At 40.1% G+C, this 143,350-nt stretch overlaps 7 protein-coding genes and 1 pseudogene across 11 annotated transcripts; 2 read left to right on the forward strand and 6 right to left on the reverse strand.

Annotated features, from left to right (window-relative positions):
* Nucleotides 1-234: 234 nt before the first annotated feature.
* On the reverse strand, nt 235-35,730 carry znf804b (zinc finger protein 804B). The gene is made up of 5 exons (XM_084943018.1): nt 35,352-35,730; nt 34,464-34,774; nt 10,866-11,003; nt 6,041-6,171; nt 235-5,179 (listed from the first exon to the last, which is right to left on the reverse strand). The coding sequence occupies exons 2-5, from the start codon at nt 34,614-34,616 to the stop codon at nt 1,195-1,197; spliced, it is 4,407 nt and encodes a 1,468-aa protein (XP_084799144.1). The 5' UTR covers nt 34,617-34,774; nt 35,352-35,730; the 3' UTR covers nt 235-1,194.
* A 19,346-nt stretch (nt 35,731-55,076) lies between these two features.
* Nucleotides 55,077-78,363, forward strand: LOC146377642 (metalloreductase STEAP4-like). 3 transcript variants are annotated; one of them, XM_084943025.1, is made up of 9 exons: nt 55,077-62,824; nt 62,923-63,027; nt 67,901-67,974; nt 68,404-68,488; nt 70,265-70,543; nt 70,627-70,721; nt 70,830-70,983; nt 71,130-71,294; nt 72,682-78,363. In XM_084943025.1, exons 1-9 carry the CDS (start codon nt 62,636-62,638, stop codon nt 72,943-72,945), a joined length of 1,410 nt encoding a protein of 469 aa, XP_084799151.1. In that variant the 5' UTR covers nt 55,077-62,635; the 3' UTR covers nt 72,946-78,363. The 3 variants fall into 3 exon arrangements, with proteins under 3 accessions (XP_084799151.1, XP_084799153.1, XP_084799152.1); XM_084943026.1 differs by having other exon boundaries at nt 62,735-62,824; nt 62,923-63,034; nt 67,904-67,974; XM_084943027.1 differs by lacking the exon at nt 72,682-78,363 and having other exon boundaries at nt 71,125-71,233.
* A 3,208-nt stretch (nt 78,364-81,571) lies between these two features.
* LOC146377643 (female protein-like) lies at nt 81,572-82,735 on the reverse strand. The gene is given in 7 exon segments (XM_084943030.1): nt 81,572-81,677; nt 81,679-81,782; nt 81,877-82,007; nt 82,010-82,115; nt 82,118-82,169; nt 82,274-82,378; nt 82,683-82,735. Coding segments are annotated over 7 exon segments (657 nt in total).
* Nucleotides 82,736-91,913: 9,178 nt separating this feature from the next.
* On the reverse strand, nt 91,914-94,786 carry LOC146377644 (serum amyloid P-component-like). The gene is given in 5 exon segments (XM_084942629.1): nt 91,914-92,132; nt 92,564-92,861; nt 92,950-93,055; nt 94,126-94,171; nt 94,645-94,786. Coding segments are annotated over 5 exon segments (717 nt in total). The 5' UTR covers nt 94,693-94,786.
* A 541-nt stretch (nt 94,787-95,327) lies between these two features.
* Nucleotides 95,328-97,400, reverse strand: LOC146377645 (C-reactive protein-like). Its single transcript, XM_084943029.1, has 5 exons — nt 97,354-97,400; nt 97,113-97,167; nt 96,897-96,999; nt 96,493-96,790; nt 95,328-95,616 (listed from the first exon to the last, which is right to left on the reverse strand). The coding sequence occupies exons 2-5, from the start codon at nt 97,165-97,167 to the stop codon at nt 95,404-95,406; spliced, it is 669 nt and encodes a 222-aa protein (XP_084799155.1). The 5' UTR covers nt 97,354-97,400; the 3' UTR covers nt 95,328-95,403.
* A 4,312-nt stretch (nt 97,401-101,712) lies between these two features.
* Nucleotides 101,713-103,937, reverse strand: LOC146377646 (serum amyloid P-component-like; annotated as a pseudogene). The gene is made up of 5 exons (XR_014801602.1): nt 103,862-103,937; nt 103,554-103,608; nt 103,045-103,147; nt 102,663-102,960; nt 101,713-102,525 (listed from the first exon to the last, which is right to left on the reverse strand). The product of XR_014801602.1 is annotated as a serum amyloid P-component-like (transcript).
* A 3,393-nt stretch (nt 103,938-107,330) lies between these two features.
* steap4 (STEAP family member 4) lies at nt 107,331-114,523 on the reverse strand. The gene is made up of 10 exons (XM_084943024.1): nt 113,960-114,523; nt 112,860-112,967; nt 112,697-112,767; nt 112,482-112,569; nt 111,482-111,760; nt 111,223-111,317; nt 111,012-111,122; nt 110,554-110,596; nt 110,307-110,471; nt 107,331-108,018 (listed from the first exon to the last, which is right to left on the reverse strand). The coding sequence occupies exons 1-10, from the start codon at nt 114,158-114,160 to the stop codon at nt 107,761-107,763; spliced, it is 1,419 nt and encodes a 472-aa protein (XP_084799150.1). The 5' UTR covers nt 114,161-114,523; the 3' UTR covers nt 107,331-107,760.
* A 22,127-nt stretch (nt 114,524-136,650) lies between these two features.
* Nucleotides 136,651-141,787, forward strand: glipr2l (GLI pathogenesis-related 2, like). 2 transcript variants are annotated; one of them, XM_084943032.1, is made up of 5 exons: nt 136,652-137,024; nt 137,610-137,718; nt 139,430-139,533; nt 139,944-140,021; nt 140,663-141,787. In XM_084943032.1, exons 1-5 carry the CDS (start codon nt 137,012-137,014, stop codon nt 140,827-140,829), a joined length of 471 nt encoding a protein of 156 aa, XP_084799158.1. In that variant the 5' UTR covers nt 136,652-137,011; the 3' UTR covers nt 140,830-141,787. The 2 variants fall into 2 exon arrangements, with proteins under 2 accessions (XP_084799159.1, XP_084799158.1); XM_084943033.1 differs by lacking the exon at nt 139,944-140,021 and having other exon boundaries at nt 136,651-137,024.
* The last annotated feature ends 1,563 nt before the right edge of the window (nt 141,788-143,350 follow it).

A 143,350-nucleotide genomic window follows, 5' to 3' on the forward strand; every position in this document is an offset into this window, starting at 1 on the left:
CAGGACACACAGTAACTGCTTTCCAAATCAACAAATTGCTGCATTTCTAAAAAACATTATGATAGAATAAAAATATGATAATTTTGTACCATTTTAAAATCATCCATGTGCACTCTTTGACAAAGGCTTGCATGAAAGATGTAACCACTGCAGAAAACCCATGCAGTATTAATTCTTAATTTGGACTTCATCAACAAGAATAAGACGGAGGAGAAAAAAAAGCATGAAAGCCCATTTATTTTCACTCACACTTTATTGTAACTTATCAGATTCATTCATTTCTGTCTTACAAACTGATTTGTTAAATGCTTCATGGAGGAAAAAAACAGTTTTTAATGTCACACATGGAAGGTTGTGTAAAAGGTCTATCACTGAAGCCATGGAGTGTGGGGTAAGCATTGTACTACTGGTCAAGGTTAAATTCACATTTTATTTTGGTGTTTCTCATCATTCTAATATTATCATATACTGTCAGAATATTTACACTATAGAGAGAAAGCAGGTCTTTACACGTGTCAGATATGGAAATTAGATGTTGTTCTTCCTGCTGTGAATGAGTGTGTGTCATCAGAATTACCTTACACCCGCACATACAGTCCACAACAAGGTTAAAATGTCTTTGCCATATTCACCGGCCACTGGAGCGTTATTTATGTTAGCTGAAAGTCACTCTCTAACTCAGATAACCTGTATGAAATGGAGATAAGGGGAGAGTATTATCACTGTCTCTGTCCCTGGCATGAAGGATACTTCAAAAGGCAGCTGGTCTGTCTGTGGTTCAGAAGGAAAGAGAGAAGATGACACAAGCTTAGCTTGTCTTTGAATAGCAGGTGCACCTTTCTCTTTATTTTGCTTGTGAATGAGGAATGATGGAAAAAGCAAAGGATCAAAGTCTGTTCTTTCACTGTCTGTTTAAGCACAGCAAAGGCTAAATGGAGAAACAAATTCTCATTTGAAAACAGTCAATAGTTTGGCTGTTTGTGTGTATGCATGCGAACGAGCGTGTGTGTCTTGGTGTGTATCTGTGTCTGAAGGCATATGTGCAATAAGAGTTGGAGTTGATACTACTAAAAGCACTGACACATCCCGATTTCAAATAGCAGGCCTTTCTTCAAACCAAACATTCCTCTTTTCTCTCTCCCACAAGCCAGTGCTGCCAAGAAAGATTAATAAACACGGCACCCACTCTCAAAATCATAACGCCTTCTGTTGAAACTTCACTGGCCACGATCTGTCCATGATAGGCTGTGGATTCAAGGGTTGCAGAGCTACTGGGGAGAGTGGAGAGATTGGGGTTGCGTGGAAAGTGGGCGACTGGGGAAGGAGAAGGGTGGGAGGATGTGATAGCAGGATGGAGGGAAACAGGGAGGAGATGGAGAAAGGGGCGAAGTGAAGATGATGAGGGAGGGAAGGGTGGCGAGGGGGGAGGGGGTGAGGAAGTGGAACTGGCTGTGGGTGGATGGCAGGAGAGGGGGGTGAGCTGGAAGTCGAGGAAGAGTGAGGGGGCATGGATAGGCCTGTGTGCTGTAAAATGATGTGATGGAGATTCGAGAGAGGGGAAGATGGTGCGAGTGGGGTGAGGTTTGGGACACCCAGAGCTATGGGCTGACTAAAGTTCTCTTGTGGGTTGACGTGTGGAAGTGGGAGACTGACCTGGAGGGTGTGGTGTACTTGCTTATGCATCGTGTCTGTATGAATTAACTGGGCTTGAGGCTGCGGAGATGAGTATTGCTCCTCTGAATTCCCACAGTTCTCTGTCTGCAGGTTGTGTGTGTAGTTTGCCTGCGTGTTTTTGTCTGTGTTTTCTTGTATGTTTTCCAGGACTTTCTGCATGTGCTCTCTTGCCTGCTCTTGCAGGAGACGATATTTGTCCATCTCTTCAGCGGTGAAGCTGATCGGCGGAGCTGTCTGTCCACCTGTCTGTTCATCGTCAGTTCTAATCTGTGATGGGCAGGCATTTGGCATGCTGCAGGGATTTGACCCAACTGGAGAACATTTCTGACTGTCAGTGGTTGCTCCAGGATCTGTGCCACAACTCTTAGCTTCCTCTTCCTCTTCTCTCTCCTTCTCCTGACTCTTCTCAAGCAGCCCCTTTTTCTTCTGAGCCTTTCGCTGAATTGCAGGTAGTTTTCCTATAAGGGGCAGAAGCAACCTAGATGGTTTTTGTAGCAGTAACTTACTGGGGGATAAAGCTGAAAGGGTTGTGCCTGGGCCCCTCATGTTGACAGAGGCAGAGGGCCCTTGGCTAGACTGTGAATCCTTTAGCTGTGAAAGACTTCGGTCACAATTATGTGTGTTGACACTTGGAACTGTCGGTGAAAAAGTGGATCTGTTGGGAGATGAATGTGTGAACGGGCTCGAGGAGAGGGCAGATGAAAGCGACGTGAGCCTGCTCTGCTTTTTTGCCTGCTGACTGGCCTCTGCAGCCCCCGAGGACGTCTTGCAGGAGCTAACTGTCAACCCATCCATAGTGACTCCTGAGCAGATGCTACTCCTGCTCCACTCCCAGCTCAGCTCAGACATGTTGGTGCTGCTACAAGGGCTGCAAGAGCGTGGGCTGTGGCATCTGCTGTCCTGTGTGTTGATCACACTCTGGCAGCTGTACGTCTGTCTGCTTGTCCACCACTCAGGGCTCGAGAAGTGTGTTGAACTTGAGCGTCTGGTGCCTGCACATATCCTTGCACCGCCCGGGCTGTCTCTGCTGTCAGCTCCTGTCCTGGAGCCTGATGTGGACCTGTGTGTCCCCCTGTCTTCCCAGCTGTCACTGCTGCCCCATGTCCATCTATCCCAGTCGACATCTTCAGTGCTAAGATGTCTGCGCCTTTTGCCCCAGCGCTTAGGACTGGGGCTAAACCTTGCAGCCTTATCCCACTCCACTGCTCTGCTCCTCGAGCTCCACCCAGTCCTTGACCTCACCTCCTCACTACCTCCAGGACAGGCCCCTCTCATCCACTCCCACTCTTCTGTACCTGAAGTCAGGCCTCTGTCTCGGCCACCTGAATGCCCTTGTGCTTCCCTCCCTCTCTCCCCCCAGAATTCACGATGCCTCAAACTCTTCCTCTTACTATGAATGAATTTCCTGTCCCCGTGGAGGAGTTTTCGCTTTTTCATCGAGCTGTTACAGCAGCTGTTGTCAGGGTAACAGCAGTCAATGAAACTCCTGGGGTTGCTATGGTGACCCCTTTCCCAAAACAGCTTTGAGTTACATCCTGGTGAGAAGGAATGTAAGGAGAAGTGAGACCGCCAGGGAAAAGTCGCCGCGTCTCCGTCTCGCTTTCCCTCCTTCTCGGTGTCTCGGTCTGCTGTGTGTCTGCTGAGATGGGAGTAGACGCTGGAGTGTTCTGCCTGCTCTCTGTCTGGCTGTGACTGGCATTCAGTGCTGTGGCTCCTATGAGGCCTCCTCTTCCTGACAGAGACAGATACTGGCTCAACCTCACATCTCCCCAGGAGACAGCTGCTCCCTGCTCCCCCCACCTTCCTCATCCTCGTCTCTCTTTGCCTCCTTTTCTTTCCCCATCTCCCTCCAGTTTCTCCTCCCCTCTCTCTTCCAGTGGAGACTGTAGAGATAACACTCCTCACTTTGCACCGTGCTGATTGGCGCTTGTCTGAAGTTTTTTCCTTCTCAGCCATCTTTCTCTTTCCCAGCTTGTGTTTCTTTGTGCTGGCTTTCCTCTTTTTGTGTGATACTTCAGAGACACCCACATACGGCTGTGGAGCACTGGCACACTTGCACATTGTCTCACTCCCACACTCACACCTGGATGGACTGATGCACATCTCCTGTGTGCCAGGCTGGGTGACAGACTCTAATTTACAGCTCAGGGCTGTGATGGCTTTCTCCCTGATCCCTCTCGCACCCTCTAATCTGCCTCCCAGAGGATTCTGGAAGTTTGTGTCAGAGCTGTCACTATGAGTGGGGTCAAATGGATGGGGAGCTGCCCGCATGCAGTTCTCCATACTTAGCATGCATCGTTCTTTTTCTGGTCTTCTTTCTGATGATAAAAGGTTTTTGTTCTTTAGGAACAGGTGTGCTTCTGTCTCCACATCGATATGTTGCTCTGCTTTGAAAATTTCTGCAGCTTTTTTCTCCCTGTGTGCTCTCAACTCTTGTCTTATCTGTCTTTGTAAACACGATTGAGTGTCTGGTTTAAGAAAAGCTGGTACGCGTAGTTTTGATTCATCTGAAAGGGAACACAACTGATTTTGTTGGGAGTCCTTCAGATCCTCTGTGACTTTTTCTGGCCGGTGAAGGTTCAAGCAGAGCGGGTTGCAGCTGTAGGAGATGTGTGGTTGAGACTTGGTGAACTTAAGCAAACTGACAGGCCATCTCAGACGGGTAGAGCCATCCTTCCCGAGCACACACACATCCTGACTCGCCTCCTGCTCACTCTCCGTTTCTTGCTTTTCCTCTGACTTGCCTTCTGTGTGTTTGGTATCCGTGTGTGCTACTGCTAATCCTATGCCCCATACGGTCACCTGAGACGCTGAGAACAGCGAATCATGACTCTGATTATCAGGTGCTGATGTGGAAATAGGAAAGTGTTCTTTTACTAAGTCTCTTTTTTCAATCTGTTCCTCCTCCTTTATGGCCTCTCTTGGGAACGGGTGCACGTCGCTTGGTAAGACACTGTCAGCGCCAGACTTATCCTTTTTTTCACTTGCGCTGTGTTTCCTCTCATCTGCTACCCCAATTTCCCTGTCAATATCTTCAATTATTCCCCTTATCCTTTCTTTCATTTGTTCCCTCTTCTCTCTCTCCTCCTCCTCCAGGTCTGAAAAAACAGAGGCAGAAGGCTCCAGCCTAGGCCCCCTGCGTGAGAAACAGAAGGATACTCCAAGTCTGCCTCCCACTCTCCCCTGTGAAGAGAGAGGCAGCTGAGGATACAGGCTGTGGCAAGACTGGGGGCTCACTGCAGGAGTGTTTGTATCGGCTGTCTCAGTCACTAGTGGGGATTCTGCTAGAGCAGTGGCCGGTGGTACTTGGGAAACAGAGTTGCACAGATTTTCTGACGGGTAGCTGACAGTAGTTGTCCTGGGCTGTGTAGAAGTGGATCGCTGAGGCTGGCACAAGGGTTCAGGTTTGTCCTTAGGGCTGCGGTCTCTTTGTGTCACATCTTTATCACGCTTCTGACTCACAGCTCTGACTGTGCGTCTTAGGCCATAGGTCCTTCTTTGGACTCTGCAATGAGATGTGATAGGACAAGCATATGTGACTTTAGCTGATAATACTTGTCTAAGTTTTCCTGGCATCACTCTAGATTTACACAAAGCCACTTACTGTGGCATCGTTTTTGGGTGAGGTTATGCAACAATGCAAACTTTTCTACCACTGCTCAAAGCTGATGTTACGACACTTACTCTTAAATTTAATGCAGTCATGAAAACATTAATTGTTTGAATAATATGGAAATCGATAGCGTTTTAGACGAATAGATGGGAGAGTATATAAAAAGGAAAGGGACCTAAAATTTTAGTATAGACTCTATCTTTATAACCTAACAAGGAAAAGGATAAAGAAAGCAAGAAGAGAAGGAAAGGAAAGGTGCGTTCTATTGGTAGTCACAGTAATGCTGTTCACATATTGCTACCTGATTATAGGAAACATATTTAATTGCACAGGGAATAGTTTTAATCAAGTTGATTATTGCATGATGTATTGTCTTATTGTATTAGTTGTTTTGATTGCTTTAGGTGAGCAAGGCGGGAAGCAAGTTTCCTCTCACAATTCACTTTGCTCATTTTATTTACTCATGGTTATTCTGCTGCTAATTTTTTCACTAAAACCTCATGTCCTCCACCTACAAATGAATCAGATGCTCCGAGTGTCAGCAAGAGTGTGTCTTCATGATATATTTACTTCACCTGTGGACCTGTGGCCTAGCTAAGCCAGCTGAGCGCTCTCACATCTGTGGACGCATCCATCAAACCTACGAATTGTTGACTGGATGTGACGCACTCTGACCCTCTCCCCCAGGACTCTTGCCCCGGTCTCATTACACACATGCGGCCACATGCACGAATACACACTCCGCCCACTCACCGCTGAGTTTCCTGTTGCAGCTGTGCGAGCTGGTGCAGACGCCGAAGAGCCTTCTCCTGCTTGCGCTGGTCCTTCCATGATTTTGAGGCTACGTTACGAGCAAACTCTCTGTGCTTGAGCTCCTTCAGCCTCTGCAGGAAATGGCAATAAAGAGATAAAGAGGGATGGAGAGAGGGACAGAATCCATATGTGGATGGAGAGGGGAGATGCAAGGGTGGGAGAAAGAGGAGAAGTAAGAAAGAGTTAGTTTTAGGAAGCTCTCTGCAGGCAGCTGTCTTTCAGATCATACACATCAGTCAGCAGTGTTTGCAGATGTTCTCCTCCAAACCTCATGTCCAATTAACTCCATTCAGTCTTCAAGAAAGGACCCTTCCTTCAACACACAGCTTGAAACCAAACACCAAAACTAGTGAATAGTAGATTACATGTGCGGTTGAGATGAGCGGAATAGGCAGTTTCATGATGCTGCTGCTCTTTCTGAACCATTAGAGCGACATTTTTCATTTTGGTTAGTGCCCTTCAGTCCAACTGTGTGCCATAGATTCAGTTTATTAGTTATCACAGCTCAAATAGAGGTACTTTTGAATCTATGAAACAGGGAAGAAGACATTTTGTTTGATGACGTTAGAATGACACACTACCAAACACAAAGGCACAAGATTAAATGCTGTAAAGGCCTGACATTTTCTTCTAGACTGCTTTTTATGTTGTGTGTGTCTGTGTGCACTTTGTGAGCAAACTGGTTGGTCTTTACTGCCATTATATTACAGGATAATTATTAATTAGTTCAGCTTTACCCATGTGTGTATTTATATGAACTTATATGTCTATAGCCATAGGTGCACCAGTTCTCTTGGGGAAACAATGATTCATGCGCCTCTCTCCAGTTTCCATTTTCTGACACACTTTAATCCCTTCTTTATCCATGCTTGGCAGGTATATGTGCACGGATGCTGGTGTCTTTCTTTTTGTCTGTGGATGTCTGAAGGGTAAGGAGGGACTCGGGAGTTTGGGGATAGCTGCAGTATTGTGCACCACCATCCATCCTATTTCCCCTTTTATTGAATTACATATTCTCATAATATCAGCTGCTCCATAGCTTACACATCCAAGATTTGTTGTTTACAATATATACTCTTATCCTGTAGTGCAAGTTGCGACAGGATTACACCGCACTCATTTTTAGATTATGTTATACCATTATCTTATCCATCCACGCAATATGTGTCACACTCAAACACACACATGCACACACGCACGCATGCATCAGATTAGCCTCTTACGCATCAGATTTATTTATACAGTCACTCTCTTTCACACCCAGATGCTGTGCAGGAGCGGACAGTTTTCAGGTTAATCCCAGCTGAGTCTTGCACAAGCTGGTGTCTTTTTACATTATCACTCAATGCTTAACATCCCTATGTCAGCTCACTGAAGACAGCATTAAGTATATACCATAGAATCAACACTCGTGCGGTTTGTATTCCTTAAAGACACTATCTAAGTTCTTGTGGAATGTCTGCAGCTGTGAGCAATCATATGCTAGTGTACATCAAAAAACCCTGAGTCGTTGTGATGCCGATGGTATTCTATGGGAAATATTAATCTTGTTCAAGCACGGAGGCATTCATAATGAACAACTGTGAATGGAGCCAGCAGGCCTAAGGATGAAAAATTTGTTGCACTGCATTGTGCTATAAAAAAAGAGTTGTTGTACTGTAAATGTCAGTGGCAATGCCTGAGAGAGAGAGAGCAGTCTGTAATAGATGAAATATATGAGGATAAATACTTCCTGCTTCCTGCCGCATTTGCACTCTTCCAGGTTATTGTTCTCTCTTAAACCATGTCCTACTGCAGGCAGACCTGAAGCTATATTTAGAGACAAATCAAATATTGCACACAGTGCCATTTTGGCTCAATACACAGGACAGACATACTTCAACTTTAAAAGTGGCTACTTTTGTCTTCAAAGTTGATGTCATGTCCCCAACTGCAGGAAATGATGTTCCTGCTCTCCAACATGCAAGCCTTGCTATGTGCTGTGAAGCTCAATGCGTCTGTCAAAGCTTCGATCAATATTCCTTTAGATGTGTTAAGGAGTGCTCAGGCTGAGGCAACTATGGATGAGTCAGAGTTGATTCATATCCACTAGGGCATAGAATGAAGGATGATGTATTCTTAGGTAGCATTTGAGTGGCCATGCTAATGGGCTGATTGCCTTTTATTTAAAAGGGAGTGTAATTCTGTTGTAATGAGCAATTTCTGTAATCAGCAGTAAATGCTGATAAAGCCCTGTATTCAGACATGTTTATCCCTGAATCGATGACAGCGAAAGAAGACAGAGCAAACGCAATCAGCTTCCATTCTCCAAAGCCAATACTCCTGCAGGGAAACTGTCTTCAGCTAGAATTTCATCTGTTGTCTGCTCTGTGGGCAGAGTGTACATGCATTTCTGTACTTGTGTGTGTGTTCCTACAGCGCCAGTGGCTACTGTCAGCTCAGTGCCTCATGCAGCTCGTTTCATGTGCCTGCCGCTGGCTAAAACAAAGCATTAACATTGGCCTGCAGTTGCCTCAATTTATTTTCAAAGAACAATGACAGAGGAGGAACAGTCTTATTTAATGTTTATTTCATGATACATAGTGTGGGTGTTCAGAAGTGGGAAGCGGCTTGGCTTGTTTGAGAGATTGCCTGCATTTGAAGATGAGTGTGTACACGGGTAAGTGCATGTCTGTATGTTTGCGCGTGCAAGTGTACGCCTTGGCAAGACAACAGATAGCTGTAGGAGAATGAGCTATCAGAAGAACCTACAGCTTGTTAGTCCAGAGTGGAGGTTGTGTATGAAAATGGATGTGAACGCAGAATGCAGAAGAAAACCTGCTGCTGAGGCTTTTTCTAATGGTCCATTGGCCTTATCTTGTCCAAACTGGAATAATGGAATCATACTTAAGCTATGACTAATAGCTCTGTTTCATTTGGTACTGAATATTTTTCTTCTTGAAGGAAGTACAAGCTGAGGAATAAAGTGAATTTTAGATGCATTTTTATGTACCAGTGACATACAAATCAACAGCTCTGAGATTTGGCCTAGAGGTAAAAAAAGAACTATTCTATCATGAATTTGTGGCTTACAAGCCTGGTGTACATCTGCAATACTGTGTTGTATTTGTTTAAAATAGTCATTTTATTTTTCATGCAGTAATAACTCAGAAGCTATGTTGAAATTTTCCTGGAAATTCCTGGAGACCTTTTTAAGCACTCATACTAAACACTGTATTATCACCTTATTTCTAAAATTAGGAGATTTGCTTTGCTTTTAATGCTCTGCTAAATCATTCTCCCTATTTGGTTCACAGAGACATTAGATCCCAAATTACCAAATTAGTGTGCTGTTACTTCTGTTATCGGTGATTTTCTGATATGCGCAACACAATGAAAGCCAGCCAAAGACACAGACCTAGAATCTCAGCTGCATACAAAAACTATGACACCATCAAGAACACCGAACTTTCCAATATTTGTTATCTTAACCTCACTGTCTGCAAATATTTCTCTAAACTATATCTGAAAAATGTATTTTGAACAGCTTCTGATGTGTTAACTGAAAATAAACAACACGCTGTTTTTGCTTCAAACCTTCATCCAGCAAACCTCTCAGCTTCGAGGGGAAAACCCCGGCTATGCGGCCCGGCCAGTCAGTCAGTGAAAGTTGCCCCATTAGTGATGATGCTGGTGACTTTTTCCGTGTTTAGCCTGTGGTGATGGTGCTGTGTGGATTGCAATCGATTGAGTGTTTCTTGTAAACCGAGTCGAGTTTTTACTAGAAATGTGATCATTTACAAAAGGTGCTATAAGTGAGTATTCATCTGTTGGCATTGCTATTGAGCTACAGTATTTCAAAGAATGCACAGTCTGACTTCTTTGAGATAAAAATCAATAGGTAGATAAATGACCCCCGCCCTTTTTTTTTTTTGCATGAAAATCTAGAAGTTTTGAAACAAGATAAAGTACAAGAAAATTTTGGACTTCGGCCCGGTTTTTGCATGCTGCTTGGATAAAGTTCTTAACATTTGTCAGATCACTGACAACTCTATTGGGTCATAACAATGTCCCTATTTGCCATCACACAATAAGAAAGGCTTTGTGAATAACTTTTTACTTTCCTATAATTCCCATTAATATTACCTTTTTTGATTCATGCCCAGTTTGCAAAGTTATAACGCACATTGTCAGACAAAATGACCCATTTATTAATATCTGTAAACATAAAACTTGTTGTAGCAAAATACTTATTTACTGTGTATGTCTAGTATATACAGTACCACAGTTACTTTATTAACTCTACTATAGTATTTATACTAGAGACTCATTTTTTATTATTATCTTGTTTTTATTAAAGCGTCTTTGGATATTTGCTTTAGGTGCTACGACTTCAATTACCCTGTGCTGGATCAATGTGGGCTATTTAATTTTATATCAGCCTGTTCAACTGGAAACCTAAAATATAATTGGAGTGCTAGGTGTGTGCGTATAGGCTGTTTGTGTTTGCTCGTGTGCTTTCTTCAAGTTGAAGTGTGCCACCTCAGTACGTGTGCTTGTAAGAAATGATGTGGTTGTCACACTCCTACTGTTACCTGGTGAGAAATTGTGCCCAATGGGCAGACTGACATGGACATGTAAAGCAGCTTTCCATCAAAACGCATAATACTAACACACCCAAAGTCTACGAGAAAATACGGTTAAAAAGAAAAAAGAGAGAGAGAGAGAGAACCCGTGTGTTAGTTTTTGTGTCCCTACACAGTGTGTACGTGTGCATCTCGTGTACCTGTTTGTGTGCATGGTCGTAGGAGTTGATGTGGTTGTCAAACTCCTGGTGTCTGAGGTACTGCTTGTCACACAGCTCACAGTAGAAAAGAGCCTTCAGATCCTCCACCGAGCAACCCAAAGCCCTCTCCGTGCATTCCTGGAGAAAGAGATGGGAAGAATGAGTGAACGTGTTGGACGGATTGGGAAAGAGAAATGAGAAAGACTCAAGCTAGAGGCATAAACAGACAGCGATATAAAGGGTTAGAGAGGTAGAGATAGAGAGCAAGAGGAGTCAGGGAGTGGGGAGGGGGGGATCACGAGAATGGAAGATTGTTAGCCATTTAGAGGAAATCTGCATCCCAGAGAAATCAGCAATATTAGCCTCCGCATGTGCTCTGCATAAAACTGTTAAACGGCTTGCCATTAAAGCATGTTGCCTTTGCTGCCACTGCTGGAGGCTGGACAAAGCCCTGTGCTCATGGCAACTTGAGCCTGGGGACACGTTTAATACAGCCGCTATTACTCTAATAGAAACTTGTGTATGTGCTAAAATGGCAAATAGTCTGAATCTCTGTGTGGAAACTGATGTTTGACAAATGACACCCCCCCCCCCCCCCCCCCAAAAAAAAACAAAAAACAAAAAAAACCCTAAGCATCTGAAACACACAACTTGGACTTTTTGTAGAGACAAATACACACAGAGACATGCAGGTAAATAGCACATGGATAGAGATACAGATACACAACCGCTATGCAAATGGCACACGGACCTTAGGGAGTAAATCGCTTGTCTGCATGCTCACATCAGCCAGAGGGCCTTTTTTATGGTCTGAATACATGCACAGTGTTGTGTACAATAGATGTGTATGCTTCCTTGTGTGTGACTGTGTGTGTGTGTGTTGAGGAGTGTGTGCATTCATGCCATGCTCTGCTTCAGAATGTAATTTCCCTGAGGCTAGGGGCTGCCAATAAACACTATTGAATTCTGTTCTACACTGACATGATGGGAATTTAATTTGAGGTTGTCACTTCTTTCTCTCTCTCTCTGCTTCTTTCCTTTCCTTCTGTCCATCTTCTATCTCTCGCTCCTTCTCTTTTGTAGCACTTATTCCGTCCCTCCTTTTTATGCTCCTCCTTCAAATCACTCTTCTTCTCTTTCACTTCACACTCCCCGCTCCCTTTCATCCTCTCTATTTGCCTTTTTCTCGCTTTCTGGCATCCTCTTTTTTTCTGTTTGAGTCCCGGGTCAGGCAGTGACAGAGTCTATTGGCCCCAATTTGTTTCAGTAATATGCCTGCACACAGGAACAGAGGTGAGAGGAAAAGAAGGGGAGGATAAGAGTGCAGGCAAGAGGAGAAATAACCCCTGCCTGCATCACAAACACACATACAGACTCTCACAAGCACCTCAGCGTTATTATTGCCAGTAACAATCATCATTAAGCATTATTTGCTACATCCAGGTACTCTACTCACATACATTAACCTGCAAAAGAACTTGCTCTTCCTCTGGCCATGCAGGAATTTATCCAGTATGTGTGAAGGGTAAGGGAGGCTGAAGGACAGGGTGGTAGGACTCTCCTATACTAAAATCAACACAAAGGTAACTAATATACATTGATCCTGTGACATTCCAAGAGTGCATGGTATTGATCTGCCTCGCAGGCTTAAGTCACTGCAAGAAAATGATCCAATCACCCGGAGCAGTGCTCATTTGAGCGCTGCCGGTGTGATAAGATTGAGATAATGAATGCTCTGAATTGGTCAACTATAGGGCTTATGCAAGATTACATAGGAACCGTGTAAGTGAATGTCAGTGGATGTGTGTACATGAGAGGTTTTGTATATTTCTGTGCGCTTGCCTTTCCCAAACCCTTTCTTCTCACCTCTCTGACTCTGTCAGGATAATTACTTTTAACAACGAGAAAAATATACATAGAAAGACGTGAGAAAAGGTGTGAACGCATCAAAGCCGAAACGTGCACTTAAGTGTGCGTGCGTGGGCCAACTCAGAGGCCATTTGTTTATGTCAGAAGCGACTTGGCAAGAGGTTGCCCATTTTTCTGCTGAATGCTGAAATCAAGCGCGCTAGCTTTCATTTGGTTTAAATGTTCACATCTCATACAAGTTTCCACTATAGGCACTCTTATAGAAACGCATCTACATAGTTAGTCCCCTCTTATACACACACTTATGCATGCACAGTCACACATAATGTGTCAACCTGATATACCGGTGCCAAATTAATCCAGACCTCAATTTACCTCACTGGCATGAATCTGTTTGCAGAATAAGCACAACTGATGTATCTGCAGACCTGAATGGACAGTGATTGTTTGCATGATTATGCGTGTGAGTGTTTGTGCAGAGCTGTGAGCATCCATGCTTTTTTTTCTTTTTCTTTTTCTTTGCGCTTATCCACAGTTTGTAGGAGAAGTGCCAATTTATCCCTTTTTATAGCTGAAATTGTGCCACAAATAGGAGTCGTTTTGGACCATGACCAGAGTTTCAGACACACAGTTTAATGTCTTTGAGCTGCTGTGGAAATGAACAGGTCACGCTTAAAGTGTTTTACAGACGTGGTTTGTCAGCATTTGAGAATATGTGCACTGCAAACTAATGATATACAATATATTCATGAAAAATGCCCCCAAACATGAATATCCTTTTGGGAACGTCTGGGAGTTCTATAGATTTAAACTGTGGCAGCACCTTTTCTGATTCACTGCCATCATTACAGTTCAGACTGCCCCTTTTTTTTTTCTTTTTGATGACTCCTATGGTATATAAAATCAAAAAATGCTCATTAGCAGTGAACATGCTGCACTGAGGCTTGTGGAGATGATTTTTAAATAACCGTAACTACATTTTTTTTTTAAATTCTTCATCTCTGAGTTGACCTTCAAGACTGCTGAACAGCACCATAAATCAAAGAACCATATGATAATATGCTTATCAGTGTCATAATGTAACTCTTACATCTTGACATTGAATTGAACTCAGGTGGAACCATGTCAAGGACAAAGAGGAAGCTGGATGAATCTATGAGGTTTTCAAGTAATTAATTAATAAGATTTCCAGCTAAAGACAGCTATAGGATACTTCACTCACTGAGCTGAATTACAGCAGCAAACTGTGCAGGCCATAATGAGAAACTTCTTGCAGAATAATTAGGACCCTTTAAAAATACAAAATGGAGTTGGTGGCATATCTCTGAAATATATTATAACTTAAATATGACTCTTTGAAAGCCACTTGAGCTAATTTCAATAGGATAGTCAAATATTTTGAGTCAAAAAAACAAATTTAAGTGGTGTCTGTGTAAGAGTATATGAGTGGTTATGTATTCTGAAAAATCAAAGAAAACTCGGGCTGAAAACACTTTACTTGAAGCTTTCATTTTATGCTCAGCGTGGTAAACAGCGGGAGAAATAGTCTGTAGTCGTTTACAATTTGTTGTCTGCGTGACTGACGTGACAGTTTGTTATGATTTAATCAAATGCATTATAATATAGAATTAAAATCTCATTCCCTGCCTGCTGCCCTCGAGCTAAATTGTTTCTCTCTCCTCACTGGTCACTTTCTTGTAAGTTGTAATTAAATATTGAACAACATTCTTGTAGATTCAACTTAGTGATAGAATGAAGAACGGTTACAGGCTTTTGCGCTGATATTATATTAAAGCTATACTGTAACATTATTTTGAGAGCCATTCGCTTCTTTGATCTAATGTAAAACAAAAGTGGTTGTTTGGGTGAGACATATGCGGAGAGATCATGACCTCCTCCAAGGAAATGATGAATTCACTGCCAGGGAAGTTTCCAAGTGGAGCATGGTCGAAGGAAAAACATTCATTTTTGATAAAGATTGGGGATGAAGCCAGTCACACTGTCTCGTGAATAGGCGTGCCTATTCACAGCTGCTTGGGGACCCGGGCCCAAAGGGGGACCACAGATTTTATCCCTCGCCAATCTGCAATGACATTTTAGTGGGAAAACTCCCTAATGGTGGCCCTGCTTAGGGTGTGTGCTAAGAACACCAGCTGTTTCAGATTGTGAGCATGTGGTACTGAGCTCTAATAGGCTTTATTGTAAGTTGCTATTTGATGTTATGTTGTACATAGTTATTATTTGTTAATAACCCAGTTTGACATTTGGTCAGGATATTGGCATTTGTTGAAGCTGGCACCTACTTTGTGCCCCACTAGTTAAAACTGTAGACTAAATTTGATAAGAAACACCTTTTTATTTGACTAAAGAAGTGGAATGGTCAAATAAAAAAGCAATATGTTTACACTTACCACATGACACCCTGAGATATACACACAGCCAACACAGAGATGTTGATATAAAAATATTGTAATTATATTACTGCAAATTTCGGGAGGATTTCATGTACTTTTTCACTTTATTTATTTTCTGCCTCTCCCTTTCTCTGTATATTCGTCAGTGTGCTTAAAAATGAACGGGAATAGATACAAATCCGGGTGGAGAGCACTTGAACAGTATTGGAAAACAAGTGCAAATTTTGCATCTCCTCAAAATTATGAGGCACTTTGGCTCGGACCTACTCGAATGTAACTGATCAGATGTGATAATTGTTAACAGCACTGCAACACGAGCTTTAATCGCAATCCCGGTTCAGTGTGAAATCCAAAAAATAGGGCAAAACAACACTCGTGCATGCATAATAAATCCACGACGGGAGAGCGAGAGCGAGCCTTGTAGCACAGAACTGATAGAAACAGATTCTCTCTGTTCATATATATTAACTTCCACTGAAGAGAACTTCTACTGCAGGGGGTGGAGGAAAAAATATGGTAAAAACTTGATGAGTATGACCAACTTTGAAGAAACTATTGTTATAGAATTTACCGTCGCAGAGCTGCTGCAGACACAGAGCATACAAAATACGGGCCAATTAGCAGTTTTCTCTTTATTGCTAATTCCGCTTCGCTTATGCATGCCGTCTGTGATGATGCCTTAATCTTACTATTAGAGAGTATATTTTAATTTTTCAATAATGTGCTGTTGTTCTTTTAATTGACTTATCTAGCAATGAAGCATATTAAGTGTTTAAATATAAAAGGACTGATCACTTTGTTATCAGCTGATGCTCCTGTTTGTAATTCACATAAATGTGTGTATGGCCTATACGAAGCATGATATCCAAAAGTGCTCTCTCTCTTTCTCTTACTGGCTGAAATCTTTTTCTTCTTCTCGTTTGTTCTGGAGGTTTTAGACGTTTCAGTGGTAAAGAGAAGAAAAGGTGACGAGGTGAGAAGCAAAAACTATGACAAACAGACATGTGACTTTACAGAACTTCTAATTGTTACCTCTGGTTTTGAGAACAATTCAATAAACAATTCCACAAGGTTTATCAAGCCCAATTAAATCTTTAATTATCTTCCGCTATAATTATCACCCTAACTTAGCAACGGCAATGAACAGAAAAAAAATGAATTGAAATTAAAAATAATTCAGCAAGTTTTTTTTGCCTTGTGCTTCGCTCTGCTCTCTCAAATCATTTACATTAATCTGCCACTCTTTTTTCTCTCTACCTGTGTCTAAAGCGCTCCTGTGACGTGTTTCCGTCAGATGCGTTCACACTCGCACGAGTGACTGGCAGCGCAGTGAGATTTCCTGCATTTTTTTCGGTAGCCGGTGACAGTTGTTGACCCGAGGCCTAAATTACTCATTACTGTAATGACCTGTAAAGCTCAGTGGCAGACATTTTTGTGCACAAACATGCATGCCAAGCAGGATAGCTTAGTGTTAATGAGCTGATATTTGCAGCCCCGATGTATCTCCCTTGACTGCCTTTAATATGCCTGCGTGCTCTGTGCTACCCACCCATTTTTCCATTTACTGTGGAAAAATCTACGCCCTGGCTTTACGGTGTTTTTGTCTGTGCGCAACTATCTGATGTTGTTTGTACGTGTGTTTGTATATCTTTGTTTACTCCAGATCGTTACTGCCAGTTAGAGGTATGGCCAAAACAAGTAGATGGAATAACCACAGCCAAAATCACAGATGTGTTGACCATACATATGGTCATTAGGGCGTTTTCACAGCCAAAAGGACAGATGTTTTAGTACCAGTGAGTTTCATAATCTCTCAAACTACCAGCAACTTCTGTTAAAGAGAAAGTAGAAAGGCTAAAATATTTCACAAAGTGAGACTCCAGCAAATAAAAGCACAATGTGTATTCCAGTAAACTTCTGTCAGGTGTGCCATATTTCATTGTTTGTGTGTGTGTGTAAACTGTAACTATCTAAAGCACAATCCTCTACACCATGACATCATCAGTGAGTACCGTGAAGTATAACAAATTGTTACCGCTCCTTCTGACCTTTTAAGCTGAGCTGCATGCACAAACCAAACTGAATAAGTAAATAATAGCGAGAGATTTTATTTGATTATTTCTCCTGCCCCCTTTGTTGCCATTTCTGAAACAAAGAATAGATTCAATCCTTAATTTCTTTGCATCCATTGTAGCTGACATGGACATTTATGTTTACTCTTAAATCTGATTCTTATTTTTAATTGTTGCTATTTCAGTCCAGTAAATATTTACACACATATAGCATATATACAACACATTTGTATGGTCTCTCTATGGACTTTGAATGAGGAAAAATGGGAAAGGATAAAATTCCAGTTTTGGATGTAATATTCACAATAACAATGAACCTCTGTTTTGTCTAGACACACAAAAAATGAGGAAAGTGGATGAGTGGAGGACAAAAGAAAAAGTGAGAGGCCTAAAAAAATATCTAATGCAGATAAACAGTATCTGAAAATCATGTCCTTCAGAAACAAAAACAAATCCAGCAAAGACCTGACACAGGACCTGAGAGATGCATCTGGCCCATCTGACACCGTCAGAAATTATCTCAGTGGACGGTGGATGAACCCATTCTTAAGGAAGGGAAACGAGGAGAAAAGGCGACAAATTACACATGAAATTTATATAGTGCAAAATGACAACAACAGTTGCCTCAAGGCGCTTTATATTGTAAGGTAAGTAAGTAGGGTAAGTATTTTACGGCACCCTACAATAATACAAAGAAAACAGAGAAAACCCCAACAATGATATGTTATTATTTATGAAATGAATATAACAAATAGTTAAATACAGAAAGGTGTATAAACACATAGTGAATGACAAAGGTGACTGAAGAAGAAGCACTCAGTGCATCACTGGAATCCTCCAGCAGCCTAGACCTGTTGCGATGTAACTAGGGATAATTCAGGGTTACCTGATCCAGCCCTAACTGTATACTTTATCAAAAAGGAAAGTTTTAAGCCTAATCTTAAAAGTAGAGACGGTGTCTGTCTCCTGAATCCAAACTAGAAGCTGGTTCCACAGAAGACGCGCCTAAAAACTAAAGCCTCTGCCTCCCATTCTACTTTTAAATACTCTAGGAACCACAAGTAAGCCTGTGGTCTGAGAGCAAAGAGCTCTAATGGGGTGAGTGGATAGGGTAGTATAAGGTCAATAAGATTTTTCAAGACTTGTATAGGAGGAGCAGGATTGTAAATTCTGGATTTAACAGGGAGCCAATGAAGAGAAGCCAATATAGGAGAAATGCGCTCTCTGTTTCTCGTACCTTTCAGTACTCTTGCTGCATTTTGGATCAATGGGAGGCTTTTTAGGACTTCCTGATAATAATGAATTACAGTAGTCCAGCCTAGAAGTAATAAATGCATGAACTAGTTTTTCAGCATCACTCTGAGACAGGATATTTCTCATTTTGAATATATTATGCAAATGGAAGAAAGCAGTCCTACATAATTGTTCAATATTGAAGGAATATTGAAGTTGAATATAGAAGCACATGTCCTGGTCAAAAACAACTCCAAGATTCCTCACAGTGTTACTGGAAACCAAGGTAATGCCATCCAGAGTAAGCATCTGACTAGGAACCATATTTCTAAGATTTTCAGGGCAGAGTACAATAACCTCAGTTTTATCTGAATTAAGAAGCAGAATGTTAGCGGTCATCCAGGTCTTTATGTCTTTAAGACATTCCTGCAGTTTAACTAAATGGTGTGTGTTATCTGGCTTCATGGGTAGACAAAGTTGTGTGTCATCTGCATAACGGTGAAAATGTGTGCTATGCCTTCTGATGATACTGCTTAAGGGAAGCATGTGTAATGCAAACAGAATTGGTCCTAGCATGGAACCCTGTGGAATTCTATAATTGTGTGAAGAGGACTCTCCATTTACATGAATAAATTGAAGTCTATTCATTATATATGATTTAAACCACTTCAGTGCAGTACCTGTAATACCTACAGCGTGCTCTAATCGTTCTAATAGAATATTATGGTCAACAGTATCAAATGCTGCACTAAGGTCTAGCAGGACAAGCACAGAGACGAGTCCACTGTCAGAGGCCATAAGAAGATCATTTGTAACCTTCACTAAAGCTGTTTCTGTGCTGTGATGAGCTCTGAAACCTGACTGAAACTCTACAAATAAGCCATTCCTCTGCAGATGATCTGTTAGCTGTTTGACAACTACTCTTTCAAGGATTTTTGATATGAAAGGAAGGTTGGAGATTGGCCTATAATTAGCTAAGACACCTGGGTCTAGAGATGGCTTTTTGAGTAAAGGTTTAACTACAGCCACCTTGAAGGCCTGTGGTACATAGCCGATTATTAGAGATAGGTTGATCATATTTGCGATTGAAACATTAATTAATGGCAGGACTTCCTTGAGCAGTCTTGTAGGAATGAGGTCTGAAAGACACGTTGATGGTTTGGAGGAAGTAATTATTGAAGTTAACTGTACATAATGTTACATCTGTGAGATGATTATGAGCAAGTTTTTCTCTAATGGTTAGAATTTTATTTGTGAAGAAATGATTTCTCCAGCTTACGAGTTATCTGCTTTAAGGTGAGTGTTTGAGAGTTACACTAGGAAATCAGGTACTTCTCTTTTTCAGAGGAGTTACAGTATCTAAAGTGGTATGCAGTGAAGAAGTAAAAATATTAACAAGATAATCAACCTCTGTGGGAGTAGCATTCAGATAGCTGCTCTGAATTGTGTTGGCGCAAGGCATTGAAGAAGATAACAGTGGATGAATATATCCTTAAACTCAATTACAGCTCTTTCAGAAAGACAGCTGCTGTGATGAAATCTTTTCCGTACCTCTGTGTAATCCATTATTGTAAATGTAAATGTTATTAGGAAATGATCAGACAAAAGATGGTTTTCAGGAAATACTGTTAAATGTTCAGTTTCTATGTCATATGTCAGAACTGGACTGAATAATCAACAAAAAATACAGTCAACTTTTGATCTATCATGCAATGTCAAAGAAAGAGTCTCCTGATTGTTGACAGCATCATGTAAAACACACTGCCATTGCACTAAACGCACACCTGGATAAAAACACACACAGTGGAACACTTGCAGTCATGATTGGCATTGGACCTCAAAATTATTGAAGCAGTGTGGGATCATAATGACCAAGAACAGAACAAAAGACAGCAAACATCCAAAGAAAAGCTTTAAAAGTCCTTCAAGAAGCCTGAAGAACTATTCCTGAGAGCTACTTAAAGAAATGATGAAAAAAGCTTGTCTAAGAGAGTTCAGGCTGTGTTGAAGAATAAAAGTGGCCATAACAAATTTTGACTTTCAAGCTAGTTGGAAGCAAGTATTCTAGTTTTGCAGTCTATGTTTTATTAAAATGCACATCAGAAAGCCTAAAATTTGTTACTATGTAAATACTTTCAGTCTATCTGTATGTTTGGCTTTCACACATTTCTAAACAATGTTACAGCTGTAAAAAAAACTGGTCTGAACATATCTGTACGAATATATATTCTGTTGATAGATTTTAAGGCAATACCACCCAAACATAAAAGAAGTGAAAAAAATAATAAAAGAATTTTATTCAAAAGCCTCAAAATAGCTGCACTGCTTTTGTGTCGGGCTACAGTAGGGAGTCTGTAGCATCGACAAATTGCAGTGCTCTCCTGTTGAAGCCATAAATCTATGATTAGTCACAAGGCCCAACCAAACGATCACTCAGCAAGCAATCAAAATTTAATTCCCTGTCCATCACAATGCAAGGCCAAAAAGCTCCCACTGCTGATGTGTCCACCCCTCCCTGCCCTCATCCCCTCTGTCTCTCTCTATTTCTCCTCCCTATTCAACAGGGCTACCTTGTTTTCACGGAGTTATTCAAGCGCTCTACCATTGATCAATCCTATTCTGTGCCCACATTTAAAATCTGTCCACCTCTCAACATCGCCACCCTCCTCACTCAATCTCTCTGTGTTCATACCATCCTGAATACAATGTGAACTTAGCCTCTGGCTTGTGCGGCATGAGTTAAACTGATTCACTCGGGTAGAGCATAGCTTACAGACACAAAAAGCAGAGGACATCTTAAGACATTTTCGCCACTTGAACAAACATAACCCATAGGTGCTTTCTAGGATTTTTGTGAATTCAATTTGTGCTCTTTGGGAGACACAAACACAAAAGTGTGAACGCCTGCATGTAAATTCCTGGAATACCCAGGTGTTCTACAAACTGTGGTCTCCACTGTGGCTTTGAATGTATTTTTTATGATCCTACCTCTCACTTACTCGCTGTGCTCTTCAAGGACTTGCATTTGTTTCTGTGAAAAAAACAAAGATTCCCTTCCTGTTCTTTCACTGCACATCAAAGCAAAAATCATATACCAATTACAGGGAGACAAAGGATGGTGAGAACAATGGTGGGTGAGCTGAACTTTACCCGTCGTCTCTGCTGTTTCTAAATGCGTATATTGTCAATGCTTTGTGTGCCGTCTCTTTTTTTGGCAACTCTTGTTTTCCTCTTTGATTCTCTCCAAAGCTGCTCTGAGGGGTGAAAATGATATCAGAAGAGCTTTAGAAGGATAGACTGGTGAGATGTGATGATCTCTTATTCTTTCACTGTTTTCTCTCTGATTGCTCCACCCACCATTTCTGTCAGTTTTTTTAATTTATATTTTTTCTTCCTCCAAATTTTTTCCTCCTTATTGGTTCTTCTTTATGCACTAAAAACACTTGTCAGTCATATGTCTTTCAAACCTTGGGCTTATTAGGCTTTTCTCCTCTCTTGCTAAATGTCACTTCCAATATTATTTTTTTTTCTCCTCCCAGATAGCAGAAAGAAAAAAAAGTAGAAATATATGGACGATACACTCTTGACATTTAAATTACAGACACAACTGAAGACTCTGCATGGATAAATGGATATACAGCACTGTTAAGTTATTAGACCTGCAAACATAAAGCAGACACACACACCCACGTTTTCTTTATACTCGTGTGCTGTCAATCACACACCAGACAAGGCAGCTGACTGACTGCTTCAAAGGGGATTGAGGAGGATCTGTTAAAGGGATCAAACAAGGGCTGTAATCTGTCAGAGTGCGATGATACAGATTAGAGTGAAAGACAAGTTAAGGAGATGAAGGTAATCAGTTTGGAAAGTGACAGAAGAGGATTAATATGATCGAAGATTACGCACTACTCTTAATGCTCGACTAAGTCTCGCAAGTCAGAAACTTGCAAAGATGAGTGGCGAGTACGCGCGAGGAAAGAGTCGCTGAGGAATGATTGCTTTCTTTCAGACATTGTGCTTCCAGATTCTTTTGAAGTTTTCATGTAGGTGAGCATTTCGCCGTACGTGTGTTGGCTCATTTGTGCTATCAGAGGATAACACGAGTGTGTCCAATAAGTGAGTGATCTTTTCTTTGGCACACTACAGTGCGAGTGCATGGATGGCTAGAGATACTACAGATCAGAGGCTGAAATTGGAGACTGTCTGGAGACTTACACACCAGCTGAGTGAATTGCTCTGTCATGCACAACAGTCCAACTTTTTGAAAGCTGGTTTTGCTGTGCTATATGATTTTGTAGCAGTTAAGACCTGGAGCTGGCCAGGATTGAAATCCCGCCAGGACTCTCTTCTCTGCTTTCAACATCCTGCTCGCCACATTCATTTCTTTCTCTGGGTGTCCTGTGCTATCATTCCTAACTTGTATCCAGCCCTCAGTACGGCTGCATTAGTATGTATGGCCGTGTAGCTCAGGGTTTAGAGGTTTATGTCCCTTAATAGACAGAGATTTGTCCTGTCACACCCACAAAGAGCTTACAGCAAGAGACAGAGGCAGAATGGCTCCTTCCACTCTGTGTGTTGAGGGTAAAGAAGGAACATTTATGTTCCCGTCTTATCTCCAGAGAGAAGGTTTCCATTTCTGTACAAATCATAAAGCCCTAATTTGTGCTTTTCTCTTCTTTTCTCCTGCACTTTCCATCTTCTTCTTTCCCCCCTCTTGTTCTCGCTCTCTACCCCTTTCTCTGCCTCTTTTACTCACTATGATTGGATTAAGACCAAAGAAACAGAGTGTGGAGATGAGGAGGGGATGAGAGCTTATTAAGCATGTGAGAGGTGAGATGACATTAAGCTGTACAGAAAGAGATTGAGGAAGAGGTGTGTGACCACATGCACAAGTGTGTGTGTGTGTGTGTGTGTGTGTGCATGTACCGCACACTTCTGTATTTATCCTCATAGAAGGTAGGGTGAGAAGAGGGAGGAAGTGAGGCATTTAGCTGTGGAGCACTTTAATCAAGGGGCGAGCAATCCTGCATGACCCACTCTGTCATCCATTATTGATGCCTGCCTCAGCCAGGCTGATGAATCATTAAGCCACTCATCAGGCCTGGGAATTCTGCCTTCTCCTCGGCCGATGACACTCATTTACATAAATCACACGCTGCTATTTTTCACACTCTTGCGCATAAACACAAACACACACCCACATACAGCCAAATACACAAAGTTCATACATGTTGACTTGCTCTCTGATGGGCACGGCTCATACAATTTTTAATGCTTTCTGCAAAAAAACCTCCCCAAAAAACCTCATTTGTGTCATACCTTGAAGAGCCAAGTTCATTTGAGCTGTGAATACAGATTCATAAAGGTTATACTGTACATGACAATAGCACTCAACAGCTGCAACCCTACAATACCCAGTGATTAAAGACAATATGCTCAAAATCCCATGGACTGCACAGAACATGTGTTGCCTTTCCTGAAAGACAACCATGTTTTGCACTCAAGCTAAACAATCGTATAACAATGCATAGGTAAGTGGAGAGGAGAGAGACAAGGAGACAAAAACAAGCAGAGAGAAATAGATCTTACAGAGTTTGAGTTTGCCTCTGGGTTATATGGCAGAGGAATCTTAGGGAACTGATGAGCACCCACGCCATGCAGGCACACACGCACTCACACACGCAATCCACCAACATATTTCTTCTCATCGTTGTAGGATTTCCCTTCATCTCCTCTCCTCCCCTCTCCATTCACCTCCCCTCCTGCTGTTTCCATGTCTTCCCATTCACTGTTGAAACTAATCCAGTACTAGAGGGTAAGAATATACCTCACAGCAAGGGTAAGAAAGCCCCCCCACCCCAGGGGCGGCTTGTCCAAAAATGCTGAAACACAAACATGCCAAACATACATGCACAATCAGACAGAGGAAACAGGCACACTGCCCATGAAGCCGTTAGCCAAGGCCTAGTGCATAGCTGGAGGCTGCTTGTAGACCACTGTGATCCTGCCATCCCTGCAGCACGCAGCCAGGGCATTTCTGTACAATGCTAAGCTGAGCGCCTGGCATCTCCAATCTGCTAAACACAGGAATGCTGCTGCTCATGATAATTACGGCGGGTTGTTTGCTCCATCACTGCTGATATGAAGACTGGTTGAAGCAAACGGCATGAATTATTAGTGTCTGCATCATGGCTCACGCTGCTGGTGGAGGTAACTCTGATATAATTCGATGCACTGTTACTGATGCATGACCGACTGCACTATCAGAATGTCCTAGTAGGTCCTATCTGCTGTAATACATAAACATGAGAGCACACAAGAATGAACACACATGGACTTTAATATGACGTTATGATAATACTACATGTATTTTTGCCCTGCTTGTACTATGATTTTATCAGGTTCACAGAGACTTTAAAAGAAAGGTGATAGCTCAATAATACCCTTTTCAACGTTCTGAATCCTTGAACCCAAAAATGACTTTTTTCAGTAAGTAAAGGTTTCTAACCACGTTGTACTAGATCTATTGTACATGTGCCATCATAGCAACTTGATAGCAGAGCAACACATCCCTATTTTCTAGACAATGAAGAAACCTTTAATTTTCATATGTTTTACAGTAATCTAAGTCACTCCGTTAATTTAATATGTGGTATGATTTGAGCCATCTAAATGACTATACTGGCGTACCAGCAGTACACCAGTATAAGTCACATAGATCGCAGTGCACCATAACAGCCTATTCTGTTCAAGGCACAGCAAAGCACAACATGAAAGCCTTGATCTTATGTCAACGAATCCAGGGAAGTAAAACTTGTTCATATGCATTAAAATTCCTCTGCCACTTTGATCTCTAAATGCAAAGTGTCTGCTCGATTTCTTTCAGTCGTAGTTATTTTTATAAATCACCCTTATGCACATGAAAAGTGGAGAAAAAAATATGATGTGAAGATCAAGCTGTGAAAGAAATCCAAGTTGCTTTATTCAGAAGGAGCCCCTTGGTCCCCGTTAAGCTGGGAGAATTTCCAGGGCTTCTGCTCAACTGGGAGGTGCTGGTTCACAGCCTCTCTTTCAGTGAGTCATCCCTTCTTCAGAGGAGAGATAATTAATTTGTCTGAGCTGCTCTTAACCCTGGCCTCCGTGTCAGCAGCCAAAACGCACGCAGGTAATCAAGAGCGCAGGTGCAAATTTCTGTAAGGCAATGCACATGCAAATATGCAGGCTGTATTTAGCGAGTTGCAGCTACATCACCTATATGAAAGAATGAATCCAGGTAGAGTGGCAGAATAAAAGGCAGAGGAGTAAAACGGAGGTTATTGAAGAACAGAGAAACCGACCATCAAATAAAGCGCACCCTCTCTGCACTTTCGTTCCTTGAAGGATTTTTCAGCAATATTGCTACTGCAATATTACTCCCATCACCCACACGCTCCCGTACAGGCATACTGTACACAGATATGCACACAAACACACACACAGCATACCTATCGCTCCTTCTCGCTCTCGCTCTCTCTCACACACACATACACACACAATTCAAACGCCTAAACAGATGAACCTTTGACCTGCTAAAAAATGAATGGGCTTCAGAGATGAGATGAGAAGCAATAGGAGATGGATATAAGAGGTGTGTCAGGGAGAAGGGGCTGAGAGCAAAGGTAGTGGCTAGAGAAATGGTTAGAGGGGAAGACAAAAGCTAGCTGCAAATTATAGTTTAAAAGAAAAAAGGGAGGGTGGGCGGGGAGCAAAGTTTATACTGCAGAGAAAATCATGTCAAGGGAATTAAAGAGGATAAGACCGAACCCAGAATGAGACGTGACATCCTAATGACTGTGAAGCAAAAATGCTTTCATCTTCTCTTCTCTCACCTGTCTTAGTTTATTTTTTGCTATTTCACATATATATATTTTTTCTAGCACAAGCTCAACGATACACGTTTGATTACTATGATTTGGGTATTTGTGTGTATGATTTTGTTATGAGTGTGTCTTTCAGTTTCCGCCTGAGCTGGTGTTCCAGATGGTTCATCAAACATCCAGTAATTATCAAACACTCACTAATTGTACGTGAGTGTGTGTTTATGTGCTGGTGTGTCTCCAGGTGATTATCTGAAGCTGTGATCACTAATGACCACACAGACAAACATCTGTCCCCAGGTAATATACAGAATGAGAGCTTGGCCATCTGCTGTGCCTGTGAGCAGGCACGTATGAGTCTACAGAATTCGTGTCTTTCCCACAACATGCGTATAATCCCAAGATCTGTGCTTTAAAGATGCTTGCTCATCCTGTGGCTAAATCAGCACGAGAGGCCCTCGCTATTCTTTTACCACAACTACTACCAAACGCTCAACCACTCTTTGCCCTCTACACACTCCCACACAAAGCCCTTGCAGGTTAAATCAGCCCTGCAGGCATCTTTGCCCTCGAAGCCATAGACATCGGACCCAAACTGGAGTTAATAAATTCTTCCAAATAATAAAGAGGTCAGGTAGAACTTTTAGTCCAAATGGAAGGTTGTAAATGTGTAAAAATACAAGCTCTCAGGGGTGAATCATCAAACGTTTTGTGATTGAAAAATACTTTTTTTGTGGAAGTTCAAATGGTCGTTGAATTCATTCAAGTCAAGGCTGTGTGTGCGTGTGTGTACATCTGTGTGCGTGCCGGCGTTGTCAGGAGGTAGCAAGTCAAAGATGCGCAAATAAAGACTTGTCAGTAAAATAAATAAAGATCATCTCCGTCTCCAATGAACAAGCGCCACAAAGCTAGCGCGCACACAGGAGTAGAAGCACAAAGGCACCTACAGATAAGTAAAGGCTGAGGATGCTCAAACATCTTGCATCTCCTTCATTTCTCCATTCCTGAGGGCGCGCTGCGCTGTTGTTAAGAGACTGGCAGGTTATGTCACCTCAGACGCTGGGTTCATTTACAAGCTACACAATGCATTCCAAACAAACAGGGAAGAAACTTGCAGGGTAGAAGAAAAAAAAAGCTAAGGTGGATTAATAAAAAAAATAAAATGAAGAAAGCTGAGAATCAAACTGGAAGAGCCAGAAAATAGAGAAGCAGCAGAGTATAGGCAGCACTATTCCTCTGGGGAATCATCCTGGTTATCAAGTAGAGGTTATTATGCTATGAAGCACTAATGAATTCATTAGCTAAATGAAATGTCAATAAAGGCTTGAGAGAGTGTTAAAATCGATGCCAACTGTCTCTTTCTCCTGCTCGCCCTCCTCCTTCTTTTCATCCTATCTCACCCATCTGTCCCAATTATCCACCTTTCTCCCCAACACACACACACACACACACACACACACACACACACACACACTCCAGAGTGTTGAGCGTAAACTGTGATGGAGGACATTAGCGGTGATCAGTGGGAGCACTTTGCAGTGGTCAGCAGAAATGGTCCAGTCATACAGAACTTTCGCATTCAGCAGCACTCACCTGCTCACTCTCAAACGGCTCTAATGCCACTTAATGGCTGACTTGGTGCGTGTGCACCTGTATGTGTGCAATAACATTAGACTTTGTGTGAGCGACTGCAGCAAAGAGAGCCTTGACTCCGCAGCTGTGACAACCAGAGATGGGCAATCAGACCAGAGATGTAATCTGATTACTTTTTTCAAGTAACGAGTAAAGTAAGGGATTACTATTGCAAAAACGGTAATTAGATTACCGTTACTTTCCCGTAGGAACGCTGCGTTACTGCGTTACTAAAACCGTGATTTTTTTGCGAGAATGTCTCATGACAGCGACATTCGTGACAACAGCTGTGTGCAGAGCAACAATGGATAATATATCGGCTGTATCCCAATTCAGGGTCTGCAGCCTTAAAGTAGCAGCCTCAACGATCCTCAAGGGCCGCGTACTTAAAGACCGCTAAGGCCGGAAGTGCGAGGCTTGTGAAATGGGAGGTCTAGCCTCCGTTGCGCTGCCCAGGTTGCCTAGCAACCATGATACTAACAGCTGGAAACGTTTCATACAGCATTGTTTGACAGAAATGAAGGAGAAAATCTTTTGTTCATTTGTTTGTTTCTACATGAGCTTTGATCATTCTCTGTAAGATTAAGGTCAGCTATTGAACGGCGTATATTTTTAAGTAAAGGCTTTAAAACCAAGTTAGTACAAACGTCACTAATGTCACATAACTTTGTCGCCAACATGTCGCCAACAGTAATGTTTTAATGTTCTTCGTTATTAAACATTTGCACATAAATAAGTGACATAATATTCAGTACTTACTTAAAGTTTACTCTTCGGGCGCCCCTCATCCGTCGTTTTTTTTTCGGCAAAATTATCCACACCCACCGCCGCGCTATGCATTCTGGGATATGTTGGGCCACGAAGTCTACACCGCCACGTCCTTAAAATTCAGGGAAATGAAGGACGCATTTGAGGGCCGCATTTCGAGCAGCCTTCGAATTGGGACAGCCTTCGTCGCGTCGCTGTGACGTAATCGGCCTTAAAATGCGGCCTTTAAGGCTGCAGACCCTGAATTGGGATACAGCCATCGAGTGCAGGAGTATGAGCGTGCAGCGTTTAAAGCGTGGAAGTACTGACCTTACTTTGAGTTTGATTCCATAAAAAGTGACAAAAACATGTCCGTTGTGCGGGGGAAGAAAACTTCTTTTTACACCGAAAAAAACCCCTAAACAAGCTCCGAGTGCGCAACGACGTAATGGGAAATTCACAGAGAAACTCGCGGATTCTTCCACTGACCGCTGCGCCACACCTGCACCAGGGTAAACCTCCGCCTACCCCACTCCTGCTTTACAGGTGAAAATAGAGCAACAGGACTGCTAGTCTTTGATTTTATTTACTTTCTGCTCTGTTTTACTTGCATCTATTTGAAAGACTGAGTGTAAACACAAAAAATATTTTATTTTATGTGCTGGAATGTGCAGAAAATAGGTTTAAATGTTAAACTAATTTCTTCAAGTCAGAGAATGGTGCATATAATTTAATTTTTGCTTGATGCATAAAGTTAAAAGATTAAAACGGATAAAACAAGTTTAAAAAAAAGAGACTTTTCCATTTGATTACATTTTGTATGATGGATTATGTAGAAAAAGTAGAATTGGGTTGACAGATCTATCGTTTTATCACCTATTCAGGTTGTAAATCGTGTTTTTAAAAAGTAACTAAGTAACTAAGTAATTAATTACTTTTGAAAATAAGTAATCAGTAAAGTAACGGGATTACTTTTTTGGGGAAGTAATCAGTAATTAGTTACCGATTATTTTTTTCAAGTAACTTGACCAACACTGGTGACAACACAGCAAGTCAACAGCTGCTCTTGAGCTTTTCTCACAGACATTTCTTCATCTCAAGCTAACGTTTAACTCTTTTTCTTTCTGACATTTGCTGAACCGCAATTACCACCTTGATCCTCTCTTCTGAGTCCTTTTAACACTGAGGCTGGATCACTTACTATTATGATCATCATTTAAGGCCCCCGGGTTAGATTCTTGTGGAATGCATTAGCGTCCACGAGAAAACTAGCAAGCTAAATAGCCAACCGGCTGGCTCATCTCACCTCTGTCCCCTTATTATGGCTTAACATTTAAAGCTAACCACTTGGCTCGCTCTGAACACGGCACTGTTTTTGTGCAGCTAAACAGTTGTTTCAAGGTAATTGTTCGGGGCATATGTTTAAATGCCACCTCATTTACATAAACACTGTTCAGCTCCCTGTGGAATCAATGAAAACAGGAGGGAGCAAATGTGGAGTCACAAACACACACACACACACACACACTGCCGCATTGGCACTCACTTTGACACCGTGCTGGATAGCCAGTGATCTGTTTCCTGCAACGGCAGTGAAATATACATCAAAGTGGTCTTCAGGGGATGAACAGTAAGTATGCACATACACACGCATACACACAGTCCACCCCCACTTCTAGTAGAATATTATAGCCGTGAATGTGTGTGTATGTGTGTGTGTGTGTAAAGGAAAGCGAGAGAAAGACAGTTTGGATCCATTGGAACCGAGAGAAGCATCATGCATGACTTTGTCCTCTTTGCACACACCTTTTCGCTCCTGCTGTCCTCGCTCAATGTTGACGCCGAAACCAAAAAAACCAAAAAACCTTTGAGGTGTTAACAAGAGATTTAGGAGTGACTCATCAGTGATGATTAAGCACTAATATACATGCAGGATCCGAAAGTTAGAAACATCCAAGGGGCCTATCGCAGTGACTAATTGGTAGCAATAAAGTAGTAATAAATAAAATCCCAATCTAGATCTCCCATGCTACACTGTGTGGATGCTAACTAAGCAACAAAACAAAAGGATTTTAACAAACACAAGATTATTTTTTTTGTGGTAAAAAAGGGGGCAGTGTGTCCATTGATTGACACCCAGTGTTTGCTTAATGCCGCCTTATCAAAGTGAAGACACAAGAAGTTACTCCTGACAAATCCCAGCTGTAAAATCCTTTGTAGTCAACTGATCTGAGCTAAATCAAAGAGCGTCTGCTGTTCTGCCTGGCGTGGCATTCCCTACAACAGGACGGACGGGGGCAAAAGATGGTGCTCAGCATGTTTAACCACCTTGAAGAGATGTGTTCAATTCACTGGTTCCTGACTGAAGGGCTAACTTTCACCTAACGCAGGCAGTCACATTTGAACTCCTTGACCACGAGCGCAGATTCTGTATCATGCTGACAGGCTCGAGCCTTGTCTAAACTAATATGGATAAATCTGAAAGCGAGGGTTTTTTTTTTGACCTTCTAAACATGCTTGGCCAGCGTTTTGCTGAACTTTCCACATGTAGATTTATGTTCATTAGTTTGGACATGGCCTTGGAGGTAAATGATGTCCTTCGTACCATGAATAACACCTGAAAAACAGAGCTTGTAGTCTGCAAAATGTATTCAGTAAAATTCAAACTTCTATTTTTACTTGTCTCTGTTCACATGGAGGTCAGCTACAGTTAAGCCTGTAAGCTGCTATGGATTCAATGTTTTTTCTTTCTTTCTTCTTCTTTTTTTTGTCAGGAACGCTTGAATCTACAGTATACTAAGGGTGAAAGGGAATCTTCAGAGCAGCTGCTGCTCATGTTTTTTGCTTGAATGGTTTTCTTTGATGGGATTTCTTCTTTTTGATGATATTTGAAGGGTTACAGATTTGAAATATGGCCTGTAGAGATTCCTAATTTTCAGTGTCAGATCTGATTTGATGGTTCACTGTAACAGTTCAACTATTTATAATCATGGGGCTTTTATGCTGAAGCCATGATGCCATATCACATCAGGTAAATCCCAGGTGTGAATAATAAAATGACGATGGCAGTTTTGCTGTTTTCATATTGTTTCTGCTTTTATCATATGGTATAAATCAAGTAGCATTTTGCCAGGATCGCACCTGTGTGTTTCTATTTTAATGTGAATTTTCAAAAGGGTGAAAAATCCCAATATCATAATGGCTTAGGTTTGTTGTATATACACATATAAACCTACAGCTTATTAGCATTTTATTGAAAAGAGAATCAAATGGGTTGTTGTTTATTACTTATTGATTTTGTGATGTGATATCTGTTTCTTAAATGTGGAAATGTATCCAATCTCAGCTTGAGTGCCGCTCTCTCAAAGCACTTTTTAATGACATTTTACTTCCACTTTTTTATCTTATTAACCACCTCGTGACGAATCTGTTTCCAATATTGTTCTGCAGTCGCTCGGGGAGAGAGGCGCACCTCTTTGTCTTTATTGCTGAGTGACTGGGCACCCAGACAGAGCCTCTGTGCCTGGGTGCAGGTAAAAGACATTATGTTGCTTTTAACTTTCACTCTGAGTCTTACTTTATGATATAGCAGAAATCTCAGCATAACCCACGTGTCCATCAATTCATATAAAACTGATTAGTTAGCAACTTTGAACACATCCTTGCCACCATCTGATATGTCTCAGCTTTAAACCTTTATCATAATAACCCAAATGAAGCCTGGGAGCTGATATGCGTCAGTCACGCAGTAAAGTTGTTCTATATACAACGTAACCACTGCAGGAGCTTTGACCTCTTTAGAGTTTTTCCTCGCCTCCATACAACTTGGAAAAAGGTAAAACTGCACCAGAACTGTTCCAGAAACCTCTAAATTACTCTGATATTACACAACATATATCTGGATACAATATATCCTTTATACTTAGGCCAATTGCACCCAATGTATAATCTGGTATTAAACAGCTTCAAACTTACTTTCTCAATGCTAAGGATGAGTATACTAACGGACTTTGGTCTGCGGGAAACAACTGTAAGCTCATCCTATGTGTGTGATGAAAGTTTGACAAATCTTTAAAAGAGATGCTACACTCTAACGGATTACTTACCCCAAACAAGTGACAAGTAGCTCAACGATTCTTCATAACATGCCGAATTTGGAAAAGAATGGCTGCCCGGGAGCCTATGCATTCATTAGTCTAAAAATATAGACATGCCTAAAATAGTCATTAAGCTTCAAATGAATTCAAGTAAGAGTTCCTTTGAGAATTTAGAGTGATTTCTGGGAGGAGGTTAAACTTGTTGCAGGAGCAACAAAGACTGAGTGTTTAATGATCTTACAAGAAGATAAGAGGGTTCTGAGAAATGATCAAATATAACAGAAGAAGCCCTAATTTGTAGAAATGGAAACATGTGCTGCGCATGCTGAATCTAAACTGTGTGGCAGACGCACAGAAATCATTTCCGTGTGTTTAAAAGTTTGCAAGAATACTCCTTGCACCATCTCTGCCAGTCTGACTGTGTCTGCTCAACACTGTTCGCTCATTCTCATCACACAGTGAACGCGGGCTGAACATGACAGACTGGTAATGACTTCAGTATGAACACACACATACACACACACACTCACGCACTTATACACACATACCAGCTGCTCCTTTCCTCCTTTCTCATCAAACTTGTCATCAGCTCCGCCAGTTTGTCTCGTCTCACATTAAGAGCTCATGAATAATGTGTGATTACCAGAGACCCTTGGAGCAGCTCCTGGATGTACAACACACAAAACGCAAAACGTAGGCTACACACGCCGAGAGATATGGAGATGCTGAGACCACCCTAATTCACACGGTCTAAAATATCACATACATATTTACATTTGCTGCCATTTCTTTTGCTTCTCTCTATGCCTTGTTTTCAGTGCTCTCTTACTCTTTAAAAAAAAAAAAAAAAAAAAAAAACCTTTCTACTACACATATTCCTTTATCTATACAGGTGTGCACACAAACATGCACAGACCCTCAAATACACTGAAAGACAGTTTACAACTGAATGCCAGTTTCTTGGCTCAAAGGAATCATGAGCAGCGTGGAAAGGTCAGGAAACTATACTCTACAAGCCTAGACTGGTTTTTCTCTCTTTCTTTCTTACACACACACACACACACACACACACACACACACACACACACACACACAGAGAGAAAAAACAAACACGTACAAATACTCCCCAGGTAATTAGGCCTATTTTTGTCAGGGCAACTCATTTCCTCCTCAAAGAACTAATGTAATTTGATTCGTTTAATTCCCATAGCCATGAGAGGGAGAAGGGGGCAAGGAGGGACAATGGCTTCATGGTTGGATACACCAATTTTTTTCCCTTTTCCCTAAGCTTAAAATATTCACATCTCCTGCCCCCCCCCCCCCCCCCCCCCCCAAAATAAAAAATAAAAAAAATAAAATAAAAAAAATCTCCTTAAGGCTCAGTTAATTATCATCCTGTGCAGAAATATTCACCTATTCATTACCGTATGACAGCACAACTGAGTCTGCTGTGCACTTGAGTGTTTCTCCCACAGTTTACACACACAAACACACACACATTTACCTCCCTATACTTGGACTTCCGATGACATCACTTAACTTTACATACGTTATAAATCCCATATCTCCTAAAATAGAGAAAAAAAAAAAACACTTCACTTGAACTCTTTCAAACTTGATTGCTCAAACCCACACACATCTAGAGAAATCTGTCAGAGCCTGTATGCTGTCCTACCGGTGAGTCACTGTTTGCGGATGGACACAGAGGTCCTCTGAAGACTCCCTTGACGCGCCTGAAGTGTCCATTACTCAGGTGTGTGGAGCTGATAACCAGGTAGTAGCACGCGCTGCACGCCATCCCGGGGGCCTCGCGAGGTTTGGGGCCCATAAATGTTTTTTTCCCACGTTGGTCCTGGGTGTCGGCGGTGTCCGATGGGCGCCAAGTCAAGTCCTGCTGGGAGGCTGTGCAGGTAGGAACGTTGTCGGAGCGGTGCGAGAAGAGGAGGGGGGTCTCACTCCTGCTGTCCTCTGTTGGAAAGTCTCTGTCTGCGCGAGAAAAAGACAAGAGAGGAGAATTGCTGTTTATTAAGACTGTACCTGCTTCTTAGATGCGCGCGTGCGTGTAAATGCGTGAACGCAGAAGAGACAAAAAGATTAAAAAGAATGAGAGACAGTTTCAAAGATGAGGATGCTAGAGCCTACTGACCGAGCTCTGATGGTGGAGTCTGCGTTTGGCATGCTGTCGTCGGCCAGGCTTAAATAAATGAATGAGCGCCTGTGGAGTGCCAGAGGAAGAGAGGGATCCATCCAGTCTCTGTTTCACACACACCCCCTCTCTCGCTCACCCCTCCTCTCGCTCTCTCTTCCCCGTCTTCCCCCCCCCCCTGTCCACTGGTCGAGTCTGTAAAGTGCAGGCAGCCTCAGCCAAACAGCAACAGCGGCACCCCAATTTGAGTTCTCAGTAAAGAAGAGAGCAGCAGACACTCTCGCAGGTGCGCCTTCTCTTCACGCACCTCCAACAGGAAAGAAAGGGAAAACATCTGACCTCCTTGTCTCTCTTCCCCCCCCCCCACACCTCCCTCCCTTCTGCTCTATATTTATTGGCAGAGTGGTTTACAGTCACCTGTCTTGTGAATGAAATTCCGCGGTGCTTGGAGGGAGGGACGGTAAATCCATCCAGAGCAGAGCTAGTTGTTATTATCGTTCTCCAGCGCAGGCAGGTGGAAGTGGCTCAGATTCTTTCTCAGAAACACACACACACACACTCTCTCTTCTTCTCTCCCCCCTCCTCACCCCCGCGATCTGTATGTGCGTGCGTGTGTGCCTGCTTTCTCTCCTAGGGGGCTGCACCGGATTGGATTTCTGTCTGCTGTAGACTATAATATGCAGTCCGTGTCCGCGTGGGTCTGGGATGGACGTTGATCACTTCAGTGCATGCTGTGCTTGAGTAACTCCGAACTGAAGACCCCCCCGCACTTTCTCTTTTTTCCAGCTTTTCTTCCCTTTTCTTTAATTCTTGTTGTGCGCATCAACAAGGAAATGGGAGAATCTATTTTGAACTGTATATCCTTGCATGTGATTTAAACCCACCGATGGCAGCCCGTGTTTACGTCCATCTCTCCCTCTCATGTCCCCCCCCCCCCCCCCCCCCACACACACACACACACACACACACACACACTGAAGGCACGAAAGTTAAAGCGTCATGGTTTTATAAGATCCTGGCATCGTCTGGTGGGGGAGAGGAAATCTCTCTCACTTGCAATCTCGGGGCTGATGATTTGATTACAGATAAAAGCGTATTTCCCCGGCTCGGCCTGTCAAACTGCGCCGGTTGCCGTCAAAGAGCAGCTCTGGAACGAGCAGCAGCTGAGGCTCACGGTGTGTCTCAGCGGCGTATGGCGCTGTTCCTTAACGCGGTGCTGAAATTAAACCGCGAACACCCACAGCAGTGCACGGCGCGTCATGCATATTCAGCCTGGGATTAGGGTGCCTTTTGTGCTCAACGTCAACCCTGAGCGCTGCAGACAGCTCTGGATTTTAGAGGTAAACACTAAAGGGGACACCAAAGGACGCGTTTAAAAAAAGTGAAGTCCACTTTGCTCGCTTTTCGTGTTTTCTGTGTGGGTGAATGGTAATATACACCCACGACGAAGTTTAAGCAACTTCTACTTTGCAATAAATGATAAAACCGACAGATTCAGATGCTCATCGTTTATATTGTTGCCGTTGCTGCTGTTATTAACGCAGGGGTAAGTAAAGCTTTAAGGACGACAAATGACGAAATCCGAACAACACAAAAATCCGTTTTCACTTTCAGTTTAAAAGCAGCAGCAAAATCTACTCTTTGTGAGACATTTGGGCTTCCACATATTTGTAGCACACAACTGTGGTTGATCCTTGTGGTCTTGGAGCTTTTGCAAACATTATGTCCGCAGCAGCCTCTTACTCTTTGTCAAACTGTTGCGGCTCTGCACTCGACTCATTTTCCTCTTTAATAAGTTTCTTTCTAGTCGTAGAGGCCAGTTTTCTAGCACTTCTCAGCCCTCCCGAACATGTGTGAGCATCATTACATGAACTGGTCTCAGATGCACTTGGGTTTTGGTTTAAGTTCATTATAGTCCGAGAGAGTGTGATGTTGCTCTTTGGTCCTCTGGAACTCCATAATGGTCAATTGAGTGCTTGCGGCATGGCTGGCTGATAGATCGGTAATTACATTTACCCACCCAGTGCAAGCCTGTATCACATGCAGAGATTTGCTTCTGTGGGTGTCTGTTTGTGTTATTAAGTAACAGCAGACAAGCAAACAATCTATTTTGGTTCATCTTTGGTTACAACAGCCCACCTCTGTTTTTAATCTGATGCATGCATCAACATAATAAGGAATGGGAGGCCATACATTCTGTGATACAGACCTAACCTTGGGACTTCTTTATGGCACAACTTTTATTCAAAAATCTTTCCAAAGCAAAACTTAAATTAAACCTTATTGATTCTCTCTTTACTTACAGGCGGCTTGCACATACCGCATCTAAGTTATGTCAAGGTTTTCAATTATTAAATTCACATTTTTCTATCTCTTTATGAACGACATCTATCAGAAATCGTGTTTCAGTTTGTGTAATACTTCGTATAAAGTCTTGCGCACGTCTGTTCTTATAAACTTGGTGATTCATGGTGACAGTAAAATCATTATATGATATAAATCATGTCTGTGTCTGCCTAAGCTTTTTCCTTTTTTAAAGGAGTATGTACTTGGGCTCATGTAGGCAATATTTCTGAAGTGTTGGCTAATCGTGAATTTTTTCCACCAGTGTTCAAGTTTGCATGCACATTCCTTATCGCAGCAGTGTTTCCTCTGCTCATTCAAATGAATCTCATTTCCTGCTGTGAGGCTAACCCTGTGAACAATTTATTTTCTGAACATCCTGGGGTCAACAGTAAGTGTTTGAACATGTATGTAAGTATGTGGCTGCAAAATAACCCTATGAGAATACCTGCTCCCTAACTCCTCTGCAGTCTAAATTCAAATATCATGCTGCTGTCGCAATTTTCTCCTGCAGCTGCCTCTGCTCATAATACTAACACAACCCCCTAATGACAATAAAACTGACTGGGCTCCAGGAACACATACAGTCATGTGAAAAATAAAGTTTTTGCAGAAGTCTGTGCAGCCCTGTGAAAAACTAAATACATCCCATGATTCAGCAGCTTGTAGAGTCACCTTCGGCAGCACTGTGAGGTATTTTGGCCTGATCTTTTTTTTTTAACAATGTTGCTCCAGTTCAGTTGAGGTTTGTGGGCATTTGTTTAAGCACAGCTCTCTTAAGGTCCCATTTCAATCAGGTTGAGGTGCGGACTTTGACTGGGCCATTTCAACACTTTAATTCTTTCCTTTTTTCCAGCCATTCGTTCCATCAGCACTTGAAGTTTTTTAATTGACTGATGCATTTCAGCACGTAGCTTCCTGCAATCAGCACAGGAAAAAAATCAGAACGGCAAAACGTGTCCAGTATACCTATCTACCGATCCACTCAGCTGTGTGATTGCACAGAAAAACGATGTGAAAAAAAAAGTAAAATATATTTGTGATATAAGGCTTTTATTTTTAAGTGTCCTTCATAGTGGATGTTTGTAACATTGGATAAGGAAAAACCTAAAACACCCCCCAAATTTAAATGCTTCCTGGTTTGGTACCAAACATATCTAAGTTTGACATTAATCAGTCCTAAACTGGCCTTTTATCACACTGACAGCATATCAGCACAAGCACCTCATACCAACTGTCAGGGTCCAGGACACTGTTCCAGAAGTCTTGTGTTTTCCTTCAGATGAAACTTTGCAAACCTAAGCTGTGCTGCCATGTTCTCTTTAGAGAGAAGATGCTTTCCTTTTGAAACCCTTCCAAACAACCCATATTTGTTCAGTCTTCTTGTCACAAACTTTAACATTCAACACGCTAACTGAAGCCTGTAGAGAGACGTAGGTTTTGGATTATTTTTTTTAAAGATTCTCTGAGCATTGCACAGTCTGACCTTGGGATGAATCTGCTAAGACATCCACTCCTGGGATGATTGTGAGCTTATGTCCAGACCAGCAAACTGCCAAATCTTCTGCTTTTATAGAGGTGGATACACTTGCTAATTATCAGTTAATGGTTATCAGCACCTGGACACAACTTACCCCCTTAGTTCCTTTGGATGTCCTTCGTTTTTTCCTCAGTCATGTGAAAATTTTTCTTTTTCACATGACCATAAATGCCAGCAGATATTCGCACTTGGTTCATTCACATGTGTCTAATGCCAATCTGAATGAACCAGAGTGTGTGATCTTTCTAGAGTTGGGAAGTAACAATATAAATTTACCCAATTATGTTTCTCTAGTACAGTTTTGAGGTACTTGTGCTTTTTATTTATACTCTTTTATGCTACTTCTTCCTTCTACTAAGAGAAATCTGCATGTCTTTTATTAGTCTGTTTTAGCCCCTATAGACATTTTTACATAATAGATGCTATAACAACTTTTTAAAATACAAAACAACACATGGTTAAACTCAGTTTCCCACCTTTTTGGCTTCTGACATTGTACAAAGAAGCAGTGTGTAGTTAGTGAAAGCCACATTTCAGATGTCTGTGAGTTGGTTCACCAAATGCTGTTTTGTTTTGCCCTTTCAGCTTTTTGCATGGTTTTGTTTCAATAAAAGGTTGAATGGTCAGATATCTAATTAAAATATCAAGGACTGGACATAAAGTCCATAAAATGAAAACAGATTTTGTGCCTCTGCTCTCCTCTCCCATTAGTCCTCCCAACTTCTTAGATTTATCTGGTATTCAAATAAATAAATAAATCTGTTTATAAAGCAGCTCAAACTAATTTTATCTCCAGCAGCTAGAAATTAAACAGGCTGCTTACACACTAATGCTTCCTCCATTAATAATCCAATGATGTCATTTCAGTAAAATAATGTACCACTCACAGGCACCAGAATAGTTCTTTTGCTTTAATATTTTAACTACATTTTGCTTTCACTTATTTTCTTTCACTCGAGTAGTGGTTTTTTTTTTTGCCATGCAGGACTTTTATTTGTAATCAGATATTTTCAATAAAGATCCATACTTTAACTTAAGTAAAGGATTTGATTACTTTTTCCACCGGTGTTTTCCTTTATTTGTTTTTTTTAAACCACTTTACCGCCTGGGAATACTTTTTCCTTGACACGCGAAAAAAGAAACCAATTTCACACAGGAAATTACCTTCATGCTGTCTTCTAGCAAAAGGTTTAGTTAATGTCTTACACACTTAAGCACTGCTAAGTAATGCATTTTCTACGTCTTGGAGTGCCAGTGAAAGCAAAACAGCAGTAATAAGTGTAACCTAAACAATAATGTAGTGCAACACAGTGATACAAACCCTTAAAAATGGTGTCTGATAAACAAGCTTCTTTGCGGTTATTAATAATGTTAACAGTAATGCTGGGGATCAGACGGTGCACAGTATGCAGAGGTGTTGTGCACTGATTCACTACCTGCTGGTAATACTGGGCATATGTGCAGGAAGGGGGGGGACTATTTGCACTGATCACCCACAAGAGGAAAGCCAATGTGTATATTTTAAACACTCTAATTCCCCTGAAGTACCTCCCCTCTCCCTTGCTCTCTCCCTGCTCCTGGTACACTCATTACTGTTGGAAATGATGCAGTAATACTGAGAGGAGGGAGGCGGGTGGGGGAGTTGGAGCAAGTAGCAGACAGTGAGGGAGACAGAAACAGAGAGAGAGAGAGAAGCAGAGGGGGAAGGCAAATTCGTGGTGGTATCTATTTCCCCCTGTTGCTGCCTCTGGGTCTTTTTTCCCCTCCTCGCTCTCTTCTCTCCTTATAAACCTTTGAAATATTACAGTTAGCTTTTGGGCGCATATTGCTGTCTTTTATGCACAGCGGATGAGATTGCTTCTGAATGCATTATGATCCAGTGTTGGTTAAGTGTGCGCCTGTGTGCCCGTGGTATGTCTGTGTGTGTGGGACACCAGAAGTGGGTTTCCTCTAAACACCCACCGTGGCATCAGTGTGAAAATACTGAGCAAAAAATTTGTGTACGTGTGGAGGCAGATAAATATTCTGACAGAAGCATTTCTGTACCACTCGTATAAACAAGACCAGAGTTCCATAGAGGGGGTGGTTAAGGGTGATTTCTTTTAACAGCTAAATATTGCACAGTTCAAGGCAAGCCGAAGCTCTTTTCCAATGCCGCACTCAGTTTATGAACACGACATACCTGAGCTATTATCTGAGACACACCATCATCTGTGAGTCGCTCTGATAGCACTGTATGTTGTTGGTAATCGCTTGCAGCACCCAGAAGAAATTCAGATAAACACAAAGACATCTTAATAGAAGATGTTCTCCATGCTCTTAATAGACCGATACTTTCTGATCTAAATTGCAGAATTGTGACAGACCGCTAAATGAAGCTGTAGGCATTTCATGCAATTGTGGAGAGGGTTTAAATTAATATATAAATGTTCATATGGAAGAAACAGTATTAAATAGAGTTAGGGGCATTTCAATAATGATGTACTGATGAAATATTACCGGTGATAATGTCCTGAATACTTTTTGAATTTGCTTTGTTTATTTATTTATTTTTCTAGGCTTTTGTGCAGCTGTCACTCTCAAGCAAAGACCCTTTCAATTCACCTTAAAAGTGAGCATGGAGGCTATGATAATAACCTAACCTCCAAAATCCAGGGACAGGCCATCCTCTGGCACAGATATATGACCATCAATAACCTTTGGATTAACAAAGACTGGACAAAGAAAAGAAGAAGCACCTTTTCTTGAAGCAAAACTTTTACGAATTTCATTAATAAGACTGAAACACATTGAACTTTACAACAAAAAAGTGGCCATATTTAAAAATATCTTTGAGCTGTCTCTCTCTGGGCCCCAATTTCCTTTGCTACAGACAGAGAGAGATGTTGATTTTCAGTACTTGCTCTCCTTTTATTATTCTAAATTGAATAATTTGGAAATGGTTAAATATAAGCCTGTGATGTTTGGTTTCATAGGAATCAAAATGGTAATAGTAGTAGTAATAGTAGTAATAAGAGCCCAACATGTCCCCAGTATAACTATTAATCTAAGGTCCAGTTTCTTTTATAGTTTCATTAGAAGTAACCCCAAAAGCCACATTTGTACGAAGCACCTTTGACTCTTTATTGGGCAGGAAAGAAGAAGTCAATACTGCCACCTGCGTAGAAAGATCAGTATGATTGTCAGATGCTTTTTTTGCATTCACAGTCCTGTGAAAAACAAGACTTTCACAGGAGTGCACAGAGTCCACATAAGTATGCCTCATGATTTAATAACTTTCAGAACCACCTTTAGCAGCAATAAACTGAAGCAATATGGAGCAATTTTTAGCTGTCAGACAGACGTTTGCACATTTGACTTTAGAATAGTTTGGAATACAGAAGAGTTCATGGCTGCAAAACAAGTAGAAATCATCAACTTCCACCATTTTGCTCGACAGTAGGTAAGAGTTGTTTGTGCTGATGTGCTCTGCTTGGTTTTCATCAAAGATTTCATTTTGGTCAAAGAGCACCACTTTCTCGTTTGTCCAGAGGACATTATTGCAGAGGTCTTGTAGTTTGTTAAGCTACATTGTTGCAAACATGTACATTTGCACCAGGGATGATTGTGAGACCGTGTCAACACACAGCTGAACATTCAACACCAGCAAACTGTCAAAAATATCTTCTTTTAAGGTTGTACAAAGCTTTTTTTAAAGGGCTGCATGAACATTTTCTGTTTCACAGAAACTGAGTATGAAAACTTCTTCATTCTGGATGCAACTTTTGCTCTTCACCCTTCAGCTTGATGCTGATCCACAGATGATTCTGCCTCACCATGGCTCAGCATCACACGTGCAGTAACCAAACCTTCTTCTCCGTTAACTTGGTATTCTGAATTCACAGTTGTCTTGTTTCTTTTTCCGAAACACTAATCTAAATTCATGACCACATTTATTGACTGTTAAGGTGATGTCAAGGTGAAGATCACATGTCATTCACATTTGATTCACATCGATCGTTTGTTATTAGTGTAATTGGCATCTTTGTTGCTTGCTTGCTTACTTACTTGATAAATGCTAAAAAGAAACTCTAAACTCTATTATTAAGCTGAATTTGTCTCTGAGGCTGTCACATGATAGTAAATTATAGATAATACAATATTGCCCCATTATCAATCAAATTTCCCTACAGTGTATTCAAATTGACATATATTAGTATGAAATTAGGATACAAATATGTATACAATTATCTGTGTGGGAATTTTTTCTTTACCGCTGACTGTATTTATTATTATCTGTGAGCATGAGCGTGTGTGTTCCCAATTACAGTACCTAAATGTGTGCGCATAAACTATGCACTTGCACAGTTTGAGTGCAAGCATTTGTACTCTCACCCAACGTTGATTTCCAAGAGTTTGCATCAGTGAGAATATAAAATGCCATGAACAGTTGCGTCTGCATATGGGCAAAGTCATGCACACATTGGTCTTTCACTGCAGATTGATGGGAATGAAATATTCTTTAATCTAAATGTAAATGGAAGTGAAATTTACCGGTGGGTTCTATGTAATTACCACTGCCACAATTTATTATACTTGTGTTTGTGTAAGGTGGAGAGCAAGAAAAGGAGAATATGAGAGACAGAAAAAGGGAATTGGAGTGGTGGAGAAAATAAAGAGAAGAAATTCAAAGGCCTGTGGAAGGCCTATCAGAATGACAGAAAAAGAAAGGGGAATGATTTATATTTAGGTATGGTTTCATGCTTGAGCAAAGTAGGTGTAGACTCATGCTTAAGCGAGAGAGAATAGGAAATAAGAAGCTATTCAAATCTCTTCAAAAGTGCCCACTGAGACAGAACCCCGAAAAAAGGAGGGGAGGGTAAAATATGGGACAAGGGCCAGACTTTGGTTTGGCTGAGCTGACAACCTGACTTAGATGTGGACCTGATATCATGGGCGGTGGTCAATTAGTCACTCTCTGGTAAAGGATGATATGTGTGATATATGGTCAGAGTATGAGTAGTGTTCTGTCCTGACTTGAACCCTGCTGGCCCCGCAGTCGATGTGAAATCATGTCAGAGGCAGATGCACTAAGAAAGATAGGCATCATTAAGGTGTGCTGCTGTTCCAACGCTATAATGAGACCACAACTCTCACTCATACATATTTGTAGAAAGTGTGTACGTTTATTTGCGCATATTTTTCATTTAGTTTCTCACTGCGCGTTTGCATCTGTATTTGCATACGTTCGCTCAAGCTCCTTCTGCCATGTTCCAGTGGGTAAAAGTTTGAAGATGTAGTTTTTAATGCACTTCAACAGAAATTCATTTCACATATCTCACAAAATCCTCCCAGCACCTCCACTTTCCTCTTTTGCCCCCTACTCCCCCTCTGCAGCCCTCTCACCTCCCCTGGCTTACTCCCTGGAAACTAATTAGCATATATTCTCCTGCAGATGAAAGTAATGGCCTTAGAGTTAGCACTGATATAGACATACACAAAACCAAATCCAGAATGGGTCATTATCTGTCCTGAGTGTGTGTCTGTTTGGACACACATCCATTGGCTTCCCGGCCCGTTTTGTAAATTTCTCTCCTTTTGTTATTTGTGTTTGCAAGTCACTGCATGTGTGCCATGAACTTTTACTGCATCGATCAACCCCATACCTGTTCGGCATCGTGGAGCCCTATTCAAAATGCTATTCACTACATCAAAAGATGCTGCTGTGTCTGGCTGCCTGAAAGCACATGAATATGTTTCTCTTGTTTGCGACAGTAGAGAGTTGTTTAGAATGGCACTTAGGTTATTTATTGGAATATCAGTGGTACTGTGTAAATAATACATAAGGTCTGTTGATGGGTCTTTGCTTCGTCCCAGAGGACAGTGTGAAACACACGGAGGAAGCACACACGGCCAATTTCAGTCAAACAGGGGAGCACACTCAAGAGTCCTCTCATCTACAGTTATTGTACTTCAAAGCAATGACAGTTAAGATTAAATGCGATGTTAGGGAGCGCAGAGGCTGCGCCACCCCACATCAGTAATTGTATAGGTTGAGAGGAGAAAAGGGGGGTTAGAACAGAGTGGACTGAGTAAGGAGGACAGCTATCATAGCGGTCCAAGCTGATTTGGAGAAGCCCTTATCGGGCCTGGCTTGGTGCCCCTCTGCGCTTGGCTGCAAGCCACGCCAAAGAATGCCTAGTAGGGTCAGAGGAAGTGAGGTCATGTGAATCACGGACACACTTAAAGATCCACTTGGCAGCAAATGGCGAATTCATCACTGAAGGTCAGACATCCACCACCTAAGAGAGAAAGACTGGCATTTTGCTGCACTAGAAAGCGATAGAAAGGGTCTATAAGGGAAGACCGAAGGAACGAGAGAAATAATTTCCATCTTTCTTTCTGTTGTTCTTTCGAAACAGAGAAGTGCAGCTGGTGCAGAGAGCAGTATGTTGCAGTAACATATAGCCCACCAAGGGAGCTTTATAGTGTTGTTCTTATGCTTGTGCTTGAAAGCAGAGATGCCATGCAGATAAACAGCAGCTGCTCCTCTATTCATTTTGTCCTTTCTTCCATCCAGATGCACGCACAAACACATTTTAATCTCAACAAAAGAATTGTATTTCTCAGAGAATTAAGCACAAGCTTGTATCTGTGTATCTTAGCTCTGGAGTATGTCATCCCAGTGGTGAGAGCTTTTGGAGCCAGAGGACCAGTACAGTGACCCGACTCAGCCTGCTTTAATCTAATCAGTCTCTTCAACTTCCTAATAGGCTGGTTTCCCAACAGTCTGCTCCACTGGGACAGATGCTGCTTTTATCTGTTGTACGGCTGTTTACTGATCAGGGGTCAGGAAGCTGCCTCACTTTCTGTACAAGAAACCAAAGCTCCATCACAGCACATTACATCCAGGCTTACAGTGATTAATGTGCTAGGGTTTCCACTTCTGTGTTTACTCTATGCACAAGCGTGTGTGTGTGTATGTTTGTGCGTGGCCTTTAATGTGCATGGCTGGGTCTATCAGCTGGACTTTAATCTAATCTGGTAGCAACCCTGCCACGGTGACCTGTAATGATTTAGAGCTGACCCCATCTCTCTAACTCAATACACTCGTTTCCACTCAGCTGCAGCGTGCATTTGTGTGTATGTGTATAAGTGTAAGATCAAGCTTGCGTATTTGTCAATGGCCTTGTGTCTTAATCTCACCCCTCACATGCTCAGTCATCGATCTTCTCATTCATACACTTGAGTTCAAAAGCAGCTCACACATAGCCACTGTTATTCTCTGTCTTTGTCTTCCGTTTACTTCTTGACCTTCAGTTTGAGTTTATGGGAATAACCTCCAATCCTGTAAACAGGCCACAGCCACCCCCCACACACACACACACAAACACACAAACGTACATGGGTACACACAGATAATGGTTATTGGATTCATAACTGGGGAGACTCCTATCCTCATGCTCTCTGTGCAAGATGAGAGGCGGTGAAATGAAATTCTCCCACAGCAAAGCTCTGCTCTTACCTGGGATTTAGAAAAGCTCTTGTAGGGCTCTCTCTCTTTCTCTCTCTCCCTCTCTCTCTCTCACACACACACACCTCAAGGCTAGAAGAGGAAGTACATCCAAAGACTGAGAAAAAGAGTGGAAAATAAGCAGAGAGAGCAAATGAGAGTCAGGGAGACATCGAGGGATTACAATGAGGCAAACTGGGAATGGTAGTGGTATGACAGGGAGGGGAAAAGAATCTAGAAAGATACTCAAAAAAACATGAAGTGAACTGAGTGTCAGACAAAATTAATATGTCTATCTAAGAGGCTGAAAAGAGCCACCCTAAGTGACCAAGAATGGTCCAGGGACTTAGAGGAAGAAAGAAAAAAAAAAATAGCACCAGGGAACTTAGTCTGTGGCTACTCTTTCACCCTCCAAAAAACCCACAAAATAGTCAAATCTTTTAAGATTTTTCCCCAAACAATGTTAAAAACACCCCCAGTGAGTTTGCTGTTGTCATACCTAGAAAATAAAACAGATTATTTCACACTGTAAAATAACCTACATCCTCAAAAAACCAAAACAAAACAAAAGAAACAGGAAAAGAAAAACGCCCTGCAAAAAGAGCTGCTGTAGAAACCCTGCAGCAACCCAGTTCATTTTATACCTAAAAGAAACTGAAACATTACATATGCAGGTTTATTTCAACCTGTGATCAGTTATACTTCAAAAGAATCAGTCTTCTGAGGTAACATGCAAACATGAACAGTGACAAAAACACAATTTGTGGTTGTCATAATTACAGCAGTACAGTGCATAACTCAAGGAACGGTTCTCTTAAGAATTATGCATTGATTAAATTGAGACCACGGCAAGACAGTGAATCTCTCAATTACCTGCCCAAAGCAATTAAATGGCTGCCATGACTGTGTCCATAAAATACTGTGTTTCTTTCACAGATCATCTTTTCTGTGTTGTTAAGCGGAGTTATTAAATCGGAGAAATGATTTGTGTTGATGGAGTAAGTGTGGCTGGAAGAATCCTGTGCAGGATTTCATGAAGTTACTATTTTAATTATGTCAGAGCAGGGAGAACAGAGATGAGGTCTCAGCAGCCCTCTTGCTCTTCTGTGCAATCGGTCTATCTTTTAATTATCCACCACTCCTGTATGGAAAGCAGAGGGTTGCTGTGGAAAGGCGGAGATAGGCTTCTATTCTCTCATCAACTGCCTGATAGAGTAGTGTGATGACTTAACGATTGATTCCCCTTTCTCTCTCTCTCTCTCTCTCTCTCTCTCTCTCTCTCACACACACACACACACACACACACACACACACACACACACACACACACACACACACACACACACACACACCACATATCTATCTTTCATGTGTCTTTTATTGCAGTGGCGGAATAATCTTTGTCATTTTAAAAACATCTCTCCCAAATATTCACAGTATAAAATCACTGATGATCTTAAAGGACAACACCACTGTTTTTTTTTTATTAAATATTTTATATTCACATTAAAGTAAATAACATTTTGCAAATGTTGCTGTTGTTGTTTGGGGGGTGAGAGTGTCATAGTTCTTTTCATTTTTTAATAATATGATAATTAATAAGCAGACACCTGAAATGTATCGAGTTTTCTAATCCATCACCTTGAACATCACGTTGACACAATTTTTTCTCATTGTCATTGACTGGTATTTTCATTTACATGCAAATCAGAGGAGAAGAGCCTGTGATGCATTATCACGCTATTGTAGGTTCTGCAAAAATAGTGCTGAATTAGTGCTTACAGTGATGGATTACACAATTCAAGAGACTGTACTAAGTAATCGTCATCCCTAACTGCTTTGAATAGGGCGTGGTAAGCAACCCAAATGATTATGATAATGATTATTATCATTATCTGTTTCAGAGCACTCCTTCCCATTTAGAATTTCAATACATTTTAATTTTAGTTGATTGCTCCATCATACATATTCATTCACTGATTCAAAATAAGTTTGCGTTTTTAATGATCGTGGACTAATTGTGACGCAATCATGCCACTATGTTGAAGTTACAATTTAGCCAGTTGAGAGTTTAGATTTTGCTGCCAACATCTCTTCAATGTCCAAATATTTTCTGGGTTTGATGGCTGGCAGATTTCCACAGTCACCTGTAGTTTGATGACTTGTCTGCAAATACTTGACGATTAATTGCAGAACCCTAGTGAAACTATAGAAAGTGTGAAACAAAGTGGAAATGAAAGTGTTTTGCTGTGGCGCTAAGGCAAAACGTAATTTTTTCCCCCACACTTTCAAGTTTTAAAAGCACTCGGCTAGTAGTTAGACACTGTTTGCAGGATTGCAATACAAACTATGGGTCACTGCAGCAATCTGCCAGTGTCGAAAGTAACACTGAAGGTGCAGCAGTCTCTTTGTGAACATCTTCCTTCATCTCCCCAAGAAACCACTTGCCACCTGGTCAAGGAATACACATTTTTCCCTAGCCACCGATAGCTACAACTCTTGGACAATGTATGTTATGACATCATGAGAAACCGCTTCATACAGGAGAAAAAAAATGTCAACAGAAGGACAAAGCTTGTAGCAGCAAAATCACTTTCATTCTTTTACTGCACTGCTGTCAAACTCATGTTACTTAATTTACAACAACCTGCAGCCCTTTGTGATCTCAAATGGGCAGTTTCAGTTTTACAACAGGGCAATAGCCCTAATCAAAGCTAACAGCTTACCTGATTGGCTACCTCCCTCGACTTTTTGATGGGGGCAATAACAATAACAACAAAGACAACAACAACAATAATAGTAATAATGTGCAATAAACATACACTCATTCTTTTTATTTATTAAGTTAAGTTACTGTGTTGTGTTGTGCGTACGGTAATGCCGACGTGGGACAGTTTCCAATTTTGTTGTACTGTTGTACTAGGTATGACTGTGCAATGACAATAAAAACTTATCTTCAGAGAAACTACTAAGAAAAACCCCAAACTGATTATAAAAAACTTCCAAATTTGACTGTTTCTTTTAGAGTAGCACATTTTAATGAACCATCCATTTATAAAAACAGATGGTACCCCTACCCCACGTTCCTCCTTCCACATTAGGGGGATCTATCTGGTCTGGCAGCTGCTGACAATCCTCATTAATACCAGCACCAAACTAAAGTCTCAGGCCTAAGTTGTTGCTCACCTTCTGTCCTTCATTCTCTATCATTAAACACTGTCTAGTTGTTTTTGACATTGTGGTCCTTACCTAGTGAAGTGCAGTTTGCATTCGGTTAATCTATTACAATCACAAAGCTACTGTTGTAACTCAGAGAAACTTGTTGGCATCGCCTCTTTGCTGAAGTGTCTTACTCTGGGGCAGGGCAGGCCATAGGTCATGTCTTTGTCAGTAGGAAGGCCATAAAGCTGACAATGATCAGACCTCTGGCTCAGATTAAAATAATAGTGCAGACATGACGTGATCTATTCTTTACGACATGCAGCACAGTGCAAAGTATAGTGAAAAGTCCAAGAATTATGCTGTTATTCTCTGTAATTTTCACATTGGGACGGTGGGTCGATTAGGCAGTGTCAGACATGCAGTGAAATTCCTCTAAGCATAAATTGTAAATATCTTGTCTTAACATCTCCAATTTTTCAAATAAAAACTAAATTCAACCTTGATAATAATGCTTCACATAGACATGTATGGTCCAATTCAGAGAGAGTTTATTTTATATTTATATATCACTAGCACTGCTCAATTCTAAAGCAGGGTCTGAATTTATAGGGCTCGTACTATAAAGTGCTGTCCAGTTCAAAGTTTTGCTTTAAGTATGTTTTTTTATGCCAAAACCTTTTTATATTTTTGATACTGTGAGTAATACTTTCTGGGAAAAGTATCTTTTCCTCTTTTTTTATAAGTCAGTTGGTTTTTGAATTTTTTGAAGTTGTTGAATTTTATTACCTCCTACTTTATTATATTAGCATTTCAGCTGTTTTGTAAAGTTCAAAATGAACTTACTGCTGTGCTTTGTATTCAAATCTATTTAGAAATTTAGGACGTATTGTGATGTAGATGTAAAATACGAGTATGTTTGTGTGTGGGAATTTATTGTGTGCATGTATACGCTTGCTTTTTTACTATAATTTGTAATCTATAATCAATCATTGGCTCTCTTCCTGATTCTGGGCTTTTTTGCTAGCTTTTGTGAAAAGCTACTCTATCGTTTTTCTCTCTTTTTCTTCCTATTTTTCCCAAGGGAAGTGTCTATTTTAGGAACCTGATGTTCTCTGACAGCTCTCACACATTCCTCTGTGGCATTAATGCCAAAAGAGGCGCACAGACACGATAACACATATACACGCACACATTAAAAGAGAAAGCGTGTACAGCTACACACAGGACTACTGTGTCTTGCTAACATCAACATTTACAGAAGTCCTCGGGTCATGTCAGCTGCAGGACTAAATTGGTTGCAGGACAAAGAAAAATCCTACACAATAGAAAGCAATTTTCCCAAACATGCACAGAGCATTACCACATACAGTATGAAAAATTACCATACAATGCAACACGGTGTGGCATAGCAGCACTCTGCTCAAAAGCACAACGTCACCGTACAGGACAATAAAATTCGCTGCCGTTTCCCTCATCCGTTTAGTATCGAGTGCAGTCTGGCTGTCTGTGTTTGGGGTCTGCCGGCCACAGTGATATGATATCTTGTCATAGTTTCTGTCATAACTTGTCAAGTAAGATTATGACCAGCTTCAGACATGCCATAGAAAGGGTGAATCACATTCTGAGGCTTTTTTTACTGTGAGTGTTTGTGTCTGCACACATGAAAATAGGGCAGAACAATACAAGTCATATATATGATCATTAACTCTGTTCTTTATTCTTTTTCTTTTTTTTTGTGGTGAAACACACACCAAAAAAGGATGATACTTAAATGTCATTGTATAGCTCAGGAAGTCTAATTATACTCGTCTGCTGACACAAAGACGTTCCACTGGCTCCTTCTTTGAATCTCCATGGGTACCTGACACGATACGTGACCTGGACAAAGCTGGAGGGATTAATGGCTTTAGGACCGTGCGGACACACACCCAAACACATTAGCAAAAACACAATAAAGCACGTGCTCTTTTAACACAAAGGTACTCCTTTCACACATAAATTATTTGACATGTTGGGAAATATTTGTTCACCATATTCACTTCTGTAGAGATTAAGCTAATTATGAGGACTCTGTCCCACACATATGTGATTGTTAGCATTATAGTTTTCGCCAGTGTGACACAGAGGGCAACCTACAGCACTGAAAATAAATCTAAAGCAGCAGTGATTTAAAAGAAACCGAAAAACATCCTTACAGCTTACAGCCTGGTATAAAAGAGTTTTGTGATTAAAAAAAAAAATCATCCATCTAAAACTGGCATTAAGGTTGTGGCAGCACTGATTGATAGGTGTTCTAACACAGTCAGCTGGATGGTCCAAACCAGTGAGTGGGTCAAGGTGGTTATGTCTAAAAATTTACAGTGTCCAGTGGCAAGGTTATAATCTATCCAGAAGGTGAAAAAGTAATTAGAATTTAGCAGGAAACTAATGTCTGTCATGTTACTCTATTTCAAAAATAATGGGGCTGTGGCCCTGTCAACATTGTAAGTGCCTGTGCCTCGCTTATATATGTGTTCTGAAGTGTTTTCTGCTGATTATGAAGGCTATCAGCGAGGCTTTTCTGAGTAATTATAGATTTTTTCTCTGTAAGCCAATCAGAAAGGACTATGCCTGACTCCAAGCATGTCAGAGTTCACTGCTCTCAGCATGGTCACACAGCAATTAACCTGCACTTGCTGTACAAACTGTCACTCCCCTAAACTCTGTCTCTTTTTCGCTCTTTCACAAATACACACTCATATGATTATACTGCAGGTATTACACATTTGAATTGCATGATTCTGCACCACTCCTGAATAGATTTCATTTTAAAGAAAAATAGTCTCTACAGCATGTTTTCCTCATCAAATACACACACAGTACGAGTGTGTCGATTCCCTGCATCAACACACTCTGTCTTTCCATTCTCTCAAACATACACACGGGTTCCTACTACAAGACCTACTCTAACACTAATCATGACTTGCCTAAACCTAATTTTAACCAAAACCTAACCTCACTCTAACCTTCATCCAGAGTTGAATGATTTATGTCATGAGGAGGCAGGTTCCCTCAATGTCAGTAATACAAAATAACAGGCGCACGCACACAATGCATCATCCAGTGTGTGATTTTCAGCCTGCCGACACCTGCCATTTCAGGTTTGCATGCTCTGCAATTTTCCCACAGCTTTGCAGCAAGGACGCTACCTCAGGACACACAAACCCACACACCTATCCACACATACGCACTTCATTCATGATTCATGCCTGAATTCCCTAATATTTGATTGCCACAAGTCATTAATTATTTGTGCTTCTCTCAAAATATATCTTCCTGCATGACAAGGACATGCACCATCTTTCTGTCCATCACAGACTTTCATGCTACACATGCTCAGATGCATCGACATGTATTAAGTTTGAAAAAGGCCATAGGCTTATTTGCATGAATTATAATTCTTAACAACTTTTTTGTAATTTGCACTTCACTACTAAGCAAGCTTCATAAAATAACAAATGCGGATAACAAGTATGTCTTACATTTAATGTTATCTATGCATCCGCAGCAAGTTAAATTCTTTGGAATGATAGACACTCAGGCCTCTTTGTACACACATGCACACGGAAATAAGTGAAGAAATGTTGTTTTTGTTATGGCAGTTTGGCAGTATATGAATATTAGATATTACTCCCCAATCATCATCCTTATTTATTCATTACCTGCTAAATGCGTGTTTCTTATCGCTGCCAGCAAGCCATCTGCTATTTGGAAACACAATAGAACATCACAGAAACATGCGCAATGGCAATCAGAAGTACAGTTTTGTAGAAATAACAGATTTGTTGAGAAGACAATGAATAATTCTCCTTTTCTATTAAAAACCTACATGGGACTGAAGAATGCGCAAGAATCTGGTGTTTCTTATCAGCGCTGACAGTTTGTACAGTTGTATTTTCTCCAGGGTCGCTAGAAACATGGAAATGCTGAATAGTTGTTAATTACTGGGAATAACATATTAACACACGCACATATACACACACACTCTCTCTCTCTCACACAGACATATATATATAAATTTGACAGAGAGAGATGGGGTAATTTAAAGGCAGCACATCCATGTGTATGTTTCTGACCAAACTGTCAGAAGAAACCTTTAACAGGACCTGTGCTCACAGCCTAGCACCTTGCAGCTTGACTGACATTCACCAAGGATTGGCCTCCCCAGACCATCACTGATCCACCACCGAACCAGTTATGCTGGATGATGTTGAAGGCCGCATTATTTTTGCAGCGGTGTCTTCAGTCTCTTTCATGTCTGTCACATGTACTCAGTGTGAGTCTGCTCTCATCTTTGAAGAGAACAGGATACTAGTGGACTTTCCAGCTCTGGTGTTCTCTGCCACCCACATTTTTTTTGTAGCGATGGAGAAATTGAAGTACAAAGAAAGCTTTTGCTTTGAGCATCCACTAGAAACTCAGAGCTAGATGGATGCCCAGGACTCATAACACTAGAAAAAAGATAACCAAGAAGCACAGAGGGCCTCAAAAACAAACAGACATGCATAAAATAGATGTAAACACTCAACAAGCATATAAACAAAGGCAGTTTCAGATTATCTCAAGGGATTTAGAGAGATTTTTAAGCATTTTCTTGCTCTGTTAGTTTGGGTTGTGTGCACTATCTACACCATAAACAGGAACTGCAGACTGTCAGCATATTTCGAGATAACTTTGTTGTAGTGTGGTTTGGACTCACAACAAAGCGCTGCTAACAGGGTGTGACAAAATATCAGCTGATACGCTTACTCAAATAAAACACAGTATAAACTGATGAGTACATTCATGTTTCATAGTAAGTGTGCACACTTACAAAGAAGGGAAAGTCTCTTATTTTTATGGTAGCTTAATTTTAATGAAGTGAGATAAAAAAATCAATCTAAAACATAAATTCTAAATTCAACTCAATTCAATCAAATCGAATTGAATTCTATTTATATAGGGCCAAATCTCAGCAGCCTCAAGGAATCTCATATTGTAAGGTAAAGAGCATAATATAGAGAACATCGATATATTCAAAGAAGCCCCTTTGAGCAAGCAGTTGGCAAGAGTGGGAAGGGAAAACTCCCTTTTAACAGGAAGAACCCTCTGGCAAAACCAGGATCGGCAAGACCATATGACTCGACCAGCCGGAGGTAAAGAAAGGAAGAAAAACACACTTTATAAACTAATGTTCAAACATGAATCTAAACATCAGTTTATACTGTGGTTTGCTTTATTTGAGTCAGTGTATCTGAGATTCTCTCACACCCTTAAGCTACATATTGTGGTGGTTCCACAGCACAATAAAGTTACCTTGAAATACACTGAGAGCCTGTGTTTCCTGCTTATGGTGTGGATACTGATACAAATCAAACTAAAAGAATAAAGGATGCTTAACAACTCCCCTTAAAAAAAATCTGAAATTGACGTTGTTTATCTGTTTGCAGTGTGTTTACATCTATTTTGTGTATTTCTGTTTGTTTTTGAAGCCCTCTGTCCTTCTTGGTTTTCTGTTTTCTAGTCTGATGAGTGCTGGGCATCCATCTAGCTCTGAGTTTCTAGTGGGTGCTCAAAGCAAGAACTTTCTTTGTACTTAAATGTCTTCATCATTGAAAAATGTGGGTGGCATGAATGCTGGCCAGAGAACACCAGAACTGACAAGTCTGTATTAATTCAAGAATTTTTATATTTTAGAAAAGACAATTCCAGGCAGTCATTCCTGGCTGCAGCTCAAATATCACCTGGAAATTGTCTATCATCTCCACATACTGGAGAAAGCAGAGATTTAACCTTCTTTGAAAGAGACCTTATTAATTAAAAGGATACACAAACAAATGCCACAGCTTCGTGTTGCTTTTCACGATAATAAAACAATAAATACAAACAACAACAGATGAGACACTCGGGAAAAAAAGTCATTAATCTGATATAACTCTACAGGGAAAAAAGGATAGATATCTAGCTATGATCTTGACTGCCAGTCAGGGCCATACACAAACATGGTTACCATGCTGCTGATCTAAGAGGACTGTTGGCTCATAATTATTTTTTGCACCAATCATCAGTAACCTCATTTAGGCATTGCGACCCAGAGGGTAGTTTGAAAGGTAATTAGAACAAATGCCATCGTTGGCTGTCAGGAACGTTCTTGTCGCCTTGTTAACTATAGCTTTGCTGTGAAACTGTACCTAGCAACAACAGTTTGCCTCATCACCATTCACAACCATATTGCCTGTGAACCTGAGCATACTGCATGCTTCCTGACTCTCTGTCGTTTTCCCTCAGCACACCACCTGCGTTAAAAATACAGAGTAGGGAACCTGCACCTCTGATGACGATGAGGTTTTCATCATTATAGAATTAGACTTCCGTGTCAGCTTTTTCCTACCTTGTCAGCTCTTTCACTTGACTGGAGGTATGGCTGAGGAGATGAGGCGAAAAATTCTTTAGGCCTATCTCAGCCTCATAATGGGCTGTCGATTTCCCTCCAGCCACAAAGGAGGAACAGTGGGGATGCATGCTATTTGCAGACCACAACTGTTTGTGGAGATATGACTATGTAGAATGACACAGATACATTGGAGATCTTAATCTCAACCTTTTCAGCATGTAAACCGAAAAAGACTGTTCAATTTCTTCTATCTTGGATCACACAAAGAACGGCGCAGGGTGGAGGGGAGGAAAGAAAGTTAAATGAGGCAAAAAAGATTATCAAAGCTTGCTATCCAAGGAGAGGATAAGACAATCCCATGCAAGCATTGTCTTTGTGGAGATATTTTCTCCACAAAGTCCCAGTCCCCTCTGTTCTTAAAAAGCCTGAGTTCTGAAATAACCAAGGCCATATAATTCAGCAGCGATGTGTGCCGGACGAAAGAGGAAAATCTCTAAATCTGCAGTTTCATGTAGCTCCTCCCAGCCTCTGATTTCTGACGCTTGGCTTGCCAGATAAGATTCTGAACATCAAACATACAGTCAGGGCTCATCCTGTTAAAGCAGAGATAGGGGATGAGGCTCTCCGAGTTGAGATGCTTCTATAATGCATGTAGGCCTGTTGTAGACATGATAAAAATGGAATATTGACTATAAATTTACACACATGAACATTTCTTTACACCAGTGAACATGATGAGCTGGACAGACAAACATAACCAGTAACAGAACACCCACACCATACGTGTACATGCTATACAAAAGGACACTATTCATTTATCTCAACAGCCCTAAAGCAGCAACTTCATCAAAGACAAACATCTAAAAAAAAATAGGGTGCACTTTCATTCAAAGTGTTTCTTATTCTCCTTAAACCTACTCTAAGTGTTTCATAATGAACATCCCAAGTGTTTCTGTCTGGAAAGCTGGTAATGGAATATTTATAGAATATTTCTGGGAATACTTATGGGAAACTCTGGTTGTAACAAGCATCTTTGTTCTACTGAAACACAATTTTTTTCAATTTCTTCTTCTTGGTGTCTTTCTTTCTGTGCCTGAGTCTCTCTGCTATGCTCCCTATGTTTCTGTCTTTGTGTCTCATTGTATAGCCAGTGTGTGTCTGTCTTCCTACCACTTTTTTTTCCACTGCTTTTTCAACAACCTCAAAACCTGAGCTCAGTCAGAGCCTCAATATGAATCTCATATGTAATGCATTGCCATAACAGAAATCTCTTAGAACTCTTAGAACTCATCTATCTTACAGGCTGTTCTCTGCTCATTGTAACACCATGGCACTATGTATAATAGGCGCACTCTCACTGAAAACTGTCTTTAACAACTGCCCCTCATTGTGCGTGCCTCATGACGCCTGGAAACAGCTGTAATCTCAAGTAATTCCCACCACAGCCATTCACTCTTGCTTGCAAATGTGAATTCTTTATTTTTGTCCATTAAGCTGGCAAAACAAATGTTCAACGCTCACTATTATACGCATGTTTTTTTAATGCACTGCAGAATGACTGATAACACTGAAAGAATCTGAGTGTGCTTTCTCACGTGTGCTGTAATTTGCAACTCCACCCTGACATTTATAAATTGAAGGCTCAGCATATGCTCGATGTAAACATGTCCCAGAGCGCATTACGGTTAAATGTTGCAAGATGTTTTTGAAAAAGCACAAAATACTCACATGGTTAGAAAATCTGTCTGCAGCAGAAAGACTGTCCTTAAAAATGCAATTAAAAGTTTACGTGTGCTTGCTTTGTCATACAACAGAGACAACACAACAGTTTAGTTTAACTGCTTCCAATGGATGTCTGAGACATTTCATCATATCAGTGAGACTCAGCAGCAATGTGAGTTTGTATGGTTTAGGTTTTGAATTTTGGAGTTCTAATCCAGATGTCCATGGCTAATGTGCAATGGATGAGTGAGTAATATGAGTATCCACTGTAGTTCCAAACTAAGGAACAGTGTTGGTTTGACCACCCGCATAATCTAGGTTTACTGACTTGTTCAGTTTAACTACTTACCACTTTAGGCATTGTTAGAGGCAAAGCATTTTTATCTGTGAAAATCCTCTAAAAGTTCACAGAACTGGCTGAACTTAAACCACCACAACAAACAATATTGGAACCTTTTTCTAAATCATAAGACCTGAAGCATGAGCCAGTAAAAATTTAGAGAAAAAAAAAAGAAAAAAGAAAGAATAGGATAAACAGAATAACATACTATAAAAGAAGAAGAAAGAAAGAAAAGGATAAAATATACAATAGAATAAGTACTATACAAAAAGAATAAAATACTGTGCAAAATAGAATAAAATACTTTGTTACATAGGGAAAATTGCACTTGGCACTATTGCACATCAGGGAGACATGGCGAGAGTTACAATTCTGTATGCAATGTGTGTGTGTGTGTGTGTGTGTGTGTGTGTCTGTCTGCACGTGTTTGGTCGTCTGCAGAGTCCACGTTGTACTGTCTGACAGCAGTAGGCAGCAAAGACCTGTGAAATTTCATCATCTTACTGCAAATTTGTGAGGCAAGTTCCCTACACTACATTAGACTACCTACACAGCCATATTCAAGCAATGCTGCATAACACATTTGTTTTTATAACACATTAATACTGTCTTTAAAATGTTTATGGTATGCATATGTAAAGATTTATATAAAAAAATGTTGAGTCTTGCGTTTGAGTTTTGCTTCTGTATATGACTGTCATGTTTTTAGCAGAACATGAAAGGGATTGAGGTTTCTCACATTCTTAAGAGAACTGTTTCCGAGTAGTTCAGTTCCTTGGAATTGTTGGCCTGCCTGCTAATTCCACTTATGGTTCCGCTTGCACTTGTGCTACAATCAGCTGCTTTCAGTTTGTTTCTTCTGTCCTCTGAGTTCGATATGTAGCCCACTGAATTGTGTTACATAAATTAATTTTGGGGAAATAAAGATATATCTCATGCATGCACCATGAAAAAATTCTATTTTATTTATAGGCTGTATAACATTTGGTGTAGGTTAGAGGTTCCCAGCTTTTTACAATGTGTACCACCTCATAAAATATATGGCTCTTGAAGTACCACCCTTATGACCAACGTTAAAGTACAGTAGTATAGGCCTATTTAACAAAACAGACAGTTTACATGAGACAATTTTGTTTCGTATATGAATGTTATTTATTTTAACTGTCATAAACAGGATGTGGCAAGTTTTAATAATAACAACCGCACTGCATTAAAACATCCACAGCAGTTGGGATATCCAATCTTTAAGTGATGACGTATGAACCCTGCTTCCGGGTCCAAACTACTCTGCGTTTATTAAGGCTGTTGTGTTTTTAACATGTTTAATGCTTTGTATTTTGTTTTATTTAATCTGAAAATGCCCCCCAAAAAAGTCAGTGACCACTGTCGACTTCTCTCGGTTTTTATCATCAGTTTTCATTTTAAAGCTCAGTTTTTAAAACCTTACAATGTACCTACGGCCCAGCCCATGCAGCAGTATATTAATGACTAACCTTGTATTGCAGTTGTTCTCCTGACTGAAGTTTGGTCCGTTTACAGCATCCTGCCATGCAATTACATTTGTCCCTAATCATCGGGAACTCTCAGGTTAACTTTTATTGAGTGGAAAAACGTTAGCGTTCATCCTCAAGCTTCACTGTGTTTATGTTGTGCTAACCATAGCTGTGTAGCTAGCCACATCATTATATACCAGCTAGACCAACTTCAGTTTTCTGTCTTCATTTGTGTCGAAAGTGATTACAGAGCTGTACGTTTTAATTTTTGCTGTGGCAGTTAAGCTGCTGGATTTTTGGCTTCATGACCCTCCTTCGTGGTTTGTGCACATTGAAGCTCAGTTTGCTCCCCGTGGCGTTTCAGCTGACGACATGAAATACCAACACGTGGTGGCCTTGCTGGATCCGCTGTCCAACCGTCCTGTGATAACCGTTTTCCGGCATCCCCCACCCAAGGGGAATACATCACTCTTAAGGTGGTCTACTACCTCTCCGATGCAGAGCGGGCCAAGAAACTACTCTCTCTCTCGTACCACTCTCGAGCTCACGGAGAGCATGCTGTCCTTCCTAGGACGGCAGCGAATTCCTCTTCAGTCACGTCCTCTTCCTGCAGATGCCGGTGCGAGCTGACCTCGCCAACTCCCTGCTGCTGGCTGCGAAGGATTTCCGCTCATGCGCAGAAGAACAGTCGACTGTTGTTGTGATTTGGCGCTATATAAATAAAATTGAGTCTATGCAAGCATCTGCACAGACAGCATGCTAACGCTAAGCTAGCCAAAAACCCAGAGTGAAGTTAGCTGAGTGAAAGCTGACCCCTGCCCAGCAGCCAGACCCTGAACTTTAACAGGTAACAAAACCAGTTTTTCCTTTGAGTAATTAAATAAATTACTGAATTACTCACTATTACTGTTCTGTGTTTAAATAATTTTTTGAGCAACAACCCCAAAGCTGATCAGAATAAAGAGGGTAAGTACCTCCAACATGTGCAAACATTTGACCCACATTGTGCAATTCATTTGCACAAATGTGTATGATCTGCTGCTTAGAGTTGATGGTCACTCTCAAAGTGAGAGAACTCATTGAAAATCTATAAGAAAATCAATAAGTAATCAAATTGATAACTGATATCAATAATACAATTGGAATTGCTTAATTCTTTCATTTCCCTTCCTTAGACACGACTGTGACAGAAATGTTGATCTGATCTGCGGTTGATTTAGCAGGGTCTGAGTATAAATTCATTGTTTCATGTAACTTATGTGTGGTTATTTATAGATATTCGTGTAATTTTCATGCAGATTAGGTCTACCCAACAAGTGGACCATAAATTCACCCTGTGGCAAGACTTCAAAAGTAGCCCAGTTCTGTGGGAAATTACGGACTTGGCAACACTTCCACTAACTGTCTTTGCTTAGTCACTTCAAAAGAGTATAAAGTGATGAATTCTTTCAGCTCTGTTTCTCGTCTTCTATTCCAGGGACATATTTGCTGCCCCATGTGAATGACACGTGAGAATTTAACACTTTTCTGGAATCTATAAAACATGAATAGACAAATCAACCACATATATAGACAAACATATCAAGAGCTATTTACAGTCACTAATGATGAAATACTTACTTGAAAGAGTTGTGGGAAAAACTCAAACTGATAACGTTAGGTGGGAAGAACTATTCTTGAAGGTTACCTAACTTTCTCTGATAGACAGTCATGGCCTTGGACAGCATAATTAAAGCCAACGTCGGTTTAATTTACTCGGTGGGTTCAATAATTATTAACTTAGAGAAAGCTCGGCTAAGAGGTGGGAGAGCACTAGGAACTGAGTGCACAGAAAGAACGCAGACTTTGGAGGAGAGGGCTAAGTGGCGATGCAAAGAGAAAAAGAAAGAAAGAAGAGGACGTGAAAAGAGAGTTGTCCTGGAGGCAGAGCTAGTAAATGAGTCATTGAAGTGAATCTGCTATCAGGTCTATTCTAACAGTGCTACAAGTGAATGGATGCCTTAAAGGTTAGGCATAAAATGATTTCTCATTTTGCTGCGATATACCCCCTGGTAGACATTAACGCTTTGGTTATGGACTTGAGTGTAAAAGCTCCTGAGGTAACATGCTGCTTGTCTGCCATAAATATTTCTGGCTATATGTATGTATATTGTTATTTGAATGAGGCTGCTTTTATGGAGACGAGTATATTTTTGTGCAAATAGTTAAAGTTGATGTGATGCTGTGTGTCATTTCTATAGCCAGGTAGTCATTCTGTCTACACAAAGCCAACTCCCCTGGTACCTCACATCACAGCTGGGACTCTGTTCAGCTCCGATCCTCCTGACCCATTTCAGTGCACAGATACACACACACACACACACGCTCGACCACACACACATATATACACCAACTGACAGTTGCGAACAGACCCATGCATTCATACAAAGCAAAGCAGCCACACGCAAAACACTTACATATGTGCCAAGCTTCATTTCTGCTCTACTGAGTCTGTTCGTGTCACAACTTTGCAGATGTTTAAGCCATGGGGACATGAACACTAAATTTGCAGAAATTCTCTTCCCGGTTGTTTGGTTGGAACAGCGGGTTTTGAAATGATAATGAATCTGTGGGCCAGGATTTCCCACATGGCATCATGTCTAGAGTGGAAACAGAAGAAATAGAATAAGGCAGCACTGGAAAGCAGCAGCAAAAGATTTTTTTTTATTATTACCAAATGTAATAGTCAAATTCTGGCTGAACTAGGTAGATAAAGCAGTCGGCGTTTCTAAGAATAAAATAAATGTTAAAAAAGTGCAAATCTGAGGTTAATGTTACTGCTGCAGAGTGCAGATGGCTCCCCATACAGTTAATTTAGAGTTCAAAGTCTTGCTCTATCAGTCAATAGTTGGTGAGCACAAGCAATATAAAAACAAACTAAATATACATCCAAAATAAATCATGGATAAAATGCTGACTCACATTGCGAAAAAAACAAAACACAGATATGAGTTGTATTGCATTCCAACACATGCGATTTCAGATGTTGATTGCAGATGTAATAAAAACCTATAATAACTTCATTACACACACTTATGTCACAAAGTGGGAGAGGCAATGTATAGGTCAGATTCCAAAACATTATAAATACACAGCTAAAACTGACCATCCAATCTCAGTGTGTGATCATAAGTGTGGAAAAAGAAATATCAGAGAACATGAAGACAGAAGGTGCGATGCTGCATCCACTGGCATCGGGAGATGGCCCTGAGCCTGAGCTGATGTGTATCTTTGGGACTGGGGACTTAGGACGCTCTCTGGGCCTGCGTCTGCTCCAGTCCGGCTACAGGGTGGTGTATGGCAGCCGCAGACCTCACAGCTGTGGCCCCTTGCCTGAGGGAGCTCAGGTATGACTTATGGCATTATATTGAACTGAATAGAGTTTTTAAATTTAGAAACATTACTGTACGTATCTCAAATATGTTCTGTCCTGTGTTTTGTGCAGGTGATGACCCATGAAGAATCAGCCCGGTCTGCCAAGATGATCTTCGTTTGTGTTCACAGAGAACACTATGAATTTCTGGAGAAGATGGCACCTCAACTTGAAAGAAAGATTAGTTGAGTCCAAAGTTAAAATTGGAATCAAAAAGATACACCTTTAAATCTTTAAACACCTTTAAACTCTTTCTTTTTTTTCTCTTTCTTTCTGTGAATCCACATTTCTACATTTTTATTTGCCAGCTGACCTGGAAACAATATTTAACATATTGTGTACACATAGGTTATTACATTTGTTCCCACATGGGAAACATGATAGTTTAAAATAGTTTAAAAATGACATTTTCATGGAATTATCACGGTGATTTGTCAGCACTAATTCATGTTATTTGAGAAAACAAATAAATATTAACTGGTATGGGCAGAAATCTGTGCCCTCAGAAACTGAATTTGAATAAGTTAAATTTGAATTTGAATTGCTCAGATTGAATCTGAATTGTAACTTGAATAAATGCTTTTGAAAACTGAATTTGAATTAGTCTAATTTGAAATTGAATTTATGGTTTGAAAATGATCATCACTAAATTGAAATTGAATTTTATATTTTGAAAATGAATTGATTTGCTTTGAAACTGCATTTTATCCTTTAAAAATTCAGCTCTCGAATACTTTCAGTTTCACTTCTCACCATTCAGTTTCAGTTCTACAATTCAATTTCAGTTCCAAAATTCAGTTTTTTGGAACTTACATCCGGTTCCGGTTCAAGCCCAGATTAATAGAACTACGTTTTACTAGCGGACCGAAAGTGTTACTGACGGGAATCTACAGCGTCTTGAGCTGAATTAAGACTTCAGAAGTCATTCGTCATGTCGAATGACCAGCGGATAAAACTCTCAGGTTGGTAATAAATGTATTACATGTATAAGAACAAGCGTCATGTTAACAAATGATAGCCGTACAGTAACTTTTATGCTTATTGTAGCTGCTAGCTAAAAACGCTAATTTAGCGTAGTTTGCCCTGAATTCAGCTTTGACAAACAAATATGATCGACTGTTTCTAGTAGAATTCCAAAGTTTTCATCTTGGACCCTCTCAGAGCCCTGTATGCTTGCAGAGACCCCTACAGTAGGGAAACATGCAAAACGGTGTCCAAACCTTTGTATTTTAGCTTTATTTATGTCTTACACAGCATCCCAACTCTTTAGCTAACTTAATAACTTTAGCTAAAGTGAATAGTTAGTCTAATTCATTAGTGCAGCATTACTGGATCACCTCTGTTTGAAGTGATATAATATGATATACAACTATCACTGTGTTTAACTACCATAATAATTCTTAGGGTACTGAGTGCATGCTTAATTAGATTTTTTTTTTTTAAACATACTGCTCCATTAATATGTTTGACAGGCTGAAATTGTTGGGTCACCTCCTAAATCGACCATCTCTTACAGGTGTTTTGTGCCAGAAATTGAGTGTCCACTGAAGACTGAAGATATTGAATCTCTACACCTTGCCATTGATCCCTCTTGTGCCTTCATCTAGACAAGAGACATTAACTTAACCACTCTCATATGCTCTGTACCTACATCACCTTCCCTGACAGTCGTAGCTTGGCTCATCTGAGGGTGAAATTATAAGAATGTGTTATTTTGCAAAGTGCTCTCTAGGGTTCCTAAATAAAATATGGCATTCAGGTCATTTTTTTTTAAATTCATCCCTTCTTCTGAAATATAAGAAGCTCTCCTGGTTTTAATGGCACTTTAGATTTCCTTACTTTCTGTTCCACTTCCAAACCCAAATAGATGCTGACACGGTAACATGGAAGAGGGAAAGAAGTTGGAAAGGACTACTACAAATAAACCTAATGCCTAACAATGAAAAGTGTAAAATAAGAACAATAATAATACTAAAGATAAAAGATGAAGTAACAAGTTTTTAGTTTTTAGTTTATTCCAAATGATCATCCAGATGTCTGTGACATGTGATGACAAACACCATAATGGAAGGCCTTAGTCATCACATGCTTAAACTCATACATTTTTGCATATGCTGAACAGGCAGTCAGTCATGCTGTAACTGTAGGGTAGAAAACAGCATGAACACCATACGGCAGGGGTCTCAAACTCCAGTCCTCGAGGGCATGGAAAAGTTGCATGACACTGGCCCTTGAGGACTGGAGTTTGAGACCCCTGTCATATGGAATATGACAGGTGTGGTTGAACTGCATGAAGACTCTGAAGTTTCTCTTCTCTTCTGGCAGGACAGGAATGTAGCCTTGTCCTGTGAGCCACTGTAAGGATGTACTTAGAGTAGAACTGGACTGTCACCGGCCTCAGGCTCTTCACCCTTTTCAAAGACAAAGCAGTCATTTAGATAAAATATTAGATATTGTTTACCTGTAAATGCACAAAGTAAATTTAGAAATGTAATTATTGTCAAGAGTGAACAAGCACTGATAGTGTAATCTACAGCTGTGGCCAAACGTTTAGAGAATGAGAAGTGTTGTTTGCTTATTTACAAAGTTTGCTGTTTCAGTGATAGTTGTATATCATATTATATCACTTCAAACAGAGGTGATCCAGTAATGCTGCACTAATGAATTAGACTAACTATTCACTTTAGCTAAAGTTATTAAGTTAGCTAAAGAGTTGGGATGCTGTGTAAGACATAAATAAAGCTAAAATACAAAGGTTTGGACACCGTTTTGCATGTTTCCCTACTGTAGGGGTCTCTGCAAGCATACAGGGCTCTGAGAGGGTCCAAGATGACAACTTTGGAATTCTACTAGAAACAGTCGATCATATTTGTTTGTCAAAGCTGAATTCAGGGCAAACTACGCTAAATTAGCGTTTTTAGCTAGCAGCTACAATAAGCATAAAAGTTACTGTACGGCTATCATTTGTTAACATGACGCTTGTTCTTATACATGTAATACATTTATTACCAATCTGAGAGTTTTATCCGCTGGTCATTCGACATGACGAATGACTTCTGAAGTCTTAATTCAGCTCAAGACGCTGTAGATTCCCGTCAGTAACACTTTCGGTCCGCTAGTAAAACGTAGTTCTATTAATCTGCGCTTGAACCGGAACCGGATGTAAGTTCCAAAAAACTGAATTTTGGAACTGAAATTGAATTGTAGAACTGAAACTGAATGGTGAGAAGTGAAACTGAAATTATTCGAGAGCTGAATTTTTAAAGGATAAAATGCAGTTTCAAAGCAAATCAATTCATTTTCAAAATATAAAATTCAATTTCAATTTAGTGATGATCATTTTCAAACCATAAATTCAATTTCAAAATAGACTAATTCAAATTCAGTTTTCAAAAGCATTTATTCAAGTTACAATTCAGATTCAATCTGAGCAATTCAAATTCAAATTTAACTTATTCAAATTCAGTTTCTGATGGCACAGATTTCTGCCCATATTAACTGCTGTGTCATTCATATATCAAGGAAATAATTTTTAGAGACATGTTATCTAAATCATGGGTCTGACAATCAATGACTGATTAATCGTAACTCATTTTGATAACAGCATTACCTAATGCAAATTTATTATGTTAAAAGTCTAACTGGTGTTAGCACAGCTGATTAAAGAAGCAATACATTGGTCAATCTGAGCCTGTGTAGCTTCAATTACAGTCTCAAAATACTTTAAACACATTCACATTGGATAAAGCAACGTGCCGTCGTAAGACAGGAGTGAGGACGTCTGAAAATGGGCTTTTGTATGCGTATGTAGGTAATCCCTGACAGTGATTTGTGAAAAAACAGTTCTATTAATCATGAGCAATTTAATAATAAAACAAGGACATTACAAAGTGTATTAGTGTGGGATAGTGGGAGTGGATGTCTTTTTAAAAATAATCTCAAGATCTCGGAAGTTTATTACTTCGCTTGAACATCTTCTGACACCTCTGCGCTCAGTTGGAACAGTTTGTCCTCAAGCCATTAACCACAAAATTTTCCTCAGTAAATGTTCTGAATTGTTAAGAAAACATTAAATATTAGCATTGCTTTAGTTCTGTTACAGCTCAAAAGACATGAAAAAACGATTACTTTTAAGTTTGCATTGTGTTATCAATTAAATTCTGCTAAGATGATTATGCTACTTTGTAACTTTTATTTGCAGCATAAATTAAGGATTAAATCTTAACAACAACTAATGCCATGCAACAGCACAGTATAATACTACTACCACTACTACTACTACTACTAATAATAATAATGATAACTATTTTCATTTTAAAAGAATGGCCAAGTTGCATGTGGGAATATTACATTTTAGCCCATGATAAACAAAAATAACTCAGGACATTAAAAACACAAGCAGATCAAAATGGCCCATTATTAAGAAATATTTGAAGTGGAAACAAAAAATTTCAAGGAAAGCAAATCAGAGACAAAATTAATAGTAATTTTTTTGTGTGTTGTTGTGACGTTATCTGAGGGCGGTTTAGTTGGCTCTAGACCTTACAGTATTACAGAAAGACACTGAACAAATCCCTCTTGAAGAAGAACCTCTGACTGAACCAAATTCTGGCTGAGGGGCTGTCTGTCTGAAACGGTCGGGGGTGACAGGAGAGTGGAGAGAGAAGAAAAAATGAGCACTTGAAAAATAACAAACAGTGAGCAGGTTTGCAGGGACAGTAACCACAGGTCAAAACCAAGCAGCTATGGATCGAGACACATCTCCAGAAAGGTACGGAGAGAGGAGAAAGCATAAAATACAGGAGAAAGAACCAGAGGCTACTGACATGTAATCATGGCAAATGAATACACAGAGTGAGGAGGGTGGACAAGAGGTGCTACACAAAAACACAACGTTATCCAGTCACACCTTATGTGTGTGTAATGTCAGTGTTTTCTGCTGTTCACATCTTAACGGAATCATTCACATGATTTTTGTAAAAGGATGTGCATGAAATAAATGACAAATATTCTAACTACTTTATTTTTTTTCTCTGGATGGATTTATTTTAAGGTGCTGGTGGACCTCAGTAACAACTTGAAGAAAGACATGTACATGGAAGCAAATGCCGTCTACTTGCAGAGGTAACATACGCCCTCAAAAGTATGGAAAAGAAAAAGAGTCTCTCAGTCATGAATACACTGTGCATGCAAGTCATTCCTTCTGTTCACCAAGGGAGCCTAACCTTTTTTTGTTCAATCTTTATTTGTTGTCAAAGATATCTTTTTCTTTCATTGCAGCTGTGCTTATTACAAATCTATGTGAGAATGACATTGTTGTGGAAAAATGCTCCTAAAGACCTCTTGGAAAATGAGAGATCAAAACTCTCCACTGAATCCTAAAGAAGTGAAACAAATCAAGTGGTTGCAGCTCCCTTGACGGGTGAGCCTGCTGTGTATCCATTTGGTTGAAGTGGAAACATTGATTCTCATCGTTTTGAGACTTTTTCTTTCCCCTGGGCGTCTTTGTAAAGGAAACAATAGCAACTAAAGTCCTTTCTGTGTGTTCTCTAGGCTGGTCCCTAAAGCAGCCGTTGTTAAAGGCCTTAACACCCTGTCCACCTGGGCCCTGCAGAATGGACTTCTAGCAGGAAGACAGGTAAGACAAGAGTAGAAGTAAGGGATCTGTTAAAAAGATGTCAGCTGGCTCAATACAAAACAAAGTCAGGAAGCTTCCGAGCCTTAAGGAAGACTATGGCTGACAAGAATAAAGATACAAACAAAGCAGTAACAGAAAGAGGAGATTACCAAATTGATCTGATCACCATGAGAAATGTTTGACTTCAAACTACAAAATAACATCTGCTTTCAGCATTTTCTGTAATGCGATGGGAAAAAATGTCTCTTGAACTGCTTAATAACAGGAGATTGCTTCAACATACACCGTGCAAATTTTAGGGAAGCAATTGATTTCAGTTTTGTTGCTGCTGATTATTGATTTTGCTGTCTTACCATAACAATGCGAGAGAAAATGAGGGCAGCGCTTGTAAAAATACACAAACAAGCACACTTCATGATCTTACAAAGTTGAAAGACCAGTGTTTATTGCAGCTTCCGTTTCACGGCTACAAAGAGAAACACAAACATGCTCGAACCTCTGGAGACCAAACCTGAATCTGCCTCAAATCCTCTTCAACACAAACAAGCCCCCATACGTGTGCACGTAAACACAAACACGCTCGCACGTACACACACACACACACACCACTGCAGTGTTCTATTTCTTTGAAAACAGGTAGCTGTGAGAGAAAAGAGGGTGTGTGTGTTTGAATGTGTGTTTCTTTATCAGTGCATATGTAGTTACAGTATATATCCACACACACTCATGCTTTTAAGTGTGTGCTATTCCCCAGCCAGCAATTTGATTAGATCCACAGCGGGGCTGTGGCACTGTCACATTTACATTCAGATGGAGATTTAGTCTGTCGGCTGTCCCCTGCTGTTACTGGTGCAGTAATGTAGGGAGACATGGCTGGCTGCCCGGTCCACTTACACACACACACCTGGGGAAAACTGCTCAATCCCACTGACTCTCCTATATGCCTGTCAAACTGCTCTCTCTCTGTCACACACTCTCTAGCTCTCGCTAGTTCTCGCCTTTTACAAACAAGTTAATCGTCTTATCACAGAGCTGTGAGTGCAGTAATAAGCTTCAGCATGCTGTGATCTAGAATGGGATTACATATTGAGCAGCATATGTATATAAAGTAGGCACGTGTGCTTACCTAGTAATACATTTTCAGGGGCTTCTTCCCAAAATACTGAAGGAGCGGTGGGTGACAGATAAAACAGGGGTAATTCTGTGGACACACACTGTAGGTGTAGCTGTGCAGTCATTCACTAGATATTCGAATCAGGTGAGTCATCTATTAGTAATAGAAACACAGATCATAAGAAATGTGTTGAGAGAAAAATTTTAATAAATGTTAATATTCATATTATTATTTTAGAATATGCTTTCATCAATTTACCAACTAATACAGTTTGTAACTGCAAAGAAAAGATAATATTAGCTAAAACCGCATCATCTTCCATTTTGGTCAAAAACGACTAAGAACAGATTAATGGCCCGTGCTGTTGCACTGGTAAAAATTCTCCTGCCTGTAGACATGAATGCAGAAGGTGTAGGTTTTTGACTCAGTCGCACATATGCTGTCCTGCTGCCTTAATACTCATTAGAGAACCAGACTGCCGGCTGAAAAGCCCCCAACAAAAGCATCATTTATTCCTGTTTCAGGAGTCTTTGATAAAACCTGTAGTGCAAAGCTTAGTGAGAATTTTTCAAACCTTTAAAAAATTGTAATTTTATATTTGTGACAAGCTCTATGCCTTTGGAGAAATACACATTTATAGACTATTTCTATTTATGCCCTAGGTGTACCTGTGTGGGAACAATGGAGAAGCAAAACGGGATGTGGCAGAGATGGCCACCAAACTAGGCCTCACTGTTGTGGACAAAGGGTCCCTGTCAGCTGCTAAAGAGGTGGAGGACTTTCCTCTGCAGCTGTTCCCAGAGTGGAGGATGCCTTTGTACGTGGCTTTCGACCTCTCTGCCTTCTTTTTCTTGTATTTGGTCATTAGAGATATCATCTATGCATATGTGGAAAATGATGAAGATATCTCCTACCGCATAATGATATCCCTGGCCAACAAGGTAAAGATATGCCCCTCTTTGTTTAGTTGCTCGTAAAACGGTATTTTACATTTCTCCTTGTGTTTTTATTTTCCATGTGTCAGATCACTCCAGTTGTGTCCCTCATTATGCTGTCGCTCTGCTACCTCCCTGGAGCTATAGCTGGGTTCCTTCAGCTCTACAGAGGGACCAAGTACAGGTCAGGCATCAAACATAAACATTTTCATTCCTGGTACAATGTAAAAAAAAAAAAAAAGGGCATGATTTTTGCAGCGTAAAGTGCCTAACTCGTTTTCCTATGTTCCAGGCGTTTCCCCAATTGGCTAGATCGCTGGATGCTGTGCAGGAAACAGTTGGGTCTTCTTGCACTAGGCTTTGCATTGCTCCATGCTATCTACACATTAATCATTCCTGCCCGCTACTCTGACAGACAAAAAGTCATCTCCAATGTGTTGAATGAGGTAAAGTGCAGCAGGCTGGTGCAAACTGATTGGAGTGTTTCTGCAATCCTGCACAAAGAGAAATATTAAATAAAGCTTATATGTACATGTAGAACATTCACTGCAATAACAGTCCCTCCACTTTTCTCTCTTCCTTGTAAGTGAAGAAAAATACTACCACTCCACTTTACTTTGACAATACCAGCGCATGGCGCACTGACTCATTATATGCACTGGGAATCCTGGGCTTCTTTCTTTTTGTCCTGCTGGGGCTAACATCCTTGCCCTCTGTTGGAGGCACTCTCAGCTGGAGAGAGTTCAGCTTTGTTCAGGTCAGTGCAGATAAAAATGCACAGTCCTTCACATGTATGTGCTTTGTGTGAACGTGCATTTTCTCATGCACACCTTTAAATTCTCACGCTTTATCAGTCATGTGTTTCATATCAGTAAAGGCATATTTTAGAGCCTTCTAGATAATCTACATTTAGAACTTCTTAGATTTTTATCAGTTATTAAAGTGTTGTAAAAGCAATATAGCAATATGTCACTGGCACTCGTCTCCCCAGAGCCTAGTTAACTAGCCGCCTAACACAGGCACACAGAGAGACTTTAGCCAAGGATTTTAAATGTTAAGTTATTCATTAAATAGAATTATGATACCTGGTATAATCCTCCAGTGAGAAGATTTTTAATACAGGTCACAGGCCCATTTGTGTAAAGGTCAGGTCCATAGATAGACCTCAGACAGCGAATGGTACTCAGAGATGGAAGTGAAAGTCAAACTAATTCTTATGATCTAGTGAGGAGAGTTATGAAATAAGACATGAAATAACAATAATATGCTTACATAAGCTTACTTTTTGCTTCTAGTTGTGATCACTGTTGTCAACATGGGAATATAAAGCCCTGAATACAAGCAAATATCCAAAAATGCTAGGACACTGTGTAATATGATATTTGCTCTCCACTGGTTTAATAAAGTGCAAGTAGGTGCAAGATCCCTTATCGTCATCACACAGGGGCACAGTTTATTACTGCGCCATAGCAATAGCACTGTTTTCTTTCTCTGCTGTTTGCCCTTATTGCAAATGCTAAAAAATGGAAATGGAGGCACATTATGCACTAGGTTGTTTGTTATTATGTCTGCATCTGTGCATGTCAGTCTTAAATTCAGCATAAAGCATTTCCAAGGATAGTTTGGTAATTTGGGAGATAGCTCATTCTCATTCTCTTTCTTCCACAGAGTTAGATGAGACAATTGATACCATTAGTTTGTCTGTGTGGTAAATTTGCCCGTACCAGCCTAGAGTTGACTTATCCTAGCTTAGTGTAGCAAGGAGAAAGCAAATACTGTCACAACAAAACTGAGTGCCTCTAAACCTCACCAGTTAATTTGCTTTTTAAAAAAACCCTTCTACCTTTGGACAAAGGTTCCACACATTTTCAGTATTTTTGCTAAGCTAAGCTAAACCCATATTTTTTACTTGTGTTTGATTAACTTTTGCTTTTATGTTCTGTAAGTTTATTGTAAAGCACTTTGTGATGTTGATCACAAAATGCTTGAAATAAAATTTTTATTACCTACTTAATAAACTCAACACTAGCTTCATGTTTACTTAACAGATAACAGAAAGCTTATCTTCTTCTTGTTTAACTCTTTTGTATTTAATCTTTAATTTTTACCATTGTGTGTGTGTGTGTGTTTCTTTTTCCCCACAGTCGACGCTGGGCTACCTGACTCTTTTTCTCTCCACTGCACATTGCTACATTTATGCCTGGGATAAATTCCTTCGCAAATCTACGTATAAATGGTACACTCCTCCGGACTCCATGCTCTGTCTAATTGTTCCTTCGGTAACACTGGTGCTCAAGCTGATCCTCGTCCTCCCCTGCGTGAACCGTCCGCTCATGCGCATTCGCCAAGGCTGGGAACGCAACCGACCAAAGGATGAGATGGGTGAACTCAAAGCCACTAACATGTGATCCAGGGTTGCTGAATGTTTCAATGACATGTTATATTATTTTTCATTTGTAGACAATCATAAAGTAGGGAAAATGAAATAGCATAACAATCGTTTCAATTTTGCACAAGGAAGAGAAAAAGAAAGACCAGTGGTTCCAGCGGTGAGTTACTGTCTGATCCTGCCTGTTCCTGACTTTGCAATACTCAGAGAAAAGTTAGGTTTATGCCAAATTGACATGCTTCTGTTGATATAAATATTTTTAATGTGTATTTTCTTTTTGAGTGAAACCCCCCCACACATTTCAGATGTTTGTGTTGTATCTTTTTCACCAAATGTGCTGAAAAATAGATTGCTATCCCCTGTTGAAATCCACTGTTTTGATAAACATAGGCAATAGTTTCTGTATTCCACTCTCCTTTCCCTTCAAGTGGAGCAATTGTATCCCTGAGGTTGCTCTCTTTTCAGGATGTTATTGATCTCCCTGCTTTCTGACACAAATATCTCACTACCCGTACCTGCCTCTGTCTCAAGAGCACACCAGAGTGCACACTAAGACACACATGCTTATGATGCACATACACAGCATGAAGGTGAGTAAGTTAATTGGATTTCTGCATGCAGATTATATGAAAAAACAAAATAAAAACACGAAGCACTTAACTTGGGGGCGGAACAACAGATTTTGTAGTCAAAAGCAGATTCACAAACACCTTTACTACCATAGGTCTAGTGCAGTGTTACAGTCACCAGCAAATTTACCCGGCTGAAGCAGGTAGGTAGTAATAAAACATGCAGGCTGCCCTCAAAATACCCACTACTACCGAGGAATTGCTGAGAAAGCATATCCAGTTAGATTTGAACAGATGATGAGCAGAAATGGGAAACTCAATAGTGATGGTCTGATGAACAGGTGCAGGGTGGTTAGAAGAGGTTGGTATGCACATCCCTAATGATACAGAGACAGAAAAAGGAAAGAAGAAGATGGAGTAGCTGTCGCCATGACAGATTCTGGTGCTATATAAAGAAAACGCAGTGCCTCTCGCCTAAAGCAGAACATTTAGGCAGAGACATCCTGTTATCTAGCATCTAACAGCATTATCTGCATACACAATCTGTAATCCCTTACATCCTCTCCTATTGTATTAGCCTCCTGTTACCAGTGAACCGATTTTACCAAACTGCCTGCTGTTCGTGTGCATTGGTGTGTGCGTGTGTTGGTGTGTGAGTTATTCCATTATTCCAGTATTGCCTCTGGAAAGAATTAAGATGTAGCAACATGCAGAGCAGAATAGCTGTGAAACAAGCTAACTTACATAATTCATTTCCTCTCATCTTTCATTTTACACACCTAGACAGCCCTGAAACCTATAATAACTTTATTTGTGTCTAGCCTTGAAGGCTTAAACCTGTGTGAGTGTAAATAGGCTGCAGAAATTGTGGGTTAATACAGAGATCACTGACATTCACTGACTAGATATTAAATGAAAGGTGTATAACAAAATAGCATGGGAACTTCAGAAATGTAAATTATGTATCCCAGAATTGTGACAGAATAAAATGCATTTAATTAAGAAATTATGGTTTATTTATGAGAGCTTTTCTGCAAAGGATTTTGTTTTTATTATTCATTAGGTCCTTTTTTCTTCATTAAAACCACTTCGGAAAATGACAAATTCTGCAAAATCGGACATCCACAGACATTCAGCCGTCATTATATTTTAGTTACTATTCACATACAGAAATTAGATATTTGAAATTGTGCGCACAGGAGTGTGCAATACCAACACTTTTAACTTTAACTCACAGAAGATGATAATTTGACTGAGCCGATACTTACAGATAAATTATGAGGTTTGCCTTTGAATTGTACAGCCACAGTTCCAAAAATGTTGGGACTGTAAAATGAGATCAAACAACGTAATGATCTCATTGACCCATATTTTATTCACAATGGAACAACAGGTCAGTAAATTAAAAGAGCATCTTAGAGAGGCAGAGTTAGTAAAGTAAGTAACATTTATTTATATAGCGCTTTTTGAAACTGGAAGTTTTTTCAAAGTGCTTCACATGGGAATAAAAGCATATCAAACGAAACAATAAAACAGGTATAAAAGCATATCAATCGATACAATAAAACACTATAAATAGGGTATAGTAGCACATCCAATAAAACAGCTTGCTACACATGAATATTACCTAAATGCCTGTCTAAACTGATGTGTTTTGAGCTGTTTTTTTAAAGTAGCTACAGAGTTGATGGTGCGTAGTGGTCGAGGTAAACTGTTCCATAATATTGGAGTCAAGGCTTGAAAAGCGCGATCCCCCTTCGTTTTCAAACGGGTCCGTGGAATGGTTAGAAGACCACTATCAGTTCATCTAAGGATCCGGTTTGGAGAGTAGGGTTGGAGAAGCTCTGATATAATTGGGGGCCTCACCTTGTAGGGACATGAATGTAAAAGTGAGGATTTTAAACTGATATCTATACTCAACCAGAAGCGAGTGCAAGTATTTTAACACAGGGGTGATATGGGCGAATTTATGACTGTGGGATAAAAGCCTTGCTGTGGCAAGAAAAGAGTGCGTTACAGTAATCTAAATGAGAGGAGATGAAAGCATGGACAAGCATCTCCTATTCGCCTTTGGATACAATAGTCTTGAGTTTGGCAATGTTTCTTAGATGAAAAAAACAGAAGCGGGTCACAGACTTGATATGAGCGTCAAAAGACAGAGATTGATCAAAAATGATCCCAAGATTCCAAGCGGTAGCTTTTATTGAGGATGAGAAAGGACCCAGACGTGGACTAATTTGGGACTTGATGCTCTCTGGGGCAAAAATTAAACACTCTTGGCGGGGCCTGGTGCCTGTTGCTCGGTCAGGCCTCAGGGCAAAGGGGGCCCTCGGGCCTCCGGCCTCTGGGCCTGCGGCTCAGTTCACTCTGGCACAGCTGGCTGCCGGCAGAGCCGGCGTGCACGCCACTGCAGCCCCCTCTGGCTTCTGCTCCGTGGCTACTGGGTGACCCCTCATCTGGGGCTCTCCTCAGCTCTTTCCAGGAGGGTGGCACGGATGCCCCTCCGGTGGTCCTCCTTGGGCTCTCGCACTCTGGGGCCTCTGGGTGTCTGGAGCCTGGATGATGAGCCGTGATGATCCATTTGGCAAAGTAAATCCATTGGGTATCCTTGTTGGTCTTCAGACAACAATTCTGACAGCTAAAGAACCAAATGGGACAGGCAAAAAAAAAAAAAAAAATAATCAAACACTCAGTCTTGTCTGCATTCATCTGCAAGAAATTGTTTGTCATCCAACCATTAATCTCTTTAAGACAGTCCATTAGAGTGGATAATTTGTCGAATTCCCAGGGTTTAAATGAGATGTATAATTGGATATCATCTGCATACAGATGGTGGGAAATAATTTTGAAGCTGCTAATATAGGATATAGGATATGACCTAAAGGAAGGATATATAAAGAAAACAATAGGGGGCTTACAACCGAACCTTGCGGCACTCCCCATGACAATTTAGCAACAGCTGAGCGAAAGTTTCCCACCGAAACTAAGATTGTTCTTTCTGTCAGAAATGAGGTGAGCCATTTCAGAACAGATCCAGATATCCCTACCATGTGATTTAAGCGGTGGATTAGGATCTGATGATCAACGGTATCGAAGGCCGAGCTAAGGTCCAATAGGACGAGGATTGAGCAATCACCTCTGTCCGCAGCCATCAAAAGGTCATTTGTGACTTTGAGGAGAGCAGTTTCTGTGTAGTGTGATTTTCTAAATCCTGACTGAAGGTTATCAAGAATGTTATGTTTCTCCAGTGCCTTTTTTACTTGGGACCAAACGACTTTTTCTAATATTTTAGAAATGAAAGGACGTTTTGAGATGGGTCTGTAGCTTGACTGAAGAGTCGAATCCAGGTTCGGCTTTTTCAGCAGAGGTTGAATAACAGCCTGTTTAAAGCACCTGGGGACAGAGCCAGACAGCAGGAAACAGTTTATCAGTGTGACCACAGAGGGCTCAATGGTGTCAAAAACTTTGCAAAATAACGAAGTAGGTAGGACATCAACTGGACTCATTGAGGGTTTCATTTGGGTCACTATTTCTGATAGGTCTTCTACAGAAACTGGGTGAAAGGATTCCATAATTACAGGGTGTGGAAGATCATGGTCGAAGGGACTATCTGAGGGAGCTATGTTTCCTCTTAGGTTACTGATTTCACCTTGGAAAAATCTTAGAAAGTCATTGCAGCCCTTATCTGAAAAGGCAGGTATACACGGAGTTGGGGGGGAGACTATGTTATTTACTATGTCGTTTCTTTTTCCTACTGCGAGTAGTTTAGAGAAATAAGTGGCTCTCGTGTCTTTCACCATGTTGTTAAAGGTAGATAATACTTCTTTTAAGTGGAGCTTATGAACCTCAAGTTTTGTGGCTTTCCACAGGCATTCAGTTTTATGGCAAATTCGCTTAAAGCTGTGAATAGCTTCAGAGGTTCACCTGTCTACAAAAAAACTGCATCTACAAATTTTGGAACATTTTCAGAATGTTCCTTTCATTATAAGATTCAGGGAATCTGGGGAAATCTGTCAGAGCAAGAGATAAGCCTGAAATTCAGTACTGGTTGCCTGTGATGATCAGGCAGCACTGCATTAAAAACAGCTATGATTCTGTCATGGAAATCACTGCACGGGCTCAGGAGCATTTCCAGAAATCATTTACTGTGAACACAGTTCACTGTGCCATCCACAAATGCAGGTCAAAGATCTGTCATCCGAAGAAGAAGCCATATGTGAACATGATCAAGAAATGCCATTGTCTTCACTAAGCTAAAGCTAATTTAAAATGGATTCAAGAAAAGCAGAAAAGTGTTCTGTGGTCAGATGGCTCTGATGGTTTGAGGGTGCATTAGTGCCTGTGGAACTGGCAGCTTGCACATCTGGAAAGGTCCCATCAGTGTTAAAAAGTATATACAGGTTTGAGAGAAACATTTGCTCTCATCCACATTATGTCTTTTTCAGGCAAGCGCTTGCATATTTTAGCAAGACAATGATAAATCGCGTACTGCTACTATTATAACAGCATGGCTTTGTAGTAAAAGAATCTGATGCTGAACTGGTCTGCCTGCAAAATACAACAAAAAAGAACTGCTGAACAGCTAGAATCATATATCAGACAAGAACGGGACAACTTTCTCCCAAAAGTTCAGCAACTGGTCTCCTCAGCCCTCAGACGTTGACGGCCTGCCGTTAAAAGAGGAGAGGATGCCAAATCGTGGTATAGAAAAGCCTCTGGGCCCTGTCCCAAATCGTTTGAAATGCACTGCTGCCATCAAATAAATGAGCAAATATGCTTTTCTTAAAATTGTACATTTTCACAGTTGAAAGATTTGATGTTTTCTGTGTTTGCTTGTGAATAAAATATGGGCTTATGACATTTCCAAATCACTGCATTCTGTTTTTATTTACATTTTACACAGTGTCCCATTTTTTTATTCTTTATTTTTGGGAATTGGATTTGTAAGATTTCAAACCTTTTTTGAGATTGTACCATACTAATGTCCCTCTAATGCTAAAATATTTTGCAAAAGAAAATAAATATTTTGGTAAAGGTTTGGTAAGGTTCAGTTATATCTGCACACTGGGCATTTAAAAAAATTCAAACAAAAAAACTTTTTTTTGTTTTGCTGTTTTTCCTGTGGGCTTGTGCTGCAATCTGCTGATTTCAGTGAAAATATAGACATGACTTTTATTTTTATTGCACAAAAGGACAAGAGCACAATGGTAAAATACAAACTGTGTCCAGGACAGAAACAACTGCATTAAGCTGCTAACAGAACGTTGGATCTTTGGATGTCTTTGCACAGGCAGCATGCTAACATAAAGCTATCCATGAACCCAGAGTGATGTTAAAGCGTATGTTGACTTCAGCCCAGCAGTCAGAGCCTGAACTTCAACGGGTAATAAACGCAGTGATAAGCACTCAGGCTTGTAGCTATTTGTGTTTTTGCATTTCAATCTGCACTTTGAAGACTCTTGAGGTTGCTCAGCTTTCATAAAAAACTAAAAGAAAGACCTTATCCTCAGGGATTTGTGTCACTGTGGAATAGGAGCCCAAGGTTTATGTTGGTAACAGGAAATAATGAGACAATGTGTTTCAGGTAATTTATGGAGTAAAGCAACATGTACTGTAACTAATGACTTTCACTGGCAAGTAAGTGAAGTACTGCAATACTTTTATGATGAGTACTGTGTGATATATTATATTTGAGTAACATTCCCAACACTGGGTAAGGCCTCATAGTATCACATCTGTTGTGTAAAAGTGCTTTTGAAATCACAGACTACACAGACAAATGTCTTTATTTTTGTAAAGTTAAAAATATTCTGAACTAAGATTCATGTGAAATATGCCTCTGCATACTTAGCCTGATTATTAATTTATATTTAATTTAGATTTGAGTGTTGAGCCTTGAATGCTTTTCTGCATTTTTATGAAGAATAGATGGTAAAAACTGTGTTGTTCTTTCTTTGTTTTGTCGTGTCTCACATGGTTTCTCTCAGAGAAATCCAAGGCTTTGCAGACATTTAAACATTCAGAAAAGGGTCTTATGATGTATTCACTGAACTCTTATTAAAACCCAAATAAACACAGTGCTCAAAGAAGGATCTACTGAAGTATTTTTTCCACTTCACAGTTTCAATATTTCTGCTTTCCCTGAACTATTAAATTTTAAGGTCTTCAGGTTCAATAAAAAGAAAATATATATATATATATATATTTTAAAAAGCAGTGTTGTTTAAAATAAATTTTGCCATATGCTATCTTCACATTTATTTGTTTTTCATGCAAGCAAACTGTGTAAGCTTCAGGATTGCATTAAAGACTTACATTTTCAGCGCAGCACGAGGTGCACTCACTGTGGCCGAGCACATCAGTGGAGCAAATGGTACCTCAAGCAAAAAGTGTTTCCCATTGTCTGGAGGATTGGACCTTTAGAAATTCTCATCTCCCTCACTCTGTTGAGGTAAAAGTTGCCCTCCATTACATCAGGAAGCAGCTAGCCTATCACAAGGGGCTTTTTCTGAGTTTTCACACAGCACATATGCTTAATTGATTCAGCACAAATGTCAAAAGTGAAGTGTTTAAAGTGAGCAGTGTTACTGCTGCAGCTCCGGTCTTGCAGCCTAATTTATTGTGGAAGCCCCTGGAGGTTTGCAAGTAGGCTACAGCATCACCAGTGCCATGGTTTGAGGAAATGTTGCAATTCCTTCAGAAAACGAGCTTAACCTGGGCAAAACAATGTGATGATGAATAACTCGATGTTTTGGTTAATTCCAAGCGCATGTTGAAGGTGGTACAAACCTGCAAGCTTCTGTGTTCAGCTCAGTACTGTCTTAAAGAGAGTGCACAACAGTACTGATAAGAAGACCCACCCATAAAGCAAGAATGAGTGAGACTAATCAGGGTGTCTGTAACTGGGTGAATCCTCTAAAAAATTTCACAAGAATGCGTTTTGCAACAATAACCACTCTAGGAGATTTATTATTTCCAATTTACCTGCTATCTTTTTTTGGTAAGCTCTGCCAAGTAGTTACTCAAAGACAGAAATCACTAAAGTTTTTGGTCTTCTATAAAGTAATACCAAGCATTCATATCTAAAAAAAAGGCTTAAAAATACGGTCATTAAAGTTGAATTAAGAAGCCATAAAAAGAGGAGAAATATAGAATAATTACAAGCTGCTCAGTTTAATATCCAGGCATTGAACTAAGTAACACTAGTTCTGATATGAACCATTAAATCATAGAGCATTAGATGGATTAATGGTTGTAAAAATGTAGGTGGAAAATTGAATGTAGTTTTGTGACTGTCTATGTGACATATAGGAAATTCTTTTAAAGCACTGATATTCTGCCTTTCCTCGGGTTTTGTCCTAATTTGATCCTAATGTGAGCTGTGCAGTTTTACAGTGAATAAATCAACATGACTTCACGGGCACACTCGTGCAGGAGCCCAAGTATTCCTCCTATCCTGCCTTCAAGGGCTACAATCATAAAGATAATATAAAGCAGAATTTACTCACATTTAGATGAATGTGTAGAGATGAGCTCCACAAGGAGAGCCAAGAGCTGACTCAGTCTTCATAAACATGGATGATAACACATAAAGGGGAACTGAATTATGTTCAGAGGTCAAAAAGTCCAGGGAACCCTTGCTTTATACTACAGTGTTATAAATGGTTTGTCAGTATAGTCATAAAGGACACTGGACACAAGACTGCAGTTCAAAATGATTGTTTTTAATGAACTATGAAGAAGAACATTAGAGAAATAAAATGACACATGATCACACATCGTAATGCTTCGCTGCACCAAGACAATCTGGCAGAAAACACAGGGAAGAGTATTTATACTGAGGAAACTATTTAGATTATTGATGACAGGAGCTGGTGTAAAAGAGAAACCCCAGACTATTATACACATACAAAGCAATTAATTAACATGTTTTTCTTTAAATTGATTATTCTGATTAAGCATGAGATTGTTTTTTTCATAGAAATGAAACTGATTAATGACATTACCCTACCCAAAGACCAGCTGCAGATGTTTTCAAGCTTCTTCTAAATGACTTTATTTATTTATAGTGTAACTTTATTCACAAGTCAGCTTATTTTCTACTAGCACTCTGCCTGTGGCCTCGAACTCTAGCGCCCTCCAGTTTATCACATTCCCAGGAGTGAAGTTCAGATCTTCTAAGCTGGATCTCACAAGGGGAAAGGACATAGTTCCACATGCGGACATCAGACATCATCCCAACAAAAGACTGATTGATGTCAAATCCCCCGCCATGGGAATCCTGCTCCTGTATAAATTGCAGAGAGTTGGGATGAGTACTCACAGAAATATATTCATACAATAAATGAATTCTCCAGAATACCCAGAAAGTATGAATTTACCTATCCTATGATAACAACTGGATCAGTGATGACCAATCCCCCAATGAATTTCTTTATTGAGGGCTTTCCGTTAAGCCACAGCTGCACCAGTTCAGATCCGGAATCCCAAGTGGTGCAAATAGACTGCCACGATTCAGCATGTAATCCTGGCCTGTAACTGTTACTCTGTTGTTTCTGACATAGATGTCAATCACATTACTTCCTGCTTCCTTGAATACCAGGAAGCCATTGTTGAAAGAAAGCTTGTATAGAGAGAGAAAAGGTTGTGGTTCCTGCTGAGGTCTGTAATGCACCTGCAGGAATAATGGTAAGATAAAATGATCATACAGGACATGTTGCTTTTGTAATCATATCAATCGTTGGTTCCATTTAGCAGTTATCATTGTTTCAAAACTACCTGAAACAGGCCGTCACAGCTGTGAGGCTCTGCATGGATGTATTCTGTCTCACATTAGCTTTGTTAGTTTGTTGTGGAAAGATGAACATTTTGCCAGAGAGATCTACAAAAAAAGGGGTGTTGGACAGATCAAGTTATGACTGAAAAAATCCAAATCTGATGCCATACTGAACTCTCAATACTGCGCACAGTTTAGCCATTACATAACTGATGACAGAGAAACAAAAAGTTGGATGAACCTGACTGAAGATGGTTAATAACACTTTAAATGTTCTATTCACCTTTTTTATACATGAAGGTATAAGACATCAGGGATAAAGGTGTTTTAAGACTGTTTTTAAGATATAACATCAACGTAAAAACGCCCTTTTGATTTTCTCTTAGAAATAAGAATACATATGTATTATCTTGAGGCACTGCAGCACATGCTGTCAGCATTACCAGGAGAATCAGAAGTGCCATCTGAGAAAAAGTCAAATAAACCAGACAATTCAGTTCAACAAATTCAGTGCTGCCGCACAGCTTTTTCTGACCTCATACAATAGGCAGTGGAAAATAGAAGGGAAGGTGCTGCCACCTTAATCCTTATTCATGTTGTAGTCTTACCTTTAAGTCTGTGCCAAGACGATGTGATGAGAACAAACTGGAATTGTGTGTTTTATACCTGCTTCCTCATTCTTGTTACTGTGCGCTTCAACACTGGAAATCTACTGGTTTTTTTTTAATATCCATTTAATAATAACAAATATGAAAGGTTAGTGCCATATTTGTGTTAAAATGTTGTTTTTTAGTCTTTCGATCGAGGCTCAAGAGTTGGCAGTTCGTCTTGTAATCGGAAGGTTGCCGGTTCGAGCCCCGACTCGGACAGTCTCGGTTGTTGTGTCCTTGGGCAAGACACTTCACCTACTGCCTACTGGTGTTGGCCAGAGGGGCTGATGGTGCGATATGGCAGCCTTGCTTCTGTCAGTCTGCCCCAGGGCAGCTGTGGCTACAACTGTAGCTTGCCTTCACCAGTGTGTGAATGTGAGAGTGAATGAATAGGGGAATTGTAAAGCGCTTTGAGGGTCCCGAAAAGCGCTATATAAATGCAATCCATTATTATTATTATTATTTTCATGGCCCCATTAGCCATTCAGTATATAAATATAAATTGAACTATTATTTAATACAAGATTTAATGATGTACAGCATGTGCAAAACTCTTGATCCACCCTTTTATTTTTTGATAGGAAAACATGTCCAGCAATTTGCTGAAGCATGCGAGGGCAAAAACACAGTATATATACATATATATATATATATATATATATATATATATATATATATATATATATATATATATATATAGACGAGAGACACCCGGAATGGCTAACCGAAGGCTGGACAGTCCTGATCCTCAAGGACCCCCAGAAGGGACCGGTCCCCTCCAACTACCGACCAATAACCTGCCTCAGCACCACGTGGAAGCTCCTGTCAGGCATCATAGCGGCTAAGATGAACAGGCACATGGGTCAATACAAGAGTGGCGCACAGAAAGGGATGGGCAAGAATACCAGAGGCGCAAAACACCAGCTACTGGCAGACCAAGCAGTCAGCCGAGACTGCAGGACCAGACTGACCAACCTGTGCACTGCCTTGATTGTTTACAAGAAGGCCTATGACTCAATGCCCCACACCTGGATCCTGGAATGCCTAGAACTATATAAGATCAACATGGCCCTGAGAGCCTTCATCAGGAACTCAATGGGGATGTGGTGGACAACACTGGAGGCCAACCTCAAGCCCATAGCACAAGTCACCATCAAGTGCGGGATCTACCAAGGAGATGCTCTGTCCCCACTGTTGTTCTGCATAGGCCTGAACCCCCTCAGTGAGATAATTGACAAGACTGGCTACGGATACCGACTACGGAATGGAGCAGTTGTCAGCCACCTCCTGTACATGGATGACATCAAGCTGTATGCCAAGAGTGAACGAGACATCGATTCACTGATCCACACAACCAGGATATACAGCAATGACATCGGAATGTCGTTCGGGCTGGAGAAGTGTAGTCGGATGGTAACAAAGAGAGGGAAGGTAGTCAGAACTGAGGGGATCAAACTACCAGAAGGCAACATTGCAGACATAGAGGACAGTTACAAGTACCTGGGGATCCCGCAGGTGAATGGGAACCATGAAGATGCCGCTAGGAAAGCTGCAACCTCCAAGTACCTGCAGAGGGTCAGGCAAGTCCTGAGGAGTCAGCTGAACGGTAAGAACAAGATCCGGGCTATCAACACCTACCCCTGCCCGTGATCAGGTACCCTGCTGGGGTGATAGGCTGGCCAAAGGAGGAGATAGAAGCCACTGACATCAAGACAAGAAAGCTCCTTACCATGCATGGAGGGTTTCACCCCAAGTCCAGCACCCTGAGGCTGTACGCTAAGTGGAAAGAAGGGGGCCGGGGACTGGTGAGTGTCAGCACCACAGTCCAGGATGAGACAAGGAACAGCCACGAATACATCATGAAGATGGCCCCAACTGACAGCGTGCTCAGTGAATACCTCAGGCAGCAGAAACCCAAGAAAGAGGAGGAAGGCGAGGAACCATCATGGAAGGACAGGCCCCTGCACGGTATGTACCACCGGCAGATAGAGGAGGTGGCTGATATCCAGAAATCCTACCAGTGGCTGGACAAAGCTGGACTGAAAGACAGCACAGAGGCACTAATCATGGCAGCACAAGAACAAGCTCTGAGTACAAGATCCATAGAGGCTGGGGTCTATCACACCAGGCAAGACCCCAGGTGCAGGCTGTGTAAAGATGCCCCTGAGACAATCCAGCACATAACAGCAGGGTGCAAGATGCTAGCAGGCAGGGCATACATGGAACGCCATAACCAAGTGGCCGGCATAGTGTACAGAAACATCTGTGCCGAATATGGCCTGGAAGTGCCGAGGTCAAAATGGGAGACGCCCCCAAGGATGGTGGAGAATGACCGAGCTAAGATCCTGTGGGACTTCCAGATACAGACGGACAAAATGGTGGTGGCTAACCAACCAGACATAGTGGTGGTAGACAAACATGAGAAGACGGCCGTAGTGATCGATGTAGCGGTTCCGAATGACAGCAACATCAGGAAGAAGGAACATGAGAAGCTCGAGAAATACCAAGGGCTCAGAGAAGAGCTCGAGAAGATGTGGAGGGTGAAGGTGACGGTGGTCCCAGTGGTAATCGGAGCACTAGGTGCGGTGACTCCCAAGCTAGGCGAGTGGCTCCAGCAGATCCCGGGAACAACAGCGGAGATCTCTGTCCAGAAGAGTGCAGTCCTAGGAACAGCTAAGATACTGCGCAGGACCCTCAAGCTCCCAGGCCTCTGGTAGAGGACCCGAGCTTGAAGGATTGACCGCCCACAGGGGCGAGTGGGGAATTTTATTTATATATACATACAATTCAGAAGGAAAAGAAAGTACAGCCACCTTAACTCTCTGGCTCTTTTCCATTAGACAAAAAGCCTTTGTCAAGATCGACAATGAACTATAATTTTGAGTTCATGCCTTCACAGCTTCCCCATTCTAGCTGGAATCGATGTGCAATTCAGTTTGAGCATTCATGATTACACCATGTCCTGGTAAATAACAGTGTGCAACATGTTTTTCACTGGTTTACTGTAAACGTGACCATTTTAAGAAGAATGAACTTTAAAGGTCAGGACTGTGCTGGTGTTAAAAATATTGTCTTCTTATTTTAGAAAATGTTTTAATGGAGTTGCTGAGACTGGATGAGAGGGATTAGGTTGATCAGTAATTCTAAATTGCCCATAGGTGTAAATAGTTGTCTGTTTCTCTGTGTTAGCCCTGCAACAGACTGGCGATCTGTCCAGGGTGTACCCTGCCTCTCACCCAGTGGTAGCTGGGATTGGCTCCAGCCCCTCCTGGTGAGGATAAGGAGAAGAAAATGGATGGATGGACAGTGTGAGAGAAAGTTAAAATAAAAATTCAAATGATAAAAATTCAATAATGTGGGTGATAAAACTCATAATAATAAAACAAGGAAATAAATCAGCTTATATGCAATTTAAAAAAGATAAACACACCCTTGCATCATTAACTTGAGGCATTAAGGAGTACAAGCAGACCCACTAAAAGGTAATTTGGCTGAAGTCCTAGTCATATGGGACGTCAAAATAAAACAGACTACAGCAGCTTACAAAGTGTTTCTTTTTAAAATCCATGTGCAAACCAAGAAACTGGGAAAGCTACATGTAACTGTCAGTGGTGTTAGATGCCTCAATCTGCTAAAGGATGCAATATATTAGAGATGGAAGAGATAGAGAAGAAATAGGGGAGGCATGATTAGATAACTATCACCAGCTGCGCCGACCAGCCTCCCCTGGCATTACTCATGAACCCACTGCACCTCTCCTGCAGCTGATCCACAGACCACACCCCACCATCATAATATGGTCCTTTAATTTAATGCCACCTTTTCAACAAATGCAACCAAAGTTTAGGATCGTGCTCCAGTCCTCTGGTTTTTCATGCTGCAGTTATCTGATCTTTTCGTTAGTCAGAAGTCCAGAATTTGTTTATTTAACTAGCATTGATGAGAGTTAGAAGCTCTTTTGTGAGCATCCTTTTTTGTAAACGTGTGCATTTTGATATGCGAGACAGTATTTCCTGATTTCTTTCTTTTTTCGGTCTTTACGGTCTTTTTACTTACCCTTTTCCCGTTAGACTTAAATTAAATAAGGGTTGATTACTTGTGATAAGCAGCTGTCGGTTGTCTGATAAAATCTTTGCTCTTGATTAGCTGAAATGGCTTGTCTAAGCACAACATCAAGGGCCTATTTGTACTGTCACATCCAAATATTACACCATGTCTTCAGAGGACATCTGTGATGTGTCTGTCATGGAGAACAGAATCATGAACTGGAGGGATGAACCCTGGAGAGGGATCAGACTGAAACGACTAGGCAGAGCGCACTGAACTCAGCAGGGAAAGACTCCCCAAGTTTCACCTCCAGACAGGATGAGACGTAGTTGGCAGGCAAGAAATGGAGCAAAACTTTTGAATCAGTTTGAGGAACATTTTATCAGTTTTTACGCTCAGGTTTGAAGCTGGTTTTAGATATAATCATGAATATAAAATGCTGTACTATTTTAATATTGTGTTACTACTGAAAGGAAATGAGTACTATTATTCTTTGTTACCCTTCTTAACAAGAGAGTGCAGAACAACAGGTGTAACTGGTCCTCAGGTATTCATACATTGAAGCATCTTTGTATATATCTGTGCCAAAGACATTGCTATTGTTTAGAATATGCAATATATCAAACTACTACAATATTACTCTTTCATAATTTATAACTTCATAAAAAAGTTGCATATTTTTCTAAAGCAATTGGAGTCTGCATCAAATTTTAATGGCTTCATCTATTGCTCATGCTCTACCTCCATCAAGTTTCAGGAAATTTAGCTAAGCATTTCCCCCCAATCTTATCTTGCTGAAAGACAAAGAGAAAGATAAACATACAAAAACAGAAGAAAGTGACTTTTCTGTGACGGTTCTGGGAATCGACTCGGTATTTGTAAAACATTTGTTATTAACAAGATTTAAATGCAAAACGGGTGTTCTTATCAGTTTCTCAACACAAGAGGGAATGTTTCATTCTCACAAATGTTATCACAAAGTAAAAAAAGACTAATACTACAGAGGTAGCAGTAGGAGGTGTGGTATTTCATCAACAAGAACCACACTATCATAATGAAAATAACAGATAAATAATAATAACTAGCTAAGCCAAAGGCTGCATTTTGAAGCAGGCCTCAGTGAGGCCTGGCATCTGTGAGAGAGGATGACAAATAAAGAATGAGGAAGGGAAGAGCAAGAACGAACATATATGCCAGCATTTACATGCCTATGATGGGAAGAGGAGTGTTTCAAGTGTGAACCTGCTTCTCAACTTCATATGAAACAATGTGAATAAACAACTGTCAACAATATAGTGTGACATAACAGACATAAAGAGGAAATGGCACGAGATGCAAGTTATTCTCTGAGAAGTTTGTTATAAAACAGCATTTGTATGGTGCAGCAGAGAACAACACTAAGCAGTGACCTGCATAAAGAGCCTTAGGCAACTGTCAGAGTGTCAGACTTTACCTTGTAACCACTGAGCTGCTGTGCAGAAATTTGGCAATGAAAAACATAAAATGTAACAGCCTGTCAGTAAAACCACAAGCCATGATGGTGATGAAACGGTGAACAAAATATTAATTATACCTATTATCTTGATGGTAATGTTCCTTCATATAAGGGAATCATGATTTCACTACACACAATAGTTTTATTTTCCCTCTGCGTGTGCAGAAGTCTGGTGAATTACATTTATGTCTAGGAAACATTTTTAAGTAAAACTGGGGAATGACAAAAATCCTAAAAACTTTTTTGTGCCATGTAAAATAAATCTGTTTGCATGACTGGTTTGTCTTGCATGTGGGATGTTTTACAGGGTGAAAAAAGTTAAAACTGCTATTACTGAAATGAAGACCACAAGCACACATACACATGCACAGGGCTACATCAGGGTTTTTAAAAACAGTAATGTCCTTGACACAGAGCTGAATACAGTCACTATTAAGTAAAAAAGTGAGGATAGTTTATTGTAACGTAACCAGGACGTAATGATAAAATCAAATGATTAGAATAGTAATAATTAAAGGTAAGAAAAAATAATGAGTCTGTAGTATAAAAATGTTGCCATTTCCAGAAACATAAGGATATGCGTATGCTGAGCAAGTGAGGGATGAAATCACCATCTGACCAATCAGATCTTTGGATATAGTGCCACAATTCCTGCATTATCCCTCAGACCTCTTAACGTCCCTCTTAGACCTCTATATGCAGAAATCTATTTACCAGATTAGTGCAAATGCAAATGCTAGGGATGCAAGGGGTGCACTGGTACTTACACCCTCACTCAACATGAAATAAGCAGACTAAAGTGAATTAAGGGTGCCCTGGTTGTATTAAGTGTCATATTTTAGTTCTATATCATATTAAAAAAAATAAAGAAAAACATATAGATGTGGATATTTAATGCAAATGCACATAAAGTATGTGTGCAAAATGATCAAAAAAGTTTGTAATTCAATCCATAAAAAGCACAATACCTTTTTTAAATTTGGCTGATTTCTGTTTCAAGTTAATCTCTCTGTGGACCTCTACAGCACTACCACCACACCTGCTTTATTTGGATCCCTGGAAACATTTTCTTTTTTTCCTTATGACTAGTTTCACAAACACTTTTTCAATTTCAGCCATCATGTCAAGGATCATCACTGATGTTGAGAGCTTGGTCACCATGTGTGGGCCAGAGGGCAAATAACAGTCTTCTGTGGAAGAGCCCAAAGGCAACATCAGGTAAGCAGGATTCTTGTTATTTTCTGTAACATTCACAGGGCTATACAACATGTGTGTGTGTGTGAGAGGAAACTTAGCGCAAACAACCTGAATTGTGACATGAGACCTCATGTCTTTGTAGCTCACCACGCACTGAAAAGGCAGGAGGTTTTTTGCTATTTTTTCTGTAAAACACAAGGAGAACCTCATATGCACAAAGACCAAAATCTGCACGCAAATGATTGAGTGCAGAGAAGATGAGAGAGAGAGAGGAGTCTGGTATTACACGACAATACATGCTGCACCTTTTTTGCCCAAAGCTCAACATTTAGCCACCGAGATCGCATTATCTAGCATCTAACAATATTACCTGCACACACAATTTACAATCCCTTTGCACCAAGTTGGATTGAATTATTCTTCTATTATTCATTTCAGCCTATTTCCTGGGTGCACTATTGTGTTTGTGGGTGTTTTCAGGCAAACATAAAAACAAACATCTTAGAAAATCGAAGTTTTTTTCTTTTCAAAGTTCTTAAAAATGAGACAGACTTGAGTTTTTATTTCCCTATTGTAGATATATAAATTTACATTACATTATGACCTCAGCCTTTATGACCCTAAACTTCAATAAGTAGTAAAGACAGAAAGATTTGCAGCATTTTAGCTTTCACTTCTAGCTTTACATGTTTCTACAGTAATATCACCTTGGTGATTGTGTTTATTTTGTGTTCACATGTAAAAACTAAAACAAAGAACAAAGATTGATGTGGGTCCTCAGGGATTTGTGTTGGTGTATTGAACTGTAGGTTTATATTGTTAACTGGTAATTGCGTGACAATTTATTTCAGGTCATTTTACAAAGTAATGTGAAAGTAATGATTAGTGTAATGAATTACTTTTCAATTATTATAATTTTAATATTATTTTTATTTAATTTTTATTATAATTTCCACTGAGCTCACTGCATGATGTTTGGTATTGTTAGATTATCTCCGGCAAGTTTGGACTTAATCTTCTCATCCTTTCACAGTACGATACAGGTAAAAAATTGAAGGATTTTGTGCACATATTTAATTTAATTCGCAGTTCATTTAAAATCTTTTTTTGAATGCAGTGTCAGCACCTTATACACAGCAGTGCAGGGTGGTGCTTTTTATACTGTGGCTGCTGGTATAAATGGTTAATTTTTCATTGCATTCACTGTCTCTTATTAACCCCGATTCTTTTGTCCCCGTGACAGAACAGAGAAAACCGACTCATAGTGTGTTAAAACATTTATATTTCTTTTTATTCAATCATCTTCGGGAAGAGAGAGACCCCTGCACAGCCCAAACGCCAGTTGCAGGATCTCTAACATTAGAATCATAAACTGTGCCTCATATAGGTTTTATTTTGGTACTTTACACGTCACACAGTTTCAAACATTGCTTATATGGCAAAGTTCCTCTTTTCTGTGTCTTATCTATTAATATGCCTGTGCACTAAAACTTCCTGTTTTTCAGTCTGGCTGAGCACTTTGTGAGTCAAAAGTGGCCTTGCTCTACAAGCCTTCATTATTAAAGTACATAAAACAATATAATAGGAAAATAAGGATACTAAGGATATTGATTTCATGACACTCTTCAACAATGAGACCTCTGGCCACGGTCCACTAATATGGTGTTTATAACACCACCCAGTTCTCCTGCTTTTTTTGTGATTGTCCAGTAAAAGTGTTGAATTATCATACTATTACAAAAGACATGCATATGAAATTAATGCATATTGAATATAATTTAAATGTTATTATAAAAAGCAAAACTTCTTGCTTTGATCATGCCTCCAGTACACAATTAGTAAAAAAAAACTCAACATAGATAATTGAAATGGAAAACAGTAACACAATTTGTTATATGTATGAAAAGATAACATATTTGTCAAAATTATTTCAACACTGAGCATTTTAAAAAATATGCTGTAAAATTTTACGTCAGCAATGCAGCACTCACTATACAACAAAAAGATCAAAGAAACAGTGCAGTTATGCCAAAAAATTATCAGACAAATAGAAAAAACAAAGAAAAAGTGTCAAAAAGTAAAAATTCTTAAAAAAAAAGACTTGATTTTAGATATATACATTTACATTGCAACACATAGACAGTAACGTTTTTGTACTTTTTCAGAAAATTAAAATTTAAACCTTTGACTTAAACATAAAATCCAACTTCAGATATTGATTTTTAAAATCTTATAAGAATTCAGAATTCTTGCCTATTGACACAACTCTTGTTCGTTTTCTATCAGCACTCTTCCAACTGTCTGAAACTCAAACGCATACCAGTTCAGCACATTGCCTGCTGTGAAGCTCAGATTATTCGAGTAGTTCTGGATCTCACAGGAGGAAAGGGTGTGGTCCCACATGTGGACATCGGACATCATGCCAACAAAGGACTGATTGATGTCAAATCCCCCACCATGGGTATCCTGTTCCTGAGAAATGGCAAAGAGTTTAATTAGAAGATGTATTATTATATTTTGATATACCTAACTGTATGGTCTCAAGCAAAATCATCTACAGTTAGACATCAGTCAAGCTGTAATCACTGGCTAAAAACAGTTTGGTGATATCACTGACACATCTTTAAATTGTATGATCTAATAAACTTTGAGTATTTAATTTATGTGTTTTAGTATTCAAATGTATAATTTCTTCTAGCCCCAGAGTATATTATACATATATTGGATGTAACATGTAGCCCACAAAACATACTCTAAATATAAACGCTCTTATGCCGCAATGAACCACATGTCCATGAACATGAACAAATGGATCAAATTTTGAATTTGTATTATATTTGTCAGTGTCTGTTTGTTTGAAGATAAAGTAAAAGTTTTCTATGTGTGGTGCTTTGTAAAGGTACCTGTCCTAAGACAATGATAATGGGTCCATTGATGTTGGATCCAGAGCTGGTGAATTTTCTACTTGAGGGGACTCCATCGACCCACAGCTGCATGAGTCCAGAGGTAGCGTCCCAAGTGGAACAAATAGAATGCCATGTGTTCAACTTGTAGGCAATCCCTTCAACTGTATTCGACGTGCCCCTGGCCCACAGGCCAAATAAGCCATTTGCAGCTTCCTTGAATATCAGGAAGTTATTGTCAACAGAGGGTGTAGCCAGAGAGAACAAGGAATGGCCTCTATTGAGGTCAGTAAAGGACCTAAAAGCAGTGAAAAATGGATTTAATAGTCTGATATGCGGTAGTTACATGTTTCTTTATTTAATTCAGTTTGTTTAATTAAAAATACCTGAAACACACGGTTACAGCCTTCAGATCTTGTCTTGATGTAGTCACCCTCACATGAGCTGTATTGGTTTGTTGTGGGAAGGTGAATATTTTATTTGCCAGATCTTTAAAAAAATAGAGAAACATATGAATAATGCAAATAGAAAAGGAAGTAATAAGCAGCATACTATAATAAAAATGAATTAATAAAAGAATATTTGAGAAAATCTAAAATCAAAACAGAAGAATGATTTTTGTTGAAGCTGTTTGTCTTTACGGCAAAGTTTGCCCTCCACAGAGCAACAGCACTAGTGTAGCTAATGCTTCACAATACAACAACACTTCACATTCACATTAAATATTAACTATAGGAATTCTGTTCCTGAGAAATGGCCGAGAGATGAATTAGCAGGTGTATTGCACTGTTATGTATTTTTTCACTCTTATGTTTTTATGACAGATGACAAAAAGTCTCATAGAAGAATAATGAGCTTTTTTGGAAAACATATTGCAGACATGCAATGATTTATGCAATATGATTTTTCATTTATGCAATATTTTATCATTACCAATGCGCATTCAAATGAAATGTATACAAATTTAATTGGTAGTGAAAATGTTAAATGCAACCTTTAAAAGCTCGAATTTTCCCTCCATAATACCTGCCCATATCTGTGTGCCCTGAAACATTCTAGCTGGAAACTCAGATCACTGCATATTAATATTTGCCATTGTTTGATTATTTCTGACATATTTGGAATTAATCCCTGCCTCTAACACTAAGTATCAAATGTATTTAAAAAAACAATTACAATAATAGGTATAGAATTTGAAAGGAAGGAAAATTGGTTTAGCCATAAGTTTTGCCAAGTGAACGTATGGTGTGGTGTTTAAACGTATTCTGTCTCTTGTCATCGTAAGCTGTGTAGCAGGCAGTGTATGGACCCAAATGCAGGACTGAGATATGAGGTATTAAACCTAAAGGCGGCAGTTTTTATTCACTGGCAGAAAAGGAACTTAGAAACACAATACTTGAGCACTAGAAAATAAAACCAAAACTCAAACTAGGAAGGATGATCTAAACTGGGAGTTCATGACGTGGCATGACAAAACCTGACAAATGAGGAACACACAACTAATGCAGAGGACACAACACTGACAGAGAGAAACACAGTGCTTAAACACACTGAGGAAAAACGAGGGAATGAGACACAGGAGGAGAGCTCAGCTAGGAGCAATCAAACCTGACGAGACCAAAGGAAGCGAAACTAGAAACACTAACATGAGATAGGACCTTCAAAGTAAAACAGGAAGCACACGACAGGCACAGACTTGACACTGAGCTAAACCTACACTGAACACGAGGACACAGGAACAAAAATTTACAGAACATAGAAGAACTTGAGTGCTAGAAATACAAAACTAGAAGTCATAAGCCACCATGATGAAATCCAAAACCAAAAATAATAATACAAAAAACTGAAACACCTGGTCACCGACCCAGGACCGTGACATCTATTCCTGCTTTTCTTTTGAATAAGGATGAAGGAGTATATATCTAAAATGGTAAACATGGACACCTCTAATGTTAGTTTTTATCAACACAGTAGGCTACACACTCTAAGTCTAATACACCTTCATTGTTATTAATTTTGGTTGCATATGTTAAATACTTAATAAATAAGATAAATAAAAAAAAAAAAAAGGTACTTTGAGGGATTGCAGTGCACGATGTCAGCATCACCAGTAGAAGCACCAGCAGCATCTAATACAAAGACATACAAACATACCAATTCACATTGTTTATTGGTACTGGTGATACAAACAAATCTGATGTCACTTTCATCATCCGCACCACAATACAGGTAAAAAACGGAAGGGTTTCTGCACATGCAATACATTTAGTTTCAATATGAAAATCATATCTTACCTTGGATACAGTGTCAGGATAGAGCCTTCTATACTCTGGGTCCTTTTGTTAATGGTTTGTTTTTTAACAGTGCAGAATGGTTCCTTTTATACCATGGCTGCTGCTGTAAATGGTTAATTTTTTATGGCAGTCATTGTTTCTGTAAATTTCCATGTCCCTACTTCCCGCACGTGTGTTTACAACTTACGGGATTAGATCCAAGGAATCTGAAAACTTCCCCTTCACGCCTATAGCGAAGTTTGAATCAACAGTCACTAACATTCATGTCTTTGGGTTATAGAAATAAGTTAGAGTATGCGGAGTAGAGTCTGTTTTGACAATCTTGTCAATTATAAGTGACACAAAAGTGTGCACAAATTTCATTCTTACAAATGAAACAGAGAAGAAAAAGGGGTACGTATTAATACATTACACACAAAGCCCAGCTTTGAAAACTCCAAAAATCTGTAATAAAAAATGCAATATACGCTTTAAAACCATTTTTATTGTGTAACATATTAATAGTATAGATTGGAAAAATTCTTTACATTGGGCATAAAATTGGTATTAACAGGTTTGCTTGTCTTCTATCAACACTCTTCCTGTTATCTGAAAATCCAGAGCATTCCAGTTCAGCACATTCCCCAGAGAGAAGCTCAGCTCATCTGAGTAGTTCTGGATCTCACAGGAAGACATGGTGTAGTCCCACATGTGGACATCAGATATCATGCCAATAAAAGACTGATTAATATCAAATCCTCCACCATAGGAATCCTGTTCCTGAGAAATGGCAAATAGTTGAATTAACAGTTATATTGCACTGTTTCTGACTGACACAATGTCACAAATAAGGAGAATGGGAAAACATAAATAAATAAATGCTGTGAAATTTAGAAACATTTTAATTATATAACATAATAATAGTATTGTTTGTCCAAGATACAATGGCTTGGCTTGTGAACTTTTCCACATTTTGTCACATTGTCACTCTATTTAGTCATTAGCTCTCATCAGGCAATGTCTATGGGCAACTGACTGCACTCAGACCAAAGGGGGCTGAATAATTACGCACACCCCACTTTTCAGTTATTCATTTGTAAAAAATGTTTGGAATCATGTATGATTTTCATTCCACTTCTCACGTGTACACCACTTTGTGTTGGTCTTTCACGTGGAATTCCAATAAAATTGATTCATGTTTGTGGCTGTAATGTGACAACATGTGGGAAAGTTCAAGGGGGCCAAATACTTTTGCAAGCCACTGTAAGTAGTCCGAGTCACCTTAGCATAGTACATAAAATGGAAATGGGGAAATCTAAAGCAATGCGGATCCCAAAAATACTAAAACCAAACCAGGAAAAATGCTTCACTAGAAGTTTGGAGCTGCACTCCTTATGGATATCAGCACAGGTTCCAGACAAGTATTGTCAGGTCTTATACTCTTTTTGTTAAATATAAAATTGTGGTTTTCACTTTAATTCTTGTCTTTAATATAAAGTGAACTTGAAGCACTAGTATGTTGGTTACAGATCCAGAGCTTCAGCCTGTTTCCCCATCGCTCTGTGCTAAGCTAACATAATTAACCTCTCAGACCAAATCACTGTACTTTATCTAATATAGCAACTGTGCACCAGTCACAGTGAGTTTGAACTGTACCTGTCCTAAAACAATAGACATGGGTTCACTGATGTTGGATCCAGAGCTGACGAATTTCCTGCTGGAAGGCTTTCCATTTACCCACAGCTGAATTATTCCAGAGGTAGCATCCCAAGTGGAACAAATCGCATTCCACGTGTTCAGCTTGTAGTCTTGCAATGCAAATTCAGCATTTTTGTCCCTGGCCCACAGATCAAACAAATCACTTGCATCTAGTTTGAATATCAGAAAGTCATTGGAAGCAAGCGATGTTGCCAAAGAGAAAATAGGGTGGCCTCTTCTGAGGTCTGTAAAGGATCTGTAAGCAATGACAAGACACTGACATACATGATGATGCTTATGATTGTGATTATGATGATGATGATTATTATTATTACTATTTGATTTTGCATATTCAACATTACCTGAGACAGACAGTTACAGCACTTAAATCTTGTTTTGTTGTTAACAGCTTCGTGTGAGCTGTGTTTGTCGCTTCTGGGAAGGTGAACATTTTACCTTCCAGGTCTTAAAGGAATTAGAGAAATAAATTAATAACATGATCAGTAACTTTCCGTGATGCTGATAACCAGACCAGATTTCTCACACCTAGTGTTTAATGACTTAATACATAAATTTACTTTGAGGAGTGGCAGCACATGTTGTCAGCGTCACCAGTAAAAGCAGCAGCGCCATCTGATACAAAGAAAATACAATAATTCAAAACAAACATTGCTCAAATGTTCACCTTTCAACTTTAGTACAGAAATACGGTGTCTGTCACTTAAGGCAACCTGCTACAATATATAATGCAGGCAGAAAAGTTTTTAAACTTTTGTGTGGAAAGCATTAATTTAATTTGCCATGTGTATCATGTCTTACCTCGAATTCAGTCTCAGGATGTTGTGTTGCATGAGGCCAGCGAGGGAGTGAGTTTTATAGTGACAGTGCTTGTTAGTGAAAATAGGTCTTCTTCATTGAGGTCATTGACTCTGGGTTTGTCCTACCCTTAGATCAAGAACAAAGCACATTTTGTAATATTACCTCTGTAAACAACCTCTGGATTTTAAATCAAACAATCAACATGACTGGAGTACAGACTTTGATACAAAGGTTTTTTCCAAAGTGTTGCATTAACTTTGTAGGAATTTTAACCATTCTGATTAATTGACCCCCAATTTTAACTTAAAACTAACAGGATACTTGACTGAAAGGCAATTTCATAGCAATGTGAGCTCTGTTGGTTTGGCATTTCATGAAAAATGAAGCAGATACAAGATCTGAAGTTGATTCAAAGTGTGCCTTTTCCATGCATCTCCGGACCATCATCAGGCTGAAAAACTCAAAATAACCTAGTGTGCCGCATTAACAGAAAGAAGAAAAGTAAGGAAAAGGAGAGAAACAGCTCACGATCTGAAGCATACAGTACCATATCATCTGTCAAACATTGTTGAGGTAATGTAAAGGCATTGGGATGTATGGCTTCCGGTGGAACCAGGTCACTAGTAATTATTGATGATGTGCCTGCTGATAGAAACAGCAAGATGTTTCTTGCTATATTCTTTGCTCAGATTCAAACAAATGCTACAAAACTGCAGAGAAAATGGATAACGACCCACTGCATACTGGAATAAGCAACATATTCCAATGGGATATTTTTCAACGGCCAAGCCACTCACCTGATCTCAACGCAACTACTTTCCAGGTACTGAAGATAAATGATGGCAGAGCATCTTAAGGCACAAAATGCAGCATATGGTCGTATTCATGGGTCCTAGACCTCAGGCAGTCATCGAGTGCAAATTGAGGATCAATGTTAGTCAGCTTGGTGAATTTGAGTTAAATAGTTATTTTCCTTTGGATAAGTGGAAGAGAATGAATGGATGGAAAGTTGCTTTTCTTTCAGCTTCAGACCAGACTCAATCACATTCTTTGTTAGCTAGATGCTAATTTTTCTTGCCTGGTGTTTGGTCATGAGCAGGTAGTGTTGAGTGGTTTTATTTCGTTTTGTTTTGTTTCTCTTTTGCGAAATGGATGAAATTGCATTTTGTAAACAGTAATGACGCAGTGCAGCGATGTAACAGTGTTATTACAAATAGTTTGACTAAGACATGATGCAGGCATATGTGTGGTTCAGGTGCTGTGGTATCACCTACTTTATAATTGCTTCCTTTAAGGCCTCAAACTCTTACAGTGAATTACAAAAAGAGAAAGCGTTTCAGAAAGAGCTTTAGCACACTTAAACAAACGTATAATTAATTCTAGTCAATTCTCTAAAATCCTATCAAACACTGGTTAAAAAAAGAATTAAGTATTGTACTTGGACTTGTTTTGTTACTACTGGGGAGGCCTGGGCAGGAGATCCCCGGACCAGCAGCCAAAACCAGTAATTTAATGTTCTCATTAGGCTGAAAGTCTTACATTTTCTCAACCAATTTTAAATGGAAGAGCAACTTGCTACCACAGAACAGCAGACCCGTAACACTTAATAGACATTCTAACATCTGAAACATGTGGGCCACATTTTCAAGTCTCCGAAAGGATGCTTCACATGACATTGTGTATTTACTGCTCTAATTATAATGGCTGAGAAGAGGTCTCTTCTCCAATGAAAAGTGAATTCCATAGTCCTCTTTCTATGCTACCATGAAGCTTGGGAGTCTGAGTTAGTCCGATTAAATTGATATTTTCTAAAGTTCTTTTCCCTCCTTTGTATGACCATAGACAGTGAGTCCAGTAACACAGAGGCATTTTGTACAAAAGTGCACCATTGAAAGATTCTGTTATTTTGTCAGACTGAGATCTCTTTATGGCCACTATGGGCAAGAGGAAGCAGTTGTAGTAGCAATATTACTTTAAAACAATATTACTTTAAAACAATATTACTTTAGAGCATTGAAATGAGCATTATCTACCCTGTGAAACAAAAGTAGTTCAGTGTACTTTTGCTTTAGTGAGGACTTGGCCGTCATTTTTTCCCTCCTTTCTAGACACACAAATGAGTTGTGTTGTTGTCATATCTCAGTCTAAAACAGTCTATAGAAGTATATGATAGAAGCATCTTTAATAGTTAGATGCATGTCTTCTCTGAAACATTAAACATTTTAAAAGCTGCTCTACCAAAAATATGAATCGAATTTATTATCTCTTTCTTCACAATATGGAAATGTTTTTGACCAACCTTCATTTATCAGTAACTTCGTCCTTGTGAGCTGCCAAAATTCCCGCTAATCCACTCTGATATTTATGTTTGCCAAAGCTTCATTATCTCTGACATGCCTTTGGACACTGGTCTTGTTTACTTAGCCTGATGAACTCCTTGTTAGTGCACAACAAGTCAGTGAATTTATGGAGCAGCCAAAAGTCAAAATACAGTCTATAAGACAATAGATATACAATTATGGACAACCTGTATAATTTATCTATTGCTGTTGCTGCAGGAGGCATGGGTTTAAGATCTAGTAATGTTAGTTTCATCCTTAAATCAAACCACTAAGCGATAACAAGCATTAAAACTTAACACATCTAAATCCTGCACACAATTTTCATCAGCATGAATTTTCTTTGAGTTTCATTTTAATATTTATCTTCTGTACTTTTAGGACTGGCAGCAATGATGCCAGCATCAACAATAGAAGCCACAGTGCCATCTAATACAAAGACACTACTCATATTACAAATCAAACATTGCTTAGATTTTTAATATTTGACTTCGAAATAAGTTTTCTGTAGCTCACGGCATCCTGCGACAATGTATAATACAATATTATATATTATATAAAATTGTATTATCTATATGAGTAGTTTCATGGCCAAATCAGATCTGTTTATTTAATATTTCATGTCAGATTTAGCAGATAAAAGATCTGGAGATAATTCAAAGTGTTAAACTTGTAATTTGGTAGCTTTTTCTTGCATCTTATGACCATCATCAGGGTGAAAAATAAAATAAACCTGCTGCACACTAAATGCCAAAAGGCCTGGAAGACCATTGTTAAGAAACTACAATCTCAATGAAGCAGATATATTATTTTTAAAGTCTGCAATCAAGCTGAACCTTCCAGTGCTAACAACTGGTTACACTTGGAACAAAAATGGCTGAGTAGACTTTGCCAGAAAACATGTAAAAGAGCATGCACAGGAAACAAATCTTTGGACAGATTAAACCAAATTTAACTTGACTTAATTAGTTTTTCAGTTTCCAGAGACAAAACTGACGGCTGAAAAACCCACAAACAAGCAGCAAGTGAATGCGGCTGCTATAAAGGCCTTGGAGAGCATCTAAAGCCAGGAAACACACATCGGATGATGTTCATGGGTTCTGGATTCCAGACAGTAAAGAATTTTCATCCTATTATCATATTAAAACAATCCTTATATTAGTTTGATTAACTTCCTTTGAGCCTCTGAAAGTGGGAGACTGTAAATAAAGCTGTAAGTCCTACTTTGGTCACCAGTTGCATTACAGTTTGGTCCAAACTAAAATATCTTACGCACTTTATAGCATTATTGTGTCCTATTTAATTCCAGCCAGTGCTAAGTTACATGTAATAAATGCAAATTTACTGTTGAATTTATATATTTTTTTATTTTTTAGTGGAAATGCAGAAGGTCACTAACACTAAGAATTGGGCCTTCAAGAGGTTCTCTTTAGTTCCCAACAGAAATATCAAAAATAGAGGTGATTGGTGAGTTGTTTTTCTACCAGAGCTGATATTCTGCAGTCATTTACAGATCAAGTCTCTGTACTTTCACTTTGACTTTGGACGCATGAATGGCAGAAGTAGTTTTATTGACTTTTATTGACAGTTAGTATTTGTTTGGCTGAAGAACAACCTGCACGGCAATCAAAAGTCCACGTGAGTGCACGTTTTTCCCCAATTTTATTATCAAAGCACTTGTTTGCTCCTGCATGTGCTCCTTGGACTTGTTTACTTACACTCATTGATCGTTTGAACATTTTAACTGAACATAGCAACACAATTTTCATGGCAATGCCATTTCTGTATTGTAAATACATGAAGATTTAATAGATGTGTGCGTTAAACAGCTCTATGGTAATCTAAAAACACTTTTATGTGTTTAGTCATGTTTGATCTAAACAAATAAAACAAACACAGCTATCAGTGTTCTTACACAGTGTGTGTTCATCTGTGAGTTTCACGGATTGCACCACTGTGGGGCATCTGTCAAAAAGGAACTACTCACATAAACAATAAAAATCCCAGAGTCTTCTGTGTATATGGTATAGGTCCATTTATTCATAAAATTACACAAATAGTACTCGAACGATCTGATTATTTTTAAAAAAGCCAAAACAAGGAAAAAAACTGCATTTATCAGTTTTGGCCAGTAGAGGGCGACATCTAAAACACCACCTTTTAGATTAAGTTGAAATACTTAAGTAGAGATGCAGAGTTTTCAGATTTAATGGAGAAGTTTGGACTTCTCTGTCGATTGCAGTTTGTGACACAGTGCTGATGGTGATATTTTGGCAAAAAAAAGCTTCTTCTTTTTTTTTTTTTTTACATTTTATTGTCATGCACTGACTAGAAAAACATTTATAGCACAAGTTGATGAATTGTCAATTTATTGTTCACTTTACAATAAATTTACAATTAGAAATTCGTAAAATTATTTTTTATTTTTTATATTTATGCTCACCAGTTTTTGTTCTCAATGTTGTTCATGGATTAACCAACATGTAACGTAATCAAAGCGACCAGTGTAACGCTTTCATATGATTATCGTAAAAAAATCATCAAATATTCTTTATGATGGACATAAAAACAAAGTAGTTTTTTTGACCAGATTTTTGACTTTGTAATTTTCTGATTAGTGACACGTCATGAGTTTATTTTCTATCAGTACTCTATCTATGATCTCAAATTCCAGTGCGCTCCAGTTCAACACATTCCCTGGCGTGAAGTTTAGTTCATCCACATAGTTTTGAATTTCACAGGAGGAAAGGATGTGATCCCACAAGTGGACGTCAGACATCATGCCAACGAAAGACTGCTTAATGTCAAATCCGCCACCGTGGGAATCTTGCTCCTGTAAAGAATGCAGTGTTTGAGATACAATAGATTAAAACTACATTGTATATTATAGTACATATAGTACATTATTAGTATATACAGCGTCTGACTGACTCTAAATAAGTATATATAATTTATCAATAAAACATGTACCTGTCCTAAAATTATTATAACAGGTCCTACGATGTTTGTTCCAGTGCTGACAAATTTCCTAATCTAAGGTAGCCCATTAAACCAAATCTGCACCAGTCCAGAGTCAGAGTCCCACGTGGTGCAGATAGAGTGCCACATGTTTGGCTTGTAGTCTCGTCCTCCAAATTCAGCTTTCCTGTCCCTGATATGGGGCTCAATCTCTTTATTTGTACCATCCCAGAAGATCAGGAAGTCATTGGAATGAACAGGTGTAGCCAGAGAGAACAAAACGTGGTCTCTTTTAAGGTCTGTAAATGATCTGTAGGCATGGCAAAGGATGACTTATTTCACAATCAGAGATACAGTCGCTTCTTATAGGAAATGTATACATATTCATTGCTACCTGTGACAGAGTGTTAAAGAACTGAACTCCAATCTCGACGCATTCAGCCTCACATGAGCTCTGTTGGATTCCAGTGGGAAAGTGAACATTTTACCAGACAAATCTGAGAAGAGAGAAAGAGGAAGACACTTTTCAAGTGGTTTTCCTTTTTTTATGAAAAAGGAAAATGCAGGAAATTATGAACACAGAGAAGCATGTGCACGGGGTCCCGCCAACACTCAGATTTAATAAGAAATTAATAAGATTAATAAGAAAACTTAAAAGAAGGAAATACTATAGTTTTCTCAAAGGTTTTCAATGAGTCAAATTCACATGAAGCCAGAAAGAAACAACATTAAAAATACAAATTTTAAATTTATGTAAATCCTTTTTGTTTCTCAGTCTTGTTACAAAGATTGGCTAGAAATTTTAATAACGTTATTAAAAAACAAAGTATCATTAAAAGTGAATAACAAAATACATGAACATCGTAGAAATCTGCTGTTGTATTCACAAAAAAAACAAAATACCTTGAGGTCTTGCAGCACATGCTGTCAGCATCACCAGTACAGGGAACAGCTTCATCTAATACAAGGCAAAAAATCACAGCACAAATTATACTTAATTATATAAATGGAACTGTTTCGAATTATTCTCAAGACTAGTGACACCAATTTACTGCTTGCTTTGGATTCCTACAATAACCAATAGAGGCGTAAATTATCTACTTCACCTGTATTACTCGTTGTAAAAACAAAATGAAAGAAAATGAAGTTTTGTTTATAACAGAATGAAGTTTACGTTCTTACACATGCCAGTTTTGAATGTTTCAACTTACCTTGAAATCTGTATCTGGTACTGTCTGTGCAGCAGTTGTGAATGTTGTGAAAGTTTGAGTTTTATATACTTCTTCCCCATTTCTGACGGTTTGTCTGTGTCAGTGTGTTCACTTCCTTCATCCACTTCTTCTTTTTTCCTACTTTTTTCTTTTTTCCTATAATCTGCAGTATTGCTGATAATTCTACAGAGCTGAAGGTCAGTTCAGTTGAAACTTTCCTTGGTTTGTACTAATACTCAACTAAACCATGAACTGAGTATAAACGGGAGACTAATGAGCTTAAAACGTTTGACTAAGGGAAATAAAACAGTGAGATATGAAATTATTATGGAAAATTCTCAAAGTGATGTCTAAGAGTTGTAGCTCATGTTACATTGTATAGCTAACAACACAATAATGCCAAATTTTGGTGGCATATATATTAAAAAATCTAATGGTATCCAGGACCATAGCAATTACTTGCTTATATAAGCTACTTGTTCTTTCATCTTCCTCACTGTTTGATGGCGTGATCGTGGACAGAAGAGGGACGCCTGCTGTCGATCTCTGTCTTGCTGTTTTATAACCTGTCCTTTGTTCGCATAGAGCTGTCATTGGTGAATTCAAAGTTAACATTGTACATGATAATTAATGGTTATTCTGTATTACACTAAGGCATTTATAATGATAATAATAATGTAATGAACAATGGTACTGATAATAGTTCAGTTTTGAACATTCTGTGAAAGCTGACATGTACGATAGATTGAGGACTAAACTTTCTGACACCAAAATATTAGACTAATGATCACGTAATTATTTCTGCTGTCATACAAAGAGTGAAAGTGACTTCTCTTGTGCATTTTAAATTTGAGTACCTTGCATTTGAAAAGCTAATGTTGCGGTATAATTGCTAATGTTTGACTGCCTAAATTGACGTGTTTTAGTGGTTTTTTAATTACATAGCAATAACAAATGTGGATGAGGCCAGTGCAGACACTAATGTTACCTGTCTGTAATCAGTAAAAGCAGGTCTGAGATGTGACGCTGCTCCTCAGAGCTCTCCAATGGCACGAGCAACTGATTGTGACAACAAGGAAAGGCGATGCAGGGGCCAGGGGGTGTACGGCATTGCAGAATTATAAAAACACAATTGTTGGGCATTACATGCTTTCAATTAGGAATTGGTGCCATGGGACTACTTTGAAATTAAAATGTAAAATTATAAAATAGACACACGTGGGGGAAAAAACTTTCCTGCCCAAAGGGTCAGGTGCTTGAGCACCACCTGGGGTCTATCTGTGCATGTGCCTGTTCAGCACTCTTTCTAAAGTCTGTAACTCCAGTGCCCTCCAGCTGATGGTATTCCCAGGTATGTAGCTATTTTCTTGTGGATGTCACAATAAAACAAACAAAAACACACAATCCCTCACATGGACATCACACATCAGTACCAACAAGCACTTGCTTTATTTCTAGCATCTTGCAAAACAGAAGGTAATTGGTGTTTTGAGTATTTGCTTGGAAAGCATCAAATAAGTGATGTCATGGTCCTGAATTTTTGACCCAGCATTTTGATTTTTATTGTGCATTTTAACCTTTAGAAGATGATTTAAGTTTGAGCTTTGTGCGGTTTACTCTTGAGTCTCTAGTCTTGTTTGACATTGTTAGGTTGCTTTTGGTGTTTTTTGTTTTGTCCTCATCGACTTCTGTGAAAGTCAGCCTCGTCTCCATGTTTACCTATGTTTCCCCATGTGTCCCTCTCTCCTTCTCTGTTCCTCAGCCCGGTCATATCCCACTGTCTAGTTCAGATGTCTGTGTGTTACTTCCTGTCTTATTTTGATAGTCTCTTGTCCTGCGTGTGTTATGTTTTGTTTTGCCTCCCCTGTGTATTTAAGTCCTCAGTTTCCTTCTGTTTCCTGTCATGTCGTCAGTCTTCATGTCAGTCTTGCCGCTGAGTTTTCTCTGCGCTGTGTGCTCTGTTTCATTTCTTGTGTCTAGCTTGAAGTTCTGTGTATGTGGTTCATGCCTTGCCACGTCAAGACTTTGTATTTTGTATTTCCATTTGTAACTCCCAGCAATAAAACTGCCTCTTAGTTTATATTTTGTCTCTGGAGTCCTTTAATTGCTTTATTACGTGTTATCATTACCAGAGATAGCATTCCTTGGACTGTCCTTATTAGATGGCGTTATAAGGGCACTCCTTCATATCCTAACTGGCTCAAGTAAGTTGTTATCACTTCACCTGTTTATGGATAGGGCAAAAAGTTCAACTTTGACTGACATCACCAGCGGTGGCATAGATCTTTAACTGATAAGGGCCATTTAAAAGGCAACTTTATGAGACCGGAAGGTTTTTATCTCAGTGTGATGGCTGCACTTACAGCCACACAGTGGTAATACCCACCATGTTAGTGTAGAGGCTTATAAGTAACATTGCATTTGTCTTTCTTTACATATGGGAATTAATTTACAGGACAATAAATAACTGGTTTTGGTTTAGAATTAATTCACATATCCACATAACACTGCATTCTAAAATAAGTGCGCACATTTTAGTTTACACTGTTATGTATGATTAATCTTTTGTTTTCTGAGTTACCTTAGTTGCAGCTGTTCCAGTCCCTTGATTAAGGAGCCAAGAGGTGGAAAAGGGGCGGAGCGAGCTTTAAAGGAAGACTACAAATTGGTTCATGCCATAACTTGGGACCATGGGGGGGAATTGGAGTTCATTATGTTAGGTTTAGTTAGGTTTTGTGTGTTTTACCCCTTCTCGTGTTTTTTGTGGGCTGATCAGCCACTATTTAAGTTTCCCCTTTGTCTCGTTAAGTTAGGTCAGTTTGTTTGAGGTATCAGTAGTGTTGTCAACTTTGAGTAGAGTTCTGTTATTTTGACCTCTTTTATGGGCCCAAGATTTTGATTCTTTTTGCATGAGTTAACCAATTATGTTTTTTGGGTTAAATAAAAAAATCATTTTTTTGGACTTTAACCTGTGCCTAAGTTTCCTTCACTGCGCGGTCCATCACACTCAGCAGGAGTCACAGGAATGGTGTATCCTTTACTTTGACTACATTCTTTCACATCTACGCCTGTACTTGTCATGATTAGATTTCATTTACAGCTACTAATAAAATGACGTTTACGTGTTCTTACTCACTTCAGGAAATGACTTGATGCAGCGCAACATCACGGGGCTATCTGAACTGTGACAACCCAACAATAGATTCTTTCAACAGACGACGGTGATGGAGGAGTCTTAAATTCCTCTTTCCTAGTGATGAGATCCAGCGGTGACTGGGGAGAAGGCTGGTTTTCAGGCCAAATGTTTCTGAGAGAACGCTATCTGATCAGCCAGAGGGATGAACCCTGGAGAGGGATCAGACCGAGACGACTAAACGAGACACAGCCAACTCAGCAGGGAAATCTCCCAAAGTTTGAACTTCTGGATAGAATGAGATACAGAAAGAGAGACAAGACAAGACAATCTTGGTCTGTTACACTGCTGTTTATTTTAAAGAGTATTTACAGCGGTTACAATTAACATAATGGGTGTTTAACAAGAAAGAACAAAGGAAAAGCAGTGAGAACCAAATACGTAACCATAAATGCAATAAACATAACCCACTACACACTGCAAGTTCAGATTGATAGTATTTTTTCTTTTTTCTTTATTTTTTATAAGGATGTCATAGAGGACACAACACAGAATCTCAGATTACATTATGTAACACTTCTGGAGGTACATGTGGAAAATATTGAGCTCCAATGGAGGCGAACACAAAGGCAAAGGAAAGCTGCTTTTACATGTACCACGTTTACAACACTGAACAGTTTTCTTGTAAACATATAATCCTGGCTCTATGACATCTATGCCTTTGCGTCTGTGTGTATAATTCATTTGTACCTGCAGTGCCATTGCCTTATGTTAGGAGTAATTTTTTGCGTTCTTGCTCGGGATCAGTTCTCTCCCAGCCCTGTCGAATCCGGGTGAGAGTGCTGTCCACGCAAGGCAGGAGGAGAAGCAGCTTGAGCACTAACACCACAGAAGGCACCACCAGACTAAGCATGTAGCCAGGGAGCATAAACCATTTGTAGGATGAAGGCTGAAGAAACTTATTCCAGCCGTACAGGTAGGTGTGAAATGTACAGAAGAACAGTGTCAGGTAGCCCAGCTTAGACTGAAAGACAGTAAAACAATGAAACAGGTTCATTCAGTTACATTTATTTTCAGAAAGCATTGATGTTATGATGTGCAGTCAGTTTTCTTTCTGGCAGACGTGTTTGCATCTATGCATAAGGAACATGTCGTCTGTGTGTGAATGCCTCAGCTACTCAGAGGAGAGAGGTGCTGAGGGATAAATGTGAATAAAATAAAAAAGAATAAAGATAAAAGACAATTTCTTTACTTTTATATGAAGTCAAAAACTGCAGTGACAAGCTGACCTTAATAGAGACATAGCTCCATATGTGCAACGCATGCACTCTTTGACTTTGTGTACTCATATACATAAAGGTACACATACATACTTGTGCACATTTAAATACATTATATACACATGAACAAAGCCTTAGGACTGAGGCCCAGGATAATATATGCCCCCAAATTACATCTGGTGCATAACTTAACATTTAAATCTCTGCTCTAATTTGGGCTGGAGTAAAGGGAGGGGTGGAATAAGAATATGAGCTTGACATGACCCAGATACATTTATGAATGAGTTTGTTCCCTGTAGTGTGTCCCATTTCATTTTTGATTGGTCAGAGTGGGAACAAAGGTAAACATTATTTGTGTCTGTTTAAGTAAAGACAGAGTTAGAAAGAGAAGGAGGGAAATATAACTAACAGATTTCTGACAGTTTGTTTCCAGTGGGAACTTTAACACAGCTGCCTGGCCCATGTGTGTGTTTTCCTATCCACATTTGTTCTTGCCAGTCACAGTTTGTACCTTTGCAAATTAGACACAATGTGAAGAATTTACCAAACAATTTTTCTGCCAGAATCCTTCCTTGAAGACGCAGTAGCCTCTCTGTCAATTTTCACTGCTCCTCAGCAGCCTCGAGTATAAATAGGTGCAATAGTGGAGTAGCAGTACGTGGAAAATTTCAGGGTGCACTTTAAAGCATCTCCAGCCGACATATTAGAAGTGAGTGCCAACTAGGGATATTTCATAAAAAGCATCCCTGTGTTAACTGAATCATCAATCTGGTTGTCATTTGCAGCTTTTCCTGGCCAAGTGAAGAGATTATCAGTTGAAACAAATGAAATTTACCAATGAGCTTTATTGTATTCATTTTATGAGAAATTGACAGATTAAATATCACAGAAATGCTCTTTCCTACCACTGTGTTTATTTTTTCTTTGTTTAAAAAAAATAAGTTTTGAAAATTCTGTTATTTTTGTTTTTATTTTTAAGCGTGATTGAGTAAACCAGAGAGTAGCAAAAATGCTCATTTACTGTAGATCCGGGATGTCAAACACATTTTATCTTTGTGACATCTTTAAATTATAGAAATCTATAACTTAATTAGTTTGGCTTTGTATGGATAGCCATGGGGAATCTCTTTATCATCAGGAAAATCTGTAAAACTTTTGAAAACACAGATGTAAATGTCCAAATGTTCTGTTTCCAAAACCATCCAGTTGGTTGGTTTGGAGTCTTCACCAGGCTGATTCTGGCCCCCAGGCTTTATGTTTGACACCCCTGCTCTAGATGGAGAGCATGTTTTCCATTTTCTATCTGATATTAATTGATTCCAGTAAAAAGCAAAGATGCCAACTTCTGTACAAGCACAAATCTGTTGGATGGATTGCTCGGAACATCAGTGGGCCAGCTCCAGGGAAAAATCCCACACTCTCATTCCTCCACTTGTGACTTGAAGTTTTTCTTCTTATAAACAGGATTCACTCATCAGGCCAAGAGTTTTGTTTCGCTAATGTGCCAATATGAGTTTGCACGAACCACATACTATAAATCAAAGATGGAAAACCTGCATTTGTTTTAGTGACCATCGGAGGACAGTTCCTCTGATTGTAAAAAGTGGTGTGATTATATAGATCTCTTTGATAAACGCACCCTGGCTCTTGATTCACAACTTAAGTTAACAGGGTACAGTATATAGTTCCGGCCTCTTTTATTCAATAAGAACATTTTAAGTCAGCTATATTTTCTAAATAAGTGGATGAGCAGGTCAATTCTATTAACTTGTTAGGACAGGTTTACAAAGCAACTTTGGGTCTAAGCTTTCTCCAGTTAACGTTTTTATTACTTTCTTTTCTTTACTGTCTAGCAGGTCTTGCTAAAGTGCTCCATGCTTTCATCTCATGATGTTTAGGCTACTATAAATCCCTTCTCTTCTGCTTCCAGCTCATTGAAAACTTGGCTGCCAGACTTCTAACAAATTCAAAGATCAATCCCCTTCTGCTAGGGATACATCACTTTAGATACTACATTTTATATCCGTCTTACCTGTATAAAGCTGAACTCTCTCCAGCTGAGCACATTGCTGATAGAAGGGAGGGAGGTTATTCCCAAAAGGAGATACAGGCCAAATCCCAGAATCCCAATAACGTAGTACGAGTCAGTACGCCAGGCCATGGTGGTGTCAAACGGTAACGTTTTGTTCTCCTTGATCTTAAAATCACAGTAAACATTTTTACCAGCTGTTTATGGAGTGGTGGAACTAGGTATGATTAAAAATGTTTCCAAGTCTTACCTGTGAGATAGTATGTGCTGCCAGTTTGTATCTCACATAATATCTGAGGGCAAAAATGATTATTTAGAGAAAAATCACGTGGACAATTCAGATGGGCATAACTCTTTAAGATCTGAAATAAAACCTAGATGAAGACTTCACAAGAATTGCTGAATTAACATTATTCACAAGTTTATTAAAGCATGATTTAGGCTTATCATTATAGCTGTATATATGTGAAAGGGTTACCTAGGCAACCAGACCCTGACATGTCATCTATGGGTAGTCTAAAACTAGTGCTTGAAGTTGAATCCACACATGAAGCATTTGTCAACGATGTGGCGACCAGAGACCAAAAGAAAGTCAATGACATTTGGGACCATGTACATCTTCCCAAACAATGTTATTCTAGTGAGCAGTTATAAACAGTCCCAGATATGTTTAATGAAGAGGCATGAAGATGCGCAGCTCTTACACACCTGATAGGGATGATAAGAGTGTAGAGCACATGCAGAGAAGCCAAAGCAAGAGCTACGAGTCCCAGCTGTTTCCTGCACAACATCCAACGATCCAACCAGTCGGGGAAACGCCTGAAACATAGGTTTGAGTAGTATGGCACAAAAATGATTAGAAAATTGCACACCTCTCTGCTGGGATTAAATATAATTGCATCCTATTTTGATTACTGACTTGTATTTAGTTCCTCTGTAGAGCTGAAGGAAGGCAGCTATGACTCCAGGCAAGTAACACAAAGACAGCATAATGAGCGACACGATGGGGAACACCTGAAAGACGGAGACAGTTACAGCGCAAGTTGTTTTGAGGATAAAAACCATGAGTTTTAAGTGAAAACTTTTTATTTGTTCAGTCATTTTTTATGGGATACATTTGGCGTTGACTTTTCAAAGTGCACCATGTGCTAATTTGTAAGGTAATAAACAGGATTTACCTTGTTGGCCAAGGATGCCATGATTCTAAAGGAGATGTCTTTATCATTCACCACATACGAATAGATGACATCTCTGATGAGTAGATAGAAGAAGAAGAAGGCAGTGAGGCCGGTGGCCAATTGCAAGGGCAGCCTCCACTCTGGGAAGAGCTGCAGAGGGAAATCCTCCAGCTCTCTGGCTGCAGTCAGAGACCCCCTGTCCAGAACAGTGAAGCCTAATTTGGTAGCCACCTCTATTACTACCTGCTTTGCCTCAAGACTGTTCCCACACACGTACACCTGGAGAGGAAAGAAAAACAATCTATATTTTTTAACGCTCAAGAAGCGCCCCATGTGAGAAGTGCAGGTTTTCATCATTCTACATTTACACTTTTATGTTTATGAATCTCACACACATGATGATCAACCAACAGAGACACACTGACAGTCAGTGTGGTCATAGGAATGCTCAACACCTATGCAATGTTGCTGATGGTGCTCAAAATTAAACATAGTCCAGTGCATAAACATGTACTCCCCACAACACACGCGTTCTCCTGTGGTTTTTATTTTTTATTTATTATCCACTGGGACTCTGAAACTGGATCAAAATGAGCAGAAAAATACACACATGCTGCAGTGAGAGAGCAAAACACATGATGGGAAGCTTAGATCTAAGAGAGAGTGTGGAGTTAATTGATTCAAGGATACCACAGAGACAGCATTCTCAGGAAAGACATGAGGCTGACTCCTCTCCTCCTCTTTCGCTTGGCTTTGGTTTGATCAAAACTTCAAAATGAGTTAATAATATAATTTGGTTGGAAATATTTTCCTTTAGGAAAGAGATTATTATTTTAAACTTCTTCGTCAGCAGCCGCTGTGTGAACATATCAGAGACTGTCAAATGCATGTGGTTCTGCATGCAAATACGTAATAGTTTTTACTATAAGGCCTTTTACATGACCCCTAGTATACATGCAAGCAAGGAGATTTTAACACAACAAGCAGATGTAGCTTTTACCTGTCTGTTGGCATCTGAAGGTCCATTCTGAAGGGCCCATGCAGACAAGGTGTTAAAACCCTTCACCACCTGAGCTCCAGGGATTAGCCTGGTTATTAAACAACAATCATTTGCCTCATGTTCTTACATTTTTTTTTTAGGTGATTCAACCCACATGGTCCATGAGATATCCCAATATTTCATATTATTACATTACTGCCCTAGTTTCCTCTTACCTCTGCAGATATTCAGCATTGGCCTCGGGGTACATATTCTTCTTGAGGTTGTTGCTGACATCCACCAGAACCTTCCAATCAATTAAATCAATACAGTGGATGAAAAGTTAGAAATGATCCAAGTGCTTTGTCACACAAAGTCATCTCACTGTGCAACAAATACCTTCCCCTTGAGCTGAGGTGCAAGCGTCTCCAGGAAGTTGTAGTTTTCTCTGTGAATACAAACAAAAACCAGGCTGGCTGATTGGGCTGCAGCCACATGACTCATCGCCTGCACAAGACATAAACACAGGAGAACTGTCACGCACGGCCATGACACATAGTAACACGACCGCTGACAAATGGTTTCATTTATTTTGACATTCTAGTTCAGTCGGGACAAGAAACAAACCAATGCACAATGTAGAGCACAAACAAAAACAGCAACATCTGGAGAGATGCTTGCACGTCCACAAATTATCAGCAAACATGTTTAGCTAAACAAGGTCAAGCCTGATTAGAAGAGCTGCTTTTCTCACAGCATTAACTATGCACTTGAACACGGGTGTCACGGTCCCCGTGTCTCTCTGGTTGGCTCACGCTGGCTACAGGTTTTGTTGTTGTTGTTTGTTTTTGTTTTTGTTTTCCTTGTCTTTCCTCCTCCTCTCTGCCTGGGTGGAGCTCGTTACGGGCTCTCGCTCTTGGCCCACGCACCTGTGTGATTGTGTCCACCTGCTGCTGATCTGGCTGATTTCCCCAGCTGCTATTTAAGGCAGTGGCACAGAGCAGCTCACCGCTGGAACGTTGAACCGCCTGAGTTCGTGCTCTCGGCATTTTCAAAAGAATCCCTTGTATGTATTTTGCTGTGGAACTAACGTTAACTTCTGTGTGTAGATATCCCTCTTCTGGACCAAATCACGGGACCTACCCGGGTGTGGCAGCGTGTGTGGAGTTTTGGAGCGAGTGCGGCTGAAGAGGAGTGGGTGTGTGCGGAGGAGCTGTGGCGGTGACTGTGTGGAAGAGGAAGCATGTGTGTGGATTCCCCCCCTTCTCTCCCTGGAGCCCTGGACATCACTGTACATATATATAGCACTGAGGTGATCCCTGTTGTAAATAAATCTCCTTTTGGTCTCTTAGAAAGAACTGTCTGCGCGTGAGTCCGTTCAGTAGCCATGACAACGGGTATTTGTTTTGGTTAAGGACTATCCTTCAGTTCACATGTTGTGATATCAGCTGTCAAATAAGAACAAGAACAACAAAAACAACAGACATCATGCTCTGTACCTGAGTTCCCGGAGGCAATGGGCCACAGCTGTGGGGTCTGCGGCTGCCGTACACCACCTTGTAGCCAGTCTGGAGCAAACGTTGGCCCAGAGAGCGCCCTAAGTCCCCCGTCCCAAAGATACATAGCATCTCCTGCTCAGTGGCTGCTGCTGTGCTCAAAGGACACAGAGATACGCTCTCTGAATTCACCTCCTTTGACATGCTGCTCAGTCTGTCACACAACACGGCCACAGTCTGACACAAAAAGGGAGAATACCTCCTGTGGTTCTGAAAGAACAAAACGCTCTACCAGGTCTTCTGCAAGCCCAGTGACAGCTGGACTGCAATGTGAATATTATGAGTAATGTGTCCAAGTTCAAGACAGTTGTAACTAAATTACTGTTACTTCAAATAAGGAAATCTTCCGGAAAAAGTGCCAGTGGACCATCTGACTGCCTCTCAAGTTCATGTGTCTGTTCTGTCATTTTCTAGACTGACAGATTTTTCAGTCCTGAGTCAGTTTTTGTATTGGTCTATCCCCTCCCATTTTAGGATTGGCTCAGACTGAAGTCTGTTTAATCTGGGAAACTCCGTGGCAAAAGGTTGGAGGCAGGTTTCAGAGAGCCCTTTAGTTTTCTATCTGAGCTTCTCTGTCTCTCTGTGTCTCTGTGCTTTGCTTTGCCAGGAAAACTGTGGCAAAGTAAAGAATTATGGCAGGCTTCTGGGAAACCACACATATTATGCAACACTGGAAAACAAGACTTCAATGTACTATGGCTGGAAAAAAAATATTTTCCCCAATTTATCACATAAAGTCACAGCACAAGAAACCCAGATTATGCAGTAGATGAAAGTTGTTGATATGAGGACATGAAGGAAATGCGCAGTTAAGAATCAACGTGTGGAATGTTTCTGCTCAGACAAGCTCACCATAACAGGTTCATACATGTAGATGGAAACCGTGCCTCAAATTAAACACACACAAAAAACTTCATAGACAAAATCACAGTCACCTCATATTACATGTAAAATTCCCACGTCCTGTACCTACATAATTGCTTGGTCTTGAGTGCAAAACAAATAATACTTATTTTAATAGCATAAGGATAATTGTGGTTCACTGGGAGTCAAAGAACACAATCCTCATAATCAGTCAGGGATACAGTGGTCAGAAGAGGTGCACCCTGATTCATGGAGTTTGTAGGCAAACCCACCAATTACAGTCTAAGCTGCACTCATGTGTTGTCCCAGTGAGTAATTAATGTTCTTAGCCTCGTAACTTAAGCTGGCCTCTGAGTGCAGCCCTTCCTATTTTCCCAGAGGTCCAAAATAGCTCCACCGTTCAGGGCTGAGGTGAACCTCAGGCCTAGTGACCTGTCCTAATCTGTAATTACTCCCTCTGCTGTGCTGCATCACTAAGTGGTTGGCGTGTGGATGTATTGTGCACAAATATAACAATACTTTACTAATGCAAACAGACACACACACACACACACACACACACACACACACACATACACACACGAGTACATATGCATATATGCACAAAGAAACAAAAAAGTAATGAAATTTGTTGCTGATCTGGGTTCTTGGCCCATAATTAGCCAGAGACCTTAACTGCAATTAATCTCCTACTTGGTAAACAATTACTCACTTGCTCTTCCTCCCACAAGATACCAAGGTCAGAGGAAAAGCAGCATTCAAGAGAAAGCATCTGGCTTGATTAGATCAGTAAATACAGTAAGAAGAAAAGTAAACAAATGAATGTCTGCTGGGTGAAAAAAATAGTTAAAGTTTATGTAAATCTAGCAGGTCAGTGTTATTTATATGATACAGTGTTTGTTTTTTCCCATATCAAGCGGTCAGTTATAACTAACCAGGAGTTCCTTAGCCTCTTAGACAAAAGTTCAGAGTTCAATCAGTAAAAGCCCAGGCACGAAAGCGCAGAGCTAGACCTCAGTGAGCACAAGAGCTGCACTTAAGTACTTCTGAGCTCTATGCACCAAACAATCTAGCTTAAAACAGTGTGGGTGGATTTCTGATGATCAAAACAAAACTGAATGGAAGCAGCAATCACATATCAAATGTCAAGTTTGAAAAAAAGGCACTCTCAGGCTGATGATTGGGCCTTCCAGTATTCCCAGGCTAAAGCCATTACCATGATTGGCTTTACACTCTGCAATATATGAGTGTCTAAGCAAAAGCCAGACTGCATTACAGCCCCATAGTATGTCAATAGATTTTTCTGCATGAAATGAGGCTTATAGATAGAGTAACATCCAGCTTTCTTTGGTGTTATAGTGAAAAAGAGAGACTTTTAGTCACGCTGTTCAAGGTTTCGGTGCATACATACATGAAGAACGTTGATCGCAGAAGAACTTAGACCTTGATCATGTGTTACTGGATGAGATGGACACCAGGTTATAGATTATCTGAGTGTGATGGTCGGTTGTAGTGATAGTGACACACAGCAGAAAAATTTCCTGTAGATTGTGATTGGATGTCCAAAATCAAGGTCGATTATACAAAGAGGTGGTTGGTTTGTTAGAAGTCATTCTAGATAATGGTTCCACAATATTGTAGAGGTTTGACGGGTAGAGGTCGTTGGATCTGAGGTGTGACCAAGCAAACAAGCTCCTGTGCCACTGGGCAAAAGAGAAGGGCAAAAAAACATCCTGGTCTGAGGCTAGAGTTTAGTACAGTGACTTTTCCCTCTTCTCGCTTCACCTCCTCTACATGACACATCTGCTGTTTGTGTTTACCTTAAGGCGCTGAATGTCCTCATGTGAACCTCCTTAGCTATCTTTTTGAAGTAATGTTTTGGGTTGCAGGCCATGACCCAACACAGCCAGAAAGGCCACATCTAAAAAACACCCTAGGACCTGGCGTCCACATATGTGGACATCACATTTTGGGTTATTTAGACCAAAATACTCAATTTTGCTCTACACAAGGGCCTGATATCCACTTGAGGACATTATACTGCCACTGTTCTATTGAAATTTTAAACAAATATCCTCATATGTGGCTCTCGTTTTTCTTAGAAACAAAAATAAGGTTAAAAAAAAAATCTGGTAATTCTTTGTTTTTACATTCATCAGGTGCCAATATGCCCAAATATCAAAGAGGAATTAAAAAAGCATGCTTTGGAAGAGTTCGGGTCTTAGGAGGTTAAGGCAGAAATATGAGAGACCCAGAAGGAAAAATAATCCAGGGCTAGTTGCAAGAAAATGTTTTTGAACATTCACCAGGATTTGTGCATTGATTGTACATAAAATCTGATTCAAAATTACAGACAAACAGAGTTTGAAAAAACTAATAAGACAAAGTTTGTGTTTGAAAAAATAATCACTGTGCTCTGTACTAATGACTTCATCAAAACTTTAAAAATAAGATTTGATTTGTGGGCTCCAGATCAGTACCGGCTTAAAACAATATGGTGTATTTAAGCTGATTAGGAACAAAATCAGCTCTCGTAAAAGGTTGGATCACAGTGATAGTAATAGTATAGTAATAGGCTACAAAACCTTTATGAAATTTTGGGGGTTCACCAGTCCTCAATAAGGGAAACTTTCAATACATGGAGAAAATTCAGAACTGCTGCTGCAGCGGGCTCCCTACAAAAATTCCATCTGCAGCACAATGTGGAGTGCCGAAAATAGGTGAAAATAACCTGTGTGCAACAGAAAAACACCAGCAGCCAACACCTATCAAAGACCATCCAGAAACCATTTGTGGACAGATGGGACAAAAGTTGAAGTTTTTGGCAAAAAAAAGAAAAAAAAAAAAAAGCACAATATGTGTGGAGGAAAAGGGCAACTCTGAAATATGATGAGGAATATGTCATTGGTTGAGGGATGTTTTTCTGCCTGACCCAGTATTTGTTTGTGAGAAAACCCAACTCAGAACCCAACCTTAACCCACCCATGACGATTTAATATGAACTGCAGAGAACTGTTGATCAAGATGTCCTGGAAATGTTGAGAACCAGACACAGTTACATAAGTGTCCAAAATCCCTCCTCCTCTTCCTCCTCATCGTCCAAACAAAAACATGTGAGGAATGTCGCTGCCGCAAAAAGCTGTTTTTCAGACACAACCCAACACAGTTTGCAGTTACTTGATTAAATGTGCTCAATAAACAGACGAGAAGTACAACTGTTTGTGCATTACTAGTTTAGTCTGATTAGGTTTGCCTAATCCTCATAATTCAGGAGGGTTTATGAACTCTTTTATTTTTTTTGCCAAAGGTACTTTTTCACCATTTACACTGAAAATAGCAAAGCTGTCAAAACCTCCCTTTTGCAAATTGTTTACACGAGTAACAGAGGAAAATAAAGTCCAGCTGGCTGTTTTGGACGCAGATGACATCCATAGTGAAACTTATCTTGGCTTTGGACAGAGTCAGAAACATTGCTGCAAGCTGTGCTTGCTCGTTGCTCTGCTACTCTCCCTCTCTTTCTCCCTCCCTCCCTCTCGCTGTCCCTCAGCTCTCTGGTCTATCATTTTGATCGTTTTAGAGATTTACAGTGAAATCTCCCTCCTGACCCCTAGTGCTCTGGAGCTCAATGAGTGATCTGTAAAGTTAATGGGTCAGATCCAATCTTTCCTTGTAACACACTTCACTCCACACGCACATCCGCACACACACATGTGCTCCCTCGCCTCCGCTCATATATCTGTCTCTCTATCTCTTACAATGCAGAACAACATCAGGCTATGGTCTCAGCTTTATGAGCCCTAATCACAGTGGTTATAAAACCTGACTAAAAGATTGAGCGGTTGTCTTGGTAACACTGATGTATGCAATACTGGAGGGGACCTGAGACTCTGGATACTGGGTCTACTTAGTGTGTGCTGTTGACACGGCCCATTCTGCCCCCTCAAAATAACACTAAAATTATGTGGAGGCGTTGGGCCCCTAAAGCTTCTACAAACACTCACAGGTATCTGCTTGCCTGATTAGACCTTTACTCGGGACTGCTTGTCCAAAGTGGTTTGGGTTGGAGGCAGTGCAGTTCCTTCTGTTATCATTCATCATGTAGTATTCTGCATAAAACCACCAAAGTTAAGCTTACTATACCAAAAATCCAGAGTAATTGAAAACATGTTGGTGGGGAACATTTCCTCGTGGCCTGCCGTGAACAGTCAGCTTGATCAGTGATAACATAGCAAGCAAGAACGTGATGGACTGTCCTAGTGCAGTGTCTGCAAAACAAGGGTACATGTGCTTCAAACGTCTGCTGCTCTTCTACAGGTATTATGTAGATTAGTCATCCTATAATGAGGGAAAAGTGAAAGGTTTAAAAGTGAAGGAATACAACTATAGAACCGCAGATGGAGCCACCACAGGTGTAGCTACAACCTACTTTGGTGTAACCTCTGTTTTATTTCAGTTAATGTGTGTGCAAAGTTATTTAATAACTTTAATATCCTTGAATACAAAGGCAGGTAGGTTTTTATATTTGCCTGTATTAGATAGCCAAAGTTAGAGAGATACAAATATGGGGAGCAGCAAAGAGCTCACACAATCAATGAAGTATTTATGCCCAAAATTCTGACATTAAGCAATTTGACAACTTGTAAAACCTTTACATATGATTTATTTACATATAAAATGATAACATTAATGGAATCTGGTCATTCTGGAACATTCTGTTTAAACCAAGCTCATTTTCCTTGATGATTAATTATCTGAATACATAAACCTTTGATTTTGTATGTTTCAGTTGCATTTTACTCAAAATTATTACTCCATGTTTACTGGGGGCCAAGACTATTTTTTGAGTGCACACTACCAAGTACACTTTAGGGCACACCATTTGACCTAACCAAATCTATTTCTTTCTGTTTAGGACTAATTGTATGTCTGTTGTGGTACTACACCTGTACGTTTGTATGAGCGGGGATTAGTGTATTATGTTTTTGCACTTTTGTAACTCAGTTTTCAGTCTTTTCCATCAGTTCCTTTTTGTGTGTTTTGTAATACGGACTTTCCCAGCAGAAGAACACAGTGACCAAATTAATTTGTAATCTGGTACTTTCTATTTCAACACATAGCCTACAGTATTATCTCTCTGGTGCTTTGCACAAATAGGTGGACTTGCATGGAATCGGATTTTGGGATTGATTTATTATTTTGGTCCAGACATTACAACACTAACCACGTACTTAACTCACAAGTGAAAATGAAATATGAAATGTTTTAGCTTCTGTCTTTGCTCTTGTAAAGTAAATGACTTCTAAGGGGATTTATTTGTTTGTTTTTTGCCAATTCTCTTAGCTGGCTCCTTCATCGCTCTGCTCAAAGATATTTTAGGCATTGAATTTCTATTTTTTTTTATGAGCAATGGAACCCAGTTAAATGATCTGATGTTTCAAATGTTTATGTACAGAATCTGACAACAGCCACTGGGTTTTAGTCAGCTGGATTAAATCACATTTTGGAGTTTTGGAGTTAAGATCTTAATAAATAATGCCTGCATTTGAAAGCCTCATATGTGATAATAAATATTACACTAGCAAGGTTTTTAGGCATGCAGTTTGAATGATGCGGTGTATAAATCCGAGAGCAACATCAGAGGCAGACACGTCTGTCATATGTGCTGTATTATGCGGGACTTTTTCCGTCATCTTTGACTATTTTACGACCCTAAGCAACCATCTCCCAAGATAAACTTCTATCTTATGAGCCCTGTGTGTGGGTCAGGTACCAGCTGTTGATGATATTTAGCAGCAGCAGAAGCAGCGTTAACCGTAGCAGCACGAGTTGCAAAGTGAGCCATAAAAGCAGCTACACTGGCAGAGCAGGAGTGTAACCGGGGCTTTTGACAGCTTAAATACACCACCTTATTACAAAGACTCAGTTGGATGTTGCAGCAAATACTGTGTCACATGAGAGTCTGGAAGTGCTGTGCAAATTGTCTGCCTGAACTAGCTTTGTAGGCTTTGCTCCATTTATGCCATTTAGGATTTATTCTTTGTGTAATCTGACAAACATGCTATAGGGAGTGAAAAGCAACCTATTCTAAAATTTTACTGGTATTGCAATAAGTTTTATGATTTGCCAAAAACACCTCTTTCCCAACACACTAAAAACAAGAAGTGAAACGGTATAAAGTGGAAGCAGAATGACCCGCTCATCGCTTTTGTAAATATGTATGTATTATGCTTCTGTGAATTATCTCTAACTACAAATGACCAGAAGGACGTTTACTCACTGTTTAAACTGCAAGTTTGTGAACAGCATATGTTAGAGTGAAAACAACAATAAAAAAAAACTGTGTAAGGCTCTAAGTCGCTTGTGCTTGGCATACTTGTTTCATGCACCTAGAGTATTGCAGAGATCTGCGAGCTGTTGAGTAAAACTTCACTTCCTCCACATCTGACCTAATGTGGCCACCCTTCATGTCTTTTAATCACACCGCTCACTCCGTTTCTGTGTTTTTCCCCTCCATTTGACTCCAGAACCCGTTCCTTCTCAGCACCTACAACATCAAATCCCACTCTGGAACAGAAGTCCTCACAGTAGTGAATATATAATTCATCCCCATGACCACACGCTGCTGAATATTTCACTCTGACAGTCATGTATAATTATGACTCTGTGTCAAGCTGTCACTCTACTGCCCCCTCTCTGGTAGTTTCTCCACACAGCCCTTCAGGCCTCAAAAAACAAAAAAACAAAAACTGTTTCCTTGGCAGTGTGGGCTGCCTTCTCGTCTTTGGGAGGAAGTGGATTGCTCAATTACTGTCAATCGCAGGCTTACAAACCACCATTCATACCTGGTCCTACCGCCAATGAAACACATAAGGAGTCGCAGTTACTTGCAAAAATTATGTGGCACTGAGCAGAAATCCACAGAATGCATACTGTGGTGTTTAGGTAATGAGATAAAGGAAGCTGTAACGACCCTCACGAGGGAAGTAATGAGACTTAATGGGAGTTAATGGGGTTACACTGATCAGGAGAGCAGAGAGACCCCAGGTTAATACCGCTACTAACAGGACAGAGACTGAGTGAGGGGGGTATACACACACACACACACACACACACACACACACACACACACACACACACACATGCATACACAGAGCCAATATAAAGGCCTGTCTCAGCATTCGCACCTCAGCCTGAAATCATTAGATTGTTATAACACTTCTCAGTTTAAGAATTATACATGAGCCCTCTGGAAGGTTCCAGCTTTGATTTTCTTGTCCTATGCAACTGTTAGGGTTATACAAGCTGTGTGTGTGTGTGTGTGTGTCTGTGCACATGTATGTGTGTTTGTGTGCACGTGTGTGTGTTTGAAACAGTGTGCTCTTTCAAGTCTTGCGCGCTTAGCAGCAGTTAATGAGATCAGGGTGAGTGTTACCTGTGTGCAGGGCCTTTGATGAAATATGTTCAGAAAGAGAGAGAGAGGGGGTCTCAGAGAATGAGATGGGAGGAGAGAGCTACGAGGAGCAAGGAGGGAAGAAAGTGTCACTGTGTGTGTGCACGCATGTGTGCGCAGAGTGATATATAGAGATAGCTTGAAGAAAATAGAGAGGATATAGAGGGGATAATAGTGAAAAAGAGAGGGAGTGGGAGCAGAAGCAGGGAAAAGTGACAGAGAGCAGAAGGGGAGGCATTCATTTTTAATCGAGAAGAAAAGTCACCGCAAAAAAAAAGAAGAAAGGCAGACGGATGAGACCCATTCACTTATAGCCACTCACAAAGAGACACACTTTATCCACACACCTACAAACACTCAAACATTTTCATGCACACCCAGAGAAAACATGCACAAATCCGCTGACAGCTTTACTTAAAAGCAAATCATGTTTGGTCTGTTTAGCTCTGTTCACTTGAAAGGTGGTATTGCACTGAATTTTTTTTTCTTTTCAATAAGGAAGAGTTTGGATTATTTTTTCCTTCATCATAATCAAACTGAAATCCTCCTTTTTAACTCTAATACTTTAATTCTAATTACTAAACACACGCACAACGAGCTCTAGACTGGGAGGGTCTTTATCCCTTGGGACAGAAAGAAGGAGAGACTGTAGGAGACAAAGCCAGACGGAGCCAGAAAATGAGAGCGAAAAAAGAAACAGACAGTTGAAAGTGAAAAAATGGGGAGAACTAAACAAGTGGGGATAAGAGTACTACTTTGCGCTCCACTATTTCATTGAAGGCTGGCTTAAAACCACTTCGATTTATAAATGGCAGGGCCAGCCCACAGCACTCCAACAACGACTTAAAGGTATATTTTATTTGATGAGGTAAATGGCAGCAAAAATACAAATGTGCCATTTAAGAACGAGTAGGTGAGCCCAAAGAAAGGTTCTGTAATATTGAAGAAGTTTTTAATCCGAACCTACCTGGAGACAGTATATATTCAAATGCATTAAAAAAATGATTTCTTGCTGATTTGCAAAGGAGCGCCTAAAGCCAGGTTTTGCCACTGCTTCTGCAGAATTTTTTCTCCTGCTTCACTGATAGTGTTTTTGGTGCGTATGTCCCCAAGAGGGTGTCGTTATATCTGCCAAAGAGCACTTATTTAATAACACAAAAGTCAGTCATGGTCCAAAATGTGGCAGAAAGATGAGAAAAAGCTTCATTTTGGTCAATTGCCTGATTAAAAATTTACTCACCAGCAACTTTATTTAGACTCCCTTTTGCCTTCAGAATTGCCTCAATTCTTCATGTCATAGATTCAACAAGAAGCTGGAAACATTATCGTTCATGATAACATGACACATTGTTGCAGATTTCTCGGCAGTGCATCATTGATGTGATTTACCTGTTCCACCACATCCCAAAGGTCCTCTATCAGATTGCAATCTGGTGACCATGGAGGCCTTTTGATTACTGTCAATTCATTGTCATGGTCAAGAAACTAGTTTGAGATGATTTGACCTTTTTGACATGGCGTATTATCCTACTGGAAACAGCAATCAGAAGATGGATACGCTGTACAGTGTGGTCATAAAGGTAGGCTGAAGTGTCTTACTCTCCCTACCCCCAGCTGGTCACAGCGGATGGCTGCCTTTCCCTAAGCCTGGTTCTCCCAGAGGTTTCTTCCTGTTAAAACTTGGTTTTTCTGTCCCACTTTTGCCAACAGATTGCTCATTCTGTCTGGTTATTGAAGTTTCCTCTGTATTATTGTAGGGTCTTTACCTTACAGTATAAAGTGGCTTGAGGCAAATGTTGGCATCTGTTTGTTGCCATAATAAAGAAATTTGAATGGAATTGAATTGATGTGTAAATGCCTAAATACATTGTATTTCTGCCATGTTATTGGCTGATTAGATATTTGTGTTAATGAGACATTAGACATTATATCTACCAAATTAGCCAGTGATTGGTGAATTTAAATGCTGTGCATAATTAAGTCACTGTTCTTTTGGCACTGTTAAAAAGGCAGCAGAAGGTTAAAGTGTTCTTATCTGTCAGGCTAACCATTAGGATTGTTTTCTCGCTCTTTTCTAAATACAAATGCCTTTCGATTGACCCAAACCTGTCCCAGAATGCACTAAATACCTACCACATTTACAACTATGTCCTTTGTACCTTAAAGCAACAACATTTAAAGGATTACCTGCTGTATTGCCAATCCAAAAGACAGATTCTCTGTGGGATCTAATAACACTTTACTGACCACTGGCCCGATGGGATTTCCGTTCAAACCAGATCTGAACATAAAAACGAAACAGTAAGGATGTTTCATCTTCCCCCAGGGGGCTATCTCCCTCTTTTAGCTCATTCCCTACTGTTATCTCTCCTCACATTGGCTGCTTTCATCCTGTTTCCAGAACTGAGATGATACACAACACAGAGAGGGAAAAACACACAGGGAGACACACAAAATTAAAATAAATAAATAAATAAATAAAAAACCATACACACAGCAAGAGGAGGAAGCATATAGAAAAGAGAGATGCTCACACACAAACATACACAGACACACACGGTCACTTATATACAGACACAGCGGGCCCTATTTCAGGATGCTGTCAGCAGGGGGACAGAGGCTAGAGGAAACACAGGATGAATTCTCCTTTGCCTCATTCCATCACACTGCCATGACACCCCTATTTACCTCTTCCATCTATCTCCACACTGGCTGTCTACTACCTTGGCTTGTTTGTGTGTGTGTGTGTATCTTTTAATGTGTGTGTGTGGGTGCTTGTTGTGTGGGTATAGCTGTACATGTGCCATCCTAAGCACATTCACAGTGATAGAGTGAGTGAGTTGAGTTGAGCTGGATACTGTATATTGTGCACTGCGGTGTTAAAACATGCTGTACGGCCCATCAGCATTTGTTTCTCTGGCTGAAACACTGACGCTCGCTCTCGCAGGAAGTTTCCTTATCAGCGTTTGCATTGGTACAATTCTGGATGTTTCCCAAGTAATTTCTCCAAATGATGAGCTCTTAATTCTGCGGCAGTACTTTTTTTTCTTCTCAAGTCTTCGAGACGCTTGGGAACCCTGTCGTGATCCAATGCCTTTGCTTCACACCTCATACGTCCTCCTGCGATATGAGAAAGCCCCTTTCATTGGAGGGGTGGAGGAGCGTTCTATCCAATTCCCCAATCTCATTTTTGCTCTGAGAGAAATGTTCCTTTTCTTGATGTCTCTCGCACATGCACACATACAGACATTCTCACAAATGGTCTCTACCCTGCTGTCCTATTCCCCAAGGCTACGGTCATGCATTTTCACTTCATATTAATTTTTTTGTTTGTACTTCCTGGCCTTCTGTGATTCATGACCACAAGAAGAGAGAATGAGCAGTGAGGGCAAACAAAATGAATATTAGCGGTACAGACATGCAGGATTGAGCTGTCCAGTGGCTTTATCGCTCACTGAAATATTTTCTTGCACTTCTCAAGGCAAACAAAAATGCTTTCTGGACTTTTGAGTTTGCTCCGTATCGACAGTGACTTACATTTATACTCACATATTTGCACTATAAGATTAGCCGATTTTGAGCGGTAGAAGTAGATTCTTGCATTTGTCACAAGAATTTTTGACTTCAGCATCCTTAGGCTAAATTAGTTTCCGAAGATGCATGTAGTTGAAGTTGACTATTTATTGGTAAATCCCACAGATACAGATACCTGAGAAGAGGTATGCAAATAAATTAGAATTACACTAGCGAAAGCTGGACAGTGCGTGCAAAAGCTCCTGTTACAGGCTTCTTCTTCTTCTTTCAGCTGCTCCTTTTAGGGCACAGCCTCAGGTATCTCCATCTCACTCCATCTCTTGCATCCTTTGCTGTCACGCCAACCGTCTGCATGTCCTCCTTACATCCATGAATCTTTTCTGTGGCCTTCCTCTTTTCCTCCAGCTTTGGCAGCGCCATCTTCAACATCCGATTCCTAGTAAATCCACCATCTCAACCTTGCCTCTTTTATTTAATCTCCAAATCGCTCAACCTGAGCAGTCACTGACGGGTTTGTCTGGCACAGACAAACCGCTGGAACGAGACAATTCTACTACAATGGCAAAAGCAAGACGCAAGTCACCAAAGTTCTTTGGTAATCACGTGCACGAGGGACAGAACTGTGACGAGTGCTGTTCCTGACGCTCGAACCCCAGTCACTCTCAGTCAGCCCCCCCGTAGCACTGTTCTTTATTGAGGTTACATGAATATGCATAGTCTCATTAACATATGACATCTTATATAGGTATACATGTGAACAAAGAGTACCGTCTGTGTGTATGTGTAGGTATGCGTGTGTGTGTGTGTGTGTGTGTGTGTGAGCACTCTGGAATGCACACAGAGTCTTTGCAGACCACTAAGGATCACACATCCTATCACTACACAATCGATTATACACTTCTAAGAATATATGGTTATATATTTCTAAGCATAAATGACAATCCACAATATAAACCTAACAGTCACTCTGATGTACTCTTTTCTAATCACAAAGCAAGCCATACTATTTGTCAGATAATTGTTCAGGTTTAGTGAGTGGAATTAGCAGAGGTGAAGACCAGCATACAGCTACTGGCCACATGTGTTACAAGTGTCAGTCCAGGCTGTCAGACTCTTAATTATACAGCCTTTAAGTAATATAATTTAAACATCTTATAAAAGCTGGGAAACTTGGACACATCATCTCTACCACATTATAACCATGTTTATTTCTGCTGTAAAGTTGCACATTTTAATATGGGAGTCTAATCAAATTCTCATTTGAAGCCAGCTTCAAGTGGCCACTCATGTTAGTGCAGTTTTTGGCACTTTGAGGCTGTTTTAATTTTCCAGACATGGAGGCTGTTGCTTGTACGCACTGCATCTCTATAGAACATGACCTTCGTAAAAGTTAATGAAATTAGACTGCAATGGGCTGGATGCATTAATTCCAATCATGACTTACAGCCATGTGTGACAGTCAGGAAGACTGTGCTTGTATTTGTATTTGAGAGGGGCACAATGGTGCCAAAGATCTTATTCTATGTGTAGTAATGCAACAATGCTCATTCACATTCTACTCTTCAGTGCAGTGAGGAGGCAATCAGTTCACAGCACTGGAGGAGCAGCAGATTGAAGCACAGATACAGTTCTGCATGTACTGATTAATATCATAATTTCCTATCAGCTAACACACTGAGAAAGTTCCTTAAATCTGCTCTAAAGCATGTTTGAAAATCTAGTCCGCTCAGGGGTTACTATTTTTATCATGAAATATTCATTAACATGTGATAGTCAAATACCCCAAGGACGTATGTATGAATATTTGAAGAGTGCTTACTTGCTGTAATGTGGTTTGAGATGTAATTCCTGCTGGGTTTGCAGCAGTTGGTTTGATTAAATTCAATGCACGAACTCAGTTCATAATACTCACACTCTGTTCATTGTGTCAGCTTAAACACAGCAGGGTGACAAATTGTTGCTCATATGAAAAGGCCTGCATATCCATATGCATAGGCAGTTCTTGGATATGCATGCCTACTGGTGGATGCAACAGACTGGAGGTGACCACTGGCAAAAAATATCCTTCCTATCGTTCAAGAGTTGATGGCTGAATATTATTCATGTCTCTCTCCCTCTCTCTCTTTCTTTCTATGTTTTTCTATGTGTGTGTGTGTGTGTGTGGGTGGGTGTGGTTGACAGTCTGCTGATGGACTAACACCTTTTTTTCCCTCTCACTAGAGCTTTGGAGACCCATTCAGCATAATAAATGTCCCTCAGATCCATCTATCTCTATATTCACAAGCATGCAATTAAGTCTGTAAGTATTCGGACAATCCAAAAATTGTCCTAGTAGTTTTCGTCCTCTATCCATCACAATGATCAACATGTGATTGAAGTGCAAATTTTCAGCTTTAATTCAAGTGGTTTTAACAACATTTTGGGATTAACTGTTTGGGAATTACATACATTTTATACACAGGACCAAATTTTAAATGTGAAGATAAATGATGAAAATCATTTGCCATCGATGCCTGCATAGCCATGAGCCAGTGGATATCACTAAATGCCATGTCCCCTTTGCTGAAATGATTTGGTAGGCTTTTACTGCAGCCGCCTTAAGGTGTTATTTGTTTGTGGGTGTCTCATGCTTTTGTTTTGTCCTTCATAACTGAAAAGCATTCTCTGTTGGGTTGACATAAGGTGACTGACTTTTTCATTAAAAATATGCCAATTCTTTGGTTTGACAAACTCTTTGGTTGCTTTTATCTTGTAGTATGCTTTGGGTCATTATCCACTTGTCAGTTTTTCAGCATTTGGCTGAATCTGAGCAGAGAGCATAGCCCTGTACGCTTCAGATCCTGCTACTTCCATCTCCACTCACATTATCAATAAAAGCTAGTGACCTGGTTCCACTGGCAGCCATACATGCCCATGTGTAACAGTGGCAATCTTTCCTTCTTGTTCTTAAATGTAACCAGGGGTTTGCATCTTGTTGTAAACCAAAGATGTCAAACTCGTTTCACATCAGGGGGCACACACAGCCCTCTTTGATGGTAAGTGAGTCATTCCAGTGAAACTTTGCTTTCTACAAGTGTGAAGAAGTGTAATTACACATTTGATGTCTGTGATATTTAATATAAGAAGAAGAAAAACAAAGCACACAATTTCAACAGCAAATCTCAATTTTCTTTCAGTGTGATTAAAAAAAAATGCTGTCAGTGTGACTCCTGGGGCTTAAAATGCAAGAAATAAGTCATAAATGTGAAAAATTACAAAAAAGACTGTCCTTTAACTATAATGCAGGCTGTTAATTTTAATTCACAGGTATTATCATTAATTTTTATTATTATTTTAAATTGTGGGCTCATTGTAAAAACAAATGATATTTTTAGAGAAATGATGAAAAAATTTTAATTTCACTGTTTGTCTATTGCTTGTTTATTTTAGTGTAGCGTAATTGCTAATAGGGGAGGACTTTGTCAGGAGGAAAAGCTGTTAAAATGATCCAAATATAGCTCAAAGTCAACAAATTTTCCAACACTGTCCAGTGGACTAGGTTGGAGTCTTTGTCGGGCCCTGGGGCCTCGTTTTTGACACCCCTGTTGTAAATGTTCTGTATTTCATTCAGCAAGAAATCACTTGACAAGCTCTAGACTTTGACAATGATACACTTACCTCCCCCAGACTTTGACAATGATACACTTACCTCCCCCAGATTTTGACAATGATACACTTACCTCCCCCAGACTTTGACAATGATACACTTACCTCCCCCAGATTTTGACAATGATACACTTACCTCCCCCAGACTTTGACAATGATACACTTACCTCCCCCAGACTTTGACAATGATACACTTACCTCCCCCAGATTTTGACAATGATACACTTACCTCCCCCAGATTTTGACAATGATACACTTACCTCCCCCAGATTTTGACAGTAATACACTTACCTCCCCCAGACTGTGACAATGATACACTTACCTCCCCCAGACTTTGACAATGATACACTTACCTCCCCCAGATTTTGACAGTAATACACTTACCTCCCCCAGACTTTGACAATAATACACTTACCTCCCCCCAGATTTTGACAATGATACACTTACCTCCCCCAGACTTTGACAATAATACACCTACCTCCCCCAGATTTTGACAATGATACACTTACCTCCCCCAGATTTTGACAATGATACACTTACCTCCCCCAGACTTTGACAATAATACACCTACCTCCCCCCAGATTTTGACAATGATACACTTACCTCCCCCAGATTTTGACAATGATACACTTACCTCCCCCCAGACTTTGACAATAATACACTTACCTCCCCCAGATTTTGACAATGATACACCTACCTCCCCCCAGATTTTGACAATAATACACCTACCTCCCCCAGATTTTGACAATGATACACTTACCTCCCCCAGATTTTGACAATGATACACTTACCTCCCCCAGATTTTGACAATGATACACTTACCTCCCCCAGACTTTGACAATGATACACTTACCTCCCCCCAGACTTTGACAATAATACACCTACCTCCCCCCAGATTTTGACAATGATACACTTACCTCCCCCAGATTTTGACAATGATACACTTACCTCCCCCCAGACTTTGACAATAATACACTTACCTCCCCCAGATTTTGACAATGATACACCTACCTCCCCCCAGATTTTGACAATAATACACCTACCTCCCCCAGATTTTGACAATGATACACTTACCTCCCCCAGATTTTGACAATGATACACCTACCTCCCCCCAGACTTTGACAATAATACACTTACCTCACCCAGACTTTGACAATGATACACTTACCTCCCCCAGATTTTGACAATGATACACCTACCTCCCCCCAGATTTTGACAATGATACACCTACCTCCCACCAGACTTTGACAATAATACACTTACCTCCCCCAGACTTTGACAATGATACACCTACCTCCCCCCAGATTTTGACAATAATACACTTACCTCCCCCAGATTTTGACAATAATACACTTACCTCCCCCCAGATTTTGACAATGATACACCTACCTCCCCCCAGACTTTGACAATAATACACTTACCTCCCCCAGATTTTGACAATAATACACTTACCTCCCCCAGATTTTGACAATAATACACCTACCTCCCCCAGATTTTGACAATGATACACCTACCTCCCCCCAGACTTTGACAATGATACACCTACCTCCCCCAGATTTTGACAATGATACACCTACCTCCCACCAGACTTTGACAATGATACACCTACCTCCCCCAGATTTTGACAATGATACACCTACCTCCCCCAGATTTTGACAATGATACACCTACCTCCCCCCAGACTTTGACAATAATACACTTACCTCACCCAGACTTTGACAATGATACACTTACCTCCCCCAGATTTTGACAATGATACACCTACCTCCCCCCAGACTTTGACAATAATACACTTACCTCACCCAGACTTTGACAATGATACACTTACCTCCCCCAGATTTTGACAATAATACACCTACCTCCCCCCAGATTTTGACAATGATACACCTACCTCCCACCAGACTTTGACAATGATACACTTACCTCCCACCAGACTTTGACAATAATACACTTACCTCCCCCAGACTTTGACAATGATGCACTTACCTCCCCCAGACTTTGACAATGATACACCTACCTCCCCCCAGACTTTGACAATAATACACTTACGTCCCCCAGATTTTGACAATAATACACTTACCTCCCCCAGATTTTGACAATAATACACCTACCTCCCCCAGAGTGTTCTTGAGTTGGCTAGACATTTAGAGGCTAGAACAGGGGTGGGCAATCTCAGTCCACAAGGGTCGGTGTCCCTGCAGGTTTTAGATCTCACCTTGTGTCAACACACCTGAATCACATGATTAGTTTGTTACCAGGCCTCTGGAGAACTTCAGGACATGTTGAGGAGCTAATTTAGCCATTTAAATCAGCTGTGTTGGTTCGAGGACACCTCTAAAACCTGCAGGGACACCGGCCCTCATGGACTGAGATTGCCCACCCCTGGGCTAGAAGATTTTCTTCTTCAACAAGGAAAGAATTTCACGATCATCCACTTTAGTCATATACTGTGGACCTTAAGGGGTTTTTTTTTGGTGTTGCTGACCTGGTCAGTGCATTCATTCTTTTATAAAATGTACCGGATTTTCAATTTGGCCACTTCAAGTTTTTTGCTAGTTCTCTGATTGGTTCATACATGTATCCATTCTCTTTGACTTATTCTTATCAGGGATGGGGCGTCTAGAGCCTGTCACAGCTACCATAGCGCAAGGGCAGGTTACACCACGGTCCAGGCCTTCATATTAAGAGTTCCAGTGACCAGCTACCAAATGGAAGTTTAATATGCATTTTTTTTATCCGCTTAATTTGTCATAAAAAAGAGAAAAGGACTCATCTTTCTGTGAAACTGCTTGTCAGTCAATTGTCTAATTAACTTTGAGCTTCTGAAAATAAGGGGATATGTATGAAAATGATTGTAACTCCTAAACAGCTGAGGTGATGCTTTTGTTTACCCCTTGAATTAAAGCAGAAATTATGCACCGCGGTGCTGTACTGAGGCAAAACTACAACAATTGTGTCGCTGTGCAAATACGTGCAAACCTAATTGTGGCGTTTAAGGGAACTTTATTTAACGCTAACCTGAAGAAGCACCTTAGCATTCCCAAAGCAAGGTCATGAAAAAGTACTTAATGATACAAGCACAGCCCAAAATAAACCAAAGAGGCACCATCTAGAAATACAAAATTAGCAAGCCGCCAAGCCCAGCCACAAAAGCTGTCCCAGATGCTGAGAAAAGCGCCTTCGGGAGCCCATGCAGAATGCTTAAGGCTGGGTTGTTATTTTCAGAGGCAATAATTAGGGTCTGTAGTGTCAAGAATTCTCCCTGGCTCTGCAAATATTATTTTGTATGACAACTATTAAATGGCATTAAATCAGCTCAAGAAGCGTATTAGCTATGTTACTTGGGCATAACTATTTAAACTTGAATATACATAATGCCGGGTGAAAAGAAGCAGTGCAGAAGGAACGGGCAGCAGATCCAAATGCTAAGAAGAATTAGAAAGCCTCTTTAAACACTAAGAGCTAGAAGGAGAAAGAAATTATGTACAAACAGATGGACGAGTGGGAAAAAGCTGATTGAATTCACTTTCTTCCTTGATATCAATTAGTCATGACCCCCTTAGACTTAATACTAAATTATAAATACCTTTGCTGGAACCTGTCAATTATTACACACATCACTTTTAAATGGAACTACAGGGCCCTTGAAATAAGTAATTACTGAAGATTATTATATACTGTCGGAGACATCACCGACCCGTCGACTGACAATTGATGCGTGAGAGCCTGCAGTTTTCTGAGAGACTGGCAGTTTCCTTGTTTTAATCAAAACATGACACATCAATCAATGTCAAGGTCAAATAATACTTGTTAGTGCTGCTCCCATAGATCCACATCATAATCAGCCTGTTACTTTCTCCTCTTTTCACAGTTCAAGGTATCAGCTGACACACAGTTATCCACACACTTCCTGTGAACATGCATAAATGAATGCACGCTTGCTGATGTGTGTGGTTTGAGTGCGTGCATGTGTGTCTGTATGAGAATGAGGATGTGAGGATAATTTAATTATGGTCCAGATAGAGTGGGTTACTGGGGTTAATATCCTGAATGCACTCTGTTCCTCTCCGGACACAGTAATTGCTTTAAGCACATTAGGAACTTTATTGACTGTGATGGCCTTTTAAGACATTACATTTCTGCTGCTTAGTGTCAGACAAGCGTCGTCCAGCTCTTACTGTCTCCCACTATCTCGTTTTCTTTCTTTCCCACTCTCCAAGCCTTCCCTCTCCTACCCCTGTCACTCTCTTCTTTATGCATGTGTCTCCTTGCCTGTATCGGCTTAATTGAGGCTCCATAAATATGATGAGATTTGTATAGCGCCTCATCCGTAGAGGCGGCTTGATGAGGTTTGACTGGCAGGTGATTAACTCCTCTTAACCCACAGAATCATTTGTCCTCCATGGAACAGTTGCACTAATGACACCATAAAAGACTTCTTCATGTGTCAAATTCTGGAGCGGAGCTCTGGAGAGAGAGAATCCAACAACTGCCTGGAAAAAAAAGTGCAGCCCCCTCACTTTCTTTTTTTTCTCAGCCGAGATCAATCCTCTCAACACCCCCTCAGCAGATGTCTCCATTTTCACTCAACTAGACCCCTTAATGAGGATGGAGGTGAATGGAAGGAGTTATTAAAAAGTCCTCACCTTCCTCCTGGGACCGCTAAAGAGAAATTATATGAAACTAAGTGCACTTACAGCCCCAGTATGAGTTATTTCATATTTCTGTTCTCATAAATCCACATCCACTGCAGTCATGACAGGAGTGGAAAACCTGTTCTGTTCAAGAAAGAATTTGGTTTTCTCCTCTCTTTCGGACAAGACCTGCGGGAAGATTCCTCGGAGGTTTCAAGTGAAAAAAAAAATGAAAATTACAGGTTGAAGGTGTGGTGGTCCGGGTTACGAGACCTGGAGAAAGAGATAGGGATGGGGAGAGAAGTTAAGGAACGATGTCACAGCTGACAGGGAGGAGAGCCAAGCAATATCTACAGCAGATAAGGACAGTGTGCAGAGATAAATGATCTAATATCTGCATGGATCAATGTCTGTACTGTCCCTCTAAAAGGGGCTCTCCTTATAAATTGTGCTATCCCTGTTACCACATGCATACAAACACACACATTCGCACTGCGTATACTCTTTGATATTACACACTCAACAACTATCTCAATTAGTACGAATTAAGATATATTGCTTTAAAGTTCCGGCGTGTCGAGAGCACTACGTAAATGTCTTCTTCCAGCTGTCCAGTCCCATCACTCTGCAGATGGTAGCAGGGAGGAAATCTATTTGTTAAGATAGCACTATCCAGCTAATGAGAAATCAAGTGGCTTGACTTTTCACATGAATCCCATCATGTCCACTCGTATTATGAAACCAGGATGCCATTAGTTGCACTTAGTGTGACTAATGGCCACACTGAGTACCTTTGCTGACAGTCCCACCTTGTGGCAAATGAAATAATTACAATTCAAAGCATCACAGAGTTTGTCAGTAAAGTCTTATTTTCATTTATTAAAGATGATTGCCTCAGTAGGATATATAACTAACTTTAGCTATGTCTCACACTTATTTAACCACCATTTCTGGATTTGTTCTTGAATTTTTGGCCCAGAGAACAGCACATATGTTGTCTGACAAAACAAAGACCCATTTTCCCCACTTTTCCAAATTTCACATTTTTAAATGCTGAATCATTTAGTTTTCATTGCATCTCATTAGAGACCAACACCTGAAGCCTATACTGCAAATTAACATTCAGCTGACTCATTTACGAAGTTGTCTTTGGGATTATCATGTATTGTATTCACGGCATGAACTGCTGCATCAGTTGCCAGAACAGCAAAAATTACAAACCGTTGCAGAGAGCATAGCCTCAGTACAGAGCTACTTTCATCTACCCCCTTATTCACAAGGGGTCGCCTCTGCAGGTAGTTCAACATATTTGATTTAGCAGATTTTTACACCAGATGTCCTCCCTGACACAACCCCAAAGGGATTTGTGTATTCGTCTGGGATCAAAACAGGGATCTTTCACTTGTTAGGCAAGTGTGTAAACCGTTGCCCTACGTAGCCAAATATAAATCCTTTTAAGTCTGAGAGGTTTTGCAGCGGTTCTCTAAACTACACGATAACACTAGCATGCACAGCAGTAGGGTCACGAAATATACAACTGTTTATTCTGTTCAGTTGTTGAGCGTGTCAGCATTACTGCCAAATGCAAAATACAGCTGAAGACATGATTAGTTTTGTATTTATGTCGTTATAAATAGACTGTCAAGATTTTATGGCGTGCATCCATCAGTCTTTAAAATATCTGCATATTTGCAAGACGTTTAAATATCTTGATCCTACGTGCATTCATATTCCGTGCTGCGTGTCCTCATTGGCCTTGATTTATTCAAGCCCAGCAAACTGTGGCTGAACAACTGGGAAATTAGCCAGTAAAGACTCTGCATCATCTGCTTTTAAACATTAAACAGTTTCCTCAGAGCACTTTGGTGCTGACACAATGAAATCCTATTGATGGCAGTAAGAGAGCTGTAAGAGTGTTTTGTTTTCTAAAGTATTCTTTACACAAGCTGTAACATGAAGAAAATACTCCAGACACGATTTCCAAAGCAGAGTCAGACAGATGTGTGATAAAATATGAGGTAATTCTATGTGAGGTTTTGCTGCAAGCCAGCCCTGCTTTTATTATTTATTTTGAAATGACAAATATCTTTGGTAGAAGACATGGATAAAGTGTGGTGGGTAACATAGCAGAAGCTCTGCAGCTTTTCTGTAGCATGATGAATATTGAATCACTTTGTTTCAAGGGGAAATTTGTCAGTTACTAATTTCAATCCAGGGAGGGAATTAAGGAATCGCTCATTTTCATTTGGGTGCACTGGGAATAACAATGGAATATATTGATCCTGGGGGTATTAAACAAGTTCCCAGTAGTGAAAGTGAAAGACATTTATTGTCCTTAGTGCACACTATTTAGCTTAATTCTTCATCATGAACATGTAGATTGTGAGAAAAGAAGAAAAGAAGTACAGGGCTACCAGGGGCAACGTTTTCCTGAATATAAGGAGTTCAGAGCCATATATGGGCATGTGTCTCACAGAGATGATGTCACCAGTGACTGCAGGGGCTCCCCTGCTTGGGTGTGTGCTTCTCTAGGCCAGAAAGGAAGAAGTAGGGTATGCAGATAGTATGGTGTGTGGCCAAAGGAGGGACAAATGAAAAAGAGGAAGAGTTGAGCAATAATTGTTACATCCCGATAGAGCTAAAGGGGAAGACTGCATAGTTTATGTGAGTTCACGGTAGAATGAGACAGGAAAAACCAAGAAATAAATGCATTAGAAGCACTGTCAGAGTGCCAGCATTACTCTGCACTTAAGACAGAGAAAGTAACAGTGAGAGAGTGGATTCTGAAAACAGCACAGAGGAGAGGCTGCTTCTAGTTTGCTCTAAGCTTGTTCCTGATCTTACTTGAAGGCTTCCTGTGTCAGCAACATGGGAAAATCAGGTAAGCAGATATTACACCCTGAAGGTTTTGATGTTTATTGTTGGCTGAACTTTGTCCCCATGTAGCTGTACAAGAGCCAACATGTTTGTTTACTGTCTGCATTTGTGGGCAATGCTCTTTTAAAATTAGAACAGACCACATACAGAAGTCTAAATCTAATTTCTGTCCGATGTACTTTTCCGTTATTAATTTACTGTCCTCTTTGATGGCACTAAATTGTAAGGTAAGATTAATAGTGGTGCAGCATGCTTTCTCTCAGCCTTGTTGTTTCTGTGGGGCTGTTTCAATGTGCCTATTGTGTGAGTGCTCAAGAGACTGTGAGACTCATGAAAAGCCCCATGAGTGATAGGCACCAGTGATGGTGGTGGTGGTATGGGGGAGGGGGCTGATCCAGATGACGTTTTCTACTTCATCACCTGTCACCAAGTTGGTACTCGCTATCTGAGGTCACTCAGGCTGTAGGTTTCAGCTTGAGTTTGTATTCTGCAACCTTCCCCGAGTCTTCATGTTGCATCATTACGTCTGTTTTGTCAGATGCTGTCAGAGGCTGACTTAGTCTTCCTGTCTGTCCTGTTTGTCTCCCAGCCTCAAAGCAGTTTGCTGAGGAGGTGCTGCGGTGCCACAACGACTACAGGATGAAGCACCAGGCTCCTCCGCTAAAGTTGAGCAGCAAGTTGAGCAAAGAGGCTGCCCGGTGGGTTAATGCACACACAGATCAAATTAGAAACCTAATTAGCAAGGACTGCACATACTAGTCACTGTCAAACTGCTCCGGATAACAGTGACAGTTCCAGCGTAGCCTGTCAGATGCAATAACCACAAATTATAAAAAATATATCTTGGGTGTTTGGTTTGTTTTCATTGTGATTACAGGTTTTGTTGACAATTTGTTGTCACTAATTGCAGCTGCATTAGCATTTTATTCAAATGAAGTTTGAATAAAGCTTCATTTCCACTAGACTCTTAGAGAAGCTCCACAAGAGAGTTAAATCTCTCGAGTATGTCAGCTTGTCCACCGCTGTCAGGAAGGACCGAGGCAGCTGTCATAAAAGTCTTTCTCCATTTTCTTGAACATGTGTGATGGTGCAAAGCAACAATAACATGGAGCTAAAAACCTCTTCAGTTGTGTGATCCCTCACAGGAACATTTGAAGCACAATTAAAATGACAGTATTATTTTAAAAGCCATGTATGAACTTAACTGTAAGATCTATCAGTATTCCAATATCAGTATTGGAATTTTGAGATAATCTGATGCTTGCATGGAAAACTCAGTTCACTGGAACTCGACGAATGGTGGGTCTGTCTCACTCTTTGTGTAAACTGACTGTGCACACAGCTCTTACACGCTGTGTGTCTTGGACATGATTTGTGTATGAAAAACATAAATAAACTATAAGTTTAAAGCACAGTTTAGCCAAAATGGGTAACAGATCTCACTGCTTCCACAACATGTGTTTTTCTTTTCATCCAAAAACCCCAAATGACCTCAACAAGGAAGAATTTAACATGCATTCTGGATCCACAGCACATTGTGTGGGTCAATCAGGCCACTGCACACCTATATGAACAGCTATGCTAACATGTGAAAACTGTAGAAACTACCTTGGAATTGATTATAAATTAGAATATCCTGGACACTGCTCCTGAATGATGTCACTACAAAGTTCATAGGACAGCAGTTACTCCTATATGTTTGTAGTGAGTTAACTTTATGACTTTACAACGTCAAATTAGTCTTTGAAATTTTATTTTGACCCCTTGAAATGATCTAAGGGTTGGGCTAACCCAGATTGTTTACAGAGGAAATGGTTTCTGTTTCTGCGCCACAGGTTTAAGGTTGTTGTTCTGTTTCTTGTAGAAGTGGAGAACAGGATATTGCAGCAAGCTTTAAAAATGTGAAAGCTCTTGAAATTACTCTTGATGAAATATGTCTGTATAAGTTCCCAATCATCCAGGTAGTCCTATGAGCTTTTTAAAAAGAAAGCAACTGGACTTATTTAAGCAGAAAACATCTCGTCTAAGACCTTTCACCCAACAGGCTCCTTCAGTTTTTAAAGCAAAAGCTGGAGCATCGCAGATATTTTGAGTGGGGGGGTCGAAGCACCTGGGAAGAGACTGATAGTCCAGTCTTGAGATCCCTTACCAGGTGCTTCAACCCCCACTCACACCTTGCCTGACAACGGCCACCTCCAAAATATCTGGAGACTGTTCACTGTTTGTTTTTAGAACTGAAGAAGTCTCTGTCATGACAAGCGAAATTTCTTTCCTTTTTTCCTAGCTCTTCAATTTACTGATGAAGAGTTGGACTTTTTAAAGTGTGCATCCACACATGCATCACCCAAAGTATAAATGGGAATTAACTCAAGCAGTACACTGTACAATTTCCTTTGTCTCTCTTTACAGTTATGCTGAAAGTCTGGCCAGCACACGGATCCTAAAACACAGTGTGGAGTCCAGTAGAGGGAGCTGTGGCGAAAACCTGGCTTGGGCCTCGTATGACCAGACAGGTTATTTTCTGCATTTGAATTTGTCTAAACTTTACAGTAATTCAGATGTCCTGTACATGGTTTCTGTGAGAATGTGGCAGGAAAATCTAATAAGACACCTTCTTCCACAGATGCATTATTTTAGCCTGTGAAGCCTAAATTAGATCCTCTGTGGTGTCTGCCAAACCTTGCAAGTGAACAGCTGGGATCCATTTCCCTTCCACTTCAGATACTATGACTCAGTGCAGAAATATGTCAGCACAGACCGATGTATTTCACAAGATACACACACAGTCAGGCACAGCGTGACAAAAAGTGCAGCACTGTAAGCAGGAGCTTAAGGAGGATTTGTAGAGTGCGTTCTGCTTACTGTGTGACACAAGGCTAATTTGATTTTCCTTTAAGTTCAAGCCAGTTGTTTGCATGTGCAGGTAAGGATGTGGCAGAACGCTGGTATGATGAAGTGAAACAGTACAACTTCAACCGTCCCGGTTTCTCCTCTGGCACCGGTGAGATTCATGCACATCTATCGCTAACTGTCTTTTTTCATCTTCTTTTTTTCCAGTTCGTTGCTTTCTCTGTTTCTTTGTTGTTTTTTTGTTTACTCGATGTCAGTTTCTCCCTCTCAGTGTCACATTTATTCAGGCATGGAGAAGGTTGTTGTTATTCTTGTGCTGATGTCACACCTCAGACAACGTGCGACTGCTTGACTGTGACCAGCCAAGGAGAAACTGAGGGGAAATTACAATCCTATGCATCACTTCTAACCCTGCATGTCACATCCACTGTGCCTTAATTCCTCCAGATGGTTTCCCATAGCCTCAGACACCAGTGTGCATGAGCTGGTGTAACTTAATCACACATGAAGCAGATCACTAGTAGGTCATCACAGTGATTCACACTGAGTCATGCAAAGTTCCCTTAAGAAAGGACTAAAGCGGTCAAGGCAAGAGGAGAGATTTTGAAGCGATGAATGAGAGAGGAATTAAAATTCCTATGTCTGCAAATATTTGGATAAACTGAAGAGCGTGTGAACTTAGCCTCAACTGTTCACTACAGTAAAAGCACGTTTCTCTCTCTCTTACGTGGTCCAGATTTTGCCTTTCTAATTTCTTTCTATTCATCATTTCTCCTTTTATATGTCACCTAGGCCATTTCACAGCAATGGTGTGGAAGAGCACTAAACAGCTGGGTGTCGGTAAGGCCATTGCATCAGATGGTTCTTCCTTTGTGGTGGCCAGATACTACCCAGCAGGGAACATCACCAACCAGGGACACTTTGAGAATAATGTCCTCCCAGCCAAAAGCAGCTCTTAAAGAGATATTGATCTCTTGGCCTGACTCGGGCCAGAAAAGGCATTTATTCAGTTTTCCAGAAGAGAAGTTGCTGCTCAAACTGCTGTGGAGAACATTGAGGTGATAACCACTTTTTGCTGTACTACAATTTTGGATGAATTTTGATGATACAAAGCACTCAGGCTTTAAGTCCTATGTTTATATTTTGGAAGGAACTGTTTGTGTTCATAATGAAAGATTTACCACTGTTTGATGTTTGCTCACAGTACATTTCCACTGACCATGGTGACTAATCTTATTTTATAGTTGTTGGGGTTTCCCCCCCCCCCATGGCATCATTTTCCTTTTAATGCGATCACAGACTGAAACAGACATACTGTCCTTCACATCTGCTTTTGATGCTGCTTTTACATGTGGGAGTTAATTCAGTCAAAGGAACAGGCAATACTCATTAACAGTGGTCAGTCCTTGTAATTTGATGATTCATCTGGATCAGTGTGCAGGCTTTTTTTTAAACAAAGCACCCAGTAAATGTCAAATGTAGGTAGATCACCCACACTAGCAAGTAGATATTTGTACCGAAAATGTTATGCAACAGAACACTGGACTTTAGTGTCAGTGACACATATACATAGTATTATTTTCCCTTATTTTTTATTGTATTTAAGTTTAAATGATTAACCAGTGATCAGTCACTGTGTTCTTGCCTCTACTTGTCAAAACAGACCCAGCATTTCCACATCTATGCCTTGTATTTTAACCACTTTTGTACAATAAAAAAAAAAATCATTTGGCATCTCTCTGTGATTGTTTTTTTTTTCTTTTTTTGTGACATTGTTATATGTAAGCTGTGAGGGTGAATTTTCAGTTTAGGTCACATACACTTAAGATTGCCTTCCAAAAACATTAAAACAATTACTTGTAATCTTTGTTTAAGATACAACCTGTGGCCAATTTAATAAAGGTCATCGATATACAATATATTGTGCCAAGCATTTTTTTATACAGTCTTCATTTATCTCACACAGTTAGGCCACAAGACAAGACAGTTTTTTGCAGTTTTGCCTTTGTACATGACCACAGCGCATTGGAAATTGACTGATCATAAATATGTATGCGTGCAGACTTTCAGCTGTAATTCAAGAGGTTTTAGAAAAAAACTGCATTAACTATTTTGGAATTACTGACATTTTTATACATCCACCTCACTTATTTTCATAGGCTCAAATCAATTAACATTAACATGGTTTTTAATATTTGGATAAATATTGTTTGCGCTCAATGACTGCCTGATATCTAGACCAAATGAAAGTCAATAAATGCTCTGTTCTTCTGAGCCTTTACTGCAACCACCTTCAATCGCTGCTTCTTTGTGGGTCTTTCTGCATTAAGTTTTATCTTCAATAACTGAAAGGCTGCTCTGCTGAACTAAGATTAGGCAACTGACTTTTTACAGAACATCCCATTTGTTTGCTTCTTGGGCTGCCTTTGCTGTTTGCTTTTGCTTCTTACCTAATCGCTTTGTCTGGGTCAGTCAGAGTACAGCCCTGTACACTGCACAGTTCATCCTGCTGCTTCTATCAGCAGTCACATCATCAAAAAACAGGCATTATATCCATATTTGACAGATGATGTGGTATGCTTTGGATCACGAGCTGTTTCTTTCCTTCTTCATACTTATTTCTTCCATCATTTCTTCCACCATTCTAGTACTATATATTGGAGATAAAATATCTGAATTCCAGGAGCAGGACCACGACTCCAAACATGCCCCTTCTGGGTCTTATCTATATATGACACCCCCAGTTCTAAGGGCTGTTCGTTCTTATTTCCATGCCCCACCCTCCTTGCCCTTTTTTCAATTCCTTCACTTCTTCACTTTTCATTAGTTCATGTGCCTTTATTCGCCTTTATCTACTAAAAAACGCTGCAAAACCTAAACTGAGGATGTGGGCCCAGCTAATGAATCCTCTTTCATCTGTTTTCTGGAAAAGTCTAATTTGGATTTCTTGTTCTTGCTTGTAACTGGTCTTTTGCACCTTGTTGTAAAATGTCTGTATTCATATTTTCTGTATTTGTGACGGCATCTCTTGATTGTAGACTTTGGCAATAAACCCTTTCAATATAATTCTTGCCTTAGTTAAATTCTGTGAAGTGGTTTTTCTTAACCATGGAAATAATTCTGCGATCATTCACTTTACTTGTCATCTGTGATCTGTCAGACCCTTTGCTGTTGCTTAGCTGGTCAGCGCATTCTTTCTTTTTAATAATCTAACAAATTGTTGATTTAGTCACTTGGTGGATTTGGTTTTTCAGCCGACTGACGACCTTCCTCACTTGCACTGATATCGTTTAACTTTATATTTTTAAATTACAGTAAAATGCTATAAAACACTGCTTCATTCCTGCTTCATTTGTAATGAAATTACAAGAGACTGAGCCTCAACTGGCTATGAAACTGTTTTCCACTCGATTTTTCTCATTATTTTTGAGCTTTTCAAACATGGGATTTAAAATTGTTTGATTTAAAATCCCCTGTGGT

This window comes from Perissodus microlepis, chromosome 11 (assembly GCF_051167445.1).
Source record: "Perissodus microlepis isolate ML-2025 ecotype Zambia chromosome 11, ASM5116744v1, whole genome shotgun sequence".
NCBI lineage: Eukaryota > Metazoa > Chordata > Actinopteri > Cichliformes > Cichlidae > Perissodus > Perissodus microlepis.

Bases quoted from the DNA above. Each gene is read 5' to 3' on its own strand.
- glipr2l (XM_084943032.1), top strand. The intron at 137,719-139,429 runs GTGGGTTAATGC...CTCTCTTTACAG, and splicing joins TTGAGCAAAGAGGCTGCCCG to TTATGCTGAAAGTCTGGCCA. The intron at 140,022-140,662 runs GTGAGATTCATG...TATGTCACCTAG, and splicing joins CGGTTTCTCCTCTGGCACCG to GCCATTTCACAGCAATGGTG.
- LOC146377645 (XM_084943029.1), bottom strand. From the start codon at position 97,167: ATGGCGCTGCTGCTTTTACTGGTGACGCTGACAACATGTGCTGCCACT. The intron at 96,791-96,896 runs GTAATGTTGAAT...CATTGCTTACAG, and splicing joins GCTGTAACTGTCTGTCTCAG to ATCCTTTACAGACCTCAGAA. The intron at 95,617-96,492 runs GTACAGTTCAAA...GCCATTTCTCAG, and splicing joins TGTCTATTGTTTTAGGACAG to GAACAGGATTCCTATGGTGG.
- LOC146377642 (XM_084943025.1), top strand. From the start codon at position 62,636: ATGAAGACAGAAGGTGCGATGCTGCATCCACTGGCATCGGGAGATGGC. The intron at 63,028-67,900 runs AAGATTAGTTGA...TGGATTTATTTT, and splicing joins TGGCACCTCAACTTGAAAGA to AAGGTGCTGGTGGACCTCAG. The intron at 70,984-71,129 runs GTAAAGTGCAGC...TTGTAAGTGAAG, and splicing joins TCTCCAATGTGTTGAATGAG to AAAAATACTACCACTCCACT.
- znf804b (XM_084943018.1), bottom strand. From the start codon at position 34,616: ATGGGCCCCAAACCTCGCGAGGCCCCCGGGATGGCGTGCAGCGCGTGC. The intron at 6,172-10,865 runs GTACACGAGATG...CATTTCCTGCAG, and splicing joins ACGACCATGCACACAAACAG to AGGCTGAAGGAGCTCAAGCA. The intron at 5,180-6,040 runs GTGAGTGGGCGG...ATCTCATTGCAG, and splicing joins CTGCAACAGGAAACTCAGCG to AGTCCAAAGAAGGACCTATG.
- steap4 (XM_084943024.1), bottom strand. From the start codon at position 114,160: ATGTCAAAGGAGGTGAATTCAGAGAGCGTATCTCTGTGTCCTTTGAGC. The intron at 110,597-111,011 runs GTGTGTAAGAGC...TTTTGCCCTCAG, and splicing joins ACTCTTATCATCCCTATCAG to ATATTATGTGAGATACAAAC. The intron at 108,019-110,306 runs GTAAGACGGATA...ACTGTCTTTCAG, and splicing joins GAGAGTTCAGCTTTATACAG to TCTAAGCTGGGCTACCTGAC.